This window comes from Pleurodeles waltl, chromosome 6 (genome assembly GCF_031143425.1).
Source record: "Pleurodeles waltl isolate 20211129_DDA chromosome 6, aPleWal1.hap1.20221129, whole genome shotgun sequence".
Taxonomy (NCBI): Eukaryota; Metazoa; Chordata; class Amphibia; order Caudata; family Salamandridae; genus Pleurodeles; species Pleurodeles waltl.
In genome coordinates, this window is record NC_090445.1 from 934,611,918 (window position 1) to 934,756,096 (window position 144,179).

General features: G+C 44.6%; 1 protein-coding gene across 1 annotated transcript; it reads right to left on the minus strand.

The window, feature by feature from the left end:
- Positions 1-21,940: 21,940 nt before the first annotated feature.
- BNIP3 (BCL2 interacting protein 3) lies at positions 21,941-119,877 on the minus strand. Its single transcript, XM_069239743.1, has 6 exons — positions 119,688-119,877; positions 61,986-62,163; positions 54,084-54,168; positions 37,129-37,235; positions 36,897-37,046; positions 21,941-23,347 (listed from the first exon to the last, which is right to left on the minus strand). The coding sequence occupies exons 1-6, from the start codon at positions 119,731-119,733 to the stop codon at positions 23,302-23,304; spliced, it is 612 nt and encodes a 203-aa protein (XP_069095844.1). The 5' UTR covers positions 119,734-119,877; the 3' UTR covers positions 21,941-23,301.
- Positions 119,878-144,179: the final 24,302 nt, after the last annotated feature.

Consider the following 144,179-nt stretch of genomic DNA (forward strand, 5'->3'; position numbering starts at 1 on the left):
AAGTATTCTTCCACTGAAAAGTTTAGCATTTAAGCAGAGCATGGCTTGACAGATGTTACAAAAACCAAATGCGGTGACCCAGAGTCTACTGGGAAACACAGGGCTACATTGTTGCATTTATTAAATGCTAAATTCGGATTGGCAGCAGCTACCGAAATAATTCAAGGGCTCATTTTTATAATTATTCAAAATCCAATTTAATAGCAAAATATATTTTTTGCCTAACTAATGAGTAACAGCAACTTGTAAAAAGTTGTCATTTTTCTACCTAAAACCTTGGAGGTACCCTAACAGTCCAGTCCATATAAGTGGAACCAGCACATGAGTAATCTTCCTATAAAACATACAGCCTTTAGGACATTCTGAAAGAATGGTTTATGATAGAGTTTAGTTTTCACAATGGAATCTAGTGCACTGCAGGCTTCAACCTGATCTCTTTCAGGGGGAATTAACGATATTTAATGGGAGCTTATCGGTAAATGGTTTAAACGTTGCCGGAGGCGTGCCGGCTACAGGGTTTATTAGCAGAATATTGCCTTGGCAGTGTTAAAAACAAATGTGAACACTGTGTGGGCTCTAGTTACCCAAGTTCCCTTCCTTGAGGTCTACATGTTTCAACCTTCCTGTCGGGACCAGTATTTTAAGGATTCCTATGTCTTGCCTAATCCTGAATAGGTCAAAAAGAAGAGAATTACCCCTACTAGTCATACTCCCATTCATACCATGCATAACCTTTATGCTTATGGACCAACCCGATCAATCATTGATGGGTATCTGTGGAGACAGAAGGAAATTAACCCCAACATTTTATTTTACTTATGTATCTACACAGACCATTTGTTTCTTACATAAATCTTCCACCAAACACCTCTGTATAGGGTAATACTGCATGCACTGCAGGTGAATATAACTACAGGCTCTTAATGAGTCCTGATACTGGCCCACTCTACTAGTTGGTTCTGGAACATCACTGTGTCTCACTTATCCATATCATTAATAAGGTGGTCATCCACCCCATGCACAGTCTCCAGGCACAGTCCTTACTGGTATATTTAGCTCTTCATTCCTTTTCGGTTATCAAGGGAGGGTCAACATTCTTATAGTCACACTCTAGTTTTGTACCAGAGGAAATGAAAAAAAGAAAAAGCAGGATTTGAATTGGTTTTTCGTTATCGTCCTCTGTGATGGTCAATTATGCATTCTTAATGAAAGAGGTGTTGCCTCCATCACATGTATTTCTAATCGTTGCTCAAGCTCTCTACTACAGCACTCTCTTACTCACAAATCCATATTCTTATTACTAGTACTCCACTATCAAGAGAAAGACATATTCCACTCACTCAAGTGTCCTCACTGCTCGCCAGGCGGTTCACAATTATCCGAGGGCAGACATTGGTCTTATGGCCCCGGTAGGAATGTCTCCGCCCACTTCCTTGCTGCATGTGATTGGCCCTTTTGTCAAATCTGTTGACATTGTTGTGCTATCATTTCAGCTATTTTTTACAGGTCAAATGTTACAGATTAAAATTTACAATATATATTTTGACTTTTCCTATGTGCCAGCTACAGCCTGACCATTGACAATGTTTGGCTATTTTGTATCGGTCAAACATTATAGATTATAATTTAAAATATATATTTTGACTTTTCCTATGTGCCAGTTACAGCCCAACCAGTGACAATGTTGTTTTGAGACTAGTCACTGAGAAAACATGCCATTTCCAATGCCACACATTTCACTCTCAAATATTACACACCCTACCTTGTGGGTGCAAGGTGTGTTTAGGGTTAACTTATTTAATAATTACAATCGGGTTCTCCTACCTGTCAAATTGTGATTATAACAGATCTGTGCAACAGGGTTCATGCTGCTTCTGCCAGGCTACACCATGTAGGTCTGTAGTCTTATTACTGCCTCTGTAGTGGATGACACAGTAAGTGCTGCATTCTACAGTTTGGTAGTTAACTTTCAGTGCCAGGCATGTATTCCTGCACCATATACTTTGACCTTATAGGAAAGTTGTTAGAAATTGGGAAGGTGGTTCACTGGGTTGTGAGTCCTGGTCAAGCAACAACCACAGGTGTAATCGGGGTAAGGCACTAGCAAACCTCAATTTAACTTGTGCTCAACCCCCTGGTAGCTTTGCATAGAGCAGTCAGGCTTAACTTAGAGGCAATGTCTAAAGTATTTGTGTGGCACTTGAAACATTAAAACATGAACCAAAATGAGAAAAATCCAATCAGTCGAACCGGAATTATGATTTTTAAAGAATAAACTATGAAACAGTTCCTAGAAACAGAAAGCGTCAACTGCGGCTATCTGGTTACAGTAGACCAGTTCAAAGTCAAACGTTAGGGCTGACCACGATGGAATGCGGGTCAGATACAGTCCAGCTGAAATTTAACCTGCAAAGAGGCCCGTGCACATTGGAGCATGTCATGAGCTGACAGGAGAGTACTGTGGGTGGTAGTTGCCAGAGTGTGGGAGAGCAGGCCAGACATTGCAGATGGGCTGGTTGGTACTTTACATTGGCAGTAACCTTTGAGTGGCTGATGCTGCTGTCTGAATAGATGGACTGGGGGTGGCTCATGCTGATTTTGGGTGCGAGCAGCATGGTCTTCTTGTAAATGGGCCCGTTCACAGTTACAAAGAGCCCACCGACTTGGGGGCATATTTGCAAGCCCTGTGCACAGCAGGTGCATCACTTTTTGTGATGCACTGGTGGCACCTAGTGCAGACCCATATCTACAAGGCCACGCAAAGCCACTTTGCATGGCTTTTCATGACCTTGTAGATATGGTGTAAGGCAACACAGCACAAGTTGCTTCCTTGCCTTAAACTGCATCAGGTAGGCATACCTTGCAACACCCATGGGTTTTGATGAATTGCCTGAGTTACAAGAATCTGTAAAATCAGGAATGTGTCAAAACTGTATGCCCTCCCAGGGCAGAAGCAAAAAGGAGAATTACGTTTAGTTCTCCTTGTTATTTCCTCATTCTGCAGCACACATAGAAAGAGGGAAATGCCCCTTCCTGCACAAAAACAATACTGCTGATAACGCAGACACGGGCTCTTGAAGCTAGCAGCAATTTGTGTGCAACGTTGGGAGAAAAGACAGAAATGCACCTTATCTTGTAAATACGGTGCATTTCTGCCCTTTTGAACTGGTGTAAAGCAGAGCAGCAGAAAGGCTTGTAGTGCTGCCCTACACCAATTCCTTGTAAATATGTCCCTTGATTTCAATAGCCTGTGAGCCACACCAAGGTACCAAGATCTGAGAGGCACCACTTGGGGGTCAGGAACTCACTGAAGAGGGGTCCAGGAGCTGTTGGGAAGATTTTTATGGCCTCAGGCTTAGATCAGGAGGCCAGCAGACTAGCCCTTGGAGTTACACTGGGGTCCTGGGTTCTACATGGGTTACAGGTCCAGTCTTTCCTCCCCAGGCAAGGGGGCAGCAGCAGGTCAGAACAACAGGGCAGTAGCTCCTTCAGAGTTGAAGTCCAACAGAGTGGCATTCCTTGTAGCAGCACAGCAGTCCTTCTTCCTGGCAAAGTATTTACAAGTCAATAAGTATACTGAAGTGGTGGTGCCTGAAATCCTTCTTTCTTAAACAGTTGTGCCTTTGAAGTGGGGAGAAGCTTCTAAAGGTATGCCTTTGAAATGCACAGATGTCCTGCTTACCTGGCTCTTGCTCCACACTAACTACAGGGGGTATGCAGCCGTTGGTTTGGAGGCAGGACACCGCCTATTCACGTGTAAGAGGGGCTGTGCCTGGCTCCTCCCACACCTTCTGGCAGTTATGGCCCATCTAGTTACACCTACGCTTTCATTGTGTGTGACTGTCTAGGAGAAATACGCAAAGCCCAGCTTTCACCCACACCCAGTCATATGACCCAGAGACAGGCTGCAGGCACCAAATGGCTAAGGCAAGAAAATAGCAACTTTGTAAAAGGGGCATTTTCAGAATTGTAATTTAAAATCTGACTTCACCATGGAGATTATAAATTAGGATTTTAGAGACTCCAACATGAATGACTAAGCTTTTCCCATTTTGAAATTACACGTATAAAATGTAATAGGTTAATTTCAATGTTTTTCTATGGAAGTGGTAGGCTTTGCATTAGTGAAAAAACTATTTATGAGTTTTTCTCTACCAGAACATGTGGCTGTCCAGGGCCTACATTTGGGGTGACATATGTATTAAAAAGGAATATTTGAGCCAGGCAAAAGGTTTATTTTTATTTTGCCATGTCAAAATGGCAGTTTAAACTGCACACACAGCCTCTACAATCGCAGGCCTTTGCAAAGTCTGATACACGTCTCTGAGGTGGCACAGGTGGTCCTCCTAGCTAGAACTGAAGACCGTAATGTCTTGTAGATATGCAGCGCTGACGTTCTCCAACCCACCTAGGACCTCATTTACCAACCTCTGGGAGATGGCAGGGGCACTGTTCAACCCGAAGGGCATGACCAGGAACTGCCCCTATGGGGTACAGAGCACAGAACTCTCTTTGCCTCACTCGGTCAAGGCATTCTGCCTGTACCCAGATAATATATCAAACATGCTGAGGAACTTGGTAGCTCTATGACCTCATCAGCTCTGGGGATGGGGTGTGCGTCAGTCTTGGTGACTACATTCAGCCCGCAGTAATCCACACAGCACTTACATTTTGGAGTGACAGCTGGAGGGGCAGTCTGGGGACCAACACCACTGAGCTGGACCAAACACCCTAACTCTAGCTTCTTAATGCTCGCTCTCACCTTATGGTCCTTGGAAGAAAGGAGGTCAGGAAAAGGTTCACTTTCCTCTTCCACCCCATCATCCGTGACCATGAGCATGGTTATCTTTGTCCTCTCAAAGTGAGGTGATTAACATGCAGGACTCTTAAAGGGTTTCTGGGGGTCTTGAGGTCCACCAGGTAGGTGATATCACTCTTGTGCTCCTTCACCTCATAGTGCCCAGACCAGGGGTCTTTGCAGAGCCCTGAGCTCCCCAGTCTCCATAATCCACACTTTTTGACCAGACTGAAACTCAGTCAGAGTGGCATTCTGGTCATACCACCTTTTCATGACTTTCTGGCTGGCTTCTAGATTTTCCTGCTCTTGCTTTCAGAAGCACTTCATCTGGTAACGGAGTGCCAGCATGTAGCTTACCACATACTAGGGTTAGGGGGGATTCCTGGGAGCTTACTCCCAGCCCTCCTTCACCAAACTGAGAGATCCTCTCACAGGGTGCTCATATAGAAGTTCAAAGGGGCTGAAGCCAACCCCCTTCTGCTGTACCTCCCTGTAGGCAAATAAAAGACATGGCAGGAGGACATTCCACTAACTGCATTATGGGCTCTGACAGGTCCATTATCATACCTTTAGGCCTTTAAACCTCTAACAAGCCCATTAATTTGGGGATGGTAAGGAGTTGAGAACTTGTAGATTACCTCACACTCCTCTATATGGACTTCATGGACTCCGACATGAGGTTCATACCATGGTCTGACACCACCTCAGCAGGGAATCCCACAATCAATGATCCCCATCAGTGCCCTGGCCACTGCAGGCCCAGTCACAGCTCTCAGAGGTATAGCCTTAGGGTACGGGGTGGCATAGCCCACCAAGACTAGGATGAGCCTGTTGCCCATGGGTGTCTTGTGATCAAAAAGCCCAACAATGTTGATGCCCACCCTATAAAAGGGGGTGCCAAAGACAGGGAAACGTTACAGGGAAGCCTTGCATTTCTCTCCTGACTTATCACTGGCCTGGCAAGTAGGACAGGACCTGCAGAATGCATCTGAGGCCCTCCTCGTATGAGGCCAGTAAAAGTGGGTGACAAGCATGTCAAAGGTCTTGTTATGCCCCAAATGACCTTCTGTGGGTACATACTGAGGAAGGTCCAGTAGCACTCGCGGACCACCAACACTCGGGTTGCACTAGGCTCAGGAACCGTAGGATCACTATACAGGAGACCATTCTCTGAGTAAATCAAGAGATCACCAGTGGTGTCACCAGCTGCCTGGGCCTCAGCCAGCTGGTGTAGGCCCACAAGGGTAGGGCACTTTACAGAATTCCTCCCTAGTGGGACACCCTTCACGCTGCCAGTTGGGCAGTGTTAGAAATGGGGTCTTTGGTTGGCAGTCAGGTTACCCCCTGTACCAAGCAGGCACTCTCACTCTAGTCAGGGTAAGTCACACAGAATCCAAAATATCCTGTGCCCACCCTCTGGTAGCTTGGCACTGAGCAGTCAGGCTTATCTAAGAAGACAATGTGTAAAGTATTTATGCAATAAATCATGCAATAACACAGTATAGCACGACAAAAATACACCACACAGTGCTCTGGATAAATGCAGGGCAAAACCATCAAGATTCAATTTATAGGTTGAAATATCACTGTAAAAATGATAAGTGTCTTTAGTCTTTAAAAAGCAAAAAGTGTCTCTTGCAAGCACAAAGTACCTGGTTTGTGTTAAAATTCTCCGCAAGGGACCGCAGAAGAGGAGATGCTTGGAAAACGGGGAGGTGTTCGACGATTTTTCTGACGCACACAGACAATGCGTCGTGAGTTTTCACGTAGGGCAGGCTTTGCGTCGGTTTCCACCACGAAAACTGCAATCCTCTTCAGTTTGGAGGGATTTCGAATGCCTTGTGGATGATGCGTTGAAATCCTGAGCGTGCAGGACGAAGTCACGGGGCTGCGTCGATCCATTGGGCAATGCGTGGAAATTTCTGCCGCACGTCAGGCGCTGCGTCGATTCTTCTTAGGAAGTCGGGCTATGTCATTCCGTCTCGGCTTTGCTTCGATCCAGTGGGCGCACGTTGAAGTTCCGGTCGCAGCTCTTGTGCTGCGGCAATCTTCTCTCGCAAAGTCGGGCTGCGTCAATCCAGTTCGCAGTGTAGTGATTTTCTCACCGCAATGCAAGCTGTGCGTTGTTTCTTGCAGGCTTGGCGTAAAATTTTCGCCGCACAAGGAGATCTTTTGCAGGATAAAGTCTTTTTGGTCCTGAGACTTCAGGGAACAGGAGGCAAGATCTACCCAAGCCCTGGGAGAGCACTTCTCAGCACAGCCAGAAGACAGCAAGGCAGCAGGGCAACAGCAGGGCAGCAGTCCTTTGCAGAAAAGCAGTCAGGTGAGTCCTTTGGGCAGCCAGGCAGTTCTTCTTGGCAGGTTGCAGGTTCTGGTTCACGGATTCTTCACCAGTGGTATCTTGTCCAGAAGGGTCTGAGTTGGTAGGGCCAGAGACCCTGCTTATATACCCAAATGTGCCTTTGAAGTAGGGGAGACTTCAAAGAGTGGCTTAGAAGTGCACAAGGTCCCCTTTCAGTTCCATCCTGTCTGCCAGGTTCCCAATAAGGGGTGTGGCAGTCATTTGTGTGGGGGCAGGCTGCTGTCCTTTGACATGTAAGTGTCAGGCCCTCCACCATCCCAGCCCAGGAAGACCCATTCAATATGCAGATGTATGCAAGTGTGACTGAGCATCCTGTGTTTGGGGCTGTCTTAGTAAAATGTACAAGGGAGCTGTCAACTAACCCAGCCAGACGTAGATTGTAAGGCACAGAGGGATTTAAGTGCCGAGAAATGCTCACTTTCTAAAAGTGGCATTTCTAAAATAGTAATATTAAATCCAACTTCACCAGTCAGCAGGATTTTGTATTACCATTCTGGCCATACTAAATATGACCTTGTTAGTCCTTTCAGATCAGAATCTACCACTCAAACAGTATATGAGGGTAGCCCTAATGTTAGCCTATGAAAGGAACAGGCCTCACAGCAGTGTAAAAACAAATTTAGGAGTTTTACACTACCAGAACATATAAACTGCACAGCTACATGTCCTGCCTTTTATCTACCGAACACACTGCCCTATGGGTTACCTAGGGCCTTAGGGGTGACGTATATGTAGAAAAAATTGGCAAGTACTTTTAAATGCCAAGTCGAAGTGGCATTGAAACTGCACACACAGGCCTTGCAATGGCAGGCCTGAGGCATGGTTAAGAGGCTACTTATGTGGGTGGCACAATCAGTGCTGTAGGCTCACTAGTAGCATGTAATCTACAAGCCCTGGGCACATGTAGTGCACTTTATTGGAGTCTTACAGGTAGATTAAATAAGCCAATTTGGTATGAACGAATTACACCATGTTTTAAGGGAGAGAGCATATGCACTTTATCACGGGATAGCAGTGGTAAAGTGCGCAGATTCCTAAAACCAGCAAAAACAGTGTCTAAAAAGTGGAGGGAGGCAGGCAAAAAGTAATGGGTGACCACCCTAAGGCTATCAGGTCTAACAGGCAACTCTTGTAGGCTCCCAAGGACGACAACACCCTCCCCTGTAGGCTCCAGATCATCCCCCTCAGGTTCAGTCTCCTCCCATGCCACAGAAGTTTCAGGAGCGTGTTTCCCTTCCTCTTTTTGGCAGGCACCTAGGCCATTTTTCTAGGCTCCAGGTCCTCATGATTACCCTCTCAGGTGACCATGGATTCTATAGTGAGACTGTCACTCCCATAGGAGCATTCTGGCGCTGTAATGGACAAACTTATGAAGGATGAGCTAATTAGAGCAAAGAGATCCCATTGCAACAGAGAAATGGTAGCTCATAGAATAAGGGAGTAGCATAGAAGATCAGGGATTCTAAAGATCCATGTCTTAAGCTGTTTTCTAAATGCTACTTCCGAGTCAATGAGCCTTAAGTGACTCGGTAGGGAATTTCATACCTTGGCTTCTAAGATCGTGAACAGTTTGTCTCCTCTCGTTTTTCAGTCTAAAAAGGGCAGTTTTAAGTAGGCTTGCCTGGGTGGATCTAAAAGTTTTACTGGTAGTAGTATATTGTGTGAACCTTCCAGTGAGGTATTTTGTACCAGTCGTTTTGTATGCCCTGAAGGTCATCAGTAGAATTTTGTAGAATTCGTATGGATCGTCAGCCAATGAAAAGATTTCAAGGCTGCAGAAGCCGACAATCTTATCGGAGGCTTAAGAACTGCACTGGCGGCATCATGCTGTACAACTTGTAGTTTATATATAACCTGTTTTGAGGATCCATTGTACATACTATTACAATAATCCAGCCTTGCAGTGATTAATGCACATGCTACTGTTTTCCTGGCGGTAAGGGGCAAAAGATCAAAACATTTCTTCAAGGATTTTATTAAATTGAAGCAGGTACCTGCAATCTCCAGGGCCTGGGGCCGCAACAACAATTGAGAGTCAAATTTAATTCCCAGGTTTCTGACAACCTCCTCGTGGCTGGGGGGGGCAGCATCTGGCCACCAAAGATAGGAAGCAAAGAGATTTTCATTACCAAGTTGCACAATATTGGTTTTATCTGTATTGCACTTAAGGGGGTTAGCTTGGATCCACTTAGTAATGGCAGTCAAGCAATTTTTTAAGTGCAACTCTGATCCCCAAGATGATTTGTCCAGTGAAAATACCAACGGGGTATCATCTGTATGTAAGATGGTATCTATTCCAAATGATGTTATAAGGGAGTTTAGAGAAACCATGTTTATGTTAAACAACATCGGGCTTAGTGAGGAGCCCTGTGGGACGCCGGAGGTGACTGTGGTTTCTTCCGACGTGTAACGGCCCAGCATAGCGATCTGTATGCAGCCGGTGAGAAATTATTTTAACCAATGGAGATGTAGTGCACCAGGTCATTGCAAAGCAGACAATTCACAGTCATGGACTGACTCATAGCTACCTTAAAGGAACCTTAGCCACTCCCACCTGAAGGAAACCAGAGCCACTGAGCAGTGACTCTCATGGTTGTTAGCTGCAACAACTTGGTGAAATCCATTAGGGACTACCTGCTGTAAGGTCACCAGATGATATCTGACGGTTGTTATGCTAGCACCAGTGTCTCTCAGAGCCTCCATCCTTTGCCCATTGATGGTGACCTACTGCCTGTATCTCCTAGTGTTACAAGGCATGTGAGTTCTCTGCGCCATCTCTACATCACCCAAGGACACTAACTTAACCTCTACACTAACACCCCCAATACCTGGGACTTTCTCCTTCCCAAGCGCTACACTAGCACACCCCATTGACTAAACACGGGTGGAGGGCTGTCTCTGCTTGGGACACTTGGCATCACGCTTGAAGTGCCTTTCCTGTTGGCACTCACAGCACCTAGGGGGTGCCTTCATTGAAGACTTAGGGGCATATTTACAAAACATTTATGCAGCCTGGCGGTGCATTGAGCAACACTATTAGGAAAGCACTGGGTTGTGTTGTATTTGCAGAAATATGATGGCTCCCTGTACTTTCCTCAGTGCGTGTACACAATTGGCAGCCTAGTGCCAATGCAGGCACCCTTGCGCCATAGTGCAAGGGTACCGGCGTTGCAGGGATGATAGTTTATGTGCAGGAAGGGACACCTTCCTGCACATAAACTACCATTAATAGTGTTTTCCTCCATCTATATATGATGCAGATTGCCGCATACGTAGAAAGGGGAAAAAAAGAGGAGAACTAAAGTTATTTCTCCTCATTTTGCCACATTTATCCCTGGGGCGACATAGGAATCATATGCATTCCCAGCATTGTAAAACTTGGAATGCGTCAGATTCCATGGGTGTTGCGTGGGAACACCCACAGCAACACCCATGAAACGCCCCTTTCACGCAGAGCAATGCGTGAAAGGGTGCCATATTTACAAAGCCATGAGAAGCTATGCAAGGTGGCTTTGCGTGGCCTTGTAAATATGCCCTGGCACCCTGCGCCATGGTAGCATCCAAAAAAAGTGACGCTCCGGTGGTGCTATGGGCTAGTAAATATGTACCTTACTGTCATGGAATCATCTCTTTTTTTTCTCACTTGGGGGTTAGGAGTCCTAACCTGTGGAACTAATTTGGGCCGCATAGAGTACTCCTTGTTTTTATGTTTGTTCCCCCCATCTATCTTCCCTTGTGGTGAATCCCGCACATACCTTCTTCTGGACCTGGGTGGTGTACCAGTGGTCCCCGCCTTAGCAAGCTCCCTGGGAGTCAGTAAGCTTTCTTGCAATCAAGTGTTTGCGCGGACCTGCAAACAAATAGTGAACGTGCTCTTTTGCGATCAAATTTGACAGCAATCACTGCCCTACACCCAACCATCAAGTGCCTTGCAGTTTTGCATGTAAAAGTATCAATCTGGGCCTTATCCTGATATGGATATTGTGCTATATTAACTTGAAGCATCCTGTGACACTGAGGCCCATATTTATACTTTTTTAGCGCCGCATTTGTGTAGTTTTTTTACGCAAAAGAGGCGCAAACTTACAAAATACAATTGTATTTTGTAAGTTTGTGCCGCTTTTGAGTCAAAAAGCGGCGCAAAGGCAGCACTAAAAAAGTATAAATATGGGCCCGAATATGTTTGCAAAATGTTAGAAAAATGTATCATTCGAGGAAGACATAGGGCTGAGAGTTGTACCTTGCACGTTTTCTAACAGTGTAAACTCATTTTCAAACGTGGCAGGAGAAGTAGGAGTTTGTGTGGGAATAATGAGGCTAATACTGTGTATAAAAAATCTTCTCCTGAACACTTCTTGCACTTCCTTGAGAAGATCCTGGCACTTCCATATCAGATAAGTTCTCACTGAGAGCCATAAGTCCCTGTCACATGGTGTATCATCTCTACTTTGTGAACAAATGTCAGTCACATGATTATTCTTCATTGAGTTGTGTTTACAAAAAAACATATATACTGGTGTAGTTTTCTGTGTTTTTACCTTTTGGCTCCAACTGACTGTTTTCTAGCAAGAGCCGCCTTGGTCATTTGAAATGACAGCTGTCTTTCATCTTTTGCTATGCTGCTTGCCATATTGCTTTAAACACTAGTTGGATTTTGGGTTTCCTGATGTGTTGTTGTTTAATTCCAACAAAGACATCCTTTTTTCCTTTGACCTTTTCCCTCTCTTTCAATTTGCTCTTATATGCTGTCTCACTCCCTCAATCTCACAGTCTATCCCTAATGCATCTTTAGCCCACTATCCTGTCTTCTTTAGATCTATTCCTCCCCAGTTCTTTGTCTCACGTCTTCTATTACCTCTCCCTTTTCCTACCTTCTCTCCAGTTCTTTTCCCTTTACTCCCATTTGTTTCTTTAAACAAAATGCTATTGCTTTTGGAAACCAACATACAGTGCAATATGAGTTGGGGCTGTAGTGCGACGGAAGTTATACTACTGCAGTGCATACATATTAAGCCACTTATGTTTTGCCAAATCGTAACAGGTCATGCAGTACATATTTAGCGGTCCCCTCTATTCATGCATGTTGAACAGACCTACCAAACCCCTACCCCTATTCCCTCCCTGCTATGGATCCCGACTGCTCGGCAATAAGCTGCCTCCAACATTTACAGTATAGAGTTTAAAATCCAGAGCCTCTCAGTCTCACTCCCAGCCACATTGACGTTACCTCCGGGTCTTGAGTAGTAAGTTGGGAACTGTCGGGGGAATCCGTATTGGGTCCTTTTAAGCCATCTACCAAGGTGTCCCAGGCCCATCTGTGTCTATGGTGCTGCAGCCCCTCCTCACCTCCTGGAACAATATAGCTCTTTCGTATTCTGCTCATAGAATGAGGGACTCTTTCCATTTGTGTACCTGGGAGCACATGGCGGCCTTCCATTTTATTGTAATCTCACATTTTGCTAGGATTAGTGCTAGATCTGCAAATGTAGTTGTTACCTTGTGCTTGGTAGTTCAAGGGAACCCCCCTAGTAAGCAGTGCAGGAAAGTATTCTGTCTGTTACCTCGTTAATGCATGCTACCATTTCCTCCCAGTAACCTTACAAAGCTGGACAGTTCCACACCATATAACAGCTCGGTCCCTTGTTCCCCACATCGGGGGCATCCCACGGCTTGTGTCCCATAGGTTTGTATGATTTTCCCCAGTGTAAGGTAAGCCCTGTGTAAGAAATAATTATTTAACTTAAATCTAGCATTGCGGGATACTGTGTAAATGTCGACGAGGATTGTGGCGCAGTATGTATCTGTAATTGGGAGTGCCACATCCTCCTCCCATTATTGACGCAGTTCTTCCAGGGGCATATTGACATCTGCTCTAAGTGCTTGGTATAGTAGTGTGATTGACCTTGTTTTACCTGTTGTGGTACAAAATATGTGGCTACACTGGTGAGCTGGGGGTTCAGTCATCCCCGCTTCCCAAGGATTTCAAACAGTTATCACCAATGTGCAATGTAGAAAGTATGGCCCTGGGGCAGCTTGAATGTCTCCGGTAGGTCTTGAAAGGAGAACAACTCACCATCTCCATAGAGGTCACTCACTCGGGTTATGCCATGTGTTGCCCATTCTGGTACTCCCTGTAGTGCTCTTTATCTGTTTATAGCCACCAGGGCCTGCATCGCCAAGTCTGGAGAGTATGGTAGGAGGGTTCAGGTGCACTGTAGGCAACACTGCCAGCAATGACGGATTGTCTGTAGTTCTCTAGTGCCCCCAGTAACAGGTCATTTGGGCATCCAGAGGATCTGGAGCAGAGCACAAAGGTCCAGAGTTATTTCCCTCAGGGCTCAGCCATGAAAGTAGCCATTGGTTAACCGTTGATTTTGGGCTGCCAGGTTGTATAGCTCGCGGTCAGGTGCTGCCAGCCTCCCCCACCCCCCCAATCATTGGTGAGCTGCGCACTCTGCATCTGCACGCTCCCCAAGTGAGTTTCATCAGCAGTGAATTATCTCTGTAAACAGTTTGCGGGGATCACTATATGTAACATAGCAAAGCAATGAAGGAGGTGGGGGAGCAGCACCATCTTCGCAACTGCTATTTGTCCTTCCACGGACAGAGGGAGAGCTTTCCAGACCTCAAGATCCCATCCCTATGAGCAGGTGCAAATCACAGGATCTTGGCATGTGTGAGCACAGGGGGAATTATGAGCAATTTCTGCCAGTTTATACAAAGACAAGAGATATTGCTGAGCTGTTCCAAAAGTGAAACTGTCCCTTTCTACGCTGGCTAGGAATAGGAGCAAGTTGTCCACACACAGTGCAATTCTGTGTGAGGTGCCGTGAAAGTTCAGCACTTGGTATGATGTCCCCGTTCATGCTTGGTGTCCAGGGGTTCAACTTTGATATTAAACAGAAGGATTGGAAGGGGCAGCCCAGTCTGGTTCCTCCCAACCACGCAGGAATTGGAAATTACCCTACCAGTTTGCACTTGTGCAGAGGGTCCTGGTAAAGGCGCTTACTCCATTGGACAAATTCCGCTCCTAGACCCATCACCTCCATCACATGGTACAGGAAGTCCCATTTTAGACTATTGTACGCCTTTTCTATATTGAGCGAGACTATCACGGTTTCGGACTCCTCTGGCACATGGTATCCACGATGGAGAACAATCTAAGTTTATTCAACGCTGTGTCCGCCCTGGGACAAACCCACTTTGGCCGGTGTATACAAGTTTGGACATGTGTGGGAGGAGATGGGAAACCAATACGCTCAGAAGTTTATAGTCCATGTTGAGCATTGACAGCAGAGGATAAGATCAAACATCTAGGGTGGGAGGTAAGGGTCGACCTGATTTTAGCAAGGTGGTTACACCACTGCTTCCTCTGTGGTGGTCAGCGGGCGTTCCAAGCTGCAGCGAATAGGTCTACCAGTTTGGGAGGCAATTCCTCTGCGTATGTGGCATAAAACCCCGCTAGGAAGCAGTTGGTCCCAGGTACCTTACCCCTGGTCATTGTTTTAATGGCAGGGCACACCACTTGCAAGGTCACAGGGCCTCCCAGGTCCTCTGCATCTTCAGCACTAACGTGTGTTATCTCTGCAGGCTCTAAGAAATCTATCAGGGTGTTGCATGCCCTTCACTCCCGCTCGCTCCACCTTCATCTTCTGTTATTCTATCTATAACCCTATAATTCCCTTTCTGCTTTTTCCATAACTCTCATTCTCACCCTTTCCTTCTCTTTCTAGCTGTATTTATACATTATGTTCGATTTTCAGTTTCACCATCTAGGCTGTTTTTCTCTATATTCTTTGTCTAGCTCTTCATCTATAAATCCAGAATCTCTTCGCTCAAATTTTACTGATTTCATATTCGTTTTGTTCCCTAGACAACCTCTCCCCATGTCTCCTTTTCCATACATGTCTGCTACCACTGCTTCTAACAGTAGTTCTATGGCTTTTCTTAGTAGGTTCATCTGAAAAGAGATTTAGCTCTATAAGTTCAGAGAGATCAAAAGGAAATATCTGCAAAAGGCTGTACCTTTCTCCAAAATGATCCTCGTCACCAGAATGCGTTGTGTATGTTATAGAAATTTAGGGTATTATTACATGTGTGGAGGTTCAAGGACCGCCACACTTTGGCAGTCTGACTGCCACATTACGACTCTGGTGGTGAAACCGCCGGGACAGCCGTCCCTGCCGGAAACATGGCCTGGCTGATTACAACTCCCCTCACCACCAGCCTTTCCATCGAGGTCTGACTGCCAAGGGAGGGCTACTGGTAAGGGTTTGCTGGGGGCCAGAGGGGGGGCCCCTGCACCATCGGAATGCGCACTGCTTGATTTGCAGACAGTGCATTCAGAGGGTGCTGGTTAGCCCACTCTGTGCTACAGTATAGGACTCGGCTCTTCCTATATCGTAGCACTGTTCCCGGCAGACTGACTGGTAGGAACATTCTATTGCTATGTTCTTGCTGGTCAGAACATTGTAACAGGGTGTGGGTGAGGGACACCACCGGTATGACGGTGGGATCCTCCACGCAGCATTGGTGGTAGGCTGGTCCGACCGCCAATGTCCTAATGAGGCCCTTAGTCTTTTATGGACTCCGTGGGCTTGTACAAGGTAAATATTTCTGGGTTTTAAGATACCTAAATGAAAATAGCCATTATTGTTCATCCATTGAGGCTGATACATGCATCTCTACCTTTACACAAAGCCACTTAAAAGGCACCGATAGGACAAATCCAGTTAAGCAGCTTTTGTATAGCCATATGGGGCAGTTAATACAATAGCAGTTGAGGAAGCAGAGTGAACTCTGCATCAAGTCTTTTCCACAAAAAACACTCAATGCAGAATCAGCTGCCAGTAACAGGTTTAAGTATGTAGCTCCTCAGTTTCCTGGGAAGTGTTCAGTGCCAGAGCAGATGCAGTTCCACAGCACCTCTTGATGCAGAAAGGGTCTCAGAAGTAAAATAAACCCAGCTATTGCCCCATCTTTATTTAGTGGAGGTCCTCAACATATGTTAACATTAAGAAACATCAGCAGTCAAACAGTCAAGAATGAGTTTGTTCTAGAGGAAGGTACACAATCTGGTGAAGTTAAAGATTGTATATACTAGCAGGTGCATCTGCCCAGCTTATGACAGCATACAAAGAGGGGCATTCTGTTGCAGAGGCAGGGAGAAATGATGGACTGAACTACTACTTGCTCTGGGGACCATCTTCATATCCACCTCCACCTGTTGCTTGCTGGAGTTTGCACGTCACTATGACAAAACCTAAACTAAGGAACAGTACTGGGTTACTTGAACCTGTGAAAGACTAAAATGATTCAGGCCATGAGGATTACTTAACTTTTCATTTCAAATGTAGGAAGGTCAAACATATTTAAGCAAGCCTTTTTTTTTAAAAGCCATTTGTAACCTTATACAACAACATTGTAGAAAGCTGTGAAAACTGACAGTGCCACTGATGTAGTCTAGTTTAGTAATGTCCCTCATGTCATCAATATGTGACAGTTGATCCCTTATGTTGCTCAAAGCGCTAATGGTTTGAACATAGAAACTGCACTGACATGCTTTATTAATGTGCATTCCTTTACACTGTAGAGTTCAACACAGATGGTATTTGAATTAAATCAAATGTTAGAGGGATGAAACTGACAATATGTTGTGCTGTAGACTAGACTAACATTATGTATTGAAACAATATTGAATTTCTAATATATTAAAAAAAGTATGCAAAAACGAGAGAAATGTACTTCTGTTATCTAATGAAACGCATTCAAGTTTTTCCTTGTTTAAAATTAAATGTATTACCCATACTAATGAAGTATTATTAATGCTGAATTCATACGTTTGCATATTGTAGATGTTTTATTAAAATGTATTAATTGAATGTTTTGCTATAATTATCTTGTGTTAGCCTAAGTGAGGCCTGCCAAGCTTGTATTTCGTTCCTGTGCATGAAATGCTGATTCATACCTTTACGTAAATTTTCTTTCAGATTTTGGGCCATATGTATGAAAACATGAGCTTGGAATCGCAAATAGCGATTTTTAAGAAATCGCTATTTCCGAGTCACAATTGGCCATGTAACATGCATTCTCGCAAATTGTGATTTTTTTGTGATTCGGTTAAAAAAAAAAAAACGCTAAATGCAAGAAAGTTCGAGAATGCACACCTGGAGGAGCCTGATGACATCACCAGCAGGAAATGAGTCACCCCAGGCAGTTTCAGGTGCCACACCCAAACCAGCATCCTGAGAGAGAGCAGCCCAGCTACATAGAGCAGCACTCAGAAGGAGCAAGAACACCTGAGCCAGGATGGAGACCCCAGGCCAAGCACAGGAGAAGGCTGAAAGGAAGCGTAAGCTTAAATTCAGTGAACAGGAGCTTGAGGTCCTGACTGAGGAGGTGGTGAGGAGCCATGACCACCTGTTCGGAAGCTCACTCCAGGTGCCTGAGAGTGAAAAGAGGAGATTATGGCTGGACATACAATCCAAAATCTGCGCCATTGTAGTGGCACAGCGCTCCATCGAAGAAATCAAAAAAAGGTGGTACGACCTGCGCTCCCGTGCAAAGGAGAGAGTGGCAAGGAGACTTGCGGAGGCCAGGGGTACAGGTGGCGGACCATCAACACCATTGGAGGACCTGGTGGAATCCACACTATTCCCTGAAGCTGTGACTGGGGTCACAGACATCGACACCTCCGGCACACCGAGTACCAGCCAAGGTAAGTGCAATGATGTTTAGGAACCCTATATGTGTATGCACAAAAGCCCCTTAGGAATTAGCATGTAATGTGAAGCAGTCCAGTCCACATCTTAGAAGCAGCACAACAATGCATTAAGGGAGTGGCAGTCCACTAACTAGTACAGACAGTAGCACAACAATGTAATGAAGTATAGTGACACCCAAGGTAACACAACACACACAACACCGTGTAGAGCAGTACCTGTACCTTTATTGCCATTTTCTGACAGATAATGTAACATACAGAACTGACATGCTGCATATTGTTGTTGCAGGTGGGCCAGGCCCAGCAGCCACACCATCTACATGTGTAGGAGAGACGGACACCCATCAGCCCTCGGATACAAACACCAGTGGGTCCCTCCACATGTCCACTGTCTGACGCAGGCCCAGGGCACTGCCACTGCCAGAGTTCAGCGGCGACTCTGATGAGCACTTGGAAGGGCCAAGCACACCGTCCGCACCAGACAGGCGCAGCCAGATTCTGGAGGGCAGGGGTCATCCAACAACAGCACCACGCAGGATTGCGAGAGAGTCCCGGGCACATCATCATGAGGCAGGTGAGGGACCCTCCTTATTCGGGGGCCTTGAAGCTGCTATGTTGCAGCAGCAGCGCCTGCAAAATAAGTGGATCCTCAGTTTAGACAGAAACCTGCAAGTACACAACCGCAACATGATGGGCCTGCATCGCCAACTGGACGCACTCAATGGCAATATTGTACAGCTGCGTGAGGGACAGGTGCAGGCTTCAGAGGACACCAGGGACCTAACAAGTGCTGTCCGTAACCTCTGCCAGGAGCTGCGCCATGAGAGGGTTAGCCGGCACAGACAGGAGCACAGACTCCGGACAATGTTTGGCAGCTACTGCAGGTCCTCTAACAGGATGGCAAATTCCACTGCATTGATCGCCCGTCGCGCAGTGGCGGCACAAGTGGAGGCTGCACATATCAGCAGGGACGTTGTCCAGGGACTAGTTCAAATCACAAATGTGATAGAACACATAATGGGACAAAGATCTGCCACTCCAAGTGAGGTAGCCTTGGGGGACACTGAGGACAGTTCAAGCCTCAGCAGTGTTGCCGTACCAGCAGCAGACACCAGACGGCGCAGTGCCAGGCACAGCACTGCCACTGAAGGTGACAATAGAGGTGCCAGTGACTTAACTGGGCACCCAAGTGGTGTGCGTGGGTGAAAAAAGGGACTATTGCCGCCATTACACTGCTGTTGCCCCTATGAGGGAATAGTGCATGACTCTGGTCAATATTTTATTTGCGTTTGTCACATCACCTGTTTCATTTATTTCTCAATCATACATTACCTGACGTAAGGTAATACATTTATATCACTACAGGTACAGTTGTCAGTGGATTTGTGTCATTCATACTCACGTCTGAAATGGTTGTGTGTGATGTTGGCACGCCTTTGCCTTCCCTCTGCTGCACTGGTCCTGTCTGCTGGCTGTAGAGGTGGTATGGGATCGTCATCCTCATCTGATTCAGTGTCACTGATTTCTATAGGTATGCCCCTGGTTGTAGCTATATTGTGCAAGATTGCACAAGTAGCCACTATTCTACATGTGGTCTCTGGACTGTACTGTAGTGCCCCTCCACTTTTGTGGAGGCAACGGAAGCGACACTTCAGCAGGCCAAATGTGCGCTCCACCACGTTGCGGAATGCCCTGTGTGCTGCATTGTATCTCCGTTCTGCTAGTGTTGTGGGATTGAGGTAGGGCGTCATCATGTAGGTGCGCAATGCGTAGGCACTGTCTCCTGGAAGGAACAGAGGGTACAATGAGTAAGTGAGCCATCAGACGTCACTACTGCATAAATGCACCAGTGTACAGGTTGAAAATACCTAGTAGATATCCTTCACCAAAACCCCAGCTAGCAGTCTTGTGTGAATGCCGCTGTGGTGAAAGATGTACAAATCATGTGTGCTCCCTGGGTACCTGGCCACGAGATCAGTTATGATATAGGAGGCATTGCATATCACCTAAATATTCATGGAATGTTGGTATTTACGGTTTTGGTACACATACTCTGTGGCTGATGGTGGACAGATTGCCACATGTGTGCCATCTATGGCACGTAGGACGTGGGGGAACTGTGCTATCTGGTAAAACTCTATTTTTGTCTGCTGTATTTCCTGTGGGGTATGGGGGAATATGATGTACTGATGGAGTTTGCTCAGCATGGCGTTGATGAAAGAATTAAAAAAATCTGGAGAGGGTACTCTGTGAAACCCCTCCAGCTGCTGCTATGACCCCTTGATAGCTCCCTGAGGCGAGTAGGTGTAGGGAGCATAATACCTGCACATGGGTGGGTATGCTGTGAGTCCTTAGTGTTCTGCGCTGCAGTATGGGTTGTAGCTCAGCTATCAGGTCAAGTATCATGGCTGAGTTCAACCTATACCTCTCATATACTTCCTCCTCTGTCAGGTCAAAAAGTGTAATGCGCACTCTGAAAAGGCGCTCCTGTCACCTCCTCCCTCTCCTCAAACCTGCCAAGATCCTCATCCTCCTCGCCATGACGTATAGTGCAGCCATTGTGGAAAAGAGGCTGAGGCATTCTGGGCCTCTTTATATAGGTTGCACCTGGTTACCACCTGGTTTCACTTAGTGGTATTTTGCATGTGCAAAATGCCATTCTGCAAAAAATCGCAATTTGCGATTTTTTGATGCATCTATTTGCGACTTGGATTTTGTGAATCGCCTTTTGCACCTCACAATTTCCTACTGGAAATACCGAATCGCTAAAAGTGACTCGCTAAACCAGCTCGCAACACAAAAAAAAAAAAAAGAAAAAAAACGCTAAAATTTCGATTTCTTATTTTTGGTCTGCAAATGCCTTTCGTGCATCGCAGACCACGTTTTTGCACTCGCAAAAGGACGATTTTTGCGATTCGCACCGTTTGAGAGTGCAAAACCTTTTCATACATCTGGCCCTTTGTTCCCATGAGAAGACTACATTTGGTAATAGGCCTTATTGTTTAGACATAGAAAGTGTAATTATGTCCTTGGAATCAGAACATCCTGAACAAATGAAATAACAAATTGTACAAATGTTTCAAGGTCATGTGGAGCTACATGGATGAAGATGTTCCCATGACAGACCTGGGAGTTGAGCTTGATGTTGCAACTTGGAGTCATGTGATCAATTTCTATTGGATCATGCCCCTTCAACGTAAATTGGACTGATACCTTTGGCGAATCAGAATGCCTTATGAACTTTTATATATCAATGACCAGTTGAACTTTAGGCAGATTCCTGACAGATCCAGATGCCTAAAGATGCATTGCTGATCCATTTTTCTTGATCCCTGTATGTTGTGTTCCTTTGGAGAGGTATCTTCCTCTCTGCTTAGTCCCTCTGAGATTTAGAAACATTTTCCAATCCCCTTCAGAAGACTCTTGATCGAGCTTCGGACATGCTGGCACTTTCCAATTTCCCTATCTTATGCCCCCCTTAGCTTGTAGTTTGCAGTGCGAGATTATCTTTCTCTAAATTATTTTTGTCCTTTTTGTCTTTGCCTGCATGCGTTCCGCTCCACACATGTATTTCCCTGATTTGGCTTGTTGTAGGGTTTCTACGTGCCCAGCTAAGATTATAACTCTGCTAAATTGATTTGACCGATGATTGCTAATCCTGAGCAATGCTTAATTTCTGTACCACTGGTATTCTTATTAACGTTAGTCTGCCTGAATCTATTTCATGGCCTTGGGCAACACTTGTTGATTATGTACCTTTATAACTTGGTCTTGCAAACTGTCTACTTGCTTGAGTTTGTACTGAATACCTCAACTTTGTTTCCGACTGGAGTGCTCCCTCAATGGCTTCATTGGTCATGGTGTGTACATTAATTGTGTTTGTATTAAAATTGTGTTAGTGGTTCTACCACAACCTATATTTGGTCTAAAGAATCATCAGCCTCGGGCATCGATTCCTGTGAAGGATGAAAATGCTCCAGCACTACCAAGATCAGTAAGAAATTATTTAATATATTCAAACTATTTGCTCTAGAAACAAAAACAATCAAAAACTGTATTGAACAAAAACAATTTTATTTAAAATGATGAACATGTCCTTCATATTTAAATAATCAGCCTGCTAACATACATAAATGAAATGATTCCTTTATTTTATTTAGTCATAAAATTCAAACCCTTGAACGGACAATCAGAGCGTAGATCAATAAACATACCTCTGCATGAACATACAACAGTCTGACTTACAAAAAACAAAACAAAGAAAATTGAACACTTTTTCTTTGTAACATCAAGCCAATATTTTGAGAGGTGGTGGCCTGGAGAGCTTGATTTAGTTTTAAAAGTTGATGTGTACAATATTTCAAAGGCTGCTCTATAAATATTTGCATTTTAAATTTACTGAAACTAGCATTACAGGGACATGCCCAACTGCCAGCGGTACAATTAACTGCCACAAATGATCAAAATAAATAGGATCAAAGTGGTGTTGATGATTCTTTTTCACAGCATCAGGCTTCGTTCCCTTTAAAAAAAATAAAACAGACAATAGTGAGGGGCCAGAGATGTTGATGAATACAATCCCATAAATTGCTCTGAAGTGCTTACCGTAAAATATACAGTGGTCATCACATTCTGTATGTTTTCATTATCATTGACTTAATTTGGCTTCGCTAGATATTGCCATTCAAAAAATAAATTGCATCCGATTATTTTCTTCAAAGAAAATGAATAACCAAATATTCATCGACAAATGCCTTAAAGGGCATTGTTACTGTTGTGCATATTCACCCTTTGACTAAATTATCACCTGAAAATGCTAGAAAAATGCTCAACTACTATTAAAATCAAAAATATTCAGTTAAGAATCAACTGTAAAATAATTACACAGCTTTTCTTTGGCCAAACTAAAATCAAAAATGTTAAGATTTGAACGCTTTTGGTAAGTTTAAAGAAAGCACAGTTGATTGGGTATATCAACAGCCCAAGCATGAACAGATGTTTTCCGACATCCAGAAAAAAAGAGCATGTACATTTCAATGAAGATGTACGTGGCCTGTAAGCTCCGGCAACAAAAACTCCAAACATCCAACATCAGAGGCAGAAATGAGCTTTGGATGCTTACGACAAGCAAACTGTAGAGCAATGATGCTTCCTGTTCCTGTAGAAGATATTGCTCAATTTAGAACATACTTTCTACACTGATTCTAGATATGTGAATATTTTCAAGTGTACAAAATTATTTTTGGCTTCTACGATTTTTCTCCACTTTCAGTGGTACACTAAGTATACAGCATACACAGTAAAAATGAGCACATCACACAACCTTCACAGGATTGGGAGGTTTTTCGGTTTGTCATTTCACGCCACATGCTTGGGTTTAAACAAACTGATGTTTCTCAGGAAGATTATATAATTTGCTTAAAAGTTGGCAGTTGAGGTTGTCAGGCGTCTTCCAATGTAAATCCTTAAAACAGGGAATAACAGTCAATTATTAATTTTCACATACTAGTTTAGTTTCTCGCAATATAAATCTTTAATGCGGTCAATACTTATAAATACAATTTTGATGTACAATTTCATTGTAGTCAGTGACTCTTTTTGTGCTGAGGAGGCACACAGACCAAGGAGTGGCTCTACCGACAATTTAAATATGATGATGTAGCTTTGGAAATAAAGAATGGTGTACAGGACTTTGACATGTCCACTATCTAGGATGGTCCCATATAACTACAGTTTTTGTGTAGTGCAATTGAACATCTTTCGCTGGATTCAGCAATGTACCTAATCAATTCAGCTGAAAGAAGTGCATAGGAATTAGGACAACAAGGGATAGACACTGCACCACACAAATATGTGCACCAAAGGCCACAGGCACCATCATAAACAAGAGTGGTACTGCCTTTAAGAATGGAAAATGAAGTACCCCCATTCTAATATTATCAACAATCACAAACAAAGAAAATTACTGCTGGTATTTCCATTTTCAGATGTGGGATGAAGAACAGATAGACTACTTGCTGAATGCAGGCCATTAACACGAACATATTGAGTTTAAGAATCTTACCCCCTGGAACATATTGAAGAAAAAAGGCTATACTTATTTCAACAAGTTCACTTTTTATTATCAATAGGTTGAGCTAATGAAACAGTATAATTGAATGTCCCTCTGCTTACACGGATACAACACATCTACTTAAATCTGTATTTAAAATTAATAATACAAACTTCCCCTTTATTAAGATACTAGAGGTACATTATCATTTTGCATCTTTCTTTAGCAATTCACTATTACAGTAATGTTCAGATGAACACCTGAGGTGAATTCCAAAAATAATATAAATGCTCATACTTCCTCCTCTTTGCCAGTCAAGAGAGAATACACACACACATCAATGCACTGCTGTATGTTCTGAACAAGTGAGCATTACATCCATGCTGCTATTTGGACAATAGACACCCTGTAGAGAAACACATGATACACAATATCATATCCTCATTGTACCTTCTTTTCAGTAGCTGTTGATCTTTTCTATGCAATGTATGGCAGCATCTACCAATAATGGAAATCTAATTCTCAGTGAGACTGCTGACCCCACCCCACTCTGTGACGAAGTGTCACTGATTAACACTCGCCCTGGGCGCTTCAGGGCTTAAGCCTGAAGCACCCAGGTCGAAGTCAATGGGTGATGCTTTCCTCTTAACCAAGGGAAGGGCCTCGAGACACCTTTGCTGAGCAGAGGAGGTGACGCCCATAGGAGCTGTGACCTCCTCAGCCCAGAAAAGTTCAGCTCAGGCAGCCAGGAGTCTGCACAATCGTGCATGTCTCACTCCTGGCTGTCTGAGCTGAAAATGAAGAGTGTCTGTCAGGATGACCTTTGTTCAGCCTGACAGACACTGTTCGTGAGGGACAAAAAAGGTGGGGGGGGATGCAGCCCCTCTGCCCTAAAGGACGGGCCGCGCCTGATCACATGTGCTGGACTACTACCTCAGGTACATTAATGAATCAAGTTCTACTGAAGATAAACACCATGATATGTATGCTAGACTCATGCAACAGATATTTATTTCTTCAAGCCAGATCACGGATTCTGGCCAGGATGGAAGTATAAAGGACCTGCTCTTGGGAGTAATGTGGGGCAGTGAATCAGTAGACGCTTAAGATAAACTGCAAGTTCAAACTCAAAAAGCAAACTGAACAGTTTAGAGTGAAATTGAACTGAGGGATTTGGGTGGTTGAGGGTAAAAATGGAGCTTTAAAGCTGCAGCAAGTAATTCCTTTCACTGCCTCAGCACGAGGTTTTACCTATTTAAACCATTGATTTAGCAGTTTACATTGAATATCAATAATTAAACGATGGAGAACCTATAATCATATTACTCCGACTACCAAAGCATTTACAGGGAGTCAATAGGGATGCTCCCTTCCCATTTCCAACAGTAAAGTAAACTTTGGCCAGAAGAGATTGTTAGCCAATCTTTCAGGATACAAAACATATGCAGAGGATTCGAAGAGGGAAATGGCCATCACAACTGAGTACAATAGTAATAGTTTCTTCTTACTCTAGGAGTTACCTTTCCCATCTCCATTTGTCTAGATGTGCTTACTTTTCCCACATTTTGCCTGGAATAGGCCTGTTCGAGGAGTAAACTCAGAGTGGAAGGCTAAAGGGTCAGACGTGTAGCTGGCTAGGACGTTGTCATCCTACCTTCCACTGTATGTGGTGAGTAATTAAAATGAGGACCCATTCAATCAATCAATCAGGTTGTATTTATATAGCGCGGCTTGCCACCAGGGAGGGTTTCCAGGCGCTTTTCCATGATTTGTAATATTCAGATACTACAATTCAAGGAATGTGGCTCTATTAACAAACTACACCGCCATATCTGTATATTTCATGTTTGTCAGGGGTTGAAACTGAGTAACATGGAAGTTGATCATTTACCGATAACGAGATTAGAGGCATGAAATTGTTCTAGTTTCATATGTTGTGCATTATAGTTTTGAGCTTAAAACTATTCTAGATTCACAGGATATGTATTATTTTGATATCTAGCATTTCTGTAAAAATTCATCTCACCACTGAGTACGATTTTTCTTGTTGACCTTTCTCTTTACGTTTTTGTCATCCATTACAGTCAAAAGTTCTCACTGTTTCCTCCGGCCACTGGCCTGTATGCTCCGACAACTGATTCCACTTTACATCTTCAGTTTCAAAAACGATCCTGCACACTTAGTATATAAAGAGCCAACTTCCTACAATAGCTATTTCAAAGTAAGAAATAGTGTGCACAGAGTCCAAGGGTTCCCCTTAGAGGTAAGATAGTGGTAAAAAGAGATCATTCTAATGCTCTATTTTGTGGTAGTGTGGTCGAGCAGTAGGCTTATCAGAGGGTAGTGTTAAGCATTTGTTGTACACACACACAGGCAATACAAGAGGAACACACACTCAAAGACAATTCCAGGCCAATAGGTTTTTATATAGAAAAATATATTTTCTTAGTTTATTTTAAGAACCACAGGTTCAAGATTTACAAACAATACTTTAAATGAAAGGTATTTCACTCAGGTACTCTAGGAACTTTGAATAATCACAATAGCATGTACAGTTTTGACAAAAATGGCAATAAGCTATTTTAAAAGTGGACAGTGCAAAAATCAACAGTTCCTGGGGAGGTAAGTAAATGTTAAGTTCACAGGTAAGTAAAACACTTACAGGGTTCAAAGTTGGGTCCAAGGTAGCCCACCGTTGGGGGTTCAAGGCAACACCAAAGTTACCACACCAGCAGCTCAGGGCCGGTCAGGTGCAGAGGTCAAAGTGATGCCCAAAACACATAGGCTTCAATGCAAATAGGGGTGCCCCGGTTCCAGTCTGCCAGCAGGTAAGTATCTGTGACTTCGGAGGGCGGACCAGGGGGTTTTGTAGGGCACCGGGGGGGGGGGACACACAAGCAGGCACAGAAGTTACACCCTCAGTGGGTTTTCAATAGGAATCAATGGGGAGACCTGGGGGTCTCGTCAACGATGCAGGCAGGCACAGGGGGAGCTCCTCGGGGTAGCCACCACCTGGGCTAGGCAGAGGGTCGCCTGGGGGGGGTCGCTCCTGCACTGGAGTTCGGTTCCTTCAGGTCCTGGGGGCTGCGGGTGCAGTGTGGTTTCCAGGCGTCGGGTTCCTTGAAGCAGGCAGTCACGGTCAGGGGGAGCCTCTGGATTCCCTCTGCAGGCGTCGCTGTGGGGGCTCAGGGGGGTCAACTCTGGCTACTCACAGGCTCGCAGTCGCCGGGGAGTCCTCCCTGTAGTGTTAGTTAGTCAGGTCGAGCCGGGGCGTCAGGTGCAGAGTGGAAAGTCTCACGCTTCTGGCGAGAAACGTGTGGTCTTTAAAAGTTGCTTCTTTGTTTCCAAAAGATGCAGTTTCTTGAACAGGGTCACTGTTCTCTGGAGTTTCTTGGTCCTTTAGATGCAGGGTAGTCCTCTGAGGTTTCAGAGGTCGCTGGACCCTGTGGGATGCGTCGCTGTTGCAGTTTTCTTCGAAGTAGGGGGTCAGGCCAGTGGGGCTGGGGCCAAATCAGTTGCCGTCTCCGTCTTCACTGCAGGGCTTCAGGTCAGCAGTCCTTCTTCTTCTTTAGGTTGCAGGAATCTATCTTCCTCGGTTCTGGGAGCCCCTAAATACTCAATTTAGGGGTGTGTTTAGGTCTGGGAGGGTAGTAGGCAATGGCTACTGGCCCTGAGGTTGGCTACACCCTCTTCGTGCCTCCTCCCTGTGGGGAGTGGGGGTACATCCCTAATCCTATTGGGGGAATCCTCCATCTGCAAGATGGAGGATTTCTAAAAGTAAGAGTCACCTCAGCTCAGGACACCTTAGGGGCTGTCCTGATTGGGGAGTGACTCCTCCTTGTTTTCCTCATTATCTCCTCCAGCCTTGCCGCCAAAAGTGGGGGCAGTGGCCGGAGGGGCGGGCATCTCCACTAGCTAGGATGCCTTGTGGCGCTGTAACAAAGGGGGTGAGCCTTTGAAGCTCACCACCAAATGTTACAGTTCCTGCAGGGGGAGGTGAGAAGCACCTCCACCCAGTACAGGCTTTGTTCCTGGCCACAGAGTGACAAAGGCACTCTCCCCATGTGGCCAGCAACATGTCTGGTGTGTGGCAGGCTGGCAAAAACTAGTCAGCCCACACTGGAAGTCGGGTATGTTTTCAAGGGGCATCTCTAAGATGCCCTCTGGGTGTATTGTTACAATAAAGTGAACACTGGCATCAGTGTGCATTTATTGTGCTGAGAAGTTTGATACCAAACTTCACAGTTTTCAGTGTAGCCATTATGGTGCTGTGGAGTTCGTGTTTGACAGACTCCCAGACCATATACTCTTATGGCTACCCTGCACTTACAATGTCTAAGGTTTTGCTTAGACACTGTAGGGGCATAGTGCTCATGCACCTATGCCCTCACCTGTGGTATAGTGCACCCTGCCTTAGGGGTGTAAGGCCTACTAGAGGGGTGACTTATCTATGCCATAGGCAGTATGAGGCTGGCATAGCACTCTGAGGGGAGTGCCATGTCGACTTAGTCATTTTCTCCCCACCAGCACACACAAGCTGGCAAGCAGTGTGTATGTGCTGAGTGAGGGGTCCCCAGGGTGGCATAAGACATGCTGCAGCCCTTAGAGACCTTCCCTGGCATCAGGGCCCTTGGTACCAGGGGTACCAGTTACAAGGGACTTACCTGGGTGCCAGGGTTGTGCCAATTGTGGAGACAAAGGTACAGTTTAGGGAAGGAACACTGGTGCTGGGGCCTGGTTAGCAGGCCTCAGCACACTTTCAAATCATAACTTGGCATCAGTAAAGGCAAAAAGTCAGGGGGTAACCATGCCAAGGAGGCATTTCCTTACACAGCCCCCCCCCCCCCAAACGAAAGAGGATGAGACTAACCTTTCCCAAGAGTCTTCATTTTCCAAGTGGAAGAACCTGTGGGCCATCTGCATTGGCATGGGCAGTCCCAGGTCTGTGTTCCACTATAAAGTCCATTTCCTGTAGGGAGATGGACCACCTCAACAGTTTTGTATTTTCACCTTTCATTTGCATCAGCCATCTGAGAGGTCTGTGGTCAGTTTGAACTACAAAGTGAGTACCAAAGAGGTATGGTCTCAGCTTCTTCAGGGACCAAACCACAGCAAAGGCCTCCCTCTCAATGGCACTCCAACGCTGCTACCTGGGGAATAACCTCCTGCTAATGAAAGCAACAGGCTGATCAAGGCCATCATCATTTGTTTGGGACAAAACTTCCCCTATCCCATGTTCAGAGGCATCAGTCTGCACAATGAACTGCTTGGAGTAATCTGGAGCTTTTAGAACTGGTGCTGTGCACATAGCTTGTTTCAGGGTGTAAAAGGCCTGTTGGCATTCTTAAGTCCAGTTTACCTTCTTGGGCATTTTCTTAGAGGCAAGTTCTGTGAGGGGTGTCACTATGGATCCATATCCCTTCACAAACCTCCTATAGTAACCAGTCAAGCCAAGGAATGCCCTAACTTGAGTCTGGGTTTTTGGAGCTACCCAGTCCAGAATAGTCTGGATCTTGGGTTGGAGTGGCTGAACTTGGCCTCCACCTACAAGGTGTCCCAAGTAAACCACAGTACCCTGCCCTATCTGACATTTGGATGCCTTGATAGAGAGGCCTGCTGCTTGTAGGGCCTGCAAAACCTTCTTCAGGTGGACCAGGTGATCCTGCCAGCTGGAGCTAAAGACAGCAATATCAAGATAAGCTGCACTAAAGACTCCAAGCCAGCAAGGACTTGATTCACCAACCTTTGTAAGGTGGCAGGGGCATTCTTTAAGCCAAAGGGCATCACAGTAAACTGATAGTGCCAATCAGGTGTAGAGAATGCGGTCTTTTCTTTTGCTCCTGGTGCCATTTTTATTTGACAGTACCCTGCTGTCAAGTCAAAGGTACTCATGTATTTGGCAGCACCTAATTTATCAATTAACTCATCCGCCCTTAGAATGGGATGGGCATCTGTCTTGGTGACAGAGTTAAGTCCTCTGTAGTCCACACAAAACCTCATCTCTCTCTTGCCATCTTTGGTGTGAGGTTTGGGGACTAAGACCACTGGGCTAGCCCAGGGGCTGTCAGAGTGCTCAATGACTCCCAATTCCAGTATCTTGCGGACTTCCACTTTGATGCTTTCCTTAACTTGGTTAGACTGTCTAAACATTTTGTTTTTGACAGGCATGCTGCCTCCTGTGTCCACATCATGGGTACACAGATGTGTCTGACCAGGGGTTAGTGAAAAGAGCTCAGCAAACTGTTGTAGGTCTTTCCTACAGTCAGCTTGCTGTAGGCCAGAGAGGGTGTCTGAATAGATCACTCCATCTACTGAGCCATCTTTAGGGTCAGTGGAGAGGAGATCAAGGAGAGGTTCACTCCCAGCTTCCTGGTCCTCATCTGTAACCATTAACACATTTACATCTGCCCTGTCATGAAAGAGTTTGAGGCGGTTCACATGGATCACCCTTTTGGGGGTCCTGCTAGTGCCTAGGTCTACCAGGTAGGTGACCTGACTCTTTCTCTCTAGCACTGGGTAAGGGCCACTCCATCTGTCCTGAAGTGCCATGGGACCCACAGGCTCCAGAACCCAGACTTTCTGCCCTGGCTGAAACTCAACCACCGCAGCCTTTTGGTCATACCACATCTTCTGGAGTTGTTGGCTGGCCTCAAGGTTTTTACTTGCCTTTTCCATGTACTCTGCCATCCTGGAATGTAGGCCTAGTACATAGTCCACTATATCTTGCTTAGGCCCATGAAGTGGTCTCTCCCAGCCTTCTTTCACAAGAGCTGGTGGTCCCCTTACAGGATGTCCAAACAGAAGTTCAAAGGGGGAAAACCCTACTCCATTCTGAGGCACCTCTCTGTAGGCGAACAACAGACATGGCAAGAGGACATCCCATCTCCTTTTGAGCTTTTCAGGGAGCCCCATGATCATGCCCTTCAATGTCTTGTTGAATCTTTCCACAAGACCGTTGGTTTGTGGATGGCATGGTGTGGTGAATTTATAAGTCACCCAACACTCATTCCACATGTGTTTAAGGTATGCGGACATGAAGTTGGTACCTTTGTCAGAAACCAGCTCCTTAGGAAATCCCACTCTGGTAAAGATACCAATGAGTGCTTTGGCTACTGCAGGGGCAGTAATGGACCTAAGGGGAATTGCTTTAGGGTACCTAGTAGCATGATCCACTACTACTAGGATATACTGATTCCCTGAGGCTGTGGGAGGTTCAAGTGGACCCACTATGTCCACTCCCACTCTTTCAAAGGGGACCCCCACCACTGGAAGTGGAATGAGGGGGGCCTTTGGATGGCCACCTGTCTTACCACTGGCTTGACAGGTGGCACAGGAGGCACAAAACTCCTTTACTTTCTGGGACATGTTGGGCCAATAGAAACGGTTGACTAACCTCTCCCAAGTCTTGGTTTGTCCCAAATGCCCAGCAAGTGGAATGTCATGGCCTAAGGTCAAGATGAACTCTCTAAACTCCTGAGGAACTACCACCCTCCTAGTGGCACCAGGTTTGGAATCTCTTGCCTCAGTGTAAAGGAGTCCATCTTCCCAATAGACCCTGTGTGTTCCACAGATTTTTCTTTTGGTCTCTTCAGCAGCTTGCTGCCTAAGGCCTTCAAGAGAGGGACAGGTTTCTTGCCCCTTACACAGCTGTTCTCTTGTGGGTCCCCCTGCGCCTAAGAGTTCAACCTGATAAGGTTCCAACTCCATGGGCTCAGTTCCCTCAGAGGGCAGAACTTCTTCCTGGGAAGAGAGGTTCTTTCTTTTGCTGTGTTGAAGCTGGTTCCCCAGTCTTCTTTCCTTTTCTCTTGGAGGGTTGGGCCATTATTCCAGGCTCCAACACCTCTTTTTCACCCTGAGCCTTGCACTGTGCCCTTGTCTTGACACACACCAGTTCAGGGATACCCAGCATGGCTGCATGGGATTTTAGTTCTACCTCAGCTCATGCTGAGGACTCCAGGTCATTTCCAAGCAAACAGTCTACTGGGACAGCAGAGGAGACTACCACCTGTTTCAGGCCAGTGACCCCTCCCCATTCTAAAGTTACCATAGCCATGGGATGCACTTTAGTCTGATTGTCAGCGTTGGTGACTGGATAAGTTTGTCCAGTCAGGTATTGTCCTGGGGAAACCAGTTTGTCTGTCACCACTGTGACACTGGCACCTGCATCCCTCAGGGCTTCTACACTAGTCCCATTAATTAAGAGTTGCTGCCTGTATTTTTGCATATTAGGGGGTCAGGCAGCCAGTGTGTCTAAGTCCACCCCACCCTCAGAAACTAATGTAGCTTCAGTGTGAACCCTGATTTGCTCTGGGCACACTGTTGATCCCACCCGGAGACTGGCTATTCCAGTGCTAACTGGAGTAGTAGTGGAAGTGGAACCTTTCTTGGCACATGCCTTGTCTCCAGTTTGGTGTCCCTGATGATTACAGCTACGACACCAGGCCTTTTTGGGATCAAAGTTTTTACCCTTGTACCCAAAATTGGATTATGAAGAGGCTTTGGACCCTCCCTCCTGAGCAGGTTTTTGGGGCCCTGTAGAAGACTCTTTACTTTTACCCTTGGATGTCTCAACACTTTTCCCTTGGGGAGTCTTTGTGACCCCTTTCTTTTGGTCACCCCCTGTGGAAGTCTTGGTCACCCTAGTCTTGACCTAATGGTCTGCCTTCTTTCCCAATTCTTGGGGAGAAATTGGACCTAGGTCTACAAGATGCTGATGCAGTTTATCACTGAAACAATTACTTAAAAGGTGTTCTTTCATAAACAGATTGTACGGCCCATCATAATCATTTACACCACTGCCATTAATCTAACCATCCAGTGTTTTGACTTAGAAGTCAACAAAATCAACCCAGGTCTGGCCCGAGGATTTTTGAGCCCCCCTGAACCTAATCCTGTACTCCTCAGTTGAGAATCCAAAGCCCTCAATCAGGGTAGCCTTCATGAGGTCATAGGATTCTGCATCTTTTCCAGAGAGTGTGAGGAGTCTATCCCTACACTTTCCAGCGAACATTTCCCAAAGGAGAGCACCCCAGTGAGATTTGTTTACTTTTCTGGTTGCACAAGCCCTCTGAAAAGCTGTGAACCATTTGGTGATGTCATCACCATCTTCATATTTTGTTATAATCCCTTTGGGGAGTTTTAGCATGTCAGGAGTATCTCTGACCCTATTTAAGTTGCTGCCACCATTGATGGGAGTTAAGCCCATCTCTTGTCTTTCCCTTTCAATGGCTAGGAGCTGTCTCTCCAACGCCAATCTTTTGGTCATCCTGGCTAACAGGAGGTCATCTTCATTGAGACTGCACTCAATGCTTCCAGAGCTGTTGGACTCCCCTGTGGGAGAAGCAGCATCTCTGACTATCACTTGTGGAGTCAGGGTTGGAGGAACCCTGGTCTCCCTAACTAGGACTGGAGGAGGGAAATTCTCCTCCACATCACTAGCTTCCCCCTCTGTAAGGGTATCTTCAGAGGGGTTGTCTCTAGGAAACTCTGCCAAGAGATCCTGGAGCTGTACTTTGGTAGGGTTTGATCCAGTTTTTATCTTTTTGATTTTGCAGAGAGTCCTTAGCTCTGACATCCTAAGATGCAGGTAAGGGGTGAGGTTGAGCTCCACCACCATCTCTTCTGCAGTAGACATTATTTCTCTAAAAGTTGGGATACTTTTTAAGAATCTAAAACTATCTCTAGAACTTAATCCAAACTTTTACAAAACTTTTAAACTCTAAAAGAAATGCTAACAGGGACTAACACAAGGCCCTAGCAGGACTTTTGAAAAATTTGAAAAATAGCTAAAATTTCAAAAATCAGTTTCTAATGACAATTATTGGAATTTAGTCGTGTGATCAAGTATTGGCTGAGTAGTCCAGCAAATGCAAAGTCTTGTACCCCACCGCTGATCCACCAATGTAGGAAGTTGGCTCTGTATGCACTATTTCAAAGTAAGGAATAGTATGCACAGAGTCCAAGGGTTCCCCTTACAGGTAAGATAGTGGTAAAAAGAGATAATTCTAATGCTCTATTTTGTGGTAGTGTGGTCGAGCAGTAGGCTTATCAGAGGGTAGTGTTAAGCATTTGTTGTACACACACAGGCAATAAATGAGGAACACACACTCAAAGACAATTCCAGGCCAATAGGTTTTTATATAGAAAAATATCTTTTCTTAGTTTATTTTAAGAACCACAGGTTCAACATTTACAAACAATACTTTAAATGAAAGGTATTTCACTCAGGTATTCCAGGAACTTTGAATAATCACAATAGCATGTACAGTGTTGACAAAAATGGCAATAAGCTATTTTAAAAGTGGACACAGTGCAAAAATCAACAGTTCCTGGGGGAGGTAAGTAAATGTTAAGTTCACAGGTAAGTAAAAAACTTACAGGGTTCAAAGTTGGGTCCAAGGTAGCCCACCGTTGGGGGTTCAAGGCAACACCAAAGTTACCACACCAGCAGCTCAGGGCCGGTCAGGTGCAGAGGTCAAACTGGTGCCCAAAACACATAGGCTTCAATGCAAATAGGGGTGCCCCGGTTCCAGTCTGCCAGCAGGTAAGTATCTGTGACTTCGGAGGGCAGACCAGGGGGGTTTTGTAGGGCACCGGGGGGGGGACACAAGCAGGCACAGAAGTTACACCCTCAGCGGCACAGGGGCAGCCGGGTGCAGAGTGCGAACAGGCGTTGGGTTTTCAATAGGAATCAATGGGGAGACCCGGGGGTCTCTTCAACGATGCAGGCAGGCACAGGGGGGAGCTCCTCGGGGTAGCCACCACCTGGGCTAGGCAGAGGGTCGCCTGGGGGTCGCTCCTGCACTGGAGTTTGGTTCCTTCAGGTCCTGGGGGCTGCGGGTGCAGTGTGGTTTCGAGGCGTCGGGTTCCTTGAAGCAGGCAGTCGCGGTCAGGGGGAGCCTCTGGATTCCCTCTGCAGGCATTGCTGTGGGGGCTCAGGGGGGTCAACTCTGGCTACTCACGGGCTCGCAGTCGCCAGGGAGTCCTCCCTGTAGTGTTAGTTTTCCGCAGGTCAAGCCGGGGGCGTCCGGTGCAGAGTGGAAAGTCTCACGCTTCCGGCGAGAAACGTGTGCTCTTTAAAAGGTGATTCTTTGTTTCCAAAAGTTGCAGTTTCTTGAACAGGGCCACTGTTCTCTGGAGTTTCTTGGTCCTTCAGATGCAGGGTAGTCCTCTGAGGCAGGAGTTTCTTGGTCCTTTAGATGCAGGGTAGTCTCCGAGGCTTCAGAGGTCGCTGGACCCTGTGGGATGCGTTGCTGTTGCAGTTTTCTTCGAAGTAGGGTGACAGGCCGGTGGGGCTGGGGCCAAATCAGTTGTTGTCTCCGTCTTCACTGCAGGGCTTCAGGTCAGCAGTCCTTCTTCTTCTTCTTTAGGTTGCAGGAATCTATCTTCCTCGGTTCTGGGAGCCCCTAAATACTCAATTTAGGGGTGTGTTTAGGTCTGGGAGGGCAGTAGCCAATGGCTACTGGCCCTGAGGGTGGCTACACCCTCTTTGTGACTCCTCCCTGTGGGGAGGGGGGCACATCCCTAATCCTATTGGGGGAATCTTCCATCTTCAAGATGGAGGATTTCTAAAAGTAAGAGTCACCTCAGCTCAGGACACCTCAGGGGCTGTCCTGACTGGGGAGTGATTCCTCCTTGTTTTCCTCATTATGTCCTCCACCCTTGCTGCCAAAAGTGGGGGCAGTGGCCGGAGGGGCGGGTATCTCCACTAGCTGGGATGCCCTGTGGCGCTGTAACAAAGGGGGTGAGCCTTTGAGGCTCACCGCCAGGTGTTACAGTTCCTGCAGGGGGAGGTGAGAAGCACCTCCACCCAGTACAGGCTTTGTTCCTGGCCACAGAGTGACAAAGGCACTCTCCCCATGTGGCCAGCAACATGTCTGGTGTGTGGCAGGCTGGCAAAAGCTAGTCAGCCCACACTGGAAGTCAGGTATGTTTTCAGGGGGTATCTCTAAGATGCCCTCTGGGTGTATTTTTACAATAAAGTGCACACTGGCATCAGTGTGCATTTATTGTTCTGAGAAGTTTGATACCAAACTTCACAGTTTTCAGTGTAGCCATTATGGTGCTGTGGAGTTCGTGTTTGACCGACTCCCAGACCATATACTCTTATGGCTACCCTGCACTTACAATGTCTAAGGTTTTGCTTAGACACTGTAGGGGCATAGTGCTCATGCACCTATGCCCTCACCTGTGGTATAGTGACCCTGCCTTAGGGCTGTAAGGCCTGCTAGAGGGGTGACTTATCTATGCCATAGGCAGTGTGAGGTTGGTATGGCACTCTGAGGGGAGTGCCATGTCGACTTAGTCATTTTCTCCCCACCAGCACACACAAGCTGGCAAGCAGTGTGTATGTGCTGAGTGAGGGGTCCCGAGGGTGGCATAAGACATGCTGCAGCCCTTAGAGACCTTCCCTGGCATCAGGGCCCTTGGTACCAGGGGTACCAGTTACAAGGGACTTACCTGGGTGCCAGGGTTGTGCCAACTGGGAAAAAGAGGTACAGTTTAGGGAGGGAAGACTGGTGCTGGTTAGCAGGGTCCCAGCACTTTCAAATCATAACTTGGCATCAGCAAAGGCAAAAAGTCAGGGGGTAACCATGCCAAGGAGGCATTTCCTCACAGCTATTCCTTACATACTCTGAAATAATTTGAATATGGCAACTCTGTACTGGGGCATTTTTGGTTTTCTCATAAGTATCATGATAAGCAAGTCCTATTATAGCCAATTTATACAATTAATATAGCACAGGATGTTTTATTGACCGGCTCACTGGATGGTATACAAATGCACAACATATGAATCGCAACAAATATATATTTTTACTGTATGGTTAATTAAACACTTCAGCATAGTCACTGCAGTTTCAATGGACTGCACACTTTTAATATGTATTACAGGTTAAGAGAGACACACAATACCATTTTACATGTTACTCGTTATTATTTCATAAACATGTTTACTCACCCCAATCCAATTGCAAGCAAGTGAGAAAGAAGCAGGGATGGGAGAAACACTTTCAGAAATTCTGCAGAGAAAATGCCTCCCTTCTTCATAACACTAGTGTTTCTCATACTGAGACTGGGTGCATGTTTTGGATGTTTAAAGAGAAATTCCCTACCAGAAAAAGAAAGACAGCTCTCAGGCATGTAGACTGCAAAACATATATTTAAAAAACACAGTCTTTCAAAAGACGTACTTGGGTGGGTTGTTCTCTGGTCTGCTAGACCAGTCCCAAATCCAGTCTGAGTTTTTGTTCAATATGTTTTCAAGTTCTTTCCTTCTGTCAATAAAATCTTCCTCGGACTAATAAAAAGAAACATATTGGTCAGTGTTGTATATTGTAAAACAAAGACTGCACACTTTTTTCACAAAAGCTCCACATAAAAATAAATCTTCAGAGTGGAATAATTTAATAGAAAGTAAACACTGAAACACAGAAACATAAGGAGACTAAAATAATTGTTGTGAGCTGAAGCTGACAAACGTTATTTCAACACTGCCACATACCCTAGATACGGGTTATTAATGGTTTTATATATTTTTTTTAAATCAACAACAACAAAAAATCATTGGCCAACGAATGGGGTTCAATGTATGCATATTAAAATATTTTACAGCAACAATCCATAGCATACGTCTTAATGAATACGACATTTTCAGCCAAAGCGAACTCTCAAAGATGGGCAGATAAGCAAGAAGCACAGGTGCATTTCTTATTTGTGGGCAGTCTGAACTTAGAAGACGGAGGGCATCTAACTCCAGAGTCCCCGAGAAGTAGAAAATCAAGTTTGTAAATTCATATTCAGGATCATTCGCTTTGTAGCAAAGGGGATTATTTAATTCAATTCTAGCTCTTTTCTGCTAGACAGTCACACCCAGATCACAATGGCTCCCCGATCGTGTAGCTGACTACTTCTGGAGCGATTCTTGGACACATCATCTAGGTTGGAACTGCCCAACTTTCTGCTCTACAAATATTTTAAAGTTTCCCAACTATACGGCCTAGGTGAGCAATTTACCAATGTTTCATGACTGGGACTCAGTGGAGTCTGGTTCATCCTGGGCAAAGGATATCTTAAACAACTAAAGGGACTACTTTGTCTGACTACAACCAAACTGTATTCATGCTAGTGATTGTAAATGCTAGGTATGTTTTTAGTCCGTTTATTTTGAGCTCCATGGCTTCACCTGCAACGCAAATGTGCTCACAGGACCTGCTTGGAGTCTATTATCAAGTCTAATATGACAAAATGTGTTACCACCACTAGGTGAATCTGTAAGATGATCATAGGATCTGGGTCTTGATGTCTCACATGTGTGTTCAAATACAACCAATGATGAAAATGAAAAAAAATGCATCTTAAAGTGTCAAAGTGGAAATCATGGCCAGACCCAGCTACCAAAATTCAGCACGTGCACTAGGATCATAGCCGTAACATTTTTTACTTTTGCTACAATTAATTTTAATTTTGCACCTTTTGCATTCAATCAGACATTTTTCCCTAGTGCTTCTCTTTTTAACTCTGTTTAGATTTTCTTTATTTCCCATTTTTACTTACATTTACTTCACTTACATTTGATGTGGTTATTTGTATTTTTGTTGTACTGCTGCTTGGCATTTTGTATCTGCATCACACTATGTACGTGTTTGTTGAGGATTGCTCAAGAGCTAATTTCCCAAATCTCGTCCAGCATTACTGTTTTTTAAGGTGGTTTGCCTTTCACAGATTAGTATGTTTGAGAGATGAGGAAGCTCGGTCACAAGGCTATAGAATCTTGCACATGTGGGCGGATTTTGTAATTTCATGAATATACACTAATGAGTAACTGAAGCAAAACCTAAGAGATGTAAACATTTATTGCACATAATTGTAATTCTGAATAAAAACATGCATTCCACATACAGATGCAGGATCCTGTTACAGGAAGTTGACCCTTGCAAAATGCATTAAAATACCCTCAAATTCCTATATTTGTGGATATTCACAAAATTATGCTGTCACTGGAAAAACATACATATATTGCAAGGTGTTAAGGATTGGATTCTCCAGTGGGAAACGTATTTCAATCCGAGGAAAAAATAAATAAAAGGCTTCAATGTCCAATTAGCCTTTTCTGAAGGATTTATGCCTGGATTTCTGATTGATTTATACAAGCACTCCAGGCATTCTTTGCCTCAAACGAAAACCCATAGGATCAGATTTTAGACTTTTTTGGGCGACACATTGTGAATCAGGCCAATGTGTTAGACATGTGCAACCTTGTTGACTAGCTAAGCATAGTTAGAAAAACTGACATTATGGGCCAGATTTAAGAAAAGTAGCGCTACATTAGCTGTAGCGTCACTTTTCTTGAGTCCCTTGCACCACCCTGCCGCCACCATCTGTGTGCCGTATTTAAAATAAACACACTTAGAGGCAACCCACTATTCCCCTAGGAACTGGGTACAGACAATGTCTCACTTAAGAATGATCCTAGAGGAATTGTTTAGATATAATTTGTGTACATATGATCCAGTCTCAATTAATGAATAAGACAACTCCGTACTGTTCAAATCCAATATATTAATCAATAGGATTCAGGAAGTGTAAAAAAATGTACAACAAATGTCCATCTCTTAAACAACAACACTGTATATAACGATTGAATCTCAACAGAAGATCCAGGAAGGGGTTGTAACCCTCCCGTTGACATAGTCCTGCACAATAATTGCCTGGTTTTCAATCCCAGTTCAAGCAATATCACTGTGGTGGCAGTCAGTAGTCGGTCAGACCATCATCAGAACTCAGGCCCTCATTATGAGTTTGCCAGGTGGCGGAGACCGCCCGCCAAAGCCCGCATCAGGATGACCGCATAGGCAGCCATCCCTCCACAGTACCTATCACGAGTTTCCTGCTGGGCTGGCGGGAAATACGCGACAACATTGACGCTGGCTCGTAATACAGCTGGCGGCAATGTTGCGGTGCGTCGGGTGCAACAGCACCCATCGTGATTTTCACTGCCCATTATTCAGGCAGTGAAAAGCGTGACAGGGCTGTACATGGGGGCCCCGGCACTGCCCATGCCATGTGCATGGGCTATTCTGGGGCCTCCACAAGGCCCCCGGCACCCACTTTCCTCCAGCCTTTGGATGGCGGTGGGTCCCCCATGCAAAGGCTGGGTCATACTCCGGAACGAGCTGCTCTGGCAGATTGAGACTACCGGCACAGCCACGCCATCAGCTGGCGCCAATCTGGCAGTCGGACCTTGGCGGCTCCGCCACTGTCATAATGTGGCAGTCGAACCTCCCCTGGTGGTGCCGTTCCAAGCGCCAGACTCGTAATGAGGCCCTCAGTGTTGTAAAACAATACAACAGCTTGCAAAAATAGGCTCCGTAGCAACATACAAGGGAACTTCAACTTTCTAATTAAGGGACTGCTAGCGTCTGTCTCCATCTGCATCCGTTCAACCCATGCGAGTCAGAATCAAAAATACAACACACTATGGTGCAGGGAAGGGGGCAATAGTGTCATGATTTCTGATGCTATTGATGTACTGTTCAGGGTTAGCGCCAAAAGTTTGGTGCTAACCCTGAACAGTACATAGGGTACACTGAATACAATGGAATGCCCCCTGTTAACGCCTGCTCTGAGCAGGTGTTAAAAATGCAGGAAAAAATGATGCAAAGAAATGGGGGCCACCCAGAGGGGGAACTCCCCCCCCCCCCTTGCAAACATTATGCCTGGTGCAGGCATAATGTGGCGCAAGGGATTACAAAATGGCGCAGTGCATTTATTGCACCACTTTGTAAATATGGTGCAGCGTTTTTGGCCATCTAATGCCACATTAGCATTAAAAAAGCACGCTAATATGTCGTTGGATGATGCTAGGCCCACCTAAATCTGGACCTGTATCTTTAAATTTGGACAAAAGTTTTTTCATCTCGAAACAAGTTCCATCAGGTATAGGCCAAGGGCTCCGCTGGCAAGGCTTTCCCATGCTGGTAATGGCATTCCTCAAGGCTAGATTTGTATCCCACCCAAGGGGCTTCCTCAGCTTTCTTTTCCTTCTAGGTTGCTATTTACTAAACTGTAGGGTGTACCTAGAGGTCTCTGTTGCTTTAAAGCATTGCAGATTTCGACACATTGGTGAAAGACAAAGAACAGTCACTGTATACTGGGCACCATTGGTCAACTGAAACATAATGGACAACATCCTAGTCACATGACTGCTCATAAACTTGAAGGAAAGCAAATGCAATATAGGTCTTGTTATTAGAGGGATGTGCATAGGTCATAAACCTTAGGAATTCCTCTTGGTGAATAACAGCCATAGTATGGAGAATTGGTGCACAGCTTCAGTGAGTCTGTGTTTTATCATCAAGGAGATAAAACACAGATTGATACCTCTCAGTAAAAGGCACATTTACTTCAGCACATCAAATTTCTTTTAACATAATGTTAGCAAGCAGAAGGTGTATGAAGTGACTGCAAAACCTATTCTAAACTTAAATTAAATGGGTGCACAGATGATCAGAAAATGGGAGCAAGCTGATGTGGCTGGAGCCAGGCAGTGGTTGCTATTCCCTCATCAAGCACTAGATCAAGTATGAACACACATGGGGCCAGAGACTATGTATGTATTATTACCAAGACGTTGCCCCACGACCTCTGCCACTGGCTAGGACTCAACATTTGCATACCCAGATATTTGCCATCATGCTTAACAGGATTTGTTACTATTGCTTGCAGTGTAGCCTAAACCAGTGGTCTTCAAACTGTGTTTGTCTGAGCTCCACATCCCTTTCACCCTCAGCAACATTTTATCAGGGTTTCGGGCCCGACCACCACCTGAGGAAAATTCCTGGACTAAGGAATGGAAAATTTCTGGAGGCTGGTACTCTGCATCATTGACAGCCATCCCCACCTGCATATCTCAGGTCATATCTGGTTATATTTGGCAAATAATTTTAAACATATTGAGATTGTTTAGCAAACTGAAGATTTGTGAGTGCCTGTGGTTAGATGACAGAAGGTTATTACACAGGTCAAGTTTCCCCCAAAAAACTTTGCCCCAAAATATACATTGTTGCTTCATTTTCTACATAAAACATAATTTCACTTGATATGATGAAAACACTTTGAAAATTAATATGACAGATCTGCCTGTTTTTCCCTACAGAGACAGTCAATCTGTGGCTGTATCCTTGCTACTGCCATCCTCAGGTTGTGCTCCACTTTGTCTTGAATGATACTTTGTTTTCAATACAGCATAAGCTAAGTTTTGCATAAAAACAATGAGCTGAAAGGCAGGAAAGTTGTGATAATGTCAAAGCTGAGTGTTCCACAGACATTTTCAGCCAACACTCCCCCAGTGAGAGAGCATTGTACGGTCACCCTGGAGCTCAATTAGTTCTTGCTGCATGAGAATCAGGAAACGGGTCCCCACCTCTACTATAAATGGTTGAAAGACCCAATCATTCATGTGGTCATTGTCCTTGGGAAAATACTTTCATAAACTGTCCCTGAGAGATGTCCGGTAATTTTTATTTAACTCAGCAACACTTGAAATGCCATATTTGATTTCCTCAAGAGCAAGGGAATGACTTATAGAAGACAGCTTCAATTTTTCTTCTCCATAACTTCAGCTTCTTCTTGAACGCAGATATTTTTGTTTTCATCGTAAGAGAAGTGATTTCAGGTCCTTGCAAAGAAATAGTCGGAGAATTTAATTTCTCAAAGATGTCAGCAAGGTATGCTAAAATCACAAGCCACTGAGGATTACATAGTTGTTCTGCTTTGCAAGGGTCCAAATCCAGAAGAAATTGCCGAACTTCATTCTGTAATTCAAAATTGTGATTCAGTGCTTTCCTCCGGTATAACCACCGGACTTCTGTGTGAAGCAGCCAGCCATCATGTTCAGCTCCCATTTCCGCACATAAAAATGGCAAACAGACGCACTGTTGTGGGGTGGATCTTAATGAAATTAACTATTTTTACTGGAGAATTCAGCACATCTTCAAGTGCACTGTCCATGTTTTGAACAGCAAGGGCCTCCTGGTGTATCATACAGTGGGTACACAGAATATGTGGAGCCACTTTCAGCACTCTAGCGTTTAGGTCAGCCCTAGCACCTTCTGTGCAGATCCTAACACAGTTTTCCCCCTGTAAGCCATGGAGACCAGGGAAGTCACTGACAATGTTAAATAGGACGGCAACATATTTCTCATTTTTGCAGCTTTTCTCTCGCCACCTGTTTCAGCCTTTTGTTTGAGAACCCTAGCATCTTTTAGCAGCAGGAAACAATCAACGTAAAAAGTGTGTTTGACCTAAGATACAAAATTGTGAACCGACATGTTAATAAATAGCAAGCATTTACTGTTTTCAAGCACACAGCTGCATGAGGTTGTATAGGTAGGTTTTTAAACTTTGCATTTTCAATAAAAGTCTTCTAAAAATGTATTTGTATTATATATAACACATGGTTAAAATAACAGTTCAGTGGTATGTTGATAAACTGTTATTCCAGCTGATCCAGTGTTTACAGGGGTGCTCCAAACACTACTGCAGCATGTCCATGCAGATACCACTGACGAGGCTGCACAATTCAGAGTTGTAAAGGTTAGGGAGAGGGAACGTAAGCATAGTTTCTCATCCACTACTCCAAAAAAAGAGAAAAAGTTTAAGAAATGTTGCAGGTATGTTTTCAATATGTCTCATATGAGTCATCAAAAAAACACCCCTCCCCCAAAATCACAATCTTAGCGATGGGTAAGAGAGTGAATGACATGCCTAGAAATTACCTGCTGCCTGGTTCAGCACCCCAATAAAATATGTGATGATCTGTAAGTTATGAGCTTGAATCCCAGAGTGCTGATAAGATATGTAATGATCTGTAAGTAAATACTTTATAATCTGGCAACTGAAAGCACCAAAATGATTTCAGACAGGATTCTTAAGCTCTGGCTCTCTAGAAAGCAGAAACATACAGATGACTGTCACACACTTCGCTGGTGGGTCTGAAGAGTTTCAAAAACATATCTGTCCTATATTGCTGGAGTTTATGAGCTCTACAGACAAAAAAGGTAAATGGTGAGTGCTCTGCCCTCCACACTTTCACACTGAGAACAAGCACAGACTCCATGTGAAGTTACATCCCATGCCAACATTCTAGCAACAAGAGGAAGGAGGATTACAGTTCACTCAGAATTAACTCCCCAACCACCACAATACCAATGGATTCTGAATGCCAAGCGCGTATAGGAGAGGGAGATGTATGGTTTGCCAGCTGAATATCAAGTGGGCTGTGGTGGGTGGAAGGGCAGCCCTGGATATCCAGTCCAAGAGTGTTCAGGTAGAGGTAGCACAATGGGCAGTGTTATCCTACCATTCACCACCCCCAAATCTCATGTGAGGACGCAAACAAAAAGCCTGAGGCATGACCAGTATTTTGGTGCCTCTTCAAACTTTGTGTTACTGCATCAGCACATATCACACAAAAAACACAGGCATGCACCTAAAATAAGCCAAGCCAGCATAATAACAGTATCTAATAAATTATTTGCACCAAATCTGAAGTGAATAATTAGAAATTAACATGTTTCAATTTTGAAAATGCGTGAATGATTAAAACATTACTAAGGTCTAGTCCCCTTCTTCGTGTCTGCTACTCCTGTTCTTCCATTCACACCACTTTCCTGTGCAGTCTCACACTTGACATTTTTGCCCCTCTAGTACCCACATCTTTCTAACATTCTACATCTGCATACCTCAACCCTCACCTTTTTTCACTTCAGCACCCTCTTTTCAATCACCCCTGCATGTCGTTCCTTCACTTCACCCACATTTCTCGTAAACACTGAGTATTCTTTTACTTCACAGCTGTGTATTGTCTTAGTTCACTTTCACATAGCATCATAATTACATTTGCCACACATGACTACTGCACAGTGTGCTCTTCAGTGAGGCCACAAATTGGATGAGCATGTATTCAGAATACCTTTATGACACTGATACCTACTGTGATAAACTTGCACTTCCCGGGGTGTGAAATCCAGAGCTCTCAGCCCTGGTCCTTTGTAAACACCACCCACAACCTCAAATCATAAGACATTCAGATGTGATTCAGTTCACTGTAAGTAACTAATAGGTCGCATGAGAAAGTTTACAAAAACAACATATTTAAAAAAATCTAACATTCACCCTGAGGAACTGAGGTATGCAAGGTCAAGAAGGATCAGTACATTACAAGACAGCACAGATGCTGCATCACAGACCACAACGGACATGCTTTGATGGGAAATATTTTGTGAAAAGCCCCACAAGGCCAGTGCCTGCACCCACATGGCTAAAAGTTAGTGGCGAAGAGAGAGTGGTTGGAGTGAAGAGTCGTAGAGTGGAGTGGTGTAGAGTGGCATAGAGTGTCAGAGTGGAGCCACGTCGAGTGGAGTGGCATAGTGGTATGTTAGAGACATAGTGTCAGCAAGGTTTATGGCCTCAGTGGACTTCTCTGTATTTCTGAGAATTGACCATGGGGGAATGACATTTATCTTTTCATCAACTGACTGGAGCACTTTAAATCACGCACACATACAGTGACCATTAAACATATATATGTAAATCAGTGTATAGAAAATGATGACAAAGGGGACTACATGGTGTAGGAATCACATATCATCCATACTAGTGGGCATTTTTAAGAGTGCTTAGTCTGGGGAAGCATAAATTCAGGATTCAGAACATAACAGTGGTTATGGTTGACTTTACTAATAATAATTTATTTCCACTCAAACAAACCCTTTTTAGTTCAATTTTGGATACTCAAAAGACTGGGAAGAAAACATAACTATCTAACCTGCTCTTTGCATGCAGCTCTTTGAAGGCATTTCATAGCTCACTGTGTTAGATTATGATTGCAACTTATGAACTGCACAGTAACAAAAGGAGCTCTGTGACAAAAGACGTATCCCACTGAGCCATGCACATAAAATGCTCTTCTGTGATCTGCATAATTTACGTTCTTTGCAGCAGGCATATGAACCCTCTTCGCTAACTTAGATGAGCCAAAACTCCCATTAGACAAAACCCAGATATCTCTCCAGCAAGTACATTAAACACAGTTATCTTGGCATTTTTATTGTTGCCTGAAAGCTGTTGGATATACAAGGAACTCTGCAGTGCTTTTAACACTGCTGCACTGCTTCAAGACTGGCCCCCATTAACAAAAGCACAACCCATCCTTCCAGGGAAATGCCTGATGCCCAGTATGGCCAGTACAGCTTTGGATGGTCCCCTTGCAATTGAAACAGAACCAAACTGGCTCACAAATTAAAAGAGAGAAATGGGACCTTAATAAGCCCTAAAATATTGTGTGGTTAGGCCAGCGGAATACTTCGGTTGATGCAGACTTGCAGCCCCAGCCGAATCAACCCATCCTTTTTTAGCGGACTCTAAATCCCTTTTAGACTAATGGTCGGTGCACGTGTGACTTTTAGAAAACTTGTTGAAGCTTACCTGCATTTATTTTCTGTCTTTCATCCTGGGAACCAGCAAGGCAGTGAAGATATGGCACTGGCAGGAACCAGGAGGCTAAGAACAGCACCCACAAGGGGAAAGGCAGCGAGCAGAATCCCAAAGGCAGAAAATGAGTGGTGAAAGACAGCAGTGGAGATGTACCGCTAACAGCAAAGTAATGGGCATTCAAGAGATTTATGAAGCTAAAATTTGCGGCATTTCCTTCTTCAGCGCTGCTCTCGGTATGATTGGTGCAACGTCATGGCTAATGGTGCTGGCTCATGAATGGCTGCTCTATTGGTATCCCTCCAATCAGAGAGCTCCATTGGAAATGGATGGAAAAAGGAAAGATAACAAACGTATTTTTGACATAAAAAAGTACACATTGGAAGGTGAAACATTCAGGTGAAGTGCAAGCCCCTCCACCCCCCCAACCAGGAATGATGCCGCACCATCACCCTACCCTCCTCCTCCCCACTCGGGGGGGCCGCACCCTACATTTTGAAGAGCAGTGGCCTGAACTTTTAGTGCTTCAGGTCTGCAAAATTATGAGCAGCCTATGGTTCACATACTATCTAACTATGTACAACTGTTCCTCAGAGGGCTGCAATATTTTTCTAAGTGAACTACTTGAGGAATAACTGTATAACATCCATTTTAATACTATGCACGGATATTTCTCGGGAGAAGTTCAAGGTCCATACTTCCTGTACCCAAAGAACAATATTAACACCTAGAGATGTTCGGCTGGGTAACCAAAGCATGGTTTCCCTGGCAAAGAGTTTAGCAACTTTTACCTGCCAAAGTGCCCTAACTCCTCCTAAGCCCGGTGGCTTCTTTACAGAGTTCAGGCATTGTATTCTTGGGAATTGTGCCCGTCACTCTAAGAGCCGTCCACAAAGAAAAGGGTTGCAACAATGGCAAGCACAGTGACCCAGGTTATTACAATGTAAGGTGTTGTATTATGGCGGTGTTTCATCCATGTATAGAATTCAGTTCCCCTTTGAGTACTGCATCTTGTTGCATGCATAGATTCACCAGAGAATCTACAGTCTGTTTTATTCCAACAATGAAGTTCATTGCGCTGGTCTGTAGATTAGAAATGTAAAAGCTGCAGGAATTAAAGGACTTCAGAACAAGCTAGGATTTTGTGCCAATGGAATATCTTCCAATCAGTTGCCTGGAGTTGCTCCACTGTGATTTGCACATTGCTGTGCTACAGGAATTGAATTTACTGAGGTAGGAAAAGGAAGATTATAATTCTTTTTCAGATGTTTCAACTTTCCCTTCTGATGCCTCTTATGTTGAAGATGCTTCCTCCCTGCTGATGCCTCTTCTGACCCAAGACTCTACATCCTAACCAGTCATCTTTCAACGCTGAAGACACTGCATTCAAGTCTTTTGCAGCAGGTGTCCTCAAATGTACTGGGGATTACCTCGGTTTCTGAGCTCTGGGTGCAGATTTGCCTCAGGTCTAGTATTCCACTGCCCCTCTGACATTCAGGCATAAACACTTGGAACTATGCAGAACTCTTTTTTAGTTCATTTTTATAGTACATTCTTGTGTAATCTTCTCACAAACCACACTGTCAAATTTGCCACAATATTTAGAGAGGTTCTGAAACAATGTTGAGTCTAAAGTCCTGTCCAAATCCATTTTTTGAAGAGTTTAGCTTGTTAGCAAAGGTACATTTTCCTACTGCCTTTAGCACAATCCCAGAACCACAGAATGCCATACACAACTAGATGCACCACATCTTATACCACCATAACCACTCCTGGTCCTCTACCATTACAAATACTTACAATCTCACAGCATTTCTGGTCCCACCTAACTGTCAGTCTCCAGCTGTATTCACTTAAGTACTGTCAACAATGTGAGGTTCTACAAGGACTAAACCCCTCCCTAACAAAAGATCACAATATCCTCTGACTGCAGGACATTGTTGCTTTGGCAGACACGCAATTAGTTACGTAATTCACAGCTTCTATCTTCTCTGCTGTCAGAACCCCATCCTCTGCCAGTGTAACTTCAATGCCATGATCCAAGCTACATAATCAGATGATGGTCATTTCCTTTTATCAAATATATAGCAAATAACAGTTTTAGAGGTCACACATTCTCCTTTTAAAAAAGTGCGCATTCTGTGTTCTTTAAAAATTGAAACTTATTTTTTCACCACAGAAAATCAACCATAGTGTGAACCAATAGGTTTGCATCAACTGGGCATCTCCTAGAAGAATATTTATCGGCAGCAGAAAACGTGTGCAAAGTAAAAAACAAAATAAATAAAAGAGACACTCAAAACATTTGTATTATGTATGTTGCATTTCTATAGCTCAAACCTAGCCATAAAGCTGAGGAGCACTTTACAGGGCCCAGGATAAACATAATGTCATGAAGCGGTTGCTCTGATTAATGGCCTGTTAATGCATTGTAATGTAGGGCTCTTTAAAGAGGTATATCTTGAACACTTTCCTATATTGGGTCAGTGTTGTGGCGGACCTGATGGATATGGGGTTGTTATTCCAGATACTTAGTGCATAGTTGAAATCGGCCTGCTGCCTGGTCTTCTCTTTTTTACACTTCTTAGTTTTCAATCCGAATGTATCCTGGCTGCAGATTTGCAGAGGACCACCAGAGATGGTGAGCTTGTCTGAAAAATAAGCAAGAGTGCTGGTTGTGATGGCTTTGTAAAGTATGCAGCTGGGTTTGAAGCTGGTGTGAGCCAGTAAGAGGAGTTCCATTAGGGTAGGTTGATTTGATCAGATTTTTTCAGAACTTGGATATAGTTTGCAGTTTGTTTGTTGTCCTTGGCAAAATATTTGAATTTGCCTGGGTTGGGTCACACTTCAGGTAGGAGCTGCTCTTTCAGGTGTGGATGATGGGCAGGCAGTGTTAGGGGTGTTGAATGTCTGAAGAGGAGACTTTTAATTAGGTTTGTGTATTATTGGCATATTTGTGAATTATGATGCTGTTATCTTTGAGGAGAGCATCAAAAGGCTCAAAGTCAAGGCTAAAGAGGACAGGACAGTATGCACCCCCGGGGGACTCCACAGGTGATGGAATCTTTTAGGACTTTGGTGTGCCAATATGTGAAAACAACTGCTATTTTAAAAGACAGAACATGAACCACTCAATGACATTGCTAATGAATCCCATTCAAGTCTCATGGGTGCTTATCAGTGTAGGATGGTCGATTGTGTCAAAGTCATCTGAGATGTTCAGTAATATCAGGAGGCTGGGGTCATCTTAATTTGTGGTCAGGGAAAGCACAATCTAGGATGTGTAAAGTAGCAGACTCTCTGCTACAGCATGATGTGAAGTCAGTTTGGTAGTCGTGCAGGAGATGGTTAGCATTAATGTGATCTTGAGGAGTTGACCAAAGACTGCTTTTTCAATGACCTTGCTGATGAATAGTAGGTGATTGATGGGCTAGTAGCTGATGAGGTCAGCAGGGTATAATGTAGATTTCTTTAGGAGTGGAGGGGATCTGGCCTCACTCGGGGCCATTTGGGAAAATGCCTTGAGTGTGGGAGGCATTTACAATGGTGAGAAGAGGTGGAGAGCATTTCCCCAGAGAGCTTTGATAAAGGACCAGGGTAAGGTTTCATCTTCATAAGAGGTGGTTTTGAGGCAAGTTGAGTATGTCGAAGAGATCTGCAAGAGATAGGGCTTAGAAGGATGACAATTGCACGATTCTACGGCAAGGTGGTACTATAGGAGATGAAGTAAGCTTGGGATTGTTGACGTGCTGTTGGATTGTCTGTATATGTTCATTGAATAGGAGATTGATCGCATCACATTTTTCTGTGGAGTGAGGAATAGATACGGGTTTGATGCAGTGCTTGATAGTCTTGAAAATCATTCTGCTTTTGTTGGTGGCTTCACTGATGTGCTGGTTTAGTACTTTGCTTTGGCTGATGTGATGGGCTGTCTGTGTGTTGTGTATATGGAGATCAGTATCATTAGATTATCAGGAGTTCTGTTGTTATTAAATGAGTGACAGGCATACAAATGTATAGTTGATGTATGGAATGCCCTATGAAACTGCAGAGGTGAGGAGAAATTTTGCCTCTCAAGAGTGAATATACATAAGGACCTGGTCCAGTCAGCAGTAAATGTGGAGGGGAGCACGTGCTAAAATAATGCTGACAGCATGCTTTCAGCTTGTCTCTTATTTTCCAAACTGAAGGGTAGAATATTTTCTTCAGTATCCACTGAGTATTTATGCAGTGCAATAGCAGAACGTAAATGCTATGAAATGGAGAACGGTGACTTGGCAGCATGATGTTGCTTGGACTAGGAAAGACGATGAATGATGTAAGTTAGATGCTCTTTCCCAAATGTTCTACACCATGTCTTTTTCATCTTGTGCCCCATAAGAGAAAACATAGCAAAGGGCTTTATAATCAGGATTGAAGCAGTGTGTTATTAAATGGTTCTACACGGTTATCATTGCCTGACAGCCACTTTAATCGAAGTGAAACAATGTGCTCTAAATATTCATAAGACCTATTAAAGAAAATTATAAATCAGTATGAATACTTGTAGAAAGCACAACATGCTTTCATATCTTGCCTCTTATTCCTTTCGCAACAAAGGAGTGGACTTGAAAATTGTGTCTTCATTGCTCATTTTGACGTTGAAACAGTACACTTTTGTGTCTCAATGACTAAGAGCAGTTTTTTTCACAAACGTTTCACAGCATACCTTTGATGTGATCAAATATGATGAGCTTCCCTTTGTAATAGCTAGTTCCACCAAAGAAGATACCAAAATATTTACAAGTCAACATGTATTTTTTTCAAAAAAAATCACCCAAAACATATTATTGAGGAGCCACAAAGGAACCTTTAAGTTCAAACAAAACCAACAACTCCATGAGATTTTAATGTTTCATGAACTCACAAGTGATAAATACAAAAATAACAATAGTGAAGGTGCTAGGCAGATATGAATTTGAAAACAATAATTATTTTGCTCTCTAAGACATACAGCAGATTGAGATTCCAGCTACCCTAGAGTTTCGTTATTGTTTTTTTTTCCCCACTTGATCAACAAAGTCATCCACGGACTGATGAATTTCTAATTTAAAACTCCTTTATGAAATATAACCCAGAAAGCAAATAATCGGTTTGCTATTTTAGATCATTTGTTGGCATTCCTTTTCTAAATTAATAGGCAGCTATAAACCTTGTAGCTTTCAGTAATTGGAACATAAACCTCCATAGTGGATAGAACATATTTGGTAGAATACCCGAAATAAGATATCACCACGTTTGGGTCTCAAATTAAGGGTTGTATGGATAAATTTGACCATCATTTAAAGCTTATTAGAAAATGAAGTCACTCAATTTTGCTACACATAAGAAAAAGAAACTTGCAAAGACAGGTTACTTATGAAGAAGAGTTAAACCATTTTGGGAAAAACAGGAATTCTGCTTCATTCATTCAATTTGCACAGAAATTAGAGCACATATGGTAGCGGTCAGTCCTGATGCAGTGAAGGTGTTTGGCCACTTAGGTGGTTGGATTTCCATGGAGCATTTAAAACAGTGTAGTTCCCAAACTTAAAGCTAATATATTCCTTATATGTTAGAGCAGAGGCAACGATGAGGACTAATGATTATGACCCTAACACGTTTTCCCTACTAAAGGATAAAGCATCTGGGTTCCGAACTATCCTCACTTTTTAGGGTTGAGCCCTCTGTCCCTGGCGTAATCTCTCTGTGGGCTTTTAATCACGCCCATCAGTTTGGTTGGTTCGTGGGCTTGCCTTATAAAATTCGCTTGATTTGATTAGTGAAAGGCTTGCATACATCTTGCTTTTTCTGGTGTTTAGCCCGCCGGCCAACTACTGAAAACATACCAGGCTCCATGTTTCCAGTATGGTTTCTGGACTACTTTTTCTCTTTATTTCGTAGGCAGCACGATCTCGCTGGGCAGTAGTCTAGCGCTTTGCATGACATCGGCCCTGCTACATGGATATTTGCACTTTTGCCGGTTACACGGACAATTGTACTTTTGCCAATACATTTCACTGCAAGCAAACTTCTGTTTCCTTTTGTGTGTCTGCTTCGCGCTCATGTCGGCTCGCTTATGTGAAACTGTTTTACTTTTCATTTTAAGTGGCAAGAAAAGTCCAGTTATTTATGTGAAACTGGTTAGGCGTTTACAACGCTAATAGCTTTAACTCGAGCAAACGCTGAGACCCATTGCTTTGCAAATGCTTGTTTAACCCAGCTGTAAGTCTTTACAAAGGAACTTAAAAAAGAGCTCTTGCATATACGGATAACCTATTTAGTGTAGTGGTCTAATTCAGAAATGTAATTGACTGACGCACTGTATAAAGTCGAGGTAAAGAGAATCTTGACCCACAAGTAAAACCATTTCAAAATGAAAGCTGACAAGATATGTCATTAAGGCAATCTCAATAATTCTGGTGTTAAATTATCGACACAAAAGCTAACCTGGGAAGAAGTACGTTTTTCTTTTATTAAATGACGCTTGTGATTACATACATACTCCAAGATAATCACAGAGCAAAGAAAGGGAAGACTGTTCATGTGACTTTTGTTGAACTGCATTCAACAGGGCAAAATTCACATTACATGACCAAATAATAAAAATTAATATTATGTCTAGATTTTAATGCCAGCTCAACTTAGCTCTATTACATCCTATTGCAAATTCACCATCCTCTTAATGAATTGTTGTAGGGTTGTAGGACAAGGGAATACCAATAATCAAAATAAGTTAAGTCAGAATTTGTTTGGGTTTCTCATGTATTCCTGCATATGAGAGAGCTTTTGTACTACTACTGCAACAACACCAGCTGTTATGATGGCTATTAAATAGAAGGATTGATGATAATAACGGGTAGACTTTGAGTGTAAAACCGGACAGCCATTTATCAAGTGATTAGCAATCAATATGGTAACAAAGTCTCCTGGTCCCAGTGTAAATTGTTTTTCCACCCCAAATGTGTATTGTCCGCCACAGATTTCAGCTATCATTCTGTGCTTGAACAAAGATTTAAAGATTGGTCAATATCCCTAAAATGTACAGTTCACTTTACAATCATTGTTCCAGCCAGCTAAATCACGACTATAAAAATAGATGTTTATGGGGACTTCTAAACGATTTTCTCATTTCATGTCCTCAGAGAGTTTGGCAAATATCTCTCTTCTGTTCTGCTTTCCTCCCAGGTTTCTTTAGGGCACATTCCAGTTGGCTCCTTCCTCCTACATGTTAGAAGATTTCTGCCTTGTTTCTCCAGGGTACAGTTTAGGGAATCCAGGATTTATGGTTTCATGTACAAGATCTGCTTTGTGAAATGTTCAGTGGCTTAACTTCTTTGGAGCACACTGGACACCTGGCTTTCTTTGGCGTAAGGAATTTAAAGCTCCACATCTTCGTGATCTGGTTTGCTTTTGACATACTTGTCACAGTTATACCCTCTGAGGCCGTGCTTCTGTGAACACTACCCAGGAGTTTTCAGTCCAATCTTACATTAAACTCTTGGTTTCATATACTTTTCTCTATGCCGTGGTATAGTAACACAATGGGAGTCAGAGGACTGTGGCATAAAAATAATTACTGTACATAAGAAAAAAACATGTTAGTCAAAGGTTGAACAATTTGATATTTCCACACCTGACAGCTGTTCTTTTCTTTGTTGCTAGGTGCATCACTTCCAGAAGATCTCTGGAGACTCTGTGGTGTCCGAGGACGGGTAGGGCTTAATAAAGACAAAAACAAAATGAATTTGTTTTGAGCAGAATTATTGACAGTATTATTTGAAAATATCCTCTTCATGTCCGACTGCAAATTTGGTAGAATACTTTCTTTAGAAATTCATTATATGATCAAATTGGGATTTAAGTAGCTAAATTAAAAGTTTTTTTTAGGGATAAATTGAATGGTAGAAGATACCAACACACAGGTTTAATTCCCATTTTTAAAAAAATGACAATGGAATAAAACGTTAAAGCCGCATTTATGTACTGCTGTAAATCACAGTTGGATTAGAACAAGTATAGCCTTCAGTAACATTATTTTAGTTGTTAACAGTATCCAGAAAGAAGTAAAAAATTCTGATTCGGAAAACAGTACTATTAATTTCCATCCGAACTTATGTAAAAATGATGAACCTAAAAAAAGTGTGATGTCTGCTGATATCAGGTCAAAGTGTTAAAACATATTTCAATAGAAGCAAATAAGTGTTCCTCATGATTAGGATGTGGAGAAAGGAAAGTAAAGGTTGAGTGGGGAGAGTGAGATGTGAAATGTATTGGAACTGGAGGAAAGTCACAGGTCTATTAGTAAAATGGTCTGCAGAGGACGCCAATTTGTTTGGCAGAATTCTTCACAGCAGGGTCAAATACGGTCATTCTCGTCCTCAGATATCATAAGGAATCTCATATTTCAACTACATGCACTGCATGGTAGACCACTGAATACTTAATGAAAAGCTAGTACTGCTAATCAAGTATTCAGTTTCCTGCAATGGATGCAGCTTGGTGGCAGGGTGTTCGGTATTTGATTTGAAGCTGGTGTGCCTGCACATACTGTACTCACACTGAGAACAAGGGGTTTCAAAGGTGACTGGAGTGTGGAGTCTGCAGGGTTTTTGCTTGACAGCCATAAGTCCAGGATGGAAAGATTCAAAGAGCTAAGGAGAATTTATCCCACAGTGTATTCATTCCCCGGTCCCTGGGCCTGAAGCCATGGATGTTTATTGCGATTCTCTAGCAAGTATTTAGTGTAATTAGGGAAAGCCTTTTACAGATGTTCACACTGATGTTCCAGACTCCTGAATCACAGCTTATTTTCAGGTATTTCTTTGATAATTTGCTGATGTGAAGATGATATAAGGGATAAAGAATCGTCGTGCTACAGTGGAAGGATATCGCAAGTCACTGAGGAGTTCCTTTATAAGGTTATGGATCTCGAAGGTGAGTTGCAATATCCTTATCATCTACAGATGAGGTATTTTATCTCATATAATACATTGTCACACATCACCTTTACCACAAATCACTTCAAACCTTGGTGCGCTGCTCTTTGATATAAAAGAGAGAGCACATTTTCAAATATGCAGAATAAAAATAGAACCTCTAGTGCAAAGCTTAAAACATTGAAAACCTGTTAGATGTTTGTTGCAAAAAGGTATTCAAAACAGGTCAATACAAGTCAGTTAAAAAAAAAAAGGCTGCAGTAGCTGAGAATATGTAGAAACATGCAGAAAGCTTCTAACTTTTTCTATAATTAGCTAAACAGTGCAAAAGAATGTGTTCTTTTCCATGCTTTAGGCAGCTGCTCTGCAACCAGTCATGCCTTTCACCTAGGCTGCTGGCTTTGACAGTAGGCATTGTGCCATCAGAACTCGACTGTAGTTGAGTTCTGACATTTTTTCTTTATAATCGGTTACTGTGTGCGTCACAAGTCACCAATTATAAAGAAATTAATGACAGGCGTTTATACTGGGATTGCAGAAGCCTATATATCATATACATATCACCAAAGAGTTCAAATGCTGATGTAACCCTGTTGTGTTAATATTCACAACTGGAGGTGTCTCATAGAAAGTGCAGCAGAAAGTCTGTTTGTACGGACAGAAAACAGATGTGAAAAGCTTCATAAATGTGTCCCGTCAGTGGTATTACAGATGAAGGTTGTCATCTGTGAGGTTATCGCAGGTGTGCTTTGTGCAGGGTGGCATGGTTGTCTAGCTTTTAATAACCGGGCCCTCCCTAATATTATATTCATACACTTGAGTGACTTAATCATATCATTTCATCATATTGTTTTGTAGTCTTTCAAATCTTTTTACAACACAATGTTACTTTTTGTATTTCTTTGTCTTGCTTGAAATATTCCGGTTGTGCTAAACATCTAATCCCAATAAATTTTAATGCTACTATCCTTCTTCATAGGGGGTAAACTGGTAGTTTTCTTTGACTGCCCAACCATTCCCTTTTGGTGTAGATTGCTCTCCTTGCCCCACAATCACCACAGATATATTTCCCAAAAAGTTGCTGTCGTTGATAGAACCCCAAAAATGGCCATACCAGCAAAATAATCAGTAACTGCCAACCAATCTCATTCTGAATTGGCATTGAAATATCCACAGATATCTACAAACTTTATGAGTTTTCCCACCTAGATATCTGTACAATATTTTAACTCAATCTTTGGTACATTTTTCTAAAAACTGCTGCAAAGAAAATGACAAAAGGAGGCTGGCCTCTGACTCTATACCAAGTCTCTTTTTTACCTCTCTTGCACGTTTTATAGAAGCAATGGATGGGTCGTCCCTTTCATTTTAAAGGCATCAACCTGCCTTCCACTTCCATGTCTGAATAAATCTCCATTAAACTTTACAGGATAACCAACAAGGAATTACATTTACGGTTCAAGGATCTGTATGTGTTCCACAAACAAAAACAAAGTTACTTGCAAAACATGCTACTTAAGTTAGCCATAACTAAAACGGTGGATCAAAATCTTGAAACTAATCAGCATCTCAAACTATTGTACCAGTGTTCATGAACAAGAGCATGTGCCACTAATGTTTCAGCTAGTTGAGACGTTCTGACAATACATATGTGTCTGGTGTACATGCACTGAGGAAAACCTATAGATTTTGATTCATAACAGTCACAATCTGTGAGGAAGTTACACCAGCACTGCAATTGCAAGGAGAATTTTATGTACACATATAGTAGCTTTGTTTACCAGTAGAATTGTGGCAATCCAAGCTACAAGTATGCTACAAATGTTCAGTGCACCCTTGACGTATGGGATTCTAGCTTTATTTCTTATTTGCATCGCTAACCACTGATCAGTAGCATTTGCACCAACTCTTAAGGCACTGCAGTCTAAAGCTGGGGCATTTTCCTAGGCCGGGGAGTTGGTAGACAGACTCACCATAAATCTCATAAATAACATTTTGGGTGCTGTTTCCTAGATTATACCATGACCGTTGGTACAGTACTATTTGGCCATTGTAGGAATGCAGGCAGCACTTCAGTTTTTTTTGGTTCTTTTATTGCCGTTTCTTGCACAGATGTCTTTTGATTAGGGTTCTTTATTTGACGCTCCTTGAAGTGATATCTTGCGGAGATTATTTTCCTTAAACGCCAATTTTCCCATTCTCGGTCTTCCCATATATATTGAATCTCCTGCGATTTTTTCCGTACAGCGCGACATATGGTTTTGTCTACACCTTAGTGGTACTTACTGTATTGATTTTGTGACGAAAAAGCTATTACCAACATTCTCAGGTTTTATTCTGTTTTCTTGTTATTCATAACAAGGATGAACGACTTGGTAAGTGTAGGTCACATGCCACGTTTCAGTGATTATTTCTAGACGCTCATTCACCTCATCTGGGAGAATACAGGTCCTGGGCGGGTGATACCTTCTGAATGAATCACATAATGAGTGATGAGGCCCCAGATACAGAGGAACGATGTACACTTTTACCTGGGTCGTAATTTGCAGATTCTAGAGTTTAACCTTTTATCTTCTAACCTTGAGCACTTTGTTTCACTTACTTTTCTCCATAATTGCCTTACAGGACTGATTACGGTAGAGATCAGTTGGTTATGCGAATCCTTCACTACTACTTCTGTTAAGTATTTAGGTGAAGTTGTTCTGTTGGTATCTTCAGCTCAGTCGGTTCTCTTACTGGCCTGTCTTTTACGTTTTTCAGTGAAAATGCTACAGGCGAACATAGGTTACATGGACATTTGGGAAGGAAGTTACGTTATTATGTCTGCCAAAGCTGGAGTTTATTAGGAATATTTCTATAACCTGGTTCTGCACCCGCATTTACAGCCTCCTACGGTCAAGGTGTCATGCTGAAGTCTTTTTCTGCAAGGGATATCTTCTAGTCTTCCACACCTCCCCTTCAAAGTGAAATTTTCACTACTCCTTGCCTGCTTTGATAATAGCTCACAGCTTTAAATGCATGACTCAGAACGTGCAAAGGTGAACACAAGTGAAAAGGAATTCTCCCAACTGGTGACTTCTGAATTTCACGCATCCTGGAAGTTCATACATGAGTCCAGTAAGAAGGAGGTGAAATATGGGGCAAGAAGGAATAAACCTAGTTACAAGGTTTTTAACCATTTACTATGTGCTCCATTCTGAAGCAATGCATGCACTAGATGTGTTGATTTTCTTGAAGACGCTGGATTAGTACTACAGAGAGTGTGAAAAAGCTCAGAAAATATACAACAGAGTAACATTTCTCCAATACCAAGTAGGAAATAATGCTATTATTAACTTATAGCCACAATATAACCTCTTGTCTCCCGCATCAGGCTTCTGAACAACCGCAGGGACAGACAGCTATGCAACCTGGCACTGTTCTGAGCTGCCTTCAACATTGGAACCGGCACTATTGATCCTAACTAGCACTGGGCAAGCCACACTGCTCTGCGCTCTCCTATGTGCAGATCTCTGTGTGCTCTCCTATGTGCAGGTCTCTGTGTGCTCTCCTATGTGCAGATCTCTGTGTGCTCTCCTATGTGCAGGTCTCTGTGTGCTCTCCTATGTGCAGGTCTCTGTGTGCTCTCCTATGTGCAGGTCTCTGTGTGCTCTCCTATGTGCAGGTCTCTGTGTGCTCTCCTATGTGCAGGTCTCTGTGTGCTCTCCTATGTGCAGGTCTCTGTGTGCTCTCCTATGTGCAGGTCTCTGTGTGCTCTCCTATGTGCAGGTCTCTGTGTGCTCTCCTATGTGCAGGTCTATGTGTGCTCTCCTATGTGCAGGTCTCTGTGTGCTCTCCTATGTGCAAGTCTCTGCAGCATAAAGTGTGCTGCTTGCTCTCTGATGAATCCACCGGGCTGATGCCCTACCCAACATCCTGAGAGTGTTTTGCCTTTACGTGTGGAAACATCTTAACATTGTAGCTGGTACAATTCATATGTTTAAATGTGTCTAATCAATTTACTATAAATGCTACAAACCTGCATACATTTTTCTTTATAAAAGGCATTTTCGACATTTCTCACCTCCCAGTGACAACGTTTCTGGAACGAGTGAAACAAATGTAACCACCGCTGCCTTCGCAGCAAATATGACACTTCGTAACGGTGAAAAGATCACATACTTACAGAAAAACATTACAAAGGGCATTGCGAAATATTATCTCCGTGATCAAGTAACAAGAGGAAGACCAAATACATTTTTGGCAACATTTCAGCAAAACAACTGCAAACACTACACTAACATCCATGGCCCTTCAAATATTTACCTTTGGAACAATGCCATACATTTAGTTAAAATGCATGCAAATGTAATCAATTAATTACCCGTTTTATTTGAATTTATATTAGGTTTACCTTGCATAAAAAAGACCTTCAATGACCTTCATAAAAATCAACAACTTGCTGCATGGTACACAACATGGATTTAGAAAATCCCACAGTGCATCGATAACACTGATAGCCGCATCCAAGAAACTGAGATCCATTTTGGATGAAGGCGGCAGGGACACAATGATTTTATTAGACCTTTTGGCGGCCTTTGACTGTGTCAATCATACAATTCTGATCGACCGGCTTGTTGAACTGGGAATAGGGGGTCTTGCACTCAGTTTAATAAAGTAATTCCTCACTGAGTGCAACAAGTTGCCAAGGAGGGTTTTGTCTCTGACCACTCTTGCCTACCATGTGGTGTGCAGGAGGGATCCTTGCTGAGCCCCACACTTTTTAACCTTTACCTCACACCTCTGGCTAGATTCATTACATCATTCGTTTTTTCAGTGGTCTCATCCGACGAGGACACGCATATAGTGGTATCAGTCTCCAGCAACCCAGATGACACTGCCTCTAAATTTAGCTCTTGAATGTTGCAAATAAGCAGCTGGGTCGGTCTAAACTACATAAAGCTTAAATCTAGTAAAACAGAGGTTCTTCTCCTAGGCAATGACAATTCATAGGGGCTCAAAAATTGGGATTACCCAGGAAATGGGATTACCTTCCTTACCAGTGCAGACAGTGAAGAACTTGGGTTTTTTTTTTTTTTTTTTTTTTAAATCACAAACAATTTTGAAGACCAAATTAATATGTTGGCTTCATCAATATTTCATGCTTTAAAGATAATTAGAAAATAATGTTTTATTCCCTCTGATCTTCAAAAGACGGTGGTCACCACCTTGCTCCTGCTAAATGGGACTACAGCAATGGTTATACTTGGGCATTAAGAAAAAGCTTCTTCTCAAACTTCAGATGTTACAGAATGCATCGGCTTGGCTCCTGATGAAGATTCCAAATTATCAGTCTGCATCTCAAGCCATAGAAAAGCTTCATTGGCTTCCTGTAGCAAAGGCAATAGAATGTAAAGCTCTTTGCTAAGCTTATAAGCCTGTACATAATACTGCCCCCAGATACATTCAGGATAGATTTATTTGATACACACCCTTTTGAAAGCTCAGATCTACGGAAACCAATTGCTTAGTTTTGCCAAAAGCTAAATGAGCTTCCTGTGGAGGCAGAAGCTTCTTTTTCAGAACAGTAAAGTTGTGGAATTCTCTTCTCATTCATTTTTTTAAATAACTTTTCAAACTTACAGTCAGTCAGAAAATCTCTTAAACCGTGGCTCTTCACTCACTAGGTTTGCACCTTTTGGTAATGCCCCTTTTGGGTCAGAATCAAGACACCTTCGGGCAATCGAGCACTATATAAAACTAAATCAAAATCAAATTGGGGAGCAAACTCAGCAAACTATCCATTCAAAATGACACTTCTATTTCTAGATACAAGCAGCGTTATAACACCTTACACTTCAGTACCGACTTGGGGAGAAGCCACACACCTACCAATCTACTTCTGCACAGAAAAAAAAAAAAAAAAAGAAGGACATATGCATTTTTTTTTCAGTTTATAAAATGTGGCATTCCCGATACTAAAGTTGATGTTTGCATCTTAGAAAGTAATTTTTGGGCAGTCTTTTCTACTATTGGTCTTTTTATTCTCTGTCTTATTCTGTAGTTGTCTTTTCTAAATGGTATTTTTTACTAAGGAACTTATTTTTGTCTTACAAAAATCATTTCACAAGTTAGCATACCTTTTGACAGATAATTTAAAAAAAAACCTGAAAAGTACAAATAAAATCCTAGATCTATTGAACATTCGGGTCCACATCTTCAAATACAAACTTAAAGGAATATATCTTTATTGGCAAATGTGAAGGCCCAAATGCAGAACTTAGGGTAAATATAAGAAAAAAGAAAAAGAAAAAAAAACAAAAAAAAAAACAGAATTAACGGAAAATCTTTTTCTCTCCGGAAGTGAATCAGGTATGTCAAAGATCGAAAAGAAATCTTTAAGAACGAGAATGAAGAAGCCGTAGAAGAACTTTAGCTAGCAACGAAGCATTAGACATTCTCTATAAAGGCTCAGTTGTTGAAATATTCTGAAACAAGGCTGAATACAGAAGGCATTCTTAAAATACACTTCTGGTAGGAGGTAAGGATATTACATTAAGGTTATTCGGAGGTGAATACACAACTCTAAACGTGATAATGCAGTCTTAAGATACACTTACCTGTTAGAGTGGGAGCTCTCTCTTGAGCTACTTCGCCCAGATTCATGCTGGGCATCCAGGAGTATTTTTTCCATATCACCATTATAAAGGGAAATGGAGGCTGGCACTTGCTCTTGGCCGACCGTTTGACCATTCCAACTGCTGCCATTACTGCTGTAGTGTAGCTCCACCCATGAACCTGTTGAGCACATTAAAAAGGTGTAAAATATGCAATAAAATATGAGCGAAACACCACATGAAGTCACATACTACTGAAAACAAACCGTACTAACACGTTAAGTGGGACTGAAAAGAGTGTGGGACTGTACCTATTAACGTAGTCTCACAGACTGCATGCATTTGAAAATTTAAGCAATGCACGGATATAAGTGTACCAATATTATGGGGGATCGAGGGTGTAAATTTTCCCATCACACATGCTTGAGTGGACCACACTAAGTATCTCAGACAATGTTAGAGGTCTCGAGATTCATGAGTCTTCAAAACACAAATCTCAGAGTTTCAGCTAAACAATGTTTTAACAGAAAAAAAGAAAAATAATAACTACAATTTATAATAATAACCACACTGGCAAAAATCTTATATTCTGAATGTGTTAGCAAAGCCCAAAGCTGAAAATTAAACTGTAGACCTAAAAGGTAAATAAAGTAAGGGTTAGTCAATTAATAGAAGTTCACCAGTGCTCACTGAAATAACTTATTAAGTGCAAGGTTACCCTGATACCAAACTCGAACAACATTTCAGATATAATGAGAGCACTCTCCTTTCCTTCATCAGCGGCAGTATAGAACATTTTAGTACTCCATTTGGTTGTGACTACATCCAGGATTAAATTCCTTGCTTTATTGAAAACTGAAATGTACTACTATTGGTCTATACACAAGCATTCCTTAAAGTAAGTCTATCACCTGCAGGCAAACAACGTACTCTGGCTCTTGCTTAGGGGTTCTAGGCACCACTGTGCGACCCCCCTCACCCCCCCCCCAAACTGACATCCACAAAATAGCTTACAATTTGGGCAGTAATTGATTTTAAGTTCCTTTATTCAGCTGCAGTATACGATTGTTAAGAACATGCCTTGAAAAGTCTTGAGCACACTGGGCCACACTGTCCTCTTATTTTGACAAAAAAACCTCTGTTAACCTACTTGGCATTCAGAATCGATATGAAAAGCCCTGCTGCTCTACCTCACTAGTGAATCAACCACAATTATTATGAGTTTATTTTTTTGTAAACTCCCCCCACTCCCGCAAAAAAAAAAAAAAATGTTTAAAGTAGGAGCTTACAGGGCCATCCTTGGCTAAAATAACATATCGGGCGAAATCCAATATGGAGCCCTTCTTGTTTCTTTCTCCCCGAGGTATTTCCTTTAACTTTCCTAAGTGCAATATATAAACAGGAGGTACCATTGGGTTCAGTGCTTCATTTGTTTAATTAAAAAAGTGCAATTCCCACAGCTTTTCAAAGGAGGTCGTGGCCCACCTTCACAACTGATGCGGTCTACTTGCACACCACTGGGCCAGCATCACACTGCTCACTGTCTTCACTGCTAGGAACAGGCCCACTGGAAGCAATAAGAGCTGGTGAATCTACTAAATAGGGTCAGTGGGGTTCACCCAGCGAAAAAAATAAATACATAACAGCACCATACGGTGAATTTTACAACGCAATTGTCTCATACATTAAAAATAATAATAATAATAATAATAATAATAATCATCATCACCAGTTCGGTACGGGCACCAAGGAAATAGTGCATTACGTTTGTGGTGTTCTACAAAAGACCTACCACTTCCTCAGGTGACTGGGGCATACCCTCCTAATATCACATTGTTTAACTATTAACAAACTGTGTGGAGCATCTTTCTTCGCTGAATATGTTTCAACATGCCCCTTCGAGTAGATTCTAAAAATATACTTTAAAGTGGAAAGGTGGACATCTCCCAATCTCTTGGACAGGAGTGCTCAGCAGTTACTCTCAAAACCTATTGGGGCCCCTTTCTAAATCTCTATTTATTAAATTAGATCAGGTTTCTGGTAGTCCATTATTCAGTGAGCCTTGCACATTTCACAAAACATTCAAACCTTTCAAACTTTGGATTTGAAAACCCTTACATTAAACGTGAGCTTCAGACCGTGTGAAAGGGGCCGCGTGTATAAGCCTGTGTTAAGACCAGGGCCACTGGAATATTGTGGCAGGTTTGAACCAGGTTAAATTAAATTACACTGCAAGAAAAGGCAAATTGTGTGTTGTAATGTGGCACATTGTGCGATAGTATTAGTTCCCTAATTAGACATTTTGACATGATAACGCTGCCAGGGCACAGGTTTTATCTCATTACTACTAGCTCGACACCCAAATACAGAAATAAACACCTTAGAGGTGACTGGTCAACCTTTGCAAAGGGCCTTCCATTGCGCAGAAACATATGTCCATGGTGGATTATGTGGCAAATCTTTACTAATGCGGAAAATGCGGTAGCGCAGAATCACATAATTGTAGCGGGCCTGGTTCAACCCACAACATGACCAACTCATCCCTTTACCCTTCCAAAGGCAATAACACGAGTATCAACAGTCGGGGATCTCTCCCTCTCAGTCTCTCTCAGACAAAAATAAAAATGTATAACACGCAAACTCAATTTCCTTGCTGCAATTTGCTTACTTCATGGGTCTAGAGGACGACAGTCTGACATTTCAGCGCCTTGGTCAAAAGAATTACATTTTCATCTTCACCAGGTTGGAAGGTGAGTTGCGTACACCTGCAACCCTGAAGTATTTTAAAAATATGGGGACGAAGGCGCATGTAATTGATGACTCGGCTTAAAAAGTGAACACTTAGCACATGAATCGGTGTTCAGTGGATGCTGTGTACAGTGCACATTTTTGTTTTAAACCGAACATGAAAGCAGTGGCAGGTAGTGATCCAGAGTGCACTGCCTCATTCACGCTACTTATTTGTGTTATTTTGTTCGGTGGCGCGAGTTGTAATGATCTCCCACTGATCCTCCTTGCTTGCCACCAACAGTGCCCTGTGTGCAGAACAATGCAGCAGAGGGGCGCAAGGCAGGCTTCTCCGAAGGCAAGATTGGCACCATACCAGCTGCTATATAAATGCAATTTCCTGCGTCGATATCTGGTCACCAACCAGTTATCTGTCACCTTCTCATTCTTGCTGCTGGTGATGCTAGAGGTGGTGGTGGTGGTGGTGGTAGTAGCGGTGGTGGGAAGTGTAAAGGAGAAGCATGGGGGAAGGGACAGAGTCTAAAGGGAGTGGAACAAGAGAATTTATTGAGCAACTCAAGAGAATAGACAGGAGCTGGTGACTGAAATACAATTAATGATTAAAAGCAGGTTTCAAATCAATTTATATGCGCCAATCTCCTCTGAAATTAGGCGGCCTGGGCCCAGCTCACCCACACCTCAAATCAGCCCTGCATAAGAACATCTGCTTACTCCGTAGATACTTTTAAAGCTCACTCTTAAGTATGCAGGCACACTATACACTCCGTCATGCACTCTTCTCTAGCTGATAAAAATAGACGTTTGGGATGCCGTAGGAATAGCTCACGTAGGCAAACATTTATCACACAAACAAGCTGGTAAGGGGCAAGCCATGAGCTCAAATCTCAGCTCACCGTTCGAACCACCAGAAGTATGGTAAATTAACTACAATAAATTGGGTAATACTTAACATCTATTATTTAGAGCCATGAAATGCTATAGAATGCGGGCGAGGTTAGAGGTTTGAGCTTAGCCTAGCATTTTAATTGCAGTCAGTATCTTGTAGCGACAACACAAGTTGGGTGCAGGTATGTACAGACCTTGGAGAATAAGTAAACGACAGATTAAATTAAAGAAACTATGACTATTTACTGCGTTGATGAAAATATTATTACGACTGGAAGGTGGAGTTTGCGCTATCCCTTCCTCTGGAATAAATTAAACGTAGAGAAGCTGACGACTGTGAGCGAGAGCGGCATCAATCCACAAGAGATGGTTTTACCCAACCCAGCAAACGTAACGGCTGGGTTCTAAGGAAGTGAAAACAGTATTGCTGAAAATAACAAAATAAAAGAAAGGAACTATGTAGAGCAGTGACAAGCAGCTGAGGAAGATTTTGTGAAGGAGGCGCCACAAGATGGCGCAAGTGGAATGAGCACCTTAAAAAAGTTAACCAGTCTGCAAAATATAGCGTGTTATCACATTTGTTTCAAGCTACAAATTCAGTGCTGGCAGGGATATTAATTATATATATATTTTCAAGTGGGTGCAATGCATATTCCAGTTCACTGAAGCTTCCTTGTTACTGCTTGTCTGTTGATCAAAAATGAGAAAAAGAACCGGAGTTTGACAAGGTAGAGAGAGGTTCCTTTAAGAACAACCAACAGCAATATATATGTATATACTGCCTAGCGGCAGTCGCCATTAGGTAGTTATAGCTAGGACTTAATTTCTATAGAAAAAGCGTTTTTAGTTCGCTAATAACCTTGGAGCTGTTAGATGAGTCTTCGCAAAATTTTCCAATAAAATACGATGCTCATCTCTGCTCCTGTCTAGAAAGTTTCAAGGTGATCAGTCAGGTGGGGCTCAGAAAAGGGGGAGGGGGGACCCAAAACACCCCCCCCCCCCAGATTCATTTTTCCATGGGGGTTTTGAACAGCAATAGCGCCCAAACCACTGGACGGAATTACACCAAATTTGGCAGAAAGGTAGCTCTTGGTCCAGAAAGAGACGCTTTTGTATTTAGAAAAGGGCTCAGAGCCCTGTCAACTTCACGTCAGTGTTTTTTATTAGTTCGTGGGCTTGCCTAATAAAATCTGCTTGCTTTCATTAGTCGAAGGCATGCATACGTCATGCCTTTTCCGGTGGCTAGCCCTCCTCGAGCGCAGTGACCAAGTACAGAAAACATGCGAGGCTCGCTGTTTTCCATCGGGCTCGTGGACTTCTTTTTCTCTAATTTACGAGCGCGATCTCGCTTGGCAGAAGTCGAGCGCTTTACATAGTTCATTTCGTTCGTTCGTTAAACTTTATTTCGGCAAATATTGCCATAAAAGTCAAGACAAGAGATAAATACAACATACATATATACATTTCGCAATTAAATATAAGATACAATACATACAGTTGGCAAGAAATATATGGATGTCTCCATGATTAAGCAGTACCGCTTATAAAAATATAAATAACAATTTATAAATTAGTTAAAAGCCAGAACTAAAAAATTAATTAACTTGGATCGAAGAAACAGTGCATCATATACCTTTACAAGGAAGGGGAAGAGCGGGCCACCTAACAAAATATTACAGTTTGTGACCAAGTCGTTTTCTAATAAGGTACACATTAAATAAAAATCTACTCGTGCCAAACACCACTAATTGTGAAGTATTAGACTGAAATATGCGCTCTGCTTCTTTGTAGGATCTAACCCCCACATATTTACAAACGGGTTTGATCCAACAATCCCTAGGTTTCTTGTATACTGGGCAAAAGAAGAGTAGATGAACAACATCTTCTTTAGCCCCTAAAGTACAGAGAGTGCACAATTCACAACCTTTTACCCCTCCCCAATTGCATGTGTAAGCATTAATCTGTAAAACCCCATACCTAAACTGTAGATCATTTCACTTTTTCGGGTTATGTACATAAATGCACTTTTGCCCGATAGGTGAAAAGTCGGGTTAGGAGTTTACAACGTGATCAGCTCTAACATGAGCAAACGCGAGACCCATTGCATTGTAAATGCTTGTTTGTGATTTGGTGTAAATTCGTTCAGACTACCAACCCAAATATATATATCTACAGAGATTGCCCTCCCAGAAATGGATGGAGACACAAGGAACATACTAGACCTTTGCATATCTGTAGAAGAGGTAAAGTTATTAGAATCATCATGATCAAATAGTAAGACACCAGACCCTGATAGGTTCCCGGAAATCTTGTACAAGCCATTAAGGGACAGTTTGGCATGCCTCATAGCAATAGTATTCAATTCACTCCTGCACATTGTCAGGGCTACGCTCATGAAGAAGGGATCTAGCCTAGTACTGTTGTTGAAGATACATATGTCGCATCCTCCTCAGCCCAGGAGCATGCAAAGACCACACCACACCACACCACACATACAACTCTTGATTAGATGTCTTTATTTCTCCACATAAAATCACACACTGAATCACTGATGCGTCATAACCATTAATAACCACACACCCAGTAGGTTACGCAAGCTCTCTTTCAAGTCCACCCAGAACTGCAAGGGTATTAGAGCACCTAGTCTCACAACTACATCGCCCCCTTGTTAAATAAAAAGTCTAACAATAGTTATATCAGATCTCTTTGACGAGTCATTGATGAGCTCGCACTGTTCAGCCAGATTGAGTAGCATGAGGGGGTGAAGATGTAGTCTGAATGGCCACCAATGGTGTAGATTCCGATGTTTGATTTGGAGTGTCAGGTGGAGTTGGCTCATCAAAGATTGCAAGGGCTGATGAAAGTTGAGGTAGGTGCTTGAAGTGTGACGAATCCAGAGTGATGGTTTCTCCAGAACGTTGGCTATCATCATGTGTTCTTTGCATGTCAGCACTCAGATGTTCGACATCAAACAGAGGGTCTGTTATCCACTTTTGTTTCTCTTTAACCAGGACCTAGTCGTTTTCATCAAAGACTGTCACCTGAGGTCGTTGATCGGCGTGCATCTTCATCTTCTACTTTCCAGAAGTGTCCTGGGTCCAAATCTCGTTGGTTTCCAGGGGTCGATCTACTGTCCACTGTGGCAATTTGGTCTGATTAGATCTCCCAAACGGTAAGGTGGGAGGATTCTCACCATCTGTGGAGTGAGGAGTTGAGATGTAAGCACAAAGAGCTGGCACAGGGCTTGTTTCAGTTCAATTCCCTCTATCTCTGCTCGCTGAAATACTTTCTTGAGGGTGCCCATGAACTGTTCAACAATGCCATTGGCTTAGGGCCACAGACGTGTGTTACTATGATGCTTGACATTCAGGTTGACTAGAAACGCTTTGAAATTTCTACTGTTTAATGGCACGCCATTGTCACATTTGAAGATGACAGGTATACCTCACACCACAAATATGTTATCCAGCTTCTCAATTATGGGTGGTTGATGACATTTCCTCCGCTAGAGTAAAGTGTGAATACTCATCAATGACAACCAAGAGATGATGTCTGTTCCTTAAGGGCCCAAAGAAATCAACAGCAACTGTTCTCCAAGCCTGTGTAGGAAAATCAGACATGGTCAATGGATGTTGAGGCACTTTAGGGGAAAGAAACTAACAAGGATGGCACTCCTTCAGTTCCCTCCCAACTCATTCATCTAGGCGTGGGAACAACCCTCTGTCTCTTAGGGCTCTTTTGGTGGCTACAATGCCACAACATCCTTCATGAGCCAGGTCGCTGTATTACTTTTCCTTTTGATGGCTACAATGCCACGATGTCCTACATGAGTCAGTTCAGTGAATTGCTGCAATGGACTTTGAGGGATAATGATTCATGAGTCTCTTTAGTGCAACGCCTTCTATGGTTACAGACAAATCATCCCGTACATTTTTAAACATTTGAAATTTAATGTTGAAATTTAATGTCATCCTCAAGAGGTTGAGCACTGTCCACAACTGAGCTAAAATAATGTCTCTAAGAATGACCATGATCTTGTCAACATTAGTAGCAGCAACCATCTGTTCCATGGATAAGGCTGCCGGCGTACTGTACTTTATAATGAATTTGATGCATTCTTCAACTGTTTTAGATGTCAACCTGTCTGTGTAGTGGCACTCATGAAAAGTAATTAGCAGGGTTTACCTAGCTTGTGCAAAATCACAGTCGTACTCTTGCAGTCGCAACCCTCACCTTTCAATGCAAGGGGGGAATCTTGACTTTTGGGTTCCCAAAGAAAGTGAGTAGCGCTTGGTGATCTGCAATGATAGTAAAACGTTTTCCATACAGAAACAAAGATTTACATGCCCAGGAAACAGCCAGACTCTCCTTCTCAGGCTAAGAATAAGCTTGTTCTGTGTCAAACAGGCTTCAGATGGCATAGGCCACAATGTGTTTGAGCTTTCGGATGACCATTAGGTTGAGCAAGGATTGCCCCCAGGCTCACTGGCGTAGCATCTACGGTGATCTCAGTATGTAGCTTGAGGTCGAAATAGGCCATCTCAGTCGCATTCTCAATTGCATGTTTTTTTAAACTGACTGCATTCAACAGACCCCTGAAAAGGAACATCACATTTCATCTACTCGCTCAATGGGGCACTCACTGTAGCAAAATCAAAAATATACCTTGAGCAGTAACTGGCCATGCCCAAGAAGGATCACGGAATGGTGACATCTTGTGGGGGGCAAGTAGCTGATAGCACTTGTACTTTATCTGGGTCAGGAGTCATTCCCCCATCAGAAAATATGTGGCCAAAGAATTTAATCTTGTTCTTATGAAACTCACACTTTATTGCATTCAGAGTGAGACTGGCATCATTGAGTAATTTCCACACTTGTGTAAGAACTTTCTCATGCCCCTCCCTTGTCCAAACACCACTATGTCATCACCGTTGTTGAAAGAATGCATGACCGGATGAATTATGGAACACATAACCCCCCTGAAATATTTTTGCAGCGGATGACACTTCAAGCTCAATTTTTTATATCTCAACAAACAAACATGAGTCGAGAAAGTACTAACATGCCTGCAGTTCTCTTCCAGCTCAAGTTGGCAAAATCCCTTGTTAAGGTCAAGATGAGAGAAGTCTTTGGCACTGATCCGTGGTCCAGGATATCTTTCTCTCCCAATTGCTTTGTTGGCCTGGTGCATAGAAATACAGGTGTGCACAGCACCTCCACTGTCCTTTTTGGACAAAAACATAGTGGTAGGACCAGTGGAGTGCTCAATGATATCATGCTTCTCAACAGCTTCTTGCAAATAAAAGGCAATTCTGTGGTGCCACAGAACAACAGGGTGAATGTTTTTGTTAATGTGAAGTTGCACTTTCATTGTTTTGAGTCTTCTAAGGCCACGGAATAACGACAGAAGCGGACCTACAGTTTCGGACTGAGTTTGTAAGTTGTAATTAAGAGAGATCAGTCTCAGCAGTGGCAAAGCTGAGCAGGCATGCACTGGATGAAGTTCCTGGAAGTGTGTGAATTGGCGCTTGCACGGACACTGGTTTATACTGCATGGTCACTGTGAATGATCCTGAACTCCGCAATGGTTTAGAAGCAGCCCACATGTTTACCTTCGTGTCTGATGGACTTAGTCGTGGCACAGAAGACATTTTAATAAACTTCTTATCTGGCATGATTTTAATTGACATACCATGGTCTATAATGAAGGTTATGAGGCAACCATTAACTTTATTGTGATCTTGGGGCAGTGCCTAAAGAAACTTGGTTGTTCTGTTTGATGATTTATCTTGGTCATTTGTTCTTCCTTGCACACAGCCAATCGAACATGTGTCTGCCGTCCTTTGGTTGCCGACATCATCATCGCACATCCGTCTTCCTCACTGGCAATTGATTAGGACGTCCATAAGCCTTTGCAAGACAAGCTTGATGATGACTGACTTTGTCGAGTTCCTACTGGTCATAATTGAGGTTGCGTTTTGGGCTTGTGGGCATGGCGAGAATGCTTCTGGAACTTTTACGTTTATTTTCCCTTCGCATTGTGGTGCATTTGGTTTCATCTCTGCCTTGCAAATCGTTATGAAGTGTTTTTCTCTTCCACAGCCGTTGCTTGTTTGGGTATATGAAAACCCACTTCAGAAACACACCTTTTCTTTTTTAAAGGCGTCGAATTGAGTGCATCTGCTTGGTGCTTGTACTTGCTCTTCATGACCAGCTCTGATTATTTTTTCACTGTTCCAGCTTCCATATCAGCAGCTTGTCGTTCTGCTCTTTCACTGGCTCTTGCAGCCATGAGTATTTTTGACTAAGCTGAGCATCTCCTTCAACATGAGTCTGACAGACAGCCATTGTTGAATTCACTGAGCTTACAGTGTTTGATGAGTACATCAAGTCCTTCAACAAACTCATCTATTGTTTCATCATCTTGCTATCTCGCTTGATTGAAAATGTACCTTTTATAGTCGACATTCAGCAGAATTTGGTATTCACTGCTTCTTTGATCTGACTGTATGATATTGCATCAGACTGCAAGATTTTCTTTAGGACTTTTTTTTTTTTTTTTACTCCATCATTGGCAAGGGTCTTAAAAATACTTAATGATTTTCTTATTGTCTTCTTCTTGTAGGGCATCTATGAAGTCTTGGAACATCTCAATCTACGCAATGCAACTGGTGCTAATATTCTGTTTCTTGGCGGTGTTGAATGTTAATGGTGGTTTCAGAAATGCAGCCGCATCATACTTCGTGCCTTTTTCTACTGCCACACAGTATATGCTGTTCAAGTGCATCTGCAAGCACAGACCGCTTGCTTACGCTTGGGTCATCCTGTCTGAGCAGAGGCCATACGTCATTGCCCTCTTTCTTGATAGTAAGTAATGATTCTGTCTCTCGCACTTGGTCACTGTCTCGTTTAGCTTTATTGATGATGGATCTGTGTTATGACACACCACAGTCTTTCTTCTTTTGGCCTCGCCACTGATACTGGTGGGCCTTTTGAACGTTCTGCACCGCAGGGCTTTCCACTTCCTCAAGGGATGTGTAAGGGCTGGAGCAGCGCTTCGATTCCCTATGCATCAAACTCTGATCTGCTTCTAATCGAGCAGAGCACATGTGGCATACACGAGCAGTCTGCTGGGTCGTTGTAAACACACAAGGAGAGCAGTCTTGTTTCTTCGGGGCACGTATCCCCTCACGAATCACCAGATGTCACATCCTCCCCAGACCGGGAGCATGCAAAGACACACACAGAGGTCTTTATTAGGTCTCTTTATTCCTCTGCATGCAATCACAAAGTGAATCACTGATTACGTCATAACCATTATTGACCACACCTTAACACCTCCCAGCAGGTTACACATTCTCTCTTCCAAGTCCGCCCAGAACCACAGGGGTTCTGGAACACCTGGTCTTACAGCACTACCACATACAGATCCCTTTCAACATGTACCTTGTAGGTGAACTACACTGCAGAACACCAATGTCAAAATTAATGCCAAGATACTGATAGTCTGTTTGGACGGAGCAATTTCTAATTTTGTGTAGCCCAGTGAAATGGGACTAAATGGACAAAGATACAGGAGGAACTTCATGGGAGAAGATCTCCATGCAATAGACTACTAGTACAAAATACCTTGTGCCTTACTCTACCATTATGCTGAATACGTTTTGGATGGACAGGACAGGAAGTTCATCTCACTGACCCTAGCCAAATATGAATTTGACCCAGACAGTAAGAAATTCATGATGGATCATTTTATAGTGCCTTCATTGAGACTCAGGAAAAAGAAACACTTTTCTCTGGAAAGACCTTGGCCAGAGCAACTCTCCAGGGACGTCCCATATTTCCTCAGATATATGCATCTCAAATCAGTCTATACTTGCGTATCAGCAAATTACTTACACATCTATTAGTAGAAGCCAGACTCCATCAAGAATTTAAATGGCTTGCACAAGCCAAGCCATCCATTAACCCAAAGTCTGCTAGGGTATGTTGTGATGGAGAATATCACGGTCTCTTTATGTAATGTGATGCAGCTATAAACTCAACTAAGATTCTCCGTTTGGAGGCTATGTATGTTTTTATTTATTTCTCCTTTTTTATTGCTTTTCTCTCCATCCTTCTCTACCAACAGCTCTCACTGATCATTAACTCTGGTTTCACTACTGATCCACAAACTGGAGACTTTGAGGACTTCGGTATTGGCAATGGAACATTACTCCTTCAGTACCACTGTCATTATTTAAACATGTTTGAACTGTGAATTCTAGACATGACTCAGCCAACTGAAGCATAATTACAGAGGACTGTTTTATGTTCCACAATTGATTTCGCTAATCCGGAAATGCTAAGCTATTGGCTTTATTTTGCATTTGCCTCTGAAATACAACAAAAACATTTTTTAAAAATGGGGTTGGGAATAAAACATTTTCAAACTTGCTTTTAAGAAAGCAGACAATGTATTTATTCTATTAAATATTTGACAGTCAAACTAGACCCCTTAGTAAAGTGTGCCATTTCTATGTGAACATTCAAGCTATCGGAAATGCAATTAAATCCCCCTTTTTTTGTAGGTCTTGTGTTAGCCAAGACCTTTTGATTTTGCTAAAATATGTATAATATACTTTCACACAGGAGCTGTTAGCTATCTCTCTGTAATGCTATCGGTATTTAACTACCAAGTCCATCTTGACCACTGACTACTTTTGTGCTTCGCTTCAAATGCTGTCACATCGGTAGCGCAGGTATTTTTCCACGTACAGCTTGTTTTCTACATTTAAGGTGTTCTCACTCTTCTCACCAGAGAAGTAAACATATTGTGAGGGATGTGGAGGTGAGAAGAGTGTACAAGGATGAGAATGTTTATAGCAGAGAAAGGTACGGCAGTGTCTTGAGAATGCACATTGGGACCTGGTCAGTTCTTTTGTGTATTTTCAATACAGACAAAGTTCAGTCAGCACTTGAAGGGAGGAGGAAGGCTACCAGAACCTTCCTTTTGGGTTTGTTTAAGGTATACAAGGTGGGGAAGCTTGGCGCCGAGGCAGATGGAACTTACTTTTGAGAGTGGAAGCACTGCTCCAAAAATTAAGTCCCTTTAGAGAATGTTTCTCCTATGTCAGCTGTTCAGGGTTCCACAGCTTGACGTTGGCAAGGACAAGGATGATGTTGGATACGATCCCCCTGGTGATGCATTTTTAATTCTTAATCATCTAGCTTTGCTGTGTGCTTGCATAAATATATATATTCATTGCATACATATTCATTGTTGATTTATTGCACTTTTTCTGCCTATTAGTCAACTACAGTGATTATTTTAGTATCTGCACGTGTTTTGCTGAATTCAAGTTAAGTGCTTGTGTTAATATATTTGTATATCCTCGTTTGAGATCTGAGGAGTGCTTCAACAAATTCATTACTCAGACTAAATTTTTTAGCCTTGTTCCCTCTTAGTTTGAAGCTAAGCAGAACACTCTTCTTCATCCACTGGCCTGCTGTTGTGTCATTCACATTATGCTTTCACCTACAACAGCATATAGAATGGGGTAGTGTGTCAGCCTACTTAAGCCACTAGTTAACTTTTCTTTTAGTGACTGCATTGTGGTCTCTCCAAATGAGCATATACGTACACAAGCTAGTCCCCTTCAGTGCCAGTGTTTTTTAACATTATAATTAACTTTAGTGTTGCCTTAATGTTTAAGCCTGATGTGGTAGCAGGATGCTTCGGATGCACATTTCACCTTTATAATTTTTTATCTTCTGCCAATGCGGTTGTAAATTCCTTTTTGGAGTGTTTTGCTTTTCTGACTGCTGCTATTTGACAGCATACCAGATTTGATCCATTAGAAACTGTGTTGTATTAAGTTATCCTCTTTTCACTTTTTCTCTTTCTCGCCTTTATTAATTTATTTCCTTCCTCCTATCTTTCTTATTTTCTTTCCACCCTTTTCCTTCTCTTTCTTCATTTACTGCCTTATCTTATTCTTGCTCTTTCACTCTTCTCCTTTCTTATCCCTTCTTTCCATTTTTTCCCCTTCTTTTGTTCTCTCATTCTTTCTTTCCTTCTTTCTCACCCTTTGTTCTTGCCTTCTTTCATTCTTTTGTCCTTTTCTTCTTTCTTGCTTTCCTCCTTTTTTCCACCCTTCCCTTCCCTTCCCCTCCATCTTCCCACTTCCTTCTTACCCCCTTTTGGTACTATGTTAATATGTATTTTTTTGAGACCACAAAATTTTTTATGCCTACAGAAATTCAATGGGTCTCGCATTGGCTTGAGTTAGAGCTACTGGCACTGTAAATTCATAACTGGGCTTTTCTTGCCACATAAATTGTTCAACCCTGCCTCATAATTTTGTCTTTTCCTGCTATATAATTCCAGTGGCCCTGCATATAACTGAAGCACTTCTATTTACCTTCTTCCTCTATCTGCAGCACAAAATAAAAATGTTGCCATTTAGCATTCTAATTTAAATCTGCCATGCTAATTCCATTAGAATACCACTTTCACCACTTCACCATCAGAGTTGCTGGCTGACTAACAATTCCCCAACAAACAGACACAAGACAGGCACAGAGGAGAAATAAACAAGGGTCACCCAAACATATCAAGAGTGTTCAAACAATCATAGTGGAATAAGGATGTTAAGCGCGGCTAAATCATGGTCCAAGTGGGCCAACTTTTGGTCTCCAGCTACTTAATAAATTACCACCTCCCAGTCTCCCTTTTTTGGGCTGATCATTTTCTTAGTCCTTTACCCAACCTACCCAAGGCTTGCATGCACAAAAGTCAACATGTAAATCTTTCTCCAAACCTCAATGCTTCTGGCACAAGCTCCGGCAACAAGACCTGAAGAAGATTCTTATAGCCCACCCAAAGTTCTCCGACATCCCTCCACCCCCTTCAGTGAATTCTGTGGCTGGTCAGTTCCCAGACTGGATTACTGCTGCAATCAATTGAGTTGTACCAGTAAACCCTCCTAAATAACACTGTCAATCTCCTTCTGCTCCTTGGTGCAACTCCTTGGAAGAGTCTAAATCATACTGCAGAAAAGTAGACTAAGGGTAGGGCACACCTACGCCAAGTCAGCCAAACAAACACTCATGAAAACACTCTGTACATACAAAAATATGATATTAAAGCAAATGCACACAATTTTACAACTAGAATCCTAAAGGCCAGGAGCCCCTCTAGAGTACTATTTAATGTTCTATCCTGGCCCTTAACTGTCACTCTAAATGGCTAGAACATTTATAACTGCTGTGTAATAACCAGTCCTACTTTTTTTTGGAGAAAATGAACAACTTTGGTCAAGCATTCTCTCCAGCTAACAGAGACATCGGCCTGTAGGTTCTTTCAAGATCCCCTGTCTCTTTGCCATCTCTCAAGCTCACTAGGTTCAAATCTATCCTGTGAGAGGACGTCTCTTGTGTTCTCAACTGACTCAGACTCTCCACTCCATCCATGCTTTCCTAGAATCTTTCACACAGCTCCTGGCATCCTTGCAGAAGCACTTTTTGAATCCTGCAATGCTTCAGTGCCTAGAAACTTAGTTCTAATCATCCACCTGCTATAAAAAGACAATGCCAATCCTACTTGCATGAATATTTTCTATCTCTCCCTTCTTCCACTTCCCATTACGGTGCTGGGAAAAGAAACCAATCAATCAACAAATCTCTCACTTCCAGGAAGCTCATAGACATTTGGACAAAACTCAATCGGGCTTTAGTCCTGCCTCACAATACCAAAAACACAGTTGTTTTGGTACCGAAAGATGTTCGTCTCCTGGCAGACACGTGCTGGCATTGTTGGATCTGTTTGCGGCATAGGTCACCGTCTGCCATTGCCTACCGATTGATCAACCATTTTAGACTGGGATCCGAAACCATGCCTTAACTTGGTTCAAATACTACCTTCTGGACTGCTCAATCAGTCTTCATACTTCCATTTCAGTTAGATTTTAAATCTGTAGCACATGGAGTCCCTCACAGCTCCTCCCCGAGTCACACTCTTTTAAATATTTTTGTACCTACTTTGGCAAAACTCATCTGCTCCTTCGAACTCCAATCCTTGAGCTACGCTGATGACACACACTTTCTCTTTCCCTTTTTCCCCTCAATAAAACAGTCCAGCAAAGTTTCCACAAAGTAAAAGACTGTGTTAAGCAAATGACAAAATGAATGGCACACATGACCCTCAAAATTAACACAAGCAAAATGGAAATCATGGTGACTCCTACTTTCCGATCCTTAAATCTACATACATGAATCTTTGTCAGCACATCTGTGGCCCACTCCCACTCCTGCCACCGCAGTTTAAAACTGTGGATTTTTCTTTTATCATGACATCTCACCAACTACCCAGATGAACAAATTGGTCTCCACCTGCTTTTTACTACTCAGAATACAGCAAAATTTCCCTTATTTCCGGCTCAGTGGACCATACTGAGCAGACTGAAATACTGCAACTCACTCTTCCTAGGTGCTCAGAACTAGGCCCTCAAATGTCTGCAGCAGCTCCAAAATACAGCTTCCAGACTTGCTCTAGTCCTTCCTAAGGGTAAGCCAGCAACAGTAGCTTAGAAAATCAAGAAGCAAATTAAGTTTAAATCAGTACACCCGGTGATCAAGGTTCTCATTAGGCAGAGTCCTGCTTTCTTTGTATTAAATTCGTACCATACAAACCCTTCCAGACCGTCAGATCATTCATGGCGAGACTGGTTCCACAGTACAAGACTGTGAGGCAAGACCGTATCTGCAGCCAAACTCACTCAGTCACTCAGTTTCTCTGTAAGCTAAATCACTCTGCTCTGTACAGTACATTCGCCCAACTAATTGCTGCACTAGGAAACTATTCTTCGTAATCGTGCACTCTACGGAACCCACACTTAAGATAACAAACACAGTGCTTAATTAGTAAAAGAATGCCAGTGCCTCAAATTAAGCACTGCATAGACATAGCCCTAGCTCACGAGTTTGCATGTTTTACTAATACCAGTTTTCATGGTTTTTAATTGGTAAAGTTGCCCACTAACGGAAAGCAGAATATTTTATTGAACTTTGCACTGCAGCAGTGTTTAATACTCTTCGGTAACAGTGCATTAGATAAACATTATAAAATAAAGGGACACGTTTAGAATCTCTGGCAGAAGGTGTGTGACACACACCATGGGCTAAAACCTGTGAAAATATTATTGACAGCAAATGAAAGAGCGTTGCCTCTCGAGTAGACGTTCCGGGAAAGTAAAATAGAGCTGCAGTTTATTATTAACCTATGATAATCTATGAGCATGTGTTGTTCCTTGAACAGAAAAGAACATGACAAAGCAGGAAAAGCCTTCGTGTTAAAGTAATACACGTTGTTTTGCAGTCTTTAGATTATCCTTCATGACCTTAAATACTTCTTAGCGCAGCTGACCATCACGTGCTACGTGCCCAACAGGCTGAGAAACTTTCTGCCCGGTTCCTTTAATTTGAGTGAATTCCACCTTAGCATTAACTATATCTTTTTAATTATATTTAGGGTGCAGATCGTGCTTAAAGAGTCTACAGACGAGGTTTATAGTCAGAAACATGGGGCTTTCAGGCACATAAAATTGTGAAATTAACTTAAAAATAATGTAGTTCATATGTATCTTGCCAAAGTAGTTTATTGGCAGCAGCCTGTAAAGTCCCATATCGTTATGCAGCCTTGCAATTCCATGCAGACATAAGTATGTCACTCTAGGAGATATAGTAACATACATCTTGTAATTCTCACTACTGCTAGAGCAGGTGTTTTAACAAGAAATTATAAATGAGTGTTTATGCAATTTTGAATAACTGAATTATGCAGAAAATGAATAACGTAGAGAAATAACGCACACATTTGTTAAAATGTGACCTCGAAGAATGGCCACCAATGTTCACGAAGTGTACTAATTAATGATGAAATATTGAAAATGTATTAAATTAATGTAGTAATGTGTCATATTTAGGGATATGAAATATGTATTAGCTTATTAATTGCAGGTCTTAACTTGGCGAGTGTCTTGGCCTAGTCTTGCCAGCCTCATGCAGAAGCTGTATTTGAAGCTGTATTTCTTAGCGTTTAATAAAAATGCTGACAAAGTGAACTAAACTGTGAAATATTCATTGTCTTGTTAAAAATGCTTAACAGAAGCTTTTCGTGAGAACTGACTAACAGGAGATGATGTTCCTAGCAGTGTAACAATTTGTGTGTAATATGTACTTTCCCAGGACGAGAACAATGAGGACACTGACTGGAGATGAAGATGCAACAATATTGATACCTTATGGAGCCGGATGATAAGGACATAGTAAAGTGAACCAATCAACTTCATGAGAAGAGTGAAATATTAGAATTCATAGATTTGGTATAGAAATATTATTGGATAGAGTATAAACGTACGATTAACTGACCAATAGGGAATTAGGAGATAGTTTAGGTGATTGATATAACAACGCGACAAAAGAGAATTATTGAGATCTAGATGCGATTTTGAGAGAAGAAGAGACTTTAGAATAGATTCAGTCCCTGGGCTCATACTCTCTGACTAAGACTGAAGCTTTGCTGATCGATTTGATGACCTGAGGACGAAGACTGATTCTATGTCAGGACCGGAGGCTTCGTATTATGCTTCTCTCTCAATGCTTTATTTTTCCAGCAGCCAATCACAAGAGAGTAATTAAAACAAAACATATCCCAACATTCAAGGAAAAAGACGTCATAACCATAGAGATCAGTACTGTATATATACTACCGAGGATAAAGCACTTCCTCTTTCTTTGCTGCTGCCGCAGCCAGTTAAGTGTTTTCAATTTTGATCGCATTTGTGGCAATTGTAGTTTGCGCGCGTTCATAGTGTGGTGGCACTGTGGAGCGGGAGCGAGAGTTTCGCTAGAGGGGTTCCCCCCCCTGGCGAGGATCGGAATTCCGATCAGGAGTACCGGCAGCATTTTCATCGCGCGCACGCACGCACGCATTGGCGCGCGTTCATTCCGCTTTGAATTGCCGATCGGCTCATTCAGAAATTCGGAGCCTGACAGCAATTCGGCGCGGTGATCGCGGGCAGAGTTCTTTTCCGTCTTGGCCCATTCTGAACAACGCTAGCGCTCTCCACCTGGCCGGTAACTCCCACCTTGCTCTGATTCCAGGCTTGGTGATACTCCCTGACGCCCTGGGGCCATCTGGTCGGCCCAGGGTTGAAACAATTTTGCATAGGCTTTGCCTAGAGTGCAGCAGGCTGCTCCCTCCACGCTCAATTATATTTTGGTGCCTTATAGCCTGCTGGGGTTCCGCACTCCCCCTGATTGTAGTCCTTGACTACTCTGACTGCAGTTACCCATACTGCCCTGAACATGGCGCAATCCTTCGCCTATGACGAGGAAGATTATTATGGCGAAGACGCCCCTTCTTTAGAAGAGTCCCTTGTGGGTGCCCTGGATAATAGCGTTCAGCTATCTGTCAACAAAGCCTTGGCCAAGGCTTTGGGTCCCCTGACTCACCATTTTGAAAATTTTGCGCGCCAGAAAGGTTGGGTTCCCTCCAACCCACCGACCCAAGATGCCCATAAAGACGCCCCTGAAAATCTCCCTTCCACCTCCAAGGGCAAGTCAAAAAAGCAGAAATGGGCACATTCAGAGCTGTTTGACAAGCTGGCCGCCACTATTCATTCAGAGCATGGTTATAGCTCACTCAATTTGCAAGAGGTCCAGGATTCAGACTCCTCTTCTAATATTTTGCCAAATACCTCATCAGATTCTGACTCCGATTCTACGCATAGTGTCCATTCAGCACCTGCTAAGCGCAAGAAGCGTTCTAAGTCCAAACATCAGGCCCCCAAGACCCCTCGTCTTCTTAATTTTAAACCTGAGGACATTGTTCATCCTCGTTCCTCCAGCTGGACTCCCCCTCCAGAAGTAGCGTTGTACATGCAGGAGCATGTTAGAGCCGGCTTCGATAAGGAAGTTCGAGCGAGATTAAAGGCAGAATGCCCCAGACCAGAGCTGGAAGGCAAAGTCACCGATACCCCTGATGTAGACCCCACTATGGTGACTTTCCTAAAGAAGTGGGCTAAAGACCCTAAGAAGGGCTTGGATCGGGCATGGAGATCATGCCAGGATAAACTTCTAGACCTCACCGGCCCACTAGCAAAAATCCTGGAGTTGGCTTATGTCTCTAAAGAATCGAATGCCCCTATTGATCCTGACATTCTCATGGGTTGGGCACAACGCTCCATTTGCCTTTTGGGGAATGCCAATGTGGCGATTTCATCTGAACAACGCCGTTCTATTCTGATGCGTGTCGATCCCCAACTCAACGAACTAGCTTCTTCGGAAGCGGGGCAAGCCGCACAAGGCCTCCTTTTCGGAGCTCCCTTCCTCAAGGATTTATCCAGATTTGCGGCTACATTTAGCTCCAAGGATAAGGCGCAGCTTTCCCTTAAGAAGGTATTCAGGGAGACTCTTTTTCGTAGGGCCGGACACGGTCGGGGCCGCTCGTCAGGCCGTTCCTTCTATCAAGGCCCCAGAAGAGACTCGTTCTCCCGTGGCAGGGGTTTCTACAGGGATCAGCAGGCAGACAACACCTTTTACCCCACACGCCCCCGCGCAGGGAGATCTCGTTTCCGTAGAAACGCCTACAAGGGTCAGCAAGGAAACTCCCAGGATGCCTCCTCTGCAGGTGAGACTTATTCCTTTTTCGGAGGTACTGCTGGGGGGCAGGGTCCAAACATGTCTGGGGGAATGGCAGAGAATAACCAAGGACCCTTGGGTGTTGGAAACCGCTCGAGGTTTCAAACTGGAGTTCTATCGCTCCCCGGTGCAACGTTTTATCCCTCCCCTTCACCGTTTTTCCCATCCCGACCAAGAAATCATGAATTCGGAAATTCTTGCTCTTCTCAAAAAAGGAGCTATTTGTCGGGCAGACCCTCATCCGCGAGGGTTCATCAGCCCCATTTTTCTGGTGGAAAAGAAGGGCGGCGGTTCAAGATTAGTTCTAAACCTCAAAGATTTCAACGCCTGGATAGTTTACAGGCATTTCAAGATGGAGGGAATCCACCTCCTGAGAGATGTTCTTCAGGAATCAGATTGGATGGTTCGTTTAGATTTAAAAGACGCTTATCTAAGCATACCAATCTTTCCTCCTCATCGACGCTTTCTCCAGTTCTTCTGGATGAACCAATGTTTCGAGTTCCAGGTTCTCCCTTTTGGGCTTTCCTCCGCACCTTGGTGCTTTACCAAGATGATGCGCCCAGTAGTCGAATCCCTACGGGCCAAAGGAGTTCGCCTGATCGTCTATCTCGACGATCTGATCATTATGGCTCAAGACCTGTTGATTCTCCGGGAACACTTGTCCTGGGCAATCAATCTTCTTCAGAGTCTGGGATTTCCCATCAATCAGCCCAAATCTTGCCTTGTCCCATCCCAGCAGATGGAATTCTTGGGGTTCCAAATAGACTCTATTCGTTCCCTTCTGATCCTTCCGGCCCAGAAGATCCGCAACATCAAGAAGGAGTTGCGTCTTCTGTTGTCGAAACGGTATGTGTCTTTGAGGAGCTTAGCCCGGATGGTAGGTCTTTTGTCATCCTCGATTCAGGCCATCTTCCCGGGCCCTCTTCATTACCGGGCCCTTCAACGTCTCAAAATTTCCCACCTTCAGAAGGGCCTATCGTACTCAGACAAGATTCCTCTGTCGGAGGAAGCCCGATCGGAGATCCAATGGTGGCTGGACCACATGGACGCTTGGAATGGTCGGGCGATATTCGGCTCTTCGCCAGATGTGATACTAGAGGCGGACGCCAGCAGGTGGGGCTGGGGAGCACGCTGCGGTGCTCTGTCCACGGGCGGTCGTTGGTCCCAGGAGGAACTCCGCCTCCACATCAATTGTCTGGAACTTCTGGCCGGTTCTTTTGCAATTCGGAGTCTGTCTCCCCTGAAATCAGACTGTTGCATCCTTTTGAGGATGGACAACATATCTGCGGTCAGATATGTGAACAAACTGGGTGGTACGAGATCTCCGATTCTTGCTCAGATTGCCAAAGAGTTTTGGCAGTTCTGTCTTCAGCACCGCATTTCAGTGATTGCGGAACATCTCCCAGGAGTGGACAACACAGTGGCGGATTGGAACTCCAGGTTTCTGCGGGATGGCAGCGACTGGAGGCTCCTTCCTCAGGTGTTTTGTCACCTCCACCAGTTGTGGGGTCCCTTTTCCATCGACCTCTTTGCCTCACGCCTGAACCGACAACTTCCGTTGTTCTTCAGTTGGAGGCCGGATCCGGAGGCGACTGCCACGGATGCCTTCCTTCAGGACTGGTTTCTCCATCTGGGATATGCGTTTCCTCCTTTCAACATGATTCCTCGAGTTCTATCCCAGGTTCGACGCCAGCGTGTAGGGATTGCTCTGGTGACCCCCCTTTGGAGAGCTCAGGCATGGTTTCCTCTAGCTCTCGAGCTGTTGTGCGACTTTCCGCTTTTGATTCCGCACCAGCTCAACCTGTTGCTGGACCCTCTGGGGAATCCTCATCCTCTGATGTTGTCAGGCCAGCTACAACTAGTGGCATGGAAACTTTCCGGAGACAATGGCTTTTGCCAGGTATTTCAGAACAGGCTTCAAAGCTTATCCTCCAGGCATGGTCCTCTGGTACACACAAACGATATGCCTCTGCATGGAAGCGTTGGGTTACTTGGTGTTCGGAACGGGATTCCGATCCCATTAAAGCAGATGTCAATCTAGTAGTCAACTTTCTGGCCTCTTTGGCAGCTGCAGGCCTCGCGTACAGATCAATTAACAATTATCGATCTGCCATATCGGCGGGCCATGTTCCGGTGTCAGGTAAACCTATAGGAGAACACTTTGTGGTTTGTAAACTGATGAGAGGTATCCGGCTTACTAATCCTCCCCTCCCGCGTTACTCCTCCCTTTGGGATGTTAACGCGGTCCTGTCTTTTATTTCTTCTTGGCCTGACAATGAATTCTTATCTCGTAAACAATTTTCGGCCAAACTTACTTTACTTCTATGTCTTGTTTCATGTAAAAGAGTATCTGACATTAAAGCTCTGGATCTATCGGGAAGGAGTTTTACTCCTTCTGGAGTTTCCTTTTCGATTTCCCGTCGTACTAAAACAGGTACTTCTTCGATCTCCTATCCCTCTTTTCCTCATAATACTAAACTTTGTTTAGTTCAGTGCCTGAAGGCTTATGAAGCGTCTACAGAGGGATTCCGGAGAGACCCCGGGGGTCAACTTTTGATTGCTCTTAATAAACCTTTTAATCCCGTTTCCTCTGCTACACTAGCGAGATGGATTAGGTGGATTTTGTCTGAAGCAGGCATTGACGTCTCCGTTTTTGGAGCCCATTCGGTCCGTGGAGCTATGGCTTCGAAGGCTTTTTCTCTTGGAGCCAGACTAGAAGACATGAGAGCGGCAGACTGGTCCGCTGAGTCTACTTTTAAGACTTTCTATTATAAACCCATTGTGGATATCGCGTCAATTGTGGTTAGTCAGCTTTGAACTAGCATAATACGAAGCCTCCGGTCCTGACATAGAATCAAAAATTTTCTAGCTTTCGCGTCAAGAATTTTCAATTCTATTAAGGACACGGAGGCGAGGATTATCCCACCCGGATTACAGAGATTAACATACTTAAGAGTTAAGTACTTTTTATGTTTTACTTTCACTGTGATTTGATTGTATGCCCTCCCTTTGTATAAGAGTTTATGATCTGTTTTCCGTGGTCTATGACTAGTTTTGTTTGTGTCCTCTAGGTTTTGAACAGAAACAATGAGGACCTGGACATTCGTGGGAGTCTCGGGCTGTTTTCCGTTGGATTCCTGGTCCCTTTTTTCTACGTGGTTCTTGGATTTCATTTGGATCCGGTTATTGACTGTTATTGACTGTTTTGTTGAATTTTGTTCAGCATCCGCAAAGAAAGAGGAAGTGCTTTATCCTCGGTAGTTTATATACAGTACTGATCTCTATGGTTATGACGTCTTCCCTTGAATGTTGGGATATGTTTTGTTTTAATTACTCTCTTGTGATTGGCTGCTGGAAAAATAAAGCATTGAGAGAGAAGCATAATCCTCGCCTCCGTGTCCTTAATAGAATTGAAAATTCTTGACGCGAAAGCTAGAATTTTTTTGATTCTGCTTGCTGATCCATACCGTGGATAGGTAGATATGACTTATGTATTTTATGCCTTTTCTTTCTAGGTACCAACTGCGCTGTTTTTACAGATCCATATCTAGATGTTTTCATAAACTAATGTTCCTAACTGTTTTGCATGAAGCCCAACATGCTGATGCTAATCTGAGGTTAGTTGATGGTAATCACATAATGACTGACGAAATTCAGGGACTAATGTTTGACGAGTTATCTTGCTGAATTCTATGGATGTTATTACTTCTTTGCAGCTGACTCTGTTATTGATATGCACCGTAACTTAGAATGTGTTGTGATTCAAGCTCTGACTAGATTCCGTTTCTTCCGTCATTTTGGACAACCAGTATTATTATTATTATTATTATATGTGTTTCATTTGATTTTGAGATTAATCTACATGATTTTGGCATTGTTATTATAAGGGAAATAAACTTACTAAACTTTTACTAAAGGAGTGGTTATTCATGGCTAAAAGGTCATGGTGCGTGACATTTACTGACTCCGTTGATTATTGATTTTAATTACTAATGATTGATTGTGTACTGATTATGTACTGGAGCCATGGCAAGAACATCTTAATACGAGTCAAAAGGTTCATCGACCTATTTGCATCCCCTTGTAAGTTTACTTATTAAGGTCTGATGCGCTAACACTACTTACAAAATCTTTCAAGGAGCTTAAGCTGTTTATCAGTGAACTAAACCGAGACCAACATTGGTTGAATTGAGTCCTCTGCTTAAGACTCAAAATAATTCAAACTACTGTATTTTCTTCCGTTTTAGTGCACATTTTTTATATTCTACCATGCACAAAATATAAGCTATTTCAATAATCTGGTTTTACAGCATTTATGCTCTCCTTTTCACCCACAAACCATCCCTTTACTAAATGCCCAAAACACATATTTTCAGTCATGCAAAGAGGCGGGCCCCTTTCATGCCAAACTGGAGCCATTGTTACTTCGCTATATGGCGCAATTCACAAACGTTCTGTGCACTGGAGCCATACCTATGTCCACAAACTTTTGCAACTGCCCATAAGAAGGCAGGCACGGATTCACTTTACAAGGACCTGAGCAAGTCTACAAATGTAACTTTTATTAAGACTGCAGAAAATCGTCCGGACTGGCACAGCTGTGTATGGTTGTAGGTGTGGGAAAACCAGAATCCCCCCACCACCCTGCCTTAGGTACCGCTGAGGCTCCCAATAGAATGATTAAAACTTAATAATTATTACTAACGAGTGAGAGTTGTTAAACTGAAAACTGCCATAGCTTTCACTATTTTAAAGCATGCCCTGATCTTTACATAAACCTTGCAGCTTAAATGGCAAAACTCGTTAGGCTGGCAAATTCCTTAAGTTACATGTTTCTTTCATATCCTTTCCTTGACTTATAAGATGCAACTAAACAATGGAACAAGTATTAATTATATACTTTTCACGTACTAACCAGCTTTGGAATGTGCTAAGGTGCATAGAAAATAACAAATGTTTTGTATGATTGACCCAACATTATTGTAAAGGGTGTCAGATATTATACCTATGTATATAATATTGTTCTTGCAGACTAAAAGAGTGTGTGGGACAGGAGATGCATGCATCCAACCCTTCAGTTTTTCAAGAACTCTCATTGTATGAATCCGCAATCTTTCAAGAAAATGTTTACAAATGTTAATTATTGTTACATCTGAAAGGATACGAAAAGGCGTCCGAGGGAAAGAGTTAGGATAGAAGAAACCCCTGACATGCCAATATCGACTACCACCTTTACGGTGTAAGTTGCCTGGCTCTTGGGTTACTTGAGTGTGAGGCAGTTATTCATTCAGCTGCAGATTAGACTTTATCAAGTTATCTGTTTCAGTAGAACGCTAAGTGTTATAGAATTGAAGCAGTAAGCGCTTGGAACTGATAGACGTGGGCAATTATGTTAGAGCACGAGAGAGAATACTTTTTAACCTAAATTGTGAAATGTTACCAAACTGACTGACTATGAGAGTTAGCTTCTATAAATGTTCTTTCATTCTGTAAAGTAGGGAGGAGCAGAATAGGGACAGATTCAGGACAAACTTCATGCCTGTTTCTGTAGGACTATTGATTATTAAAGATTTTTTACTAACTGATTCTTACAATAAATATATTATAATTCCATAAAATTATTTATTGACTTCAAAGAATAAAATACTATAATTGCATTTCAAGCTTATAACTGTTTTTGTTGCAGCTTATTAACACCTAACAGACACCTCACAGAAAGATCCATGCTAAAAGCACAATATTAGAAAAGTTAGAAGTAGCAGAGAAAAGTAGATATCCATTTATAATTGTGAAAGTCCTCCGGTAATGAGAGTGCACCCAGTAGCACTGCAGCAGGCCACAGCCTCAGGAGCGTTAGAGCAGAGGCTTGTATTGCTCCAATACGACTCAGGTTGCTAAATTATGTATTTCAGTCTTTATTAATTTATTATTCGTTTTTTTCTTATTTTCTAAAATAATTCCACATTTCGAATCTACTTACACAGAATTAGATAGAGCAAGGTTACATTTACATCCCTGCCAATTGGTGCACATCACAAGTTAGAGTAACACATTTTAACTTACTCCAAACATTACTGCCTAGCCTTTAATTTGTCATGCATGGCAGCTGATGACTGCTGATAGTATGTTCTTTCACAATTTCATTGTTTTCTGGTCCTGATGCTGAAGGTTATACTCTGTACAGGACCCTTAGCAACAATCTCAACGGTCTTGGTAGACACATGCTCAGTACTCACTGTAACATCTCACGTGTGCACTTTCTATAACATTGTCTCAGAGCACAGAACGATCCTGCCCCCCACCAACCTGCACTATATTCCCTCACTATGCCCCTTCACAAGAGAGCAGCAGATTATCAGAAGGTCCTGCGTGTGCATGCCTGGAAGCACTAGGTCAATTAAACGGCATATGCCTGCTCTAGCCGGACACAGATACCTGTGAATAACCTGCACCCCTGGGCCCCGCTTCCTCCCAGACCAGGGGCTGCCAAAAATTCTGTAACTTGGTAGCCAGCGCCCACCGGCAACTGAATTTGACTCTCATTTAACTCAGCTCAACAGAAATGAGCCACTGCTGCCACGCAGGTCAGAAACATATTTACCAATCTTTTTCTGTGGCGAGGCACAGGTCTGTGGGTGAACAGTAGAGTGTTCAATGCTATGGAAAGCAAACAATATGGAATTGGATAGATTTTAATTAGCGTTGGTCCTGCCATATTTAGGAACAGTGATGAAGCAGGCAGCAGTTTCTTTCACTGTGTTACTGAAGCGCCAAGGAGTCTATACCAGCCTGGAGGCAGGAACTGCACTGTATATGTGTAGTATGTTATACTCGGGAGTAGAGGATATGCCGCAGGAGCATCTAGCACAGCTGCCAAAAAAATCAAAATAACTCTCAGAAATGCACGTATTTAGCCGGCATCAATAAGCCCCCAGGGAGTTGTAGTTCTTAAGATTAGTAGTGCGTCAAAAAAAAAAAAAAGCCTAGTCTGAAAGTGATAAATGTATCATGTAGTCAGTTGAAAGCTTTGCTGAATGGAGAGAGGCCCAGAAAAGGCGGGTAGAGGGACGAATGATGTATGACAAAGGATGAAAGAAACGGGACACAAGCATGAAAGATGAGAGATGAGAGATATGCAAACTTCTGAAGGAAGGGGATATATTGGAGAAGCCTCTAAGGTGTAACAGGAGCATGGTGACCAGGAGCACTGCAAACACAAGGGGAAGGAAGGGCCACAGTAACCAGGGTTGCGAGGACCTTTGCAGTAGCCTGAAAAGAGGGAAAGAATGGTAGAGCAGCTTGAAGAGAGTGCAGGGAGTTCAAATGCAAGAAAATGATGGGAGGGAGCTTTGAATGATCATGAACATAATCATTACTAAATGGAGACATACTGCAGATACCTAAAAAGATGGAAAGTGGAAGGGGCCTGGATGCAGGGCATTGCAACTAAAGGCCGAAGGGATCGCGGTTGCATCCGCATGGGACGGAGAGGGTGCTGGCAGGTGGTCAGGAGTGCTAGCATGAGTGTCCTGCTCCTGAAAGAAGCAGCACTGTGGTCAGTCACTGCTGAGATAGCAACAGAGCTCTCACATTTTCCGTAAACAACCTTGAGTAAAATACCATTATTTGCAGCCTGGTAGCTGTAGTCATTTTATTCCTTTATAAATTCAGGATTATAATTATCATGATGAAAAGTGAATAAGATCCTCAAGCACTAAAACTGGAAACTCGAGAGCTCTGGAGCCACCTCTCAACTGTCGTTTTCATGCTAAATACATTTATGGTACAGTTAGTGTCAAATTGCTAGTGTGTAGCTTGCTATCCACATGGACAATAGTTTCAGTGCCACACACAGAGATAGCAAGTGTTGAACACATGGTGTAGTACAATAAAATATAACGATGGTGGAAATACTTAACACTGCTATAGATGCTTATGTTTCACAAACCACTAGTTTTCCATGAGTTAGTAGCTCATCCAGACCGTATTTTCTGCATTCTGGGCCATGACGTCCTGTTCATTCTACTATAAATTCAGGACCTCAAGTCCCAACAGGCAAAGAAAAAAATACTAGTCACACATGGACCTAGGAGGGAGCTTTGTTTCAGTCAATGAGATGTGCGACGACGTGCCACTCGAGGTGTCACGTGTAAGTCCTGATGACACTCAAACACAAAGAAAACGTGGAAATGTCACACAGAATGAAAACTTGGAGCTCTGTAGTCATCTCTTCGGTTAATGAACACTATTTGCACATCGGCAGAGTTAACAATACTGTGACCTTTCCTTCAGGTTAAACCTTCATACAGGACTGTCTTTTTAGCTAATGTTACTCTGCATGCAGGGGCTTCAAATTCTTTCACTGTAAACAAAGGCCTATGGGTTCACACATACAAAGTGGAGTAGGGTAAAAGCCAGGCCACGCATCTGAAACTGACGCACATAATATAAGGCAGCTTGCAGCTATGTGCATCCTACTTTAGTGGCCCTAACGGAGCAATAACGGGTATTTCTCTAGTAGCACTCTTAAGGAGAGTTTCCAAATTTTGTTAGGTCAGGTCCAATCCATAGCAACAGAAACGTTCTTCCTCGCCAAGCATAGTTAAGTCCCCTATAAGTTCCCGAAAGAGCCTCACACGGGATACTTTTGCTCCGGCTCATAGTGTGCATGGGTTTACTCTCGCCAAAGAAAGTTTTATCTAAGTGCAAGCACAAAAAAACCTATCCCCAATCGTGGACATGTGTGTTAAAACTCACGAAACAGGTTGTGATTTTCCGATGAAGGGAATTTGTGAAGCCGTGTCATGTGATCAAAATGGACACCATCTCCTAAGCCCTGCTCACTTCTGCTCAAAATTTATTACATAAATAAATGACTGAGACAAGGGTTAGGCACGTCTCAGCCCGTCACTCACGAACCAATCAAACACGACTAAAAGATCATTTTGTAGAACAGATTTAACAAAGTGCAGAAAGGCTTGCTATCTATCCTCCTTTAGATCTCGTTATCAGTTGCATATTTCCATGCAGTATCTGAATCACTCCCGTAAAATGCAACCTTTTCTTAAATTAATTTCTTTCATATGAACTTACATACCTCCTCCACCTAATTCTGCCATCCTTGGTTCGTTCTGCAAGTTCGTTGTATTCATAGCTTTCAGCCACTATTCCTAGAGGACTTAATATCCGGTTGAACATTCCAGATGGCTCTCATACTTCAAAAGTCCTATCCCTCAGCCCGCCTATTCAACTGGTTATGCTGTGGATGCCATCTACTGTAGAAACAGATCAACCATATCAACTACTCTGGAGTAACTAATACTTCGTCCATTTCCCCAGCAAGATGCCTCCTTGAAAGGCACCAAGAATTATTATGATCACCTTTAGAAGTTCCACTTGACTCTGGCTGTACACAAACACCTAATCAATCAATCGGCTCTGCCAGCGCTTCCAAAATTGCGGGTCATGACCCACCGATTTTTGGCAGTCATGGAAGACGAAGCAACAAATATGCTTTTGAATTCCGTGTTGATCTTGTCATATTTGCCAGTGCTTTAAAGACAGAGGTAAAATGTTAGGTTAATCTTCTGACACACTGGTGCTTTTTTTCAACATGAGGAGTGGGGTTTATTTTTCTTTCTCTGGCTGCATAGGGAGAGATTTTAAAGTGAATTATGGGACAATCTTGCTGGAGTAGGGGATTGTGAAATCAAAAGCTCTAGGATTTTTTTGTTTAGCAACACAGCAAAATACAAGTTCTAAAAGTTAGGAGAGCAAAAATGAAACATTAACATTTTTTGTAATTCTGAAGTGTGCTGGAAACAGAGATTTTAATAGGATCAAAACACAAACAAGAATATTTATTTGGTCATGCACAAACAATGAATATTCACAGAAACCCGATTTCTACACATTATCATTTGTGTGCTTTATAATTTTATCAGTAAAACTGTATGTCTGTGCTAGTTTAGTGGCCATTTCAATAGAAAATGTGCTGTCGGTAAGCAGCAAAATTGCTCCACCTCATGTTCATAAAAAAAGGTAGGTGGTTTGCAAACGTTTGCTGCTATGAAAATTGGGTAGTGGTTCTAACTCGTTTGGGAATCGCTGGACTATGCTATTCCCATGTCAGAGATCACAAGTAGCCCTTGGATGTACCCCAGAAGAGACTGGGCTCAAGGTAACAGTACATTTTTATAAAATCTGTTTTATTAGTTTCAAAACATATCAACTGCAGCAACTACAGAAATAGGTATGGTGTGCACTACAGTATAATATCATTATCCAAAAATCTTTGTACATGATGTATGACATTACCATATCTTGCGCTATCATAGGAACACCTACAATGCTGTTAGCCATAGACACCGATATCATTTGCTGGTTGACTCCCCGTAAATAACAATTGTATAGGCATTAACACTTGTCATTACAAATTTTCGTAGCACATAGTGGACGGACTGACCATCGCGCCTCCTGGGATCCTTCCCAGCCCTATCTTGTCAAGCTGATCCACAATCCATTCAACCTACTAATCTGGTTAGTGTCAATAGAAAGCGACCTTTCCAATAGTTAAAACTTAAAGGTTTTACCTTGTCCCATTGCCTGAGTGTGGTTAGTTTGGTTGTGAATGGATCTGCCTGGGAAAGTAAGGGATAGCTATATTTAGTTCAACAGTCAAGCAGTCTATTGGGCTCTTCAAGGTGGGCAGTTGTCATTTTTGGCTTCAAGAAGTCACTAGTGTGTCCCATGTGTCGTAGCCTGTGCTCAGCTGGCTCCTGTCACAGAGGGATCAAAGTGTGGGTAACTCTGTGCATGCCCATTTTAGTGTCAGGTGGTGCCAGGTAGATATCTCTGGCGGCATGGGTGCTTTCCATCTCATAGCAATTAATCTTTTGGACATGAGGAATGCCAGGTCAGCAAACCTATGGATATGTCTGTGCTTTTTTGGATCTATGGCAAATTCTCAGAAGGCAGGATTCTGGGGTGGAGGCTAATATGTGGTCCGTAATGTCAGAGATATCTGCCACTATTAGCTGCCATCCCTTCAGTAGCGAGGTGCATTCCCATACCATATGGACAAAACCCAGCTGCAGTGAACCTACACAGAGGACAGCTAGGGCACATGCGTTGAATACGGTGTGGGGAATAAGTATGTCTGGTGGACAAAACTGAACTGTGTGTAACGAAATCTAGGGTTACCAGATACCCTCTTTAACTGTTGGGCGTCAAGGGCTGTGGGAGATTTGCATTCCATCTATTACTTGCTGCCTCTGGCTGCCTGAATTTGCTACCCAATAACGCTTTATAGAGAGTAGTTATTACTTTTTTCAAACCTATGCCTGTCAACAACGTGTGAAAGACAGGAGAGCACGAAGGTTCCCGGTCTCTGATAAGTTAGGAAGTGTCCCGGACCTAGAGAGGTAAGTTACATAATAGCTTCAAATAACATTAAGGCGCTGTCCTCAAAGTAGTCTCCTACCGTCTCCATCCCCGCCTCTGTCCAGGAAGTAATGGAATGACATTTGGGTAATTGTGTACTAGCGGGCACTTGTCCAATCGGGATTAGGGGTGAATATGGGGTAGAAGGTATTCCACCCTGTATGTATCGCCACCAGCATGTGTGAGCAGCTTTCAGTAGGATGTCTTCCGTTTGCATTTGTGGACGTTCTGACAGCCAAGTATTTATGGGGGTATTTCCCAAGTATGTCTGCACCCATGTCGCTTCTGCGCACGCAGGGGCACCCAACCAACACGCAGGCCACTGTAATTGAGATGCAGCATAGTAAAGTTTAAAATTCAGTGCACCTAGACCCCATCCAGAAGTGGGCGCTCGTTGTCTATCTCGGCCCCATATGAGTTCTAGTAGTAAGCTATTCAGTTCCCGAAAGAAGCTCTAAGGAGCAATTATGGGTAGTGCTGTAAAGAAGTATAGTAACCTTGATAGGATCATCATGTTGGCTATCGCCACTCTGCCCAGGGGCAAAAGCGGTAACGAATTCCAAAAGTGGAGCGATCCTCTCATTGATCAGAGTGCACAACCCAAATTACCGCCTCCCAGGGCATCCATCTTCTGATACACTTGAACGCCCAGGTATTTAAAGGACTCCAAGCATTGAGCCAATCAATAGGTGGGAAGTGCGTCCCTAAGAGAAGCTGGCAACTTAATTAGGGGAAAAAGGCAATATTTGGACCAATTAACCCAGAGGCCTGATACTATCCCAAAAGTATCCAATAATGACATCACATCAGGTAAAGCAATGCATCATCCGCATAAAGCGATACATGACGAATTCCCATCCTTCGGATCCCCCATTGTGTAGGTTGCAGGTGTAGATGAACAGTAAGAGGTTCCATTGCGAGCTCTAACAACATGGGCGACAGCAGGCAGCCCTATCTGGTGCCCCTGCTAATCTGGAAGCTCTCAGATGTCAGTCTCCCGGTCTTCACCCTGGCATGTGGTTTGGCATATAAAGTTTGCACCCATCTCACAAATCCCTGTCCGAAACCCAAATGTCTTAGCGTAGCAAATAAGAATTCCCAGCTTAGGGTGTCAAATGCCTTTTCTATATCTAGAGATACGGCTACACTGTTATATGCTGTAGGTAGGGTGTCATGGAGAATGCATAATAGTCTTCTTATATTAAGGAATGTGTTGCGGCCCGGTATGAAACCAATTTTGTCTTTTTGAACCAAGGTATGAACTAAGGGGGCAAGTCTATTTGCAGGGACCTTGTCTAGTATCTTACAGTCAAGAGTAAGGAGTGATAGTGGTCTGTAAGATCTCACGTCTGTGGGGGTCAAGGCCAGGTTTGGGTAGTAGTACTATAAGCGAGTCTCTCGTTGAGAGGCTGGGAGTTCCCCTCGAGTCCACGCCTCCTCAACACCGACAGCAAGGGTTGGTTGAGATGTGCAGAGTATGTGGCACAGACCTCTATCTGTAGGCCGTCCGTGCCAGGTGTTTTATTGCAGGCTATTTGAGAGATAACAAGTTGTATTTCCTCCAATTGCAGGGGTTCCTCAAGGGCCTCCCTATTAAGCAGGGAGAGGCTTGTAAGTGGTGCCGCAGCTAGGAACAGCTCCAGCTGTTGGGGGATCATGTGCCAAGTGTGCCTGGTATAGCGTAGTGTAATAATCTCTGAAGGCATCATTAATGGCAGCCTGGGAAGAAACCACTGTACCATCAGCTAGTCTGATCGCTCCTACTGGGGTATGCTGTTGTTCTTCATAGACTAGCCATGCCAAAAGTCAGCCAGAGTGGTCACCTTCAGCATGAAGAGGAGTTAGGTAGTGTTGATAATCATGGCCACATAGGCGTAAATCCGCCTCAACATATAATTTACGCATATCACGAAGGCGCTCAGGTGGAACTCTATGATTCGCAATATCTATTTCCAAAGCCCACGTCACTTTCCAATGTGATAACTCCTGTGCAATGCACAGCGTACTCCCCATGTAACCACAATGCAGTGGCCCCTCACTACTACTTTGTGGCATCCCATTCCGTGGCACACAAGGCAGTGGATCAATTATTTAGTTTCAAGTAATATGTAAGACAGCTGTCTAGTTCCTCTCTGAATGGGGCGTCTGATAGTGCCTCACTTTGCAGTCGCTACATAGGTATAGTGGAGTGCAATTTACCCCACTGTATAGTGAGCAACAGCGGGAGTGGTCAGAAATAATTTGTTTGTGCAAGGTATTCAGAGTGTGCTATTGTGTGTCCCAGTGAGGTGGTCCCCCAGATTAAATTTATCCTGGTATGAAGGTCGTGTATTGGGGAGTAGAAGGAGTACTCCCTTTGTGTCAAGTGGCCAATATGCCACAGATCATGTAGCCCGTTATCCTTAATCCAAGACTCCAAGTGCTTAGATGTTCTCCTGCTTATCGCACTGTCTGGGGGAAGGGGATGAACAGTCTAGTTCCACATTTGGTATTCAATTGAAGTTACCTCCCCAAAGGCAAGGGGCCAGTGGGTCACCGAGGAGAGCAGTAGTGAGAGTCTTGAAGAATTCACTTTGAGCATAGTTGGGAGCATAAACACCCATGATCGACAGCGGTCTTCCATCCAATAGACCCTCCAGTGCAACATATTGACCCCCTGCCCCCCACGTCCAGACTCTGGGAACGCTGAATATATGGTAGCCCCAGAGCTATCCATATCATAACCCCCCCGACGTATGCTGAAGAGGAGGTACCGTATATCTGTCCTCGCCAGCCCTTCCTCAATTTCTGCAGTTCACTGTCTAATAAATGTGTTTCCTGTAAGAAAGCAAAGTGTACATTATGACATTTGAGGAATGAGTGAATTCAGTGTCTCTTGGCTGGTGCGGCAATGGCCTTCACGTTCCATGATCAGACATTATAGCGTTGTGTATCATTCACAGGTGGGTTCCCAGGATTTTAAAGGGTTTTTGACGTTACATATCTTGGTGTGTTCCCACCAATGAGACAATGGCGGTCATTATGAACACTGGCGGTCCGGACCGCCATATTATGTTCATTGGGAGACCGCCACAGGCGGAACTCCGCTTCCGCCGCCAGGCTGCCTGATGATGGTGGAGTTCCTTATCCATGAATCTGTGTTCCGCCAACCTTTCCCTGGTCGTTCAGGCCGCCAGGGAAAGGCTGGCGGAATGGGTGCCCCAGGGCCCCCGTGCACAGCCCCACACTGCTACATTGCTGACAGCTCCATTTGGAGCTGTCGGCAATGTACTGGCCCTGCATTCCGCTGGGCCGACTGGCGGAAACAGTTTCTGCCCGCTGGCCCAGCGAATGTTCTTTATTTGGCCGAAGGTGTCCTCAACGCGCTGGCAGTCTTTTTTTAGACCGCCATCACAGAGTTCATAATGAGGGCCTATGTGTCTTCATAACTGTGTGACGTACATGTATGATCATTACAATTGTCTGTAGTGCAACCCGTTTAAGCGTATTATGTGTTACCCCATTCCCTCTCTCAGAAATAACAGTGAACCCCAGAACTGGAGGCACGTAGGCACACCTTTAAGTACCCCTAAAACTGACAAAAGAAAAACATACAACAGTCATGGGTGAGGGCTGTCCAAATGGAAACCATCCAGAGAGACATGGCAACTTCCACTGTGGGCCTGTGCCTCGGCCCTGTAAGAGGTGAAATGTTAGCCAAGACAAAGCCATCCCCAGCTCCTTCTGACCATTAGGACACATACAGCCTTGGCACGGGTGTCTTTCTATTACCACCATGAGTACGTTATCCATCTGCCAGTTCAGAGTGTGAGGGGCCGCAGCTGATCCAGTGCAAACCCCCATCAACCAACACCCACTCAATTAAGAACCCTTAACACATGTTCCCGCAGGTGGTGGGCACACTTTCCCGTATGAGAGTTTAAATTTGGATAATTTAGGTACCGTTCTTGGAGGTTGTCCACTATATGGAGAGTGATGTCTGGGCCTTTAATCACATCTAGTAGCGTTGATCGGGAGCTTCCCGTTTCTGAATCTTGATACATTTGTGGACTATCCTGCAGTGGTGCAAAAGTGTTTTCAGTGTGAATAGCTGTATTACACAACGCCTTACCGCGTTCCACTGCTGCTTGACTTTTAGTAGGTTTAGCTTGAGATCTTTTCCGGGGTCGCAGACGGGTTGTAGGTGTCAACCATTCCCCTTGTTCCTCTTCCCCCATTGGGGAATGCCTTTGATGTGCATACATGTCCAGGCATCTGCAAGTGTGGGAAAGATGTGGGTTCTATCATCAACACTCACTCAAAGTTTGGCAGGGAATATCAGAGCGTATTTGATGTTATGTTCTCATGGCTTGATTTTTACATAGGAGTTTCGTTGGCGTTGCACCTCTGCCATAAGATCTGGGCAAGCCTTGATGGGAGCCCCCTCATAACTCTCAGGGCCTCGGTTCTGGAAGCATTGCAGTATTATGTTCCTGTCTCTGTAACTAAGAAACTGAGCTATGAGTGGGCAGGGAGGCGCCCCTGGAGGCAGTGATCTTCCAGGGATCCTGTGGGCCCATTCTATAGAAAATAATTTTGGTAATGTCCCTTTCAGTACCGTTTTTGTGAGCCAAAGTTCTAGAAGAAGTTCTGCACTCTGACCTTCCACCTTCTCCGGAAATCCCATGAGGCTCACATTATTACACCGATATCGCCCCTCAGCATCCTCTGCTCTCCGATGTAAGGTTTTCACTTCCGAGTCTAGCCGCTTTACGTACTCCTGCAGTTCCTGAACAGTGGGGTCCATGGTGTTTATGGTTTATTCCATCTCCATTACCCTATCTGATAATTTGCGGTGGTCAGCTCAGAGTAAATTGACATCTTGGGAGACAGAGTCTACTCCGTCCTCTAGGGACTGTTTGGTGTCCAGTATGGCCAGCAGTATTTTCTCGAATTGCCCCGATTGTGATTGTAGGGTGGCCTCCAGATGTTGTAGAGTCAGTGGGGCCATGGTCACCAACGACAGAGTGGGGAATCCCCCCAATCACACTGCGACGATCTAGTGGCTTTAGTTTTCCCCATCATGCCTTCATATTAACTCCTATTGGCAGTATGACCACAACAAGTCCCAGTCTATGGGCCTGGGCCTTCTAGGCGTTTCCCATGACAGCGGCGAGGGAGCCCCTCCAGAAAGCCCCAAAGGTTAGGGCTCAGCAGTAGCGGCGCTCCCTACATAATGTCCTTCGTCGCACAAAAAGTTGAGTCAGGCTGTGCGACCTCTGTGATCCCCACCTACAGATTGTTCCTTGTCCACCAGCGACTCGCCTTCGGGCATGAGATAAAGGCTGTGACGTTGCTACGCATCTGCCTCCAATGTGGGGTGTTTTAGCAACACAAAAGGATGGTGGAGTGCAGCACTTACAGGAGGGTGTGACTCTCAGTAGCCCCTCGCGGCGATCACCACTTAGAAATGGGGGAGGCATCATGCACGGTCTCAGGTTAATGTGGTGGGGGGAGGCGGTATCCCCTATGGTAGCTCAACGTGTCCAAGGAATTGGGGATGAAAATGCTCCCTCGAGGCCGGTGTTAAACTCCGCCACCCCCTCCTAGATGTGAGTAGGGGCCATTATTATGGTTCCCATCTCCTCGCGCTCCCATCCTCACCACATTGCCTCCTTACCCCCAGTTCCGGACCTCGCGTCAGGCTCCCTTGTGCAATCTCAGCACATAACGGCTGCCAAAATACCCTGCTGGGGGTACGACGGCCTCGAGTCGGTAACAGGATCTCCGATGAGGTCGTCGGCCCAGTACGCGGTTCGCTGCACAGCTCTGTCATAGGCGGTATCAAAGCAGAGGCAGGGTCAGCAATGCCACAGCCTGATCAGTTGCGTGCCGTTGGCCGAGGCCCAGATCGCGTTCCTCGGGCCACAGCGCTGTCTCTGCAACCACTGTCAACTCCAGCAGCCCCGGTGCTGGGATGGACGTCTCACTGTGCCAGATTGCTTCTGCTTTTCTTCCGCTGCTGTGTAGATATTTGTGGCTCTCGGATGGACGATGTCTGGCAGGATTTTTCTCGGGCCTGACGCAGAGACATTTTTTAGGCGCCGATCTCGGCCGTCATCGTGGCCACGTCCCCAGTAACACACTACATAACACACTCTAGCAATACTCAGACTGTGGATCTCGGGTGCCACGGAAGCTTTAGCACCCATCCTGTAGTCCACAAGGTTGCAAATGATTTAACCAAGAACTCTTTACACTCAGATTAAAGAAGAGCATTCCTGAGTGTAAATGGTAGTAACATGCAAATCCATCTGACCATCACTGTGCAAACAACTGAGATGAAAGAACACCAAGAATAAATATGAAGAAGAGGTAATGCACCAACCACCTTACTGATTCCAAGTGATCTTCAAAGGAAACCTCAAAGCTCCTATCTAAATCACACAACCTATAAAGCATGTACTGTTGGAATAGTTTCCTCTCAGGAATTTTGTAATCCACTGGCCAGCTACTGTGTCTGGCCTTCAAATCGTATCTAGGAATAAAAGGAACAGGCTGGACAACACTCAGAGCAACTGTGGGAACCCCTCCTTCCCCACAACCATCCACACCACTCCATTGCTCAATTATCAAAGCTGACTTTAGGAGCACCAGCTTACCCAAGCCCACTTGCAGTATTCAAGAAGCTCATTTCAATTTTCTCTCATCCTTTCAGCTCAAACCTCTCTCAACCCCTAATCTGAAGATGGAGTCTTCTCGGATGGTCTGAACACCTCAAACAACAAACATCATTCGAAAAAACCTGTGCTTGACTCCTGAAGCTCATACAGCTATAGACTGATTGATAATGTAAGCAGATTCAAAAGGGCATCTTTCATGGAAATTAATGATTAAATCATGATCCATGAAGTCTTGGTTGACACTCTGGTCAGTCTCTTCCATGCTCATGGGACCGAATCTTCTATCGAAACCACAATGGATGAACTCAAAACAAAGTTGGTCCAAAAGGAGGAACCCTCCTCATACTCTTTAAGCCAACCTACCTTTGAGACTGTTTATCACCCCTGCTCCCCACACCAATGCGAACTTTCACAAATCGTAGGTGTAAACAGGTCTTTACACACATGAACCATGACCCTCAGGAAAAAAAGAAAAAAAAACAGCATGCGCTTTACTCCCACCTCGACTTAACATTGTTGAAAAATTTCCACTGGTGATCAACTACCTGTGTGTAGACCAGGAAGATTAGGACTGATGTGCTGTCATGTTTCACAGGTGCATAGCTATCTGCCACTTATAAGATTTGGTACCAAAGAAAATACTTTAGAATGCATGGTATAAAGGCACACAGGTGCAGTGCAGGTGTATAAGATGCAGTATGGGGCCCTATGTGTGCGTTCCTGAGACAATGGAGGGGCCCTTAGGCATTACCTCCTTAAGGACGAGTGTTCTAGGAACAGCATGTGTCCTATTCCTCCGCATTCTTAGGCACGAACACTACAGGTATGTAGTTGGGTTAAAAACGGCCCTATGCGCCCTCTACTTCATAAATAATCAGTTTTCTGACACTTAGGGGAAGTAACTAAACTCAAGGTCACTGTCGCAGGCATCAGCATTTGCCACACACTGACACTTCAGACAGCACAACATAGCAGACTGCCATAAACGTCCAAAGTTTCAATCTTCGTTTTAATGGTTGTATGTAGGTTTACATTACAGTGATGAGATCAAAGAGAGGGCTGGAGAAACCAGGATGATCATTGGCCTGCGGGGATGTTTCCACATGAACAGGGTCGGCTCTGGCACACAAAGATAATTCTGGCATACTGCTTGGCTGTGACATGCAGTTCGGTTATTTCTTGTGATTGCAGGAGTACTTATGTCGAGGCAAGTGGGTTTCAGTATAAGCTCTGGTATATCGTCTCTAGAGCATCAGGTCACCAAGGGTTGATCATCCCGATCTAAGATGCGCAGAAACAGATCAAAGTTGTGGCATTGATACATCATATTCGAAACAGCCAGTTCATCACAACCTTACCATGGAGGGCTAGATAAATGAGTGACAGAGCGCAGGGAAGTGCCAGTTATGCCAGCTGCACCCTAATTCACACCAGCATGCAGCATACTCCCCCATCAACAGGTGGACATGCTCCCTTTCATCCACCTCAAGGCTCAGTCAACTCATACAACTCTGTTTACCTCCCCCACATGTTTACTATGTTCAGCAGCCAAAGCACAGCTACAGAAATGAAGTTGACTGAGTAACAAAAGTACAGGAAGATGAGGCAAGGACTACTTATTTTTGCAGCTAGGATACCTCAGGTATTCCCAGAGAAGAGCAAACTCCTCCCCAAATTGAGGCTCTTATTTCTTTAATGAGGGGCTGCATGTTTCCTGTAAGAAACTGGGTTAAAGTTGTGCAGGGATGGGAGTCTTGCACATGTACTAGGTCCACAACTGTCTCCTTACTGGGAGCCAAGTACCCCATTGTAGCACTTGACTCTCTCAGGATAGCAAAGAAAAGCAGTCCAAGGCCTACTCAGGCGAGAGGGAGAATGGGCAGCAACAACACTCCATAAATCATTGTCCAGTCAGTGTTTTTTATTTGAAAAGGGAAAAATAAATTTATTATAAATACACTACTAAATACTATGCACTAGATTACACATATATGCATTGAGTGGATGAAATTACCTTTGGTGACCTTCCCGAATCACATTTGACCTGTCGTGTGTCATGACCTCCATAAACACAATATCCCCATCTATACCAGATGCAACATCATAATATTAAAGGGTTTCATTTTAATAAAGCAAGCCTATTGGCTTTATCCTGGGGTCACCACATTATAATGCAAGACAGAAAGAAAGAAGTGTGATAACATGTACTTGATGTTCTTTACCTGTGACAGCAAAACTCCTAGGACCAGCCATGTTGCTGGCATACCATTAAGAGAATGACTGCTAAATGTTATAACATTTATGAAGAGAGATGTGCAAACACATGTAACAAACGATCTTTTATTTACTGTGTTGTATTCATACCATTTCTTAAAAAAAAAAAAAAAAACATATACAGAAATATATCACAAAACAACCATGTACCTTCCCAGCACAAAAAAAAACAATGGTGAACTGACTGCTATCCTATTAGAGGTGAAACTGGCTTTACCACCTCTCTCAAATTACTGTCTAATTTTGACAAAGCAGGAATAATTTGGCATCGGTGCAATGTACTGCGGATGCTACTATGATACCTGACCATGTTTACCCAAACCCACTGAGGAGTAACAAGGAACCAAAAATTAGCCCAAAAAACTTGAGTTGACAATATCCTGGCTTCTCTGTGACGTCACGGGGTCACGTATCATACAACTTTAACTACATGTAATCTCTGAAGCGCGGGCTCCTTGTACGAAAAACAGAGCAATGGCACCAAAGTGCTGACCGTGAGTAAATCACTGTGAGGTCTGAATGGGAGGTGATAAGCCATGGTAGATGAGTTTCTACCCTGAAACAGGTCAAAAGGAAGGGTGGTTCTAGGCTAAGGGAGTAACATAACACTACTAAGATTAAGACATTGGTCTTACTGTAATTTTAAGGAAACTACTTAGTTATACTTTTTCCATCAAAGGAAATGCCTTCTCTGAACACCAGTACTGTACAATACAACTAGGGCTCCCAGTTGTTTTTATTTTTTACATTTACATCTGTAAGTATGCATATTTATTTTGTGTTGTGTCAAAAAAATTAGATGGAGCTACTAAATGTTCCAATTTATTTTATCAACAGAGTCATGTTCACACCTTGACAAATACTAAGTTTTTTTTTTTTACTAGAAACAATGCCATTGTAGTATAGACATATGTGCACATTTGCAGCTGCATAAAGCAATCTCGAGTAAATCAGCACATATTTGTGCCTGCGGTTATGACTGACACAATCAAGTGTTACTCAAGAGACGATCTACTTTCTCAATTTTCCCCTTTTTGGTCACACAGTCTGGGAAACGTACTGTTTCCGTATAGCACATGTATGTATAAAACACAGTAAAAAAATAGATAATGGCGCATGATAATTATAATTCTTTCAGAGATCTAATTGGCCTTACTCTGTGCATCACAGAATGGATTGTTTTAGTGATAATAAAGTGCACTGTTTAATTTTGTGAGGACTAACCAGGCATGATGAAACACATACTGGGCCTGGCAAAGACCCCTGACTTCACAAGCCTCTGAGGCCAAAGTTCAGCTGAACTTTTTTCTTGTTGCAGTATCCCAGTGTGTCATTCTAGAGGGCTGCGGGATACAGTTAGGATTCACCTCTAAGGGCATGGAGTGTGAGAGAAAGTAAGTTTTATTAATAAACTAGTTGCATAGAAGTAGCATTTGGCAACAAATAAAGCTGTAGTTTCAAAGGCCTTACAGAGAAAATAACGTAGAAATGAAAGTGTAAACGTCTGAACTGTGGTGGACATTTGTGCTTACCATTCGTATTTTGAAATCACGTTTAACATGCATTTGTATTTTGAGTAAGTTATTAATATTACTATGAAAGTATTATTTTTAGGTAGAAATAAAAATTTATCATGAGTATTAAATTAGTATGAATTAAACACACGTATAGGATTAAATGAATTCCATAAACATAGAAAGAGAAATAAATGTATGTTTAAAATTGCTCTAACACATCATAAATAATGTTTGAAATCTGATGAATGGCTTTGCATATTTGAATTGTGAGATGCGCAATAGATGTATTAATGTATTGAATGTATTACTATGCATTAAGGCTTCCTTGGCTTGACGAGGCCTGAAGAAGAAAATTATTTTTCTGAGCAGCAATGTAAATTCACTTGTTTATTCTGTTCCCTCTGAGCTGAATTCTTTACCTAGGGAGCTAATGTAATGTTGAATGTTCTATTGTGTTGCAGCAGAAGAGCATGTTTCAAATGTAGTTAATGTAACAGTATTTGTCCCAGCTGTTGAACCGGACAGGAAATCACCGTTTTCATATGAAAGAAAATTAATTTAGTTTATTGTGGATGGTGTGAAAGGAACTGCTATTAACAAATCATTAGAAAATGTAATATTTTGGCAGAATCGTATGAAGTGATGCAGCAAACACACTTTTCTGGAAGATTGCAAAAGTATCAGAAATTGTTGGTGCCATCTGCCATGATTGAATGTTGAAACTGACGCCCAGTATGTGCCAACCTGAAGAACCAATGAATGAATTGTGCATATTTTAATGAGTGAGAAACTCTGAAATAGAGTCAGTTCCCTTCTGAAAATTCTTGAAGTTAGTCTGTCTTGTGATCTCCTTAGACTCAGTTCCATGTTTGCTTGACTCTGCTCTCACATCCTATTCTCCGAGTATCCTGATGAGTTTCCTCATCATAGTCGTAACTGCCCTATTCTATTATGAGGTACAGTACTAATAAGGCCAACTAATTCTTTACTGCTCTACGCGCAGCTTGTGTCCTGCACCATCCGGATGCTGCTTTCAACTGACGTTGGAAGAAGCAGGTCTGTTCCTGTGGAATCATCCTGTATGCCTTCCCATGAAGAGAGGTATAACTAAATGTGGTTTCTTGTTTCTTTTTTAGCTTAGTCACTTACACCAGCCTATTTTATAGTGAGTTGTCTTAGATGTTTTCCAAATTATTTTTGTCCTTCTTTTATTTTTGCTTTTGCCCACATGTGTTTGCTCGTTCCCACACATGCTAGTTCCAACTCCAGTTAGAGTTAGGAATGGCCCAGCTCTGAAATTAATTGTTAAAATTGTATTTTTATGATTTACTGATGTCACCATCGTCTGCTTTGAATGTTAATAATCATGCGCATATTGTACTGTTGTCAATTTATATTATTCTTTGGGAGTGTCTAAAAGTATTGATGTTTAGTAGGCTGAATCTTTTCAGACGTTTCGGTCAGCCTATGGTTTTCATGTATGTTTATAACTTAGTTTTGTGCACCATTTACGTAAAATTGATTTTGGGATTGCAACAAAACTTTGAAACTTTATTTAGTTTGGAGTTTTGATTTAATGTTGAATTGTTCAGGGTGTTTAGTATTATATGTGATATAAGGTCACTGATGCTATTGAATGATTCCGACTACTAAACTCTTCGCCAAGTCCAAAGATTGAGTTGACCTCCAGGGGGGAAGATTGGTGATGATGTCCAACCACCCCTCCACTCCAAAGCGCTGGTGGTTGATAGTCCTGGATCTGGAGAGGAGGAATTTTCCAGGGCCCCCAGCAAGTGGTACCTCCGATGCATAGAATCTTCCTCTTTCTATAGCTGCAGTGCCACTGCAGAGCATCCTCCTCAGATCTAATCTGGCTGGGCCAGTTGCTGCTGCACACCACGCAGTGTCTTCACAGCAAGGTCAGGTCAGGTGCCCACACCATTTGTCAAGGTGAAATAATGACAGGCTCAATTTACAAATGCTCTCCACCATAAAGAATGAATTAAATCTTCTCCTTCACACTGGAGAAGATGCATGCCATAGCCTCAGTTGCTGTACTGGGCAGTGTGGGAGACACTGCCCAGGACAGCAACTGAGGCTGTGGCATGGAAGATGGGGCACCAAATGGGATGTTTCTCTAAGGTTGATTCCATTAACGTAACTAGAATTATTTGAAAAGGAGGTGTTTAGCAGCACTAAAAGGGAGTGCAGTGCGAATAGGTAGGCTCTCTGATGTTTCACAGAAGGCCATGAAGTATGAAACATACAGTTCGTTTTGCAAAGGGTCCGTCTACCACACATATCACACATCAAATTGTAGCATATAACGTTTAAAGATTTATAATATAGGTGCATGTTGCTAACCCCACATGCTAATAAAAATGGGTTGTGTGAATTGAATTTTGTGACAAAGGTCTGCCTACAGCTGCTATTTGTTGTACATCTGTAATTGGGACATTAGGCCAGATGAGAATTGCATGCACTGTTGAATTAGGAGAACAACAAAATTGCTGGAAGGTTGTGGAAATATTTTGGGCTTGTCACTACCAATGAAGAGGTATGACGAGCGTGATGTAAATATCAACAGTGCTGCCTTTCAACTGCAATTTATCTTTACAGGTGGATGAAATTACTTAGTGTTTCATAGGTAAACGTCACTTTTTAATTTTTTTTAAACTAGTCTGTGTTGTACAAATGGGCTATAAAAACTGCTCAAATTAGCTATTCAGGTGTAAGTGAGAAATGGGTGCATTTTGAGGTGCATGTACTTTATTTTGTTCAGCATACACAATGAAGTTCAGAAACAACCATACAAAATCCCAGAACTGCCCCATGAATCAGGCAATTTATATAGTGGTCATTGGGTCTGGTTTCACAAGAAAGAACTACACAAACTGCTCTAAAAAGGTCACTTCTCGGTCCATGGCCCTTTTATTACTTCTGTAGTAGGCCAAGCAAATTTAATGGAATTTCATCAGAATTTGCTTCTGTATATTGTGGACAACCCTAGTCACCATGACACATGAGGTTTTTCTTCTAGTCCTCCCCTGGTACCACCTGCATCCATGAAATGGCAAGTCGCCAGAGAATTGCTTCCCATTACAAGAACTAGAAATAACTGTTTTAAGTTCCACACCCTCTGAAACAGCGACTATCAAATTTTGTATAGAGTACTGCTAAAGAAACAAGCATTGGTCTTGCCTATGTGAGAGCTACTGACTTTGTCAAGCTCTTTTAGACATGCTGTAGAACAGCATGGCTAAAAGTTTTTTTTTTTTTTTTTTAAAGCGCTATGATGAGGCCATCTTTGGCCATGTCAGCAATATTGTTCTAACGGCAGGAGGGCACCGTGGACAACAGGGAAAGGGAAGCTAAAAAAAATGCACCATGACGCTGCCTGTGTTTGCTGCATCATAGCGTTTTTATGCTCTAAAGGTGATGGCAACAGACAACGGGAGGAAAGAGGAAACACAGATAACGGGAAGGAAGAGGCATCAAGGACCCTGTGAGGGTAGGGGTTGTAGAAAAGAAACAACACAAACAATGGGGGAAGGGTGGTAAGAGAAAAAAAAGTTTGCCTTAAATTACAATGGTTTGATAAAAATAAGAGAAAGAAAACCGTTCCAACTCAAGTGAAGCATGAAAAATTTTCAACACTGCAATTAACTTGCAACAGAGCAATAAAATGGCAAAGCCTTCTCCAGCATGGAGTGGGTAAGCACTTGGGGGGGAGGAAGGCAACGATGCTATGACTCCTTGTCAAAGCATGGCTAGAGAATGGGAGGAAGGCAACGATGCTATGACTCCTTGTCAAAGCATGGCTAGAGAATAGGACTAATTGCAATGTAGCTTACATTTTAGGGGTACAGGAGTTTGAGTCGATAAGCATAGACTGGAAGATCCAATGATTATTGGATCGGAAGTTAAAGATGATCAAATGTGATGGATTTAGTGAAACTAAGCACAGCAGGAAAGACAATGAGAGGTCATTGTGGAATATTTGTTTAACTCATGCAGAAGCGGCTTGGTGAACCTGCATCATCATACCATGTAATGAAAGTTATGACATGGCCAGTGGTGGCCACTTCACAGTGCTTTTTTTTTTTTTTTTTTTTACTGATGGCAGGTTGGGGGTATCATAGACAATTAGAGGGTGGGGTTGAAGGGAAAAAGAAACACAGAAAATGGGAGGGAAGCAGCAACAGACAACGGGAGGGGGGTGGGCAAAATCAACACAGACAATGAGAAGATGTGGGGCCGGATAGATGAGATAACATGGAAAATGGGGGTTGGGAGTGGGACGGAAGAAGGAACATGGACAAAAGTGTGAGGGGTGGGAGGGAAGAAAAATGGTACCTCAATCACAACCCAGAAGCGGGAGGGCACTAACCAAGATGAAGTAATAAGCACTAGGTCCATCCTCCAGAATTAAGTCGGCATGCGCTTCCCAATTAGAAGGCAGCAAATAAGAGTGGCAATAAAGCCGGTTAATGGTAAGCTATGGATGGAATCCAAGCCCATCTAGTAAACAATACCTCTTTTACAAACAAAGAAATTAAAACACATTTCAAATTAAAATATGCAAATGTTTAAATTTAAATAGTCGCATATCCTAAAGGCAAATTTTGTCATCGGTAAATATCCTTGGACGTTATAAGACTACACATGAAGTAAACAAGTGTTGATTTAACTTAACGTAACTTTTGACACCGTATTAATGGAAGCGTCACATTAACCCCTCCTATGCCGGGGACGAGCTGGTCTTGTCCAGGCACACGGTTGCCGTGTGCCTGGGACGAGACCAGCTCATCCTGCACCCGGGCCACAGGGGTAGCGCTAGCACTCCCCACGTGGGCCTCCCTCCCACACCCCCCCAGTCGGGGATAGAAGGGGTATCGCATCCCCTTCTCCTTCCACCACCAACCCCCCCTCTGCAATCTGATGACGTCAACAAGCTCACGGCGCACCAACATCATCAAAATCTGCAGAGGACGCGCTGGAAGCCATTCGATTCCAGCGCGTGGAGAGAGAGAGGACCTCTAAAAGGTGAGTCCTTCTCTTTGTGGGGGTTTTTCCTTTCCCCCTGTGCCTGTTTTCAATGGATTCCTGCTCCACGAGCAGGAATCAACCACTAGGCACCAGGGATTTTGAGTGTGTTTATTTTAGGGAGTGACCTACAGGGGTGGGGGAGTAGGGAGGCAAAACCCACTAGGAACCAGGGATTGCATTTTTATTACGTTTTTGGCCAGCGACCCCTTAGGCAAGGGTTGCTGCCCCGGGGGTAATATTTTTTTATATGTTTCGGCCCCCCCGGGGCTAGATCAGCCATGTTTTTGGCAGATCTCGAAACCCACTAGGGCACAGGGATTCTGTGTTGTGTGTGTGTTTTGTGTCTTGGGGGCACCCCTTGAGCAAGGGTCGCCCCCCCTCCCCCAAAGGGGGGGGATATTAGTGTTGGCCATTTCTGACCCCCTTGGGGGCAGATGGGCCTATTTCTTTTAGGCCCATCTGCCCCCAAGGAGGGCAGAAACCACCAATACACCAGGGATTTTTCTTTTGTTCCCCTTTGTTTTTTGTGCTGGGTGCGCCCCCTTTCGCTAGGGTCGCTCTCCCCAAAGGGGGCACAGAGCTGTTGGACATTTCTGCCCCCCCCCCTTGGGGGCAGATCAGCCTATTTTTTAGGCCCATCTGCCCCCAAGGGGGGCAGAATTCTCTTAGGCACCAGGGATCTTGTGTGTGTGTTCTGTTTAAGGGGGGCTGCCCCTTTGGCAAGCCCCCCCAAAAGGGGGCACATTCCTGATGGCCATTTCTGCAGCCTATTTTTTTTAGGCCCATCTGCCCCCAAGGGGGGTAGAATCTACTTAGGCACCAGGGAAAATATCTAAGTTCTTGGTGACGGGTGTTTGCCAACTGGCGAAGAATTTGTATTTGAGATTATAACAGTGTATTTCTTCTTTTTTGTTCTAGTTCACAGCTTTTGCTTCCCTTGCTGTGGATCCTTGTGGTTTTGGCAGTATTTGTCCTGCGGTTTGCATAGTTGCATGTTTTAGGTAAGTAAAAGCAATTTACTCCAAAGGATTATTGTTGACATGCATGAATGACATGTTTGTAGGTGGTGTACTAAATGCAGGATTGTGTGTGAAATTGTTCTTAGATTTGTGCACAATGATATTTGCGTTGTCATATGTCTAATTTCTTTTTTTCTTTTTAGTGGGATATCATTGGTGATTGCTGTGTCTCTGCAGAGCAGTTGCTGGTGAGTCTAACTTTTTCAGGTAAGTGAGTGGTATAGTTTTTTAGTACATAACTCTTTGTAATAAAGCTACACTTTGTTTATTACTTATTTTAGACAGTACTGGTTATTGCTGGCAATCCATATGTTGCTAGAAAGGATCATGCCTAGCCACAGAGTGACCGCTCAGCAGGTTGTTGCCATGCTTTTTGAGTCGTCTTCTGACCACGATTATGAGACTGACTCTGCATCTGAGACAGAGAAGGAAGTGAGAGATTCTGGCAGTGAGTTTTCTGTCTGAGAGGATTCTTCAGATGAGGAAGCCACTCTCAGTGTAGATGAAGGGCCTGTTTTAGAGGAGGAAATTGATATGCCAAGAGTGCAGCAGCCCGGGGCTGAAGGGTTTCCCTGACACCTGGATTGCCCCAAACATGGAGCAGCCACAGTTACCTGCATTTACTGGTCTCCCAGGGTGTAGAGTCAATACGGAAAACTTTTAGCCTGTCAATTTCTTTCACTTGTTTATGGACAATGTATTTTTGGAAGAGATTGTTGAGCAGACTGATTTGTATGCGAAGCAATATTTGAGGGACAACGCTGCCAGACTTAGGCCTCAGTAGAGCTACTCAGTGGGCTCCCACTAATCAGGAAGAGATGAAAAACTTTTTAGGTTTGACTTTTTTTATGGGGTTGATGAGGAAGCCGTCACTGGCTTTTTATTGATCTACTAGTCTCTTGACGGCAACAGCTATATTTCCTGCAACTATGACTCGTAATTGCAATTTGTTTCTTCTTCATATGCTGCATTTTGTAGACAATGCTTTAGCCTTGCCACAAGATCACCCTGATTGTGACCGTCTTTTTAAAATTAGGCCTGTCCGTGATCATTTTGTAGATCGGTTTTCAGAGGTGTATGTTCCAGGCAAGGAGATAAGTGTGGACGATTATTTGGTTCGGTTCAAGGGGCATTTGGTTTGTAGGCAGTACATTCCAAGTAAGAGGGTGCAGTATGGAATTAAATTGTATAGGCTGTCAGAAAGTAGTACAGGATACTTGTATAATTTCCACGTCTACACTGGTAGGAATTCTCGTATTGACCCCCCTGGTTGTCCACCCACTTTTGGAGTTAGCGAGACAATTGTGTGGGAGCTTAGTAGACGACTGTTTAACAAAGGTCACCATCTGTACATAGATAATCTCTACACTGGAGTGCAGTTGTTCAAGGAGTTTTTTTTTTAGAGTGGACACTGTTGCTTGTGGCACAATCCATTCTAACCGGAAAGGCTATCCATGGGAGCTTGTCTGTAAAAAACTTGAGAGGGGACAGTGCAGTGCCTTGCGGAATAATGAGCTGCTAGCTCTGAAATTTTCAGACAGGAGGGATGTGTACATGCTATCTACCATCCATGATGAGAGCACTTCCCCTGTGACTGTTTGGGGTCAGGTTGCCGAAGTGCGCAAACCTGCGTGCATTTTGGACTACAATAAGCACATGGGTGGTGTTAATAGAGTAGATCAGAGGTTGGAACCTTACACTGCTCTTCATAAGTCTTACGTGTGGTATAAAAAGTTGTCCCAACATTTATTTCATTTGGCAACTTTTAATGCTTTTATTGTGTTCAAGGATTGGTCACCTGAGTCAAGGATGACATTTGATAGAGAGCCTTATTGTGGTGGAACAAGCAAAAGTTCCTAGAGTAGCAGTGGTGGAGGATGTGGCTAGATGAAAGATCGCCACTTTCCAGATGATATTCCTCCCACTCCCAAAAAAGGACTTGCCCACTAAGAAATGTAGAGTATGTGCCCGAAGAGGTATCCGGAAGGAGAGACGGATGTACTGCCCCGATTGCCCTTCAAAGACTGGGCTGTGTGTGGCCGGCTGTTTCAGGAGTTACCACACCCAAAAACTTTTTGGGGGAAATACCGTGAGCGTAAACTGCCTGTTTTATATTTTCAGATGTTCAGTTTCACATTTCTGTCATGTTTTCAGTTAGAGCTTTTGTGTTTGTAGTTTTGTTCTTATTTTATAATTAGTTAGTGGTTTCTTTGTTGTTTATAAACAAAAAATAGCGATGGCCTGTGCTTGGGGTGGTGCTTGGCTGGCGGTGTGCGTTGGATGGTGCTTGACTGGCGGTGTGCGTGGGGTGGAGCTTGGCTGGCGGTGCCAACCAAACGTCAGTCCACACACTCCCATCAGCTAGTGTGAATGCTGTATCAGGCATGTTGGCGTATGTAAGTGACGGGCCCTTGAGTGGCGCTGTCTGTCGATGCAAGTGTTGTAATGTGCTGGGCCCGTGGCTGGCGACGTGAACGGTCTTGTGCATGTCATGTATGAAAGGTGTGTGAATGGACTGTAAAACGGTTGGTGCCTTGACGCGGCTTTACAGCTCACGAGCTGTGAGTCATTGGTTCAGTTTTTTGGCCTTTCAGTTACTAACAGTGCATTTCATTTTTGTGAAATGTCTTGTTAATAAAATTTGATCTACTGAATCATCAATCACCCTTGTGCCAAATCCAACCGGTATGTGTGGTAAAAATGACAAAACCTGCTCCGCTGTAATCAGGTGTCGCAGCACACCTGTGACACGCTAGGTGTCTCAGGTGAGACCCCGATGATGAAGTATGCCACCAACCTGGTTGGTGGGCGAGTGGTCTTTTTAACATAACCTAAGTGCATTTCTTTTCACAATTTTAGTGTTTGGAACATCACAGAAGTACGTGGACACATCAAAATGATATATTACAAAACTACCTGTGTTTGGGGGGGGGGGGGGGGGGGGGGGGGAGGGTGCACCTTTGTTTTTGGTCCCGGGTGCGGCCTTCATCCAGGGAAACCTACCAAACCTAGACATTTTTTTAAACTAGACACCCCAAGGAGTCCAGGGAGGTGTGGCTTGCGTTGATCCCCAAACATTTTCTTACCCAGACTCCTCTGCAAACCTCAAAATTTGCTTTTAGAAAAGCATATTTTCCTGACTTTTCTTTGTAGGGTCACCGCTCCAGCACAGGATTCCTACTCCCCAGCGTTCCCCTCAGTCTCCCAAGTAAAATGATGCCTCACTTGTGTGGGTCCCCAAAGCAGAGTCAGCCTAAAGATGTATAAAAGAAAAATATGTGCTTATCAACTCGCTGTGCTATGCCCTCAATCTCTACAGGTTTTTGGCCTTTCACTGTTGCAGGCACCTGGGCCCCCCACAAAAGTGAGGTATCATTTTTAATCAGGAGACTTGGGGGAGTGCTGGATGGAAGGAAATTTGTGGCTCCTCTCAGGTTCCAGAACTTTCTGTCACCGAAATGTGAAGGAAAGGTGTTTTTTTAGCCAATTTGACATTTGCAATGGATTCTGGGTAAGAAAACACTGGGGGGGGGGGGGAATCAACGCAAGTCACACCTCCCTAGACTCCCTCGGGTGTCTAGTTTTCAGAAATGTTTGGGTTTGGTAGGTTTCCCTATATGGCTACTGAGCCCAGGACCAAAAACGTAGGTGCCCCCCCCCCCACAAAAAAAACTGCTTTGTATTTGATAATTTTGATGTGTCCACATTGTGTTTTGGGGCATTTCCTGTTGCAGGCACTAGGCCTATCCACACAAGTGTGGTATCATTTTTATCAGGAGACTTGGGGGAGGGGGCAGGGGGGAACGCTGGGTGGAAGGAAATTTGTTGCTCCTCTCAGATTCCAGAACTTTCTGTCACCGAAATGTGAGGGAAAAGTATTTTTTGCCAAATTTTGAGGTTTGCAAAGGATTCTGGGTAACATAACCTGGTGAGAGCCCCACAAGTCACCCCATTTTGGATTCCCCTAGGTGTCTAGTTTTCAAAATAATGCACAGGTTTGGTAGGTTTCCCTAGGTGCCGGCTGAGCTAGAGGCCAAAATCCAAAAGGTAGGCACTTTGCAAAAAACAAGTCTGATTTCAATATAAAAATGTGATGTGTCCATGTTGCGTTTCCTGTTGCGAGCATTAGGCCTACCCACGCAAGTGAGGTACCATTTTTATCGGGAGACTTGGGGGAAACACAGAATAGCAAAACAAGTGTTATTGCCCCTTGTCTTTCTCTACATTTTTCCTGCCAAATGTAAACAGTGTGTAAAAAAAAAAAGACGTCTATTTGAGAAATGCCCTGTAATTCACATGCTAGTATGGGCACCCCGGAATTCTGAGACGTGCAAATAATCTCTGTTTCTCAACACCTTATCTTGTGCCCATTTTGGAAATACAAAAGTTTTCTTGATATCTGTTTTTCACTCTTTATATTTCAGCAAATGAATTGCTGTATACCTGGTATAGAATGAAAACCCACATCAAGGTGCAGCTCATTTAGTGGCCCTGGGTTCCTAGGGTTCTTGATGAACCTACAAGCCCTATATATCCCCTCAACAAGAAGAGTCCAGCAGATATAACGGTATATTGCTTTAAAAAATCTGACATTGCAGGAAAAAGTTACAGAGTAAAACGTGGAGAAAATGGCTGTTTTTTTTACCTCAATTTCAATCTTTTTTATTTCAGCTGTTGTTTTCTGCAGGAAACCTTTTCAGGATCTACACAAATTACCCATTGCTGAATTCAGAATTGTGTCTACTTTTCATAAATGATTAGCTTTCTGTGATCCAGCATCAGTTTCACACCCATTCCTGTCACTAACTGGAAGGAGGCTGAAAGCACAAAAAAAAAAAAAACATTTTTTAATGAGTTATGTCCCAGTAAAATTCCAAAATGGTGTTGAAAAACTGGGTTTTGAGATTCAAGTCTGCCTGTTCCTGAAAGCTGGGAAGATGGTGATTCTAGCACCATAAACCCTTTGTTGATGCCATTTTCAGGGAAAAACCACAAGCCTTCTTCTGCAACCATTTTTTCAAAAAAAAAGAAGAAAAAAAACTACATTTTCGCTGTATTTTGGCTAATTTCTTGGTCTCCTTCAGGGGAACCCACAAACTCTGGGTACCTCTAGAATCCCTTGGATGTTGGAAAAAAAGGATGCAAATTTAGTGTGGGTAGCTTATGTGGACAAAATGTTATGAGGGCCTAATTGCAAACTGCCCCAAATAGCCCAAAAAAGGCCTGGCACCTGAGGGGGAAAAGGCCTGGCAGCGACGGCGTTAACATCGAAAGGTCTATTTTTCAAAGATGAATATTTACAATGTAGCCTACCTGGCCATAAAACCGGCCCACAGCTGCCAAAAAACGTCCCAAAGAATGATCTGTCAAAGTACCCCGTCAGGGACTGCCTGATTGCCCCATATTCAAGTCCGACCCAGTTTAATAACTCATTCACTGCCTGATATGTTAGGTATATTGCTACAGTAGTTATATGATTTATACATATTTACTGGCGAAATAACAAACGGTCACAATGGTATTGGCACAATTAATACACAATGGGTAAGGGTGATTGCCACAAAACTAATCGGCACACCTTGACATTGCTAGTAGCTGTGCGACATTTGCATTCTATTAAAAGACTATTTGCAATCCAAAGAAACTTTTAGCAGCATTTGATATTAAAAAAAATGACTGTAGGTGGGGAAGTCAGAAAGGCCCTCAGGCTGGTTCAGTCCAAAGGCCTCCAGCTTGGCATTGGGAACAAACAAACACAAACAAGCACGGAAACCTCTTCCGCTCTTTTAAGAAGTTCTGTACATGAAAGAATTTAAAGCATCTTGCAAAAAAACAGCGCTGCTGTGAGAGTAGGAACATGATTTACATTTGAAATGCACATTTGTCCTCTTCCTTGCAGTTTACATTATACGCAGAACAAGGAAATGAAAAGATGACTCGCAGACAGCAAACGATTACATTTCGCATATCCGGCATGTTTTGAAAGGAAGCGCCATTCTACCTCATGTGACATTATGAAGTCTTTTTAGTCTGTTTTCTAGTGTCTCTTAAGGTGTGGGGCTTCTTCTGAAAAAGCAGTGTGCGTGATGTCAAAAAAAAACAAGCATTTGCATGCAAACGGGTACCGCGTTTGCTCATGTTAGAGCTGATAGCGTTGTAAACTCCTAACCCGACTTTTCACCTATCGGCAAAAGTGTATTTATGTACGTAACCTGAAAAGTGCAATTAACTGTGTAAAGCGCTCGACTTCTGCCAAGCGAAATTGCGCTAGTAAAATAGAGAAAAAGTAGTCCACCAGCCGGACAGAAAACAGCGAGCCTCGCATGTTTTCTGTACTTGGTCGATGCGCTCGAGGAGGGCTAGCCACCGGAAAAGGCATGACGTGTGCATGCCTTCGACTAATGAAAGCAAGCGAATTTTAATAGTCAAGCCCACGAATCAATGAAAAACAATGACGTGATGTCGACAGGGCTCCGGGCCCTTTTCTAGTAACTAAAGCGTCTCGCTGCAATACACATGCGTAAGCGCATGCAATGCAGGCTCGACCCTAAAAACTAAAGTCAGTAATGACACATGTAAATGGAATGAATATTCCACAATTCCTTACAGTTAGGTTGTTCTATTAGGGAAAAGGTCAATCTATGTTTTTTTGTTCCATAGAGTTTTGGGGTGTTTGGATTCTGGAGTGCCTTATAATATTATCGCAGATAACCTTTTGTAGTTATGTCACACCCGGTTTATCCAATTTGCTTCTAGAAAGATTGTTCTGTCTGTGCTGGGTAGATTGTGTGTGATTTTTTTTTTTTTTTTTACTTTTGCAAGTTAATTTTATTGATGGTATGAAAAAAAAATTGCTAGTTTAGCTCTGGAAAATTATAGTTTCAAAGTATCCCCTAATTTTCTGTAAGAGTCAAGAGAAAATTACTTCTGTGGCTGAACTGTAAATTGTGTGAGCAAAAATACTAAACTGAAATCCTTGCTTTCAAATTAGGCCAAATTGTGCGACCCCGGCCAAATAAGTTTACATTAACGTCCTTCATTATCCTTAATGAACTTTATCAAGTAACTCGATGTGTTGGCTTTCTCCAAAAATACCTAATACATAAACAGTTTATTAGAGGGTAATGTGGTGAATTGAAACGAATGTCAAAGTACAAGTAACTATCAACACTTTCTAAGCAATCTTGTCCTTGATAATCGTTTGTGTTGTTCACATGCTGAGTCTTTTGAATCCTCGGCACTTACCCACTTATAACAATTAAGATATATTGTTGTCTGCATCCATTTTAACAGACTCAAAACTAGATGTTCAAAGATAAAATGCCAACGTATTTACTAAACAAAATGCAAATCTGGCCAAATGCAAAGAGTATAAAATTAATATAAACACACACACACACACACACACACACACTGGTATGTCAGAAAAGTAGCAACACAAAAGGATGATGGACGGAGTGCTGAACAATGCAAACACTCACCCCCAGTCACAGATCTGGGTTTAATCCATCGTTCTTTTGCTCACCATGCCACCCCAGTTTTGACCCAACCATATGCAAATCAGTCTTGACCCTGGTCCTCATGGGAACAGTCCAGCCCGAACTGCCAAGCCAGGTCCTCCCTGGACCGGAAACAAGCATCCTAGGACTGGTTTCAGGGTTTCACCCTTCATCAGCCAGGCTAGCTTGAATCCAGTGGCACGGTAAGCAAGGGACCCACGTCTGGGCATACCCTTCCCACTTAGGGCAACTTTGGCAACACAAAAGAATGATGGACGGAGTGCTGAACAATGCACTCACTCACTCCCAGGATGCTTGTTTCCGGAGGAGGTGTGTCACAAACTGGGCCGCAGATAAAACTAGCAGGCCATCTGCAAATGATAATTGGAAAGATTATATAAACCCATGCAGGTTTGCTTAAAATGTTTAAATATGACTTTGTATTTGCATATACTTATATACACATTCAAAATCACCAAACATTTTAAGCAAACGTGGGCTCGTTTATCGTCTTCAAACATCACTACATCACTACTTTACAGTGAAAGGTAGTTTGTCAAAATGTGTATGGCAAGGTGCATGGTCTGTTTTGTTTTCTGTTATCTCCCAGCAAATTCAACAGCTGTGGAGCTGGTGCACGGAGCCACTTGTCAGTGGCATTTTGAACTTTTACAACGTGGTTTAGTCTATTTCAAAGACTGCTTGTTTCACGCAACAAAACAAAAGTAACTTCTGCTCGTATATTCTGTTAGACTTAATTATTTCATCCACATGATGAATTAAAACAAGATTAAGCGTGTATATTGAGAGAATGGAACAAAATGAAGGTATATGACCATTTACAAACTGCCGGAGCGTGTGTTGTTTCTTTGGCTTTCCACATAGTGAGAAGTAGCCGTAGCCTAGGAGGCCATTTTTAGGGTCGAGCCTGCGTTGCATGCGCTCGCGCATGCGTATCGCAGCGAGACTCTTTAGTGTTCAGAAAAGGGCTCGGAGCCCTGTCAACGTCACATAAGTGTTTTTTTTTGGTTCGTGGGCTTCCCTAATAAAATCTGCTTGCTTTCATTAGTCGAAGGCACGCATATGTCATGCCTTTTCTGGTGGCTAGCCCTCCTCCAGCGCAGCGACCAAGTACAGAAAACATGCGAGGCTCGCTGTTTTCCATCGGGCTCCTGGACTTCTTTTTCTCTCATTTGCGAGCGAGATCTCGCTTGGCAGAAGTCGAGCGCTTTACATAATTAATTTCACTTTTTCGGGTTATGTCCATAAATGCACTTTTGCCCGATAGGTGAAAAGTCGGGTTATGAGTTTACAACGCGATCAGCTCTAACATGAGCAAACGCGAGACCCGTTGCATTGCAAATGCTTGTTATTTGGAGCAGCCCTGCCACAGTATAACTGGCTGTGCTCTAGACAGGCACACAGGTGGCAATTCGAAAAGGTTTTTTTAAGCACACAACAGCAGTTCCAGACTGGGTATGCACCTGTTCAAAATGTTGAGGGCCGCCACTTGTGTGCACTGCCCATTCTCGGCACCCTGGAACTGTCACGCGTAGCTATGTAAACAGTTTTTCCACTACGCACGTAATTTTAACTGCTGCGATTACAAGTGTTTGTTTAGCCCACACCCGAGGCTCGCTCTGTTGAGAACCTTTGCTCTCCCCTGCGTTTCACACTCCACGTAGAGACATCCCTCTTCCCTCTCCGTGTCTTGCCAAAAGGATACCCGACATGGTCCGGGCCGATGCTATCTAATTTTAGTACGGGCTGCCTCGGGTGTTTGTCATAATACTGCCTGTCTTCAATAAAGAGACGCTATCAAAAACGCTGAAGGAAGATATAAGCGCCACCCAAGCGCCCTGCTCAGGCACGACGAGGCTGCTGCTGGAAGGGGAGGGTGAGAGGATATGGACTCCAAAGTTCTTACCCTGTAAGTTTTCCTCCTGTGGAATGAGCCCTTCGCCTTGTGACATGCTGCCCCTGGTTGTGTGCCTCTTCTTCGGCTGCCTATCCTACTGCTCCTGGCTCAACTTCTTTTTGTCTGCGCTGCTACCACCGCTGCCTGTGTTGTTGTTATTGTCTGCACTGCAACTACTGGTGCCAGCTGCTGAAATGACGCGTACACAGGCGGTGACTTGATTGGCTCTTCACGGATCCCGCCTACCTGTGACGTGAAAACAGACGAGCGCAGCAAAGCGGGGCTGGGAAGATAATTCGAAAAAGTGGACCGGATTATCATGCTGTTTTGTGACTAGGAGGACAACGGGAGCGCGATACATCAATATACGTCCCAAACTTAAAGATGATTGAAAAACTAAAGATGAATGGACTATTTTGTTATTAAGTGTTCATTCTAGCATATGATCCGAAACATCCCATCACAGTATGGTCGCAACTCTAAACTCTTCATAGTTCTGACTAAAGGCAGGCTAGTGTTTTCGAAAGACAAGCTAGTGCTTTTTCTGATTTGCAGAGGAAGGCGGATCTGTTCACTGCTTTCGATGTTTCTCTGCAGGGTGAAGTCACGTGGGCTGCAGCAGCAGTTCGTCAGCAGTCCAAAAGCACGTACTTACACTTCCCTTTGGCCTCTCATCCTGCCTGGGAAGCGACCCAATCTGCTTTCCATTCAGACCTATTGTTACAGTTTATCACTTAAATATAGTATAAGGAACATATCAAGTACGCAACTCTGGGATGTCATTCAATCAGTGTCGTCTCTAGAAGTGATTTTTAGGGACAGCAAGGTCCCGCAGATATTATTGGTGCGAGGGATCGTTGTTAGTTCCTTACCTAATAGCGATCGTCCCTGGGTGGTTATAGTCAGGGCCACTGGAATTATGCAGCAGAGGAGGGCCAAATTATGTGGCAGGGTTTACAAAATTATGCAAGAAAATGCAAATTATGTTTAATAATGTGGCACTTTTTGTGATAGTATTACTTCATCTTTCTGTGATTTTTATACTTGGTATCAGTGTCTGAGAAGAGTTCACCTTAATTGGTACCAATTTAACACACACATGGAGCAATTGGCAACTGAAAGGCGACCAGTCAACGTTTGGAAAAAGCCTTAAGATGTGCAGGAACCAGAGTCGCCTTATTTGTAGTAACTTTTGATCCTTTCGAGCTGGAAACAATCTTTTTTGTTGTTAAAATCTGCCAATTATGCGATAGATGATGGATTATATGGCAAAAGCAACAAATCAATATTTATGCAAAAATTGCTGTGGCCACAGAATAACATAATTCCAATGGCCCTGGTTATAGTTAGGACTGCCTTTCCATAGGAAATGGCTATTTTGGTTTGCTAATACTTTTGGCACCGTTTGATGAATCTTCACAAGCTTAACAAAAAAAGTGTTAATTTTGTCCTGAGCTCCTTCCTGGGAAGTGTCAGGGTGATTCGTAAATCCTGACAGAGAAAAAGGGGGGTGGGGCAAAACATGTTTTTTCAGAGGTAGTAAGCGTTATTTATAAATACAATGTTTGCCCTATTCAGTTTCCTTGGGGATTTTTGAAAAGGGCTACAGGCCAAATGGCTGAATGGAATTACGCCAAATTTGCCAGGAAGCTAGACCTTGGTCTAGAAAGCATGCTTTCTGTGATTTGGTGTTAATTCCTTCCGTAGATTGTTTTTAGAAATTAAGGTTAAAATTGTTTCACATAATTGGATGGTTGGGTTTGCTGGACTGTTGCGAGAGTCCCTTGAGCACAGCTTAAAAAAATAGAGCATTCTGGTTGGCTGAGGTGGCTTTTTTTCATTTCGGTCACCTCACTGCAAAGGAGTAAGGCTCTCATGGAAGAGTGCTCTCTGACTTGCTAACCACAACATGAAAACATATGTTTTGGCGGCTACTACAAAGCTTGGGGGTTTAGTGGCTGTCCTGAAAATGTATTAAAAAAAGAATACGAAGGTGCTGGGTAGGGATACTGAAAACTTTGGTAAGGGAGTTTAAGGGACCTTCCGAACCTGTAAGAATGCAGAGATCCCTTCGTGTATCAAAGGATGAAGGGATATGTTCTATAAAGTACTCAATAACGGTAAAGGTATCCCTCCTCAGGAGAAGCAATCATTAAGAGAGGGTTTTACATGTACCATGCCTATACACCACCTCAGTAGGAGGTGGGAGAAAGGGAAAAAATCCTTTCTATAAGTAACCCTCACCCACTCAGATAGTGGCATGCTTCATCATTGGGTTCAACCTGACCTCTAAAAGTTAGCGTGGGCTCGACTGTGTTCCAGGGAGCTGCTTGCCTATTACTATGTAGGGGAGCATAACAACTAAATAAAAAATCCTCATTTACTCCAAAGGTTTCTCTTTATTCGCCGGGTGGATGGGAAAGATTAAAAATATCTATCAAAGGGGCACTGAGGATACTATTGCCCTATGACCCTTATAACACCAACATGTTTCTGCCCTACACTACAGGCCTTTATAGGTCCAGGGCATTCATCAGGATGGGTATGTTTTTCTGGTACTTCTTTGGTGATGTATATTATGGGCCTCATTACGACTTTTTCAGTCTTATCGCCACCAAAAGACTGCCATTTTGGCAGTACCCCAACTGCCGTATTGAGTCACTCACTGAAGACCACCAAAAAACAGCCACAAATCTGACACCGCCAGGACACTGGAGGTTGGGAAACCACCAGCACTGCCAGCCCAACAACCTTCCACCCACCAGATTACATCCCACAAATCACCACTGCGGTTTTTCTATGGTGGAAAACCTTTGGCAGTCTGAACCGCTGCACTCAAAAACTCACCTCAGACAGAACACAACACCACATTGGACAGTTTGAATACCCCACACCTGACACACATACACACACCAGACATACCCACTCACAGCACTGTATAACACCCCCCCACACAACCACAATCCTTTGCGGAAAAAAACATACACAGACATTGAGGACCCAATGACAAACTCATTACTAAGCACATATACACCATATGCAAGTATACACTACACACTCAGCACACTCCACACAACTGCACAATCAATACTATGCACTCATCACTACTGCATCACTACTGCACACAAACACCACAACCAATCAACACACATATCCAAACACCCCCACTCCACCAAGCACCCTACACTGCGTAGAGCCGCAACTGTTTGGGGCACAAGTACAGCAAACATCCATTGCCAGGGAAATGGAGTTAGGGCAGAGAATCGTCAACACGGTCAACTCAGTGGGCAACCATCCATGCACAAGGGAGGACATCAGGAAGAGGTGGAACGACCGCAGGGGGACAGTGTATTCATGACATCCAGTCACCAAATTGCCATGCTGAAGACTGGCGGTGGGCCCCACCTCCTTCCCAAGAGTTCACAGCGTGGGAGAAGAAGGTATTGGACATCCTGCATCTAGAGGGCCTGACTGGAATACCCGGATGACTGGACTGTGGTAAGGAACTAAAACATCCCTGGCACAAAATCGTCCGGTCCAGCATGCCTCCTCACCACCCGATCACTCCCCAATCCACCCTATCATCTACTACACCTCCCACCTAATCACGTAATGCCCCTCTCCTGCATGGCACACCATCACCCAGCCCCAATGCCCACACTGTCCCTGCCAAGTGCATGGATAGCACTGCCAACCACAATCACTATGACTCCCACAATCCACCCGCCTATCTCCATCAAAACCTGCAATGTGTACATCACATCACATCTCTTGCATGCATGACTATTGCACCATCTATACCACCTGGATGCTTCAACTGAGGACTACTAAATGGCAATGACAGCAATGCTATGGCACAGCACAATGCCAAACAACGCCAAACACAGACACAGCACTGTCACTAAACCTAAGGGCCACTTATCCAGGGCAACAACCCTGAAACGGACTAAACAGGGGCTTGTAAGTAAGGCGGTATACTCAATGCACAACATGCACAGACAGGATAAGCAATCTTGCATAAACATATACCCCCCTCCCACTTGGACACCATGCTGTAATGTATAGCCATACCCACTCACAGCTAGCAAGCCTGAATTGCCACCTGCTAACAGGGCATACCTGTCATGTGAACCACTGCACAGGAATAGAACAAACCCACCGACCTAAAGTTATCATGCCTGACTGACAACAACCCCTATGGAGCATGGTACATATGCCACAATCCACTATCCACAAACTGTGTTAGCAGTGCTGCACCTGTCATTGCCATTGCTGGGTATCAAGTCAAGCCACTGTATGCATCAGACAAAAAGACAACTATTCACCTCTCCACCATTTAACCCTCTCTCACTCCTTCCTCAGGTACCCCTGCCAGTGCCACCTTAGAGAGGATGCCAGAGACTGCCAGCCCTCCTCAGGATGAAGGCCCCAGTGAGGACAACGCCACTGGATGTCTGGATAGTGACGACCTACCTGGCCCATCTGGGACCGCTGGTCAGTCTACCACTCCCGCCTCACCCTGCCCACATCAACCCCCCACCCCACCCTGTGGCATCAACATCACAGCCAACCCTTCGTTCCCAAACCTGTCCCAAGGACTGTTCAATCAATAGTGTGCCCACAGTACAGGGACCTGAGTTGACCCCTCACACCCAAGACAATGAAGGTCCTGCTGATACTGGGAGTGGACACACTGTGCCAGGGGAACAGGCACATGGCGGCAGGGGTTGTGGGAGGGAACTTGTGGGCCAGAGGACGGGGCACCCAAGGCAGTCACCTGAGCACGAACCCATCTCGCAATTCCTCAGAGCATATCAGCAATCCGAGGACAGGATGGACCAGACAATAACCATGTAGGGGGAAAACCAAAGGCTGCAGAGGGAATACCACCAGGTCATGCAACAGTGGCAGGCCCACAGTGCCATCATGGCCTCCATTGCAGGGGTGCTCAGGGACATTAATACCACCCTTCATGCTTCCACCACCCACCAGCAGGCCCCTCCACTAGCCACACCACATCTGAGCTCTCATCATCTGAAGCAGGTAGTGGAATGGAGGCCCTACCAGGGGAACCACAGCCCTCAGGCACTCCTCCCTCTGTAGCTGAAGAACCTCCACAAATGTAGATGTTCACCCAGACATCTGGCTGCAGCAGATGCCAAGACAAAACTCACTGCCAGGAAGTGACCCTCACCTGATATAGCTCCCTTGTGTACCACTGAGATACCCTGTTGACTGTTCAATGACATTTCTCCATTTTCCCGTGGCTCTTGGAGACTGGACCTGTGCTACCTATAGCTGTACCACCTACTCTGATGAGTTCAACTACCATGACCCCACTCATCCCCTGTTGGACAATGAATGCACAATAAACACTGTAGATCACAGCAAATGCACATGTCTTTATTTGTGCATATACAAATGTTTGTTAAGCAATATGTTATGTGTGTACGGCCCCCTAAACCAACAGGCAGTGTAATGGGCAGCAAAGGGAGGCATCCTTTGTAGAAGACACAGAGCAACAAACATGTCCCAATGCAGATGTAAGGGAGTCACCATTCCTGCCACACACCAGAGCACATCTACTGATCCAACCTGCAAAAAGACCATTACAGAGACTTCCATCAGGATAGTAAGCGTTGTGGAACACAAAGTACAAATGCAGTTCATAACTGTCGTGCCCAGTATGGATTGCCAACTACACATGACACAACAGATGTCACTTCTACATCACCAATCTCAGGAGATGCATGCATCACAAAACACTGTAGCTGGCATCTGTCTTGGGCAAAACTCTACTCTGTAATCAGTCACCAAAGGCTAATGAACACCAATGCATCAAGCAATATGTAGGAGAGGCAAATATTCACAGTACACACTTATTTGCTGGGATGGCATGAGAACAACAGGAGAATGCTAGCCACATAGCACAATACTGGCCTGTCCTTAGGAGATGTGATACTTGCAACCTGCATTGAGTACACATGTTGGATATTAGACATTTTAACTCTGCACCTTACATGCAGTCATCTCCCACAACACACACATTGGGATAGGAACACATTACACCACCATCGATGATTCAAATCAGAAGGACCATTGACACCAAACAATGTGGAAATACAACACTTGCAAGTACACCCACAACATACCTGTATGTTACTGGAAGTTCTGATTGATGAGCTCTGTTCTAGAGTCAGCTGCACCTTTCTCATCTGCCTTCTCATCACTTTCCATGTCTGCATCACCAGCCAGTGGCCCAGCTGCCTCCTCATCATCAGCTAGTAACGTTATCTGATATCTCAGGGCTAGACTGTGGAGCATGCAGCAGGCAACTATGATCTGGCATGCCTTTTGGGTAGTGTAGAGGAGGGCATCTCCATAGACGTCAAGGAAGTTGAATCTGACCGTCAGTAGGCCAAATGTCCTTTCAATTACATGCCTTGTCCTGCTGTGGGCCTAATGGAAACAGAGTTCCTCTTCCATGGCAGGGTACCTAACTGGTGTCAACAGCCAGGAAAGGTTAGGATAGGCAGAGTCATCTGTGTGCACAGTGGTGGGACCTGTGACAATCATCAGTTACAGAAACAGGGAAGAATGTGATGACAGGTGCCATAACAGAAACACACATCCAAATGCATATATACCAATGAGTCAAGCCTTCTCTCTCTGTAGGTGTCATCATTTGGGAGACATTGCTGTTCCTCAGAATGTAGGAGTAATGCAGAGATCCTGGAAACGTGGCTGTCACTTGGGAGATGTATTGGTCTGCCACACACACCACCTGAACATTGATGGAGTGATAGTTTTCCTGTTTCTATACACCTATTCATGGGCACTGGGAGGCACCGAAGCTATATGGGTGCCATGTACGGCCCTTATCACATGAGGGATGTGTCCCATCTCATAGAAGTCTGCCGACACTTAGTCCAAATCTGCATGTTGGGGAAACCAGATGTAGCTGTCCAGGTGTTTCAGGAAAGCACCCAGTACATCCTTCAACACAAGACTGAACATGGGCTGTGACATCCCTGCCAAGCTCACTGTATTCTGAGAGGAGCCTGTGGCAAGAAAGTGTAGCACTGACAGGACTTAAACTGTGGGAGGGATGGCACAAGGATTACGTATGACAGGCAATAGATCTGGCTCCAACTGGGTACATAGATCCATGATGGTCTGATGATTCAGACAGTAGGTCAGGATGATATGCCTGTGCTCCTGGGCTGCAAGGTCGACTAGCGGACGGTACACTGGTGCATGTCTCAATCTCATCCTGACAGGCCATCTAGGATAGAGAGGAGAGAAAGGACAAAGTGATAAGCACTCCACACGTCAGCCGAACTTGTCCTCATTGCACACACCTAGCACTGTAGACATGCCTCGCAGGGCTGACACACACTATACTAGGTATACTGAAACTCCATGGCTACCATCCTTGCTGCACATTGCTGCCCCTGATCAATAGTTTGTGACACAGATCACATGTGTAATGTTCCAAATGTGGTACTCTGAGCTGTCCTGCACTGAGCATGTATGTAGTCATGCTATATACCTATATGGTTACACTGCCTATGAGGCTTTAAGTATCTGGACATGCACATCATCTGTGTTGCATGTCACATGTATCAGCCTAACCATGACGGCACAACATAGGCCTGCTCGCATTGTGGTAAGCAACCGTGTATGACACACTTATTTTGCTGCAGCAATGCATGATATGTGCATAAGATGGCAGCTGCCTGTCCTGCTGCAGAGGACAAATGGAAGTGACCTAAGTCTGCCAGCATATGTCGTCATGGCTGTAGGTGGCCGCAACCGCCCTGCAACTTCCCATTGGTTAACATTTGTGCCTATCGGGGACTGGGGCCAATGGTGATCACCGCCAGAGGTGACGGTCCTGTACGCTGCGGTTGTGACTGCTATTTTCTGCAGCCTTGCTCACATGACTCCTGATACTCTTGCAAGCAAGACCTCCACGACGTGAGATGCTGTGTACTGTCTCTGAGAGCCATCATGCCACGTCCTGCAGGTGTTAGGGCCCCACCTTCACCCAAGAAGAGCTTGAGAAGCTGGTGGAAGGGGTCCTACCCCTGTATGGACAGCTGTATTGGGCACCAGAGCGGCACGTGAGACCAATGCCATACTCACGTGTGTGAGGGTGAAAGGCATAAGTGTACCGGTCAGGGAGTATATGCATGCAGGGGGCATGGAGTTAACGTGCTTGAACCGTGACGATGGGTATGTGTGGCATTTGATGAGTCTGATGTTTATAGTCCACTGCTGTTGGTATGGTGCCAGTCTACATGACTTTTTCCTTCTGTAGTTGACACCCATCAGAAAAAAGGGATCTGGCGTGCCATCACCAAGAAAGTGCAGACCCTGGGGGTCCATGCCTGGTAGAGCACCCATTGTCGCAAGCAGTGTAAGGACCTGAGATGCTGGGCCCTGAAAACCGCAGAGACCCAGGTGGCAACGTCTTCCCAGTGAGGGAGGGGTGCCCGTCGGACCCTAACCCCCCCAATGGCCCGCATTTTGGCAGTGGTCTACCCTAAGGTGGGTGGGCGTTTGAGGGTAGCACAGCAGCCACAAGGGGGGTGAGTACTGACTGTATCCTGGGACTTTGCTGGCCTTAAATGGGATTAGGTGCCCCACTGCAGGCAAAGTGACATTGTCATTTATGCTATATGTTCATCGTCAGTTGTTAATGGGAATTAGGCACCCTTGCAGAGTATCTTTAGTAAATGTGTTTCCATGATGTACTGTCAGTGGATGTACATCTCGCATTTCAATACCTCTCCATGTATGTAAGGTGGAGATGCATTGATGACATAAGCTCATGTCTGATTCCATCCTGGCCATACAATGATTGTGAGTTTTTGGGTCACCCTAAGCATTGTGTATAACCAGCTCCATCCTTCGGCATTAGTGTCTCTGAGGTGTCAGGCCATTCCCATCTGTGTAGCCAACCTGTATATGCTACTGTATGACTCTCCTTTTATCACTGGGACTATGCACATCATGTACTGGATCTGGTGTTGACAGATTGTGGGTCTGGCATTAGAGTTCCACCACAGAAATGGCCCTCATGGGACAGAAGTATATGCATGATAGCTGACTATATATATATATATAAGTGATCTGCTGACTGTATGGCATGTGTAGGTAGCCAAACTGGGACACTGCATTATGTAGAATATATGCAGCCTGAGTCCACAGATCATGCATTCCTAGGAGCTACACTTGGGGAGATGTTGCCTTCAAGCCTCTGGGATGGTACTAGAGGTGGTAAGTGCCCTGTGAGATCTCTTATTTGTCACCATGGTGTGTATATGGCATGTATGACAAAGCCCTAGAAAATTACTATGCTGCGATGCTGAGTAACTGCCTATATCATGTCAAAATGGAAATTTTGGGGGCACATCTGATCTCCTGTGACTATAACAGCTTGACTTGGGCAATACTAGTAAAAGATTAGGAGTCGTTTAGGTTTGCATGATACATGGCGTGTTGATGGGATTCAACATTTGGATTCAGTCTCCTCAGGCTGCCTTATGTGGTAGTGGGATGTGTAATTGGTGTACACCCAGTTGTGTATGTCCATGTGTGCCTAATGAAGGCTATACCTTCTCCTCTGAGATGTGTGTTGTCTGGGCTCTGTGACTGTTTTTTTCATTTGTGGAATGGTGTGTGTGATGCAGGCATTGTCATGGTGCATAGTCCAACTGGTGTACCTGCATGTGTGATGGCATTGGAAGAGGTCCATGATGTTATATGTGTGTTCCTGTGGTACATCTGTTGTGATACTGCACTGAGCAGATGTGTTTGGATGTGTTATATGTGGTATATGGCCCACTGTTGGTTCACTTAGCAGTGTTCTGAGTAGTGTTATATGTGTTGGCTGCCAGCTGCACTGGCTCTGTTATAGGGTCTTACTGCTCACATGGCTATACCACTGATTCACATAGTACACATCAGATGTGAACTGTTTGGGTGTCTGACTTGTATTGGCTAACTCAGAATTGTTCTCCATAATGGCATCACTGTACTGAGTGGCCAGCCATGTAATATGACAGGTAGCTGCAGAGTGGTCTGTGAGTGGAGTTGTCTTCACTGTGATTGGCATGTCACAGGGGACATAGACCGATCAGGTGTTGTTACTGTAGAGGCCTGACGTGTTGTGTTCAGTCACCTGCATATCCAATGTGTGAAAGCGGTATGGAGAGATAAGATGTGTATTTAGGCATGCTATTGATACTGCATCCAGGGCATGCTGTGCCAGCTAAAAGGGCTTTGTTTGGCATCATGAGGATGACTCTAGTATAGCAGTCCTACTTAGGTATTGATGTAGGTGTGAGGGTTGACATACAGGTGTGGTTAGAAGTTACATGATGTAGATAACGTGTGATGGCAAATGCCATTGCCTAGCTATGATGTGCATTGTCACAGATTAACATGTTTCGCTGTGTCTATGGGAGATATATGTTGACGCTTTTCCCCCTATCTGTCTCTCTCCCCCTCTCTCTCTCTTTGTGTGCATCAGCAATGTTCTGGCAAACGAGAAGGGGCACAGGCGAGTGGGGAAGCAGCAGCCAACGGGATCCAGGAAGCTGGCACCAGCGAGTGCAAGGGACTCAGTGGGACGGAGGGAGAGGTGGGTGCCACGGGGAGACCAGATCTACTACCTCTTCTTCGGAATCCTCCTCCGATGAACACTCTCTGGCAGTGGTGGACCCATCTGGGACCACCGTAGCACCCTCTTTGTCGGCCACCCCCCTTACTACCACCGTCCTCCCTGTAGCTCCCCACCCAGTTGCCCGTGCCCACTCAACCAGAAGGGTGGACATTTCCTTTGTCGTAGGCACCTCTGCCCCTGTTCCAGTCAGCCCTGCTGCCCTCAGTGAGGAGGCTATTCACCTCCTGAGGTCCATCTCTGTTGGTCAGTCCACCATTGTGAATGTCATCCAGGGACTGGCAACTCATGTCCAACAGAGCAGTGCGTTCCTGGAGGGCATTCACGGTGCTATGGCTGGCCTACAGAGATCCTTTCAGGCTCTGGCATCTACTCTGACAGCAGACAGTGACCCTTTGTCTACCTTCCCCCCTCCAACTACCTCTTCCCAATCCCAAACCCCTCTCCCCATACCCATCCAAAGCACACGTACAGACAGGCATGCATCTACCTCAACAGACAAGGGTAGCTCAGACAATCATAAGCACCACAAGACCCACCACCAGCAGGCACACTAGCAACAGCCATCTGCAGACACACCAACTTGCACTCCCTGCACTGACTCCCCCACCACCCACTCCTTCACTGACACTATACCACACACCTGCATCCACCACACCATCATACACGGATCCAGCCACCAGTTCTATCTTACCCATAGTCAGCACGATTGCAGACCTGCAGACATCCACCCCAGTCACCACATTCGCAGCCACCATAACCACCAACACCCCGACATGCAGCACATATACCATAACTGCAGACACCACCCCAACAGACAGTCACCCATCCACCAGGGCATCTCCCAGCACCTCCTCTCCCTCTCCTCCCAATACACCTAAACGCCCGCACTCACCCACCCAACAGACACCCAGCACCCACAAGCATTCCATGCACGCCCAAGACATCCACCAAGACACATCTCACAACCACTCCCTCTCCCTCCACTCCCAAACCCTTTTGCCATGACCACCCCATGTGTCTAAGAAACATTTCCTCTTAGAGTTTTTCCTGTTTCCTACCCCTCTCCCACCCCGTGATACCCCCAAACTTTCTTCCTCCCTCCCAAAGCCCAGCCCTTCCACCTCCAAGTCCTCCCCTGCACCCCTGGTAGTGCCCATGCTCCTCTCCCTGCCAAGAAGTATGCCCTTCCCAAGCCCAAGGACCCCCCTTCCAAGTCCAAACTCAAGCCCAAAGACCCCCCTCCCAAACCAAGCCCAAGGAACCCCCTCCCAAGCCCAAACTCCCTCCTCCCCTACCATTTCATCCCTGAGGTGCCAGCCTCCTTAATGCCCCTCCCCTGTGGAGGTCATTTTGCAGTCAGGAGTAAAGTAGGGGCACAGTGATGTTGGTGTTTGTGGGTTTTGGTTTGTGTGTGTGTGAGGGTTGTGCTAGCTGTTGTGCCTGGCCTGCATGTTGTGTGTGTGGCTCTGCCATTGATCCCACTGTCATTGCTGTGTATTGTGTGTGGGATATGTTTGTGTTTGTTACATGTATGTGTGTATGAGAATTGTGTATTGTTTGTGTAGAGTTGTGTGATGGTGGTATTGTGTGCCCTTGTGTGATTGTTGTGTGTGCATCCGTGTGTGTGGTGGTGGCTATGTCATATGAGTTGTGTGTGGTGTGGCCATAGTGTGACATGTGCTTCGTTATATGGCACTGTGATTCTGTTGATTAGTTGTGTGGTGTTGTTATGTGTTCTTTTACATATGTCATGTGAAGGTGTGCAGTGAGATTGCTTGACCTAGCATTTATGTAGTTTCCATCTTGGTGCCGTTGTGTGACTCAGTGGTGTTGTGTATGATTGTTTTAGACAGTGCCGGTGCTGTGTGTGCGGGTCGGTGTATGTAGAGAACGTGTGTGTTGGCCATTGTGTGTGTAGTACGGGTGTGAATGTGTGTAGTATGGGAGTGCGTGTGAGTCTGTAGGTGTGTGTGTGTGTTCGTATGGGTGTGTGGTTACATATGTGTGTGGCCGTTGCTAGCCATCCAGAATATGTATTTTGTGTGTGCGTCAGTACTGATGCCTTTCCCTCCAGTGTCCTGTAGGTGTGTCTACTTACAGTTGTTGTCTTCATCGCTGTTTCCAGAGTTGTTGTGCGAGCAGGAGCAATGGGAACACTTCCAGTTCAGGTTCCATGGCGGCTCTGGGCAGGTATGTGTTCCTGAAGGTTAGTGTTTCCTTTTATAGAGTTTGTTTCCACCAGGTTTTCATGGTGATGCGACTGCGGGGGAATCTTTGGCGTTGTGCAGCCTTGTAATGTGTCTGGCGGAAACATGGTCCCTGCTGGCCTGAAGGTGCCTGCCGCTGTCTGGAGAGGGCTGACCGCACTGGTGGTACATGCAGTAGTTTGGTTGTGTTCTGTTGGGTACACCGCCAAGGTCATAATTTGGTGGTCTTCATCACCGGGTCATTGGCGGTATGATCACCACAGCCAACATGGTAGTCCTAAGACCGCCAAACTCGTAATGACCCCTATCTCTTCTAAAAAATTTATGTGACATGCATACTGACTTTAGGCATGCAACGGCCTATCTGAAAGTAACTGCAGAGCAAGAAATATATAACATAAAGAATTAGTGCCAAAGCTTGTGTTTATGTAAGTGACACGCACTCCACCATCATGTGTGTTTCTCATCACATACTGTAAGCAGTGATAATTGCACAACACATTGTGGTGTTGCACTCATTGCAACATAGCATGTCACCTAGCACATGCAATACATAGCATCAGCTATGTGAACCCCATTCTGGTGCATCCTCTCACTCATACGTAGGTGCCTCAGTTTTGTGACCAAAAATGAACTGAACGTACTCATGGCTTGATGTATGATTTCAAGAGTACATGCAAACAAAACAAACATATGTGGACCAAGGGGGTAGTGGGATGCGTACATAAATAGTTGTATGCTCTGGATTTACACTTGCCCTCGTAATGGGTAAATTTTACCCCTCGAGGCGGAGAGGGTTGGTCCAGTTGTTAAACACTGGGTTCACCGTGGCTGGTAAATTGGAGTAAGGGCAGACAAAAGTTGATGCAGTGTCAGCTTTTCCAAATTAAATAAAAACGTCAGGGTCTAAACAGGACTCTGAAGATTACGCTTCTATCAAAGTCCAAAACTACTGAGTAAGGCTAACACTCAAAAACCCCAAGGCTTGGTCGCCAACGTTTAGGTATACATACATCGTCAAGGGCCCCTACCGTCCGTAACACCTACTATGCTTCCGCTCTCCCTGGCTTGTGGTCATGAAATGCAGTGGGAGAGGGATTTTATCCCCCGGGGCCGTATCGGCACGTTGGAAAGGAGAATTGACAAATGGGGCAACTAGAGTTGTTTTTCCTGTGGCCGGCACAGGTGTTGCACGCGAGTGAAGTTAATTCTGCCAGGTGATGTGAGTTCCCAGCTTAATAAATCTGCATGTGTGCATGCTCCAGTGGATACAAATTGTAAACACTGGTGTGGCTCGCATGTGATTGTGGGAGCCAGGTGGGCCATCACATAACCATATTGCTGTGGGTGTCGGCCACTGGCTGACGCCCGTACTACCTCCCTGGTGCAGGTCACGACCAGTGGCTGACACCAGGGAGGGGGTTAGAAAATCCTCCGGTGCAATGCACTGGAGGATTTATAAAACATTTTTTACCCTGGGAGACGTGGAACAACTTCCGCGTCTACCCCCACCGCCCCATCCGGCCCTCTGTGACGCCCGCATGCCGCAAAGTGCACTGATGTCACATTTTCTCCCCACCGGAGGATCGAGCAGCAGGTGAGAGTCCTCTTCCCACTCCAGTGGTGAAAAAAGGGCCAAAACGGCCTCCCTAGATGCCAGAGAGGCATTGGTGGAAAGGGGAGACTCTCCCCTTTCCATCCATGCCTTTCTGGCACAGCGCTGCGATCCATGGCCAGGAAACGCCCCTAAGCACCAGGGATCTTGTTTGGGGGGGGGGGCAGCCCCCGTGTAAGTGGGCTGGCTCCCCGTGGGGGCAGAAAATTAAAAGCAATATATGTTAGGGTTCTTCTGTGGGGACGATCGCGCCCCCCAGATTATAAAAATAAATGGTATATATGTTTTTTTTTAAAACACAAAATGGTGGGGTCGGCCCTTCCTATACGGGCCGACCGCTGAGGGATATTTTCAACCAAAATAGTTTTCCCTGGGGGGACGATCGCACCCACCCAGGGAATATTTAAAAAAAAAGAAGAAAATGTTGGGGTCAGCCCTATATAGCGATCTATGTATGTAACGAGAGACAAATCTCTCTATAGATATGTATGCGTGTTTATATATATATATATATATATGTATATATATATATTTATATATATATATTTATATATATATACATCAAAACAAGGCCCTTTCAGGGTTAGAGTGATGCATAAATTATGCAAAAAACAAAGGAGAACTCTGGGAAGTTCCCAATTTTAGGTGGAGAGCAGCTCTAGTAAGGAGCACCCTGCAACACCAGCGACACTACAGTATAGATTTGCTCACCTCAAATGTCTACTTATCTAGCAATGTTTTTAAGCATAGGATCAGCACAGTGCTATCCATGCCGAGCTAGATAGTGGCAAAGGGGGTCATTACAACATTGGCGCTTACTGCCGTGCAGAAGACCGCCAATACACCGCCGCGGCCGCGGAATTCCGCCACAGCTAGTATGACACACATCTCGGAATCCGCCGAAACTCAGACACCCACACAAGTCCGCCACAACAAAGGTCAGTGTTAAACTGGCGAAAACAAAACCTCCACCTCCACGCCAACAGAAACACGCCCATGCTATTACGACACACGAATCCACGCGGCGGTCTTTCAACCGCGGTATTCCATTGGCGGTACACACCGCCGCGCTCAAAATACACACACATCTCCAAAACACCGCCACATTGGACATTTCGAAATACACACACCTGATACACATACAAACAACACTCCCACACACCCAACACAATATAAAACACACACCCACATCACCCACAAACCCCTACGACCAAAAATACAGAAAGAAGGCCAGAGAGAGAGCACAGAATAGACAATACCACCACACAGAGGCACACAACACCATCACCCACACAACATCCACGCACAAAACACCACACACCACTACACATCACTACACTCATCACCACATACACCACCTCACACATCACACACACCACCCCATGTCACGCCAAAGACACCCCGCTTTTCCGAGGAGGAGCTCAGGGACATGGTGGAGGAAATCCTACGGGTAGAGCCACAGCTATTTGGCTCACAGGTGCAGCACACCTCCATAGCCAGGAAGATGGAGCTATGGCGCAGAATAGTCGACAGGGTCAATGCAGTGGGACAACACCCAAGAAATCGGGAGGACATCAGGAAGAGGTGGAACGACCTACGGGGGAAGGTGTGTTCAGCGGTCTCCAGGAACAACATCGCGGTACAGCGGACTGGCGGCGGACCCCCACCGCCTCCCCCACAACTAACAACATGGGAGGAGCAAGTCTTGACCATCATGCATCCAGAGGGCCTCGGAGGAGTCAGTGGAGGAATGGACACTGGTAAGTCAAATCTTAACTATCAGATCCTCCACCCTACCTGCATGCTATCACACACCCCCACCCTCACACCCTCCCCTATCACTCCAACTCCACACTAATGTACTAAGAACACAAACCACACATCCCAACAACAAGCCCTGCATGACACAACTAAGCATGGTCACCCCTCACCAAAGCATGCTCACTGCACATACCCAGAACAACCCCCTAACCATCATCACACAAGCCCCCACACAGGAATGCTAGCACTGGGGTACACGCTCACCCACCCATTGCACACCATTGCACACCATGACACACACACATGCAATAATCATGCTCTTATGCCCCTGCAGGATCACAAAGGACCGTCACCACACCGGAGGGTCTAGACATCTCCACTCCACCCACAGAAGAGGCCCACAGTGACAATAGCAGCTCTGCCCTACTGGAGCCTGATGACCAGCCCAGACCATCGTGGGCCTTGGGAAAGTCGGTTCCCCTTGCACAGGCACAGCATAACACTGACCTTCCACCCTCTGGTAACACCAGCACAGCACTCACCCAGTGGGCCCAAACCTCCGTACCCAGGACAGGTCAATCAGCTTTGTGTCCACCACTACAGGGAACCCAGGATAACCCACCACCCCAACAACAACAGGGACCTGGGGGCAGTGGTAGTGGGCACATGGTCCAGGGGATGGAGGCACAGGAACACAGGAGAACTGGGAGGGCTGCTGTGCGACAGGGGGCGGACAGGCCAAGGGAACCCACTCTCCACGAGGCCCTATCCTCCATCATGGGAGCATACCACCACTCCCAGGAGACGATGGCGACAGTCCTGGTCAAGTTTCAGGAGACCCAGCGCCTGCAGGAGGAACAGTATTTGGGGTTCAGGGAGGAGCTCAGGACCATCAGCTCCGCCTTGTGCACCATTGTAGGGGTACTGAAGGACATACAGCAGACCTTGAGGGACACCGTGGCACTCCAAGGGGCCCCTGACACTAGCATGGACGATGAACTGCCCACCACCTCCGCCGGCGCTAGTGGACAGGACGCCCCGCCACAGGACCTCCACACCAGCACCCCACCCCCTGCAGACGGACAACCACCACGCAAGCGGTCCCTGAGATCCAGGAACAGGACAGAGCAAGATGGCAAGACACCCGCCAGCAAATGAGACCACCCTGATTGTCCCCCCACTGTCCCACTTTGTTACCCTGTCCATACCTTAACTGCCCCAGCTCCACTTCCTATTCCCAGATGGGCAGTGCACCTGTGAGACTAATAGACTGGACTCTGGCATGGACATTCCTCCACCATCACCCATCACCATTTTACAACCCCCCTCCATTTTTGAGCACTTAAATAAACACCCTTGAACCACAAAACATTCTGGAGTCAGTCTATGATTTTGTAAAATGTATGATCAATGACAGTGTCAAAATGCTTTTTTAGTTGTTAAGGCAACATACCAGTGTCACACATCACAAATCCTTGAAGGATGCATGCAGATGACACACGTTGGTAATCACACCTGTGAAACCGTAATGGAAAGGAACAACTCAGTTACCAAATAATCCCATTCAATTACACACTGGATAGAGTAAGACGTGTGACAGTGAATGTAATGTTAAAAAAGAAAATGTTCTCACCTGTGTGTCACTGGAAATATTGCTTTATGACTGACTCCCTGTTGTCGTTGGCTTCTTCCTCAGCTTCCTCCTCATCACTGTCCACAGGCTCCACAGGCTCCACAGCTGGCACAACACCGTCATCTGGACCATCCTCCTGCAGAAAAGGCACCTGGCGTCGCAAAGCAAGATTGTGAAGCATTGAGCAAGTGATGATGATCTGGCACACCTTCTTCGGTGAGTAGAATAGGGAACCACCTGTCATATGGAGGCACCTGAACCTGGCCTTCAGGAGGCCGAAGGTGCGTTCGATCCCCCATCCTATCCCGCCCATGGGCCTCATTGTAGCGTTCCTCTGCCCTGGTCCTGGGATTCCTCACTGGGGTCAATAGCCAGGAAAGGTTGGGGTAACCAGAGTCCCCTAATAGCCACACACGGTGCCTCTGGAGTTGACCCATCACATCAGGGATGCTGCTATTCCGCAGGGTGTATGCGTCATGCACTGAGCCAGGGAACATTGCATTTACCTGCAAGATGTACTGGTCTGCCAAACAGACCATCTGTACACTCATGGAATGATAACTCTTCCGGTTCCTGTACACCTGTTCACTCCTGTGGGGGGGGGACCAAAGCCACATGGGTCCCATCAATAGCACCTATGACGTTGGGGATATGTCCAAGGGCATAGAAGTCACCTTTCACTGTAGCCAAATCTTCCACCTCAGGGAATATGATGTATCTCCTTACGTGTTTCAGCAGGGCAGACAACACTCTGGACAGCACGTTGGAAAACATAGGCTGGGACATCCCTGATGCCATGGCCACTGTTGTCTGAAAAGACCCACTTGCAAGGAAATGGAGCACTGACAGCACCTGCACGTCAGGGGGGATTCCAGTGGGATGGCGGATTGGTGACATCAGGTCTGGCTCCAACTGGGTACATAGTTCCTGGATAGTGGCACGGTCAAACCTGTAGGTGACGATTAAATGTCGCTCCTCCATTGTCAACAGGTCCACCAACGGTCGGTACACCGGAGGATTCCGCCATCTTCTCAATTGTCCCAGCTGACGGCGCCTAGGAAGGACAACAGTGAGGATCGAGTCAACTTTTTTCCAGGTATGTACCCACAGTTACACAGAACACGACACCAAACACAAAACCCTTCTTGTACGTGTGTTGAGTGTAGGCCTAGCTATGTGTGACGCAGAAGTAAATGGAGCCATGTGGGCCCCTGAAATGGCGGCTCTAAACTGGGACAATGGGATTGTGGGGTAACTGCGTTGGCGTTGCACACCGTCGGTGTAGACGGTCGTAGACCGCGGCGCAATGCTGCATTGGTTAACATTGGACCCTATGGGTCCCAGGAGCCAATGAGGAAGTGCGCCGGTGGTGATGATACGCACCGCCGCGGACGTCACCGCTGCGGACGTCACCGCCATTTTCTATCTGTTCAATCACTAGATACCTGATCTTCGACAGGAGAGGACCTACACTGCAAGTGCTGCTGTGACCTCGGTCTGGAAGCGACGATGGCTGCTGTGTCTGGGGAAAGGGCCCCTGCCTTCACTGCTCAGGAGTTGGAGAAACTGGTAGATGGGGTCCTCCCCCAGTACACGCTACTCTACGGTCCTCCAGACCAACAGGTAAGTACACTGGGAGCACGTTGTATGGGCTAGGCCTGGGTGGAGAGGGCTGGTTGGAAGAGGGAAGGGGGCAGAGTTCAGGGAACATTAATGCATGTGAATGAATGTGCCACATGGCTAGGGTAGGGAGGGGGGCCACGCACATTGACGGTGCGGTTGTTAATGACTTCTCTTCTTCCCTTGTGCATGTCATGTAGGTCAGCGCCCACCAGAAGAAGGACATCTGGCGTGCCATCGCCAAGGACTTCCGGACCCTGGGGGTCCACCAGAGACGGGGCACCCACTGCCGGAAACGATAGGAGGACATTCGCCGCTGGAGCAAGAAGACGGCGGAGGCTCTCCTGGGGATGGCCTCCCAACGTGGGAGGGGTGCCCGTCGCCCCATGACCCCCCTGATGTTCCGGATCCTGGTGGTGGCCTACCCTGAGTTGGATGGGCGCTTGAGGGCATCACAGCAGACACAAGGGGGTGAGTACAACATCATTCTGCGGACTTTGCGTGCAGTGGAGGGGTCTGGGTGGGGGAGGAGTCCTGTGGGTGTACTTAGGCCAGGCAGACATAGGTAGACTAGGCCCCTCCGTAATGCAGGCCATGTGGCTCCCTACCCCGCCGCAGTAGAGTGCCAAGTACAGGTATAGATGCCCCTGTGGCATCCATGTGTGCAGAGGTCCACCATAGCCATGTAGGCCAGATCCCAGGAATTGAATCTGTAGAGGCCAGGAGCACGGCGTAGTGCAGGGGGCTGCTGTGTCTATAGTGTCCGCCAATGGTCGCGGTATGCCATGCACTCAACCTGTCTTTCTTCTGTCTCCCCCCCCCTTTTGTGCTCTCCATGTTCTTATGTGCATCAGCATCATCAGGCGGAGGTACAGTGGCACCGGAGCACGAGGGAGCTGCATCCCACATAGCCTTGGAGGGCCAGACCACGGACTCTGAATGCACCAGTGGGACGGAGGGCGAGGGGAGCTTCACGTCGGCCACCGGATAACCAACCAGCGACACTGACTCGTCCGACGATGGGAGCTCCCTTGTGGTGGCGGCACCATCTGTGCACCCCACTTCTACAGGTACAGCCACCACCTCCCCTACCAGCACCGCCCTCCCAGCAGCCCCTCAGCGTTCGCCCCGTGCCCGCTCACCCAGGAGGGTGGGAATCACCTTCGCCCCCGGCACCTCAGGCCCTGCATCAGTCACCCCTGCTGCCCTCAGTGAGGAGGCCATTGACCTCCTCAGGTCACTCACTGTTGGGCAGTCTACCATTGTGAATGCCATCCAGGGTGTAGAAAGGGAGTTGCAACACGGTAATGCATTCCTGGAGGGCATTCATTCTGGTCAGGCTGCCCTTTAGCGAACCCTGCAATCTCTGGCATCAGCACTGATGGCAGCCATTGTCCCTGTGTCTAGCCTGCCCCCTCCAACCTCCTCCACCCAGACCCAATCCCCTGTACCCCAGCCTATCCCAAGCACACCATCAGACCAGCATGCACACACCTCTACACACAAAAGTAGCTCAGGCAAACATAGGCACCACACAACCCACAGGCACACATGCAAGCATCACCCACGTGCAGACACAGCAACATCCACTGCCTCCACTGTGTCCCCCTCCTCGTCGTCTCCCTCCTCCCTCCCAGTGTCGTCTAACTCACACCTGCATGCACTACATCTACAGGCACCAGCAGTCGCACCAGAACACCCAGCACCACACCCCGCTCACCTGCACTCACCACCTCCACTCCCATTTACACGTCCCCTGTGTCCTCTCCCAGTGTGTCTGTGACGCCCCCTCCCAAAGTACACAAACGCAGGCACCCACACACCCAACATCCATCCACCTCCCGACAGCCTCCAGTACCTGCACCTGCACCCAAAACACCTAAAGTGACACCTCCTACAACCACCTCCTCTTCCTCCACTCCCAGACCCCCTCCAACTACCCATCCCAGTGTTCGTCAGAAACTGTCCCTGTGTAAAGTTGACCTTTTTGCCCCCCCCTACAATTCATCAGTCCCGTCGTAGCACCTCAGCCAAAAAGCCTCCAATACCAGTGGTGCCTGTTCAAGGTGTGTGGAGAGCACTGGCCACCAGGACTGGCAGTGTGACCCGGAGCCAATGCACTGGCAGCTCACCCCCTGTAAAGGCTCTGAAATTGGAAAGTGGCCGATGGGACCCTGTGAAGACTTCTGGTGGCAAAACAACTCACAGGGGTTCCAGGGGGATGGCAGATTCAGCTGTGACTCCTCCAAAGGTGGGGAAGGGCCAGAGGAAGTCTGCAGAGCCTAGTGTGAGCAGCACGGCGGAGAAGGGCCGCATCCTTCACGGCGGTCGGGACGCAACCGCCAGCACCGTCGTCACTGGTCAGGAGACCACCGCCAGAGTCAGTGCCCAGGAGGGCCCAAGTATCATCACTGGTCAGGAGACCACCGCCAGAGTCAGTGCCCAGGAGGGCCCAAGTATCGTCACTGGTCAGGAGGCCACCGCCGGAGTCAGTGCCTAGGAGGGCCTAAGTATCGTCACTGGTCAGGAGACCACCGCCAGAGTCATTGCCCAGGAGGGCCCAAGTATCGTCACTGGTCAGGAGACCACCGCCACCGCTGGAGTCAGTGCCCAGGAGGGCCCAAGTATCGTCACTGGTCAGGAGACCACCGCCACCGCCAGAGTCAGTGCCCAGGGGGGCCCAAGTATCGTCACTGGTCAGGAGACCACCGCCGAAGTCAGTGCCCAGGAGGGGCCCGGCTGCCACAGCCTCGCTGGGCTACGAGGGAACGTCATGCCACACACCAATGCCCAGTCCAGAGAACGTCATGCCACACACCAATGCCCAGTCCAGAACCGGCATGTTAAAGCACCGCTGAACAGTCCAGAACCGCCATGGCAAAGCACTGCTGAACAGGGCATGCACCGCCATGGCAAAGCACCGCTGAACAGTCCAGAACCGGCATGTTAAAGCACCGCTGAACAGTCCAGAACCGCCATGGCAAAGCACCGCTGAACCGGGCATGCACCGCCATGGCAAAGCACCGCTGAACAGTCCAGAACCGCCATGGCAAAGCACCGCTGAACAGGGCATGCACCGCCATGGCAAAGCACCGCTGAACAGTCCAGAACCGCCATGGCAAAGCACCGCTGAACAGGGCATGCACCGCCATGGCAAAGCACCACTGATCAGTCCAGAACCGCCATGGCAAAGCACCGCTGAAGAGTCCAGAGACCCCCATGGCAAAGCACCGCTGAACAGTCCAGAGACCGCCATGGCAAAGCACCGCTGAACAGTCCAGACACCGCCATGGCAAAACAACGCTGAACAGGGCATGCACCGGTGAAGAATGAAATGTCTGCCACATCAAGCATCGTTATCCCACGTGCGGGTGGGACAGGAACTGTACAGGAACTTCCACGGGGAGACTAATCCAGTCTGGGCACCAGTCCCCCTCCAGAACCAGTGGAGGCTGTTATCTACTTTGGAAACTGTGGCTTTGCACTCCCCAGGACGGTACAGTGGGCAAGCCACCCACTGTAGAGACTTGAGAGACTGTGGCTTTGCGCTCCCAGGATGGTACAGTGGGCAAGCCACCCACTGTAGAGACTTGAGAGACTGTGGCTTTGCACTCCCCAGGATGTTACAGTGGGCAAGCCACCCACTGTAGAAACTTGAGAGACTGTGGCTTTGCACTCCCCAGTATGGAACAGTGGGCATGGAGCCCCGTCGTGGATCTGGCTTTGCACTCCTCCGGCTGAGGTGCCCCCCCTTCTCTTCTCCCTGAGGTGCCTGTAGTATTTCTATCTGATGCCCCGGCAGTGTTCTCTCCGTGTGTGGACAGGTATCTTTTGTGGGCCTCGCCCATGCATTTTTGGACTAGTGGTGCACGAACATTTATATGTGCATATCTGCACTACTTCTCGGAATGTATATACTTTTGTATGGTTAGCTAATATATCTGTATATTTTTGAGACATGTATATTGATACATTACAAGGTTTTGACTGATTTAGTTTTGTCTTTGCTTTCTTCCAGGGGGGGTTGTGGGTTGTTGATGTGATTTTTGTGAATGCTTTGGTGTGTTGTAATATGCGAGGGTGGGGTGGGGGTGGGGTGGGGGTGGGGGTGTTGCGTGTGTGTCCCCCTAACTTTTGCCTCCCCTACGTCATAGGTGCAGTACTCACCGTTGTCGTCGCCGGCGCTGGCGTTGGTCTTCGTAGATGAGTAGGAATACAAGGGCCGGTAGGATTTAGAGTTCAGGCTCCAAGGAGTCCTCCTTCCGCGTGGGATGAGTTCAGGTGAGCGGTTTCCCATTGCAGAAACTGTTTCCGCCGTGTTTTTATCCACGGAGAATCCGCCCCGGAAAAGGTGGCGGATTGGCGGGTTGTGATACTATGGGCGGTACATTGTTGTCCGCCTGTCTGTTGGCGGTGACCGCCGCGCTGCTTGTCTGTACTGCCGTGGCGGTCGGAGTGTTAAAGTGGCTGTCTTTGTTGGTGGTTTCCGCCACGGTCATAATTCTAAAATGTTTACCGCCGGACTGTTTGCGGTCTTACCGCCGCTTTAACACCGTCCGCCAGGGTTGTAATGACCCCCAAAGTCTTTTGCCATTTGTACAGCAAAATCTTTAAGCATAGGATTGATACAGTGTCATCCTCGCCGAACTGTAAAATGACAAAAGCCATTTACCACTTCAGGCACAGTATTACAGCTTTGGACTGGTCAAATACCGTCCAAGCCAACCTGGAATGAGTAAAGCAACCCCAGACACGTGTTTCGCTCTACATATGTGTATGTATATATATATATATATATATATATATATATATAGAGAGAGAGAGAGAGAGAGAGAGAGATAAATAGATCTGTCTTTTGTCTAGTGGCTGTTTTGATGCCATAAAGTAGCACAGATGGTTTACATGCCTCCTGTGCCTGCTGCAAAGGATATACATGTATTTAGCTGAGTGGATTAGTAAAGCCAGGCGAAAC

Coding starts and splice junctions, on each gene's coding strand:
- BNIP3 (XM_069239743.1), bottom strand. CDS start 119,733: ATGTCACAAGGCGAAGGGCTCATTCCACAGGAGGAAAACTTACAGG. Junction 54,169..61,985: donor GAGAGCTCCCACTCTAACAG/GTAAGTGTATCT, acceptor GTCTTTATTAAG/CCCTACCCGTCCTCGGACAC. Junction 23,348..36,896: donor TTGCTTGCAATTGGATTGGG/GTGAGTAAACAT, acceptor CCCTGTTTTAAG/GATTTACATTGGAAGACGCC.